Consider the following 144,179-nt stretch of genomic DNA (forward strand, 5'->3'; position numbering starts at 1 on the left):
GGCCACCAGTCATAGCTTTTAGGCTCACTGTATATTATATTGCATTCTAGTTCGTGCAACTATGCATTTATAAAGTGAAAAGGTATAAGTACTGTACACACATGTAAAATGACACATTCAAAAGATCTGGGACTGCAAAGTAAGTTGCAAGCTTCACTGCAAGCTGTTTCATCAATACTGCTTCTCAGTAGTGATGTTAAGTGACAAAAGTGGGCAGTGGTCTGCAGCAATACTTGTTTTCTGGGCTTTTGAATTATTATGCAAAGTAATGCCATGCTACATCATGTGCAGATTGCTGCTGTGTGCCAACACACACAACATTTACTACTGGCAATGAAATAGTTTCACACAAATGCACATCTGCAGAGAAATGTGTTCAACCTGCAAGTATATGTTTAATTACGGCAGAGCTGCTTTTGCATTTCACCAGGGGTGATGCTAGGTCTGGAAAAGATCAGGGGCTAAGCTAATGTCGGGATTGGCGGGACTGGGGTGTAGCTAACATTTTGGTTGTAGTACCTGAGCTTCTATCCGGGGCTACAACCAATAGACCCAGGGCTATAGCCCACTCAGCCCCCGCTAGCAACGTCTCTGCCTTTCACCATTGTGCAATCAAAAATAAGAGCATGACCAAGTTGGATAATCATAATATCAGTTATTTGAGATGCTGTGATTGTGAAGCAACCCATTTGAGGTCATGAGCAGTACCCGAAAGCAAGATGTGTTGGGTTTATTATGCAATCCTGTTACGCATGGTGACACATGTGAATGTAGGTCATTCGTTGGTTAGTGGGTGATCAACTGGAAAATCTCTTATGTTGTCTACTGCCCCCACGCCCTCAAAGATTGACACCAATCTCTTTCCTTGAAGAGTGAAGGAGGAGACGTTTTCCCCTGAAAAACCAGGCACTGAACACGCCAAAAGGAGAGGGCCTTATACTTCCTAATGGACTTCTATTCCAAGTATGCAATTTTGGCTAGAGGGCGCTGGTTGTGGCATCCAAAACAAAGAACATCTGGATTTAAGTGCGGGAGGAGAATGGTGCAAGCTGTCTATTTCATTTGGAAATGTTCAGCTCTGCTACCAAACTGAAATGCCAGCTTTGCTGCACGGAAAGGGCTATGTTCTCTGCATACTTAATTTTTAACATTCTGGAAGACTCATTGTCAATTTTACGTGACAACATGTCCAGTGTCATTCGGAGGACACCTACCTAGTCCTGTTTTCTTCCTTTGAAGCAGATAATCGAAAGATAATTTGTTAGGTGGTAGGCACTCAAACTACAAGTGTTATTTCCAGAAGTGTTCCTGTTGTGTTTCCAGGTACATTACCATAATGTATCCACAATGTCTTAATCCAGATGAATTTTCAAGTAGAAATTACAGTGAGCCTCATGCGGTGTCAGGGAACGAAGGACAGCTCTGCTGCAATGTGGCCAACACTGTGGATGGAGCAATACCATGACATGTATTCGGTTTGAACTGGAAAACCACACTTGTCTGTGTTTATTTTTTTTTTGAGGAAACATTGAAAAAAAAGTTAAACACACATTCGAAAAAAATTTAATATTTGAAATACACCACTCCAATTAAAAAACATAACTCTGAAAACATTAAGTCTATTTTGATCCGTATTGTGATCTGTATTGTGACAAACTGAATTCTGCCCTGCAGGAGTACAAGGAAGAGTAGAGGCTAAAGCGCCCACACAGCCCTTACACTTCTACAGACCAAGAGCCAACACAATCATAATGGCAAAACATGCCGAGAGGATAGCTCAGCTCAAACACGTCTGTCTTGGAAGTAAGAGAATGCAGAGCAACACAAATCACGCCCGTAGAGACCGTTCTCTGGTACCAATCACGTTATAAAATATGAATTATTTTATTACTGCACAGTTATGTATATGCCTCCTTCGCATTTTGTGATAACATGGTCCGAGTGAAGGCTATACTCTCAAGAGGGGTGTGAATATGGTTCAGTAGCAACCTCAACAGTGAAGTATAACAGTCCAAAATAAAGGAATGCCCAGTCAAGGATCTATAAAAAATATATACACTTTAATCAAGCACACCATGTACACTATCAACTAACTAGAAAACACACAAAAAAGACCCCTGTAGAAATAATACATAATATGCAAAAAATAGTACATGCAGTACTGAGATGAAAAAAGGAAATTTAAGACCACAATGTACAAAACAGAGGTTTTCTTGGGTGCAAAAAGGTACAGTATCCTAGCCAGTCTCCAGGGCCCAAAAGCAGAACCAAGGGGAGGCAGTACCTTTTTGTGGTTTTTGGTGTCCGGCAGTGCTGAATCAAACTTCTTGGTGCTGTGCAAGCTGTTTGAATTTCAGGAGAGTGCAAATGGCAGCACCATAGAGTCCTGGTAGTTCAAATGTGTCAAATAGTTATTGAAGCATGGCTCCAAGCACTTCAACAGTGGAAAATAAATACTAGGCTCCCAGCAGCATTGACACTCACAGAGCTGTGTGTCCCCATCCAAGGGGTCAGGGACAAGCTTTGTCATTTTCTTGTACTCCCAAACATGGGGGAGGCTGGCACATAACTGCAGGTGTCCTTCAACACGTTGAGCTGCTGGGTACCACTATGGCTGGCAAAGAGGCGGTCTTGCTCCAGATGCAGGTCATATCTCAGGTTGCTGTGAGTCCCACTCCAGGGGCTCGGGGACAAGATGGGTCCTTGTTGTCAGGCTCACAAACACAGGGGAGGATGGCACACAACTGCAGTGGTTCTTCAACACGATGGGGTCCTGGGTAATTCTGTGGCTGGCAGAGAGGCATGTCCTGTTCCAGCAGCAGGTTCACCCCCATTGGTCCCTGGGGATTGTTGGGGACAGAGCTCACCTCTGCTTTGGAACGCCTACCTTTTTCTCAGATCTGGAGAACTCATGAGAGGGCTGCTCTCCCAGCAGGTTCCAAATGAAATCTTTCTCAAGGGTTGGAGTCCAAAAGATGATTCAAAGATGATTCAAAGAATTGGTGTGAGATCCCATCTTTTAAAGGTAAAACTTACAGTTGATTGGACTGAAGCTGTAAAGAAAGTGGAGGTGACAGGAGGAGAGAACCAAGATGGTGGAAATCTTCCCAAGTGTAGAGGGCTCTCTTGTCTACACTAACCCCACCCTTCCCTTCTCATTAGGATCAAAGGCCTTTAAAAATGCAGCACCCTGGTGTTAGGCTACTCCCTTTGAATTTGTGTGCTCCTTTGATGTCTGGGCTCAGCGCAGCTGCTTGTACGTCTGTCTCTGGAGGAGGGTTTTTCCTACCCTCACAAAAAGATTGAATAGGAGGCATGGCCAATCAGGTACCTGTCCCGTCAGTTTGGCAGAATCAGCCTGTCTGGCCAGAATACACATCACATTCCACACCTGCACTGGTTCACAGGAACTGACACATGTGTGAAATCAAGTTTGATGTGGCTGCAATGGTTATAAGTAGGCCACACACCATGTCCTAACTCAGTCCTGGCTTATTCTATAGGTTACCTTGCCACAAGCATGAGATACTTGTGATCACAATAGATTTGTACAGAGGTGCATAGTGTTAGGGAGAATTCTCTGTTTAGGCTGAATTTCCTAACCTAGTGAGTCCCCCAGCAGCTTTGCTGGATTTCTGGAGTTTGTTTTTTTCCATCCTGCCAAGAGTGAGACTCTTTTTCTCCCACTCTTGGACATGAATGTGTGTAATTCCTTTGAATGTCAATGTGTTCTATGGGCTATGGGGTCTTTTACTCCATAGGGTCTCATATGTTTTGCTATGTGTGTTACACCGCACCCTCCGTGCCGTAACACTGGGGCGTCCTAGCGGACCGCCATCATAGACTCCATACCCGGGGACTGACTACTGTCTCCCCGGGCATGTAAAGTCACAATTGGCTTTACTAGACCTAAATTTACAGAACTAGTACAAACCATCTTATTGTGGACGTACTAGTAGGGGTAATTCGATTACTCCTAGGTCTGTTATTCGAGGGGGCACTGCCCCGTCCCCCCTCGTCGAGTTTTGGCTGGTGGCAGTGGAAACTACTTGTTATATTCGACCCGAATATAACCCTATGGGATTCTTCCCATTCTTAGAGATTGATACTTTTTCTCGTTAGTCTCTAACATACCACCGGTCTACTTATCTTAAATAAGTCTATCGGATGGTATTTTCTGCCAGAACTCGGTTTTTAAAATGGCGTCTGTGTTCGTCTCTGTGACTCCTAAACCAAAGGTTGAGCCCTTTGTTCTACTTTTGGCGGGTTCTGTACAGAGACCCTCCAAAGTGGTGCCATTCTGTCTGGGTTACCACAGGGGTGTGGGAGGGGGTTTAGGCACCCTGGACTGAGTTGCCTTGCCAACTCCGGTCGCACTCTGGTGTGATTGGCCCAAGTGGTGAGCCTCCCCGCTCACCACTTAGCATGTGTTGATTGACAGCTAGGCTGAATGAATGGGGGTTTTCTGCATAAAAGCAGGGCTTTTGGGACTGGATCTTCAGAAGTCGCCACAGGACCTAAGAATCTGACAAGGGTAAAGCTGAGCCGACCTGCAACGACGACACCTCTGGTGGAGCCCTGCTGAACCGACTCACCACTTCCCGACGACAGAGGAGATCTCCCTGCCGGAGAGTCTCTTCCCCTGGCTGGTGGGAACAACCAGTCTCCTTTTGCTTTTTCTTCGCCTCAGGACGCAGTGGTCGAATTGCCCGTGCAGAGCACCTCGGCAACCAGATAGCCACTACCCCTGTACCGCAACCAAAAGGTGGTACCTTGTGACGGAGCACTCCACGGCTGGTCTCTTCCCTGGTGGTGCAACGATCTTCAACTTTCCTTCGACGACGAGATCATCTCTTCTCTTGGCAAAGACCGGACGTGCACCCACCACCAGGAACAACTGTCCCTGCCGGAGCTGTCTCTCCACAATCAAGGTACTGTGTCCACCTGGCTTCCCTTGTTGCCGGATAGAGTGAGGTGTCTTAATCCTCGCCTCTCCATAGGGCCGCCTCCAAGCTTTCTCTAGCGTGTTGTTCTGAACTGATCCAATCTGCCGATAACAATTTGCTACAAAGACTCGATCGCATTTCCACTAAGATACTTTTTGGGACCTATCGCCTTGCCTCTCTCCGAGTGGGCCTGGCCTTTGAACTTCATGATCTACCGTGGTTCTTGTCTTCTTGCCTTGCATTTGTCCGTGAAGTATTGAACTGTGTTGATTTCGTAACCTGCTTATTTTTCTCTCTCGTCCTAACGAATACTAGAGTGCCATCTAGGTTGAAGCATACACCTCTGTCTGCAAATAAGTGATGCTGGTCGAACCTAGACTTGTCGAACTATTGTTAGGGGGATTGATCTTTTCCTTCGTAGAGTAATTGTAATTGAAGTGTTTGCCGTGATAGTGCCAGAGTGTTTTCTATAGATATGTCGTTATAAATAAATACCTTTATATCTTTACACTGAAGCCTTGTTGTGTGTTTGCTTGTCTTACTGTGAAGAATTGCCCTATATTGTATACTCCACATACTGCCTAACTCTTCTTGAGGGAAGTCTGACTGCTCAGCCACAGCTACCAAGTGAATCTGTGTGGTACAGACTGCTACCAAGTGGGTTTACTGCCAAACACATGTAGTCCTAAATCTTTTGCAGTGGTCCCAGAGGGAACTGAACAGGTTTCCGCCTAACACTGGTGTACAGCGGTGGGATTTGTATTGAGTATACAGTTTAGAGTGCTTTTCGACACATTAGGATAACTAACCACAAAGCTTAGCACTAAAAAGCAACATTCAAAAACATGTCTACTATGGAAACTTACAGTCAAGTGTCCTTGTCAGGTGAAAATACTGAGAGTTTGCGAGCTCTCTGTAGGCAAGAGAATCTTTCTGTAAGAGGCAAGAAGTTAGAACTAATAGAGAGATTGCTGGCGAACCAAAGTCTGGGTACTGGTTCAGAGGAACCAATTTCTCCAGCAAATGTAGATAACAGTGATGGTGTTGATCTGAATCGTAATTCTAATGATAGCGATGAAGAGGCTGAAGAGGAAGGAGAGGCTAACGAAACTGTCTCCCCTGCTCCTCTACCTGCGTTGCCAGCTGTACCTACGGGGCCCATACCAGGTCCCACATGTAATCCTGCTTATTTTGAACTTGAAAAAATGAAGCTCGAATTAGAATACAAATGGTTCTTGGCTCAATCTGAACGAAACCAAGAGCTCGAGTTCAGACGGATGAATGCCCAGGCTGAGCAGAAGCAAGCTGAGTTAAGGCTCAGGGAAATAGAACTTAATCACGAGTTAGAGATGAAAAAGTTGTCTGTGGAAAATGCTTCTCTCTCCTCTGGTTCCTCTAGGAGCTCCAGTCCCAAAAGACCCCGGATGCCGAAGGAATTAGTGGGTATGTATGAACCGAGATTGGATGTGTTGGATTGGTGTCATCGTTGCAGGTCGGCTCAGCTTTACCCTCGTCAGATTCTTAGGTCCTGTGGCGACTTCTGAAGATCCAGTCCCAAAAGCCCTGCTTTTATGCAGAAAACCCCCATTCATTCAGCCTAGCTGTCAATCAACACATGCTAAGTGGTGAGCGGGGAGGCTCACCACTTGGGCCATTCACACCAGAGTGCGACCGGAGTTGGCAAGGCAACTCAGTCCAGGGTGCCTAAACCCCCTCCCAAAACTGTTTGAGTACAATCATGGGCTCCAGGACATCACCGGGAACGATTTACTTCCCTGGTTGTTCTCTAGGCTCCCTCCTGTTGCGACTGATGTGGTAATGGGATTGGGGGAGGCGGATAAGACGGATTACGAAAGTGTGAAACTAGCTTTGGTAGCTGGATTCGGGAAGACCCCTTCCCAGTATCTTAAGAGGTTTAGAACCCTCAAAAAGCATGATGGTACCCCTTGGGCTACCTGGGTGAGTGAAGGGTTGAAAAACTTAGAGGGATGGATTAAGGGTTACAAAGTGAACACTTATGAGGGTATGAAGAATCTTTTTATGTTGGAGTCTATTTATGATGCCTGTTCTCCTGAGCTCAGACAGCACTTGGCTGATTCGAAGGAATTGGATTCCCGGAAGCTAGCTAAGGCTGCTGATTTATGGGTTGCCAACAGGGCTACTCATAAGGATTCTGGGGCAACTCAGAAAAAGGATGGGGGAAAACAGCCTAAAAAAGACTCACAAGAGAATTCTAATAACTCAAATTCCAAAGAGGGCCCCAAACAAAACCAGAAGGGTAAGCCACAAGGAAAACCACAGCAGAATAGTGTGTCTTCTGGTGCCAAACCGGAAGGAGGCCAGAACAAGCCACCATTCCAGAAAGCATTCGGTAAATGCTTTGTTTGTGGCTTGACTGACCATGTGAAAGGAGATCCCAGATGTAAGGGTAAACCTTCAGGGGTCCAGCTTGTCTCCTTAGCCTTCGCTCCCGAGGAGGAAGTCCAAATGGCAAGTGGAAACTTTCTACTGCTAGCTGACAAACCCATTGGCGTCTCAGCCAGCGTTTCTTTAGTATCTCTGGGGTTGTGGGAACAACAGAATTTAGATGTCTATAATTCTATCCCCGATAATACTAAAGAGTATTATAAGGACAGTGTCCAGGTGAATGGTCAGGAGACTCCTGCCATTACGGACACTGGAGCCAGCATAACTGTGGTGGATAAATCGTTTTTTCAGGCTGAGGATGTTGCTAAGGCACCCAAACGCCTCACCAAGTTAGCTGGAGGGCCTGTGCAGATGCTTCCCCAATTACCAGTTCTCATCCAGTGTAACGACATGACTGTGAAGATACCTGTCAGCATACAGAGTGAGGTACCAGGACGCGTACTGTTGGGTAACGGTTTGAAAACTCTCGGAGTTGTATCGCATACTCCCAGACCTCCTAGTAAACGGTTACAGGAGCTAACCTGACCCGCAAGAGAGAGGACCATGCGCGGTTCTCTCCAGGAGATGATGAAGAAAGAAATCACTGCTGCTCCACTGGAATTAGCGGCCGCTGTCTCGAGGAAAACAGAAGCGAAAAGGAAACCTAAGACTTCTACCCCGAAACCAGCAGCCGGCATTACAGTGCAGCCAACACGGACTTCCCAGCGGTTGTCCAAAGTTACACCCGTAACTCCACCTCCAGCTGAGGCTGAGAGGGAGGTACAACCCTGTGTGGTAGAATTAGACTCTGAGGAAGAGCTAATGGAAGGCCAGGAACTCATTGGAGATCTGGATCCTGTTGACCATCCTGAGCTGCAGTCTTTACTGGCGGAAGGTGGACCCAGCAGGGCAGACTTCAGTAAGGAACAGAGAGAATGTCCAACTCTGGAAGGTCTTCGCCACCAGGCAGAAGCTCAGGCTGAAGGGCAAGAGCCTGGGAAATACAGGTTGCACTGGGAAGATGGCCTCTTCTACATTGAACCGACCGAGTCTGCACCTGGAGACTACAGACGACTTGTAGTACCCCAAGAGAACAGACCACAGTTCTTGCAGTGACACCACGAGATTCCTTTGGCTGGTCACTTGAGTTTCAAGAAGACTAAGGAAAGGCTCTCTCTCTACTCCTATTGGCCGAAGATGGGGGCCGAAGTGGAAAAACACTGCAGGAGCTGCCACACCTGCCAGACCTCTTGTAAGGTTGGCTCCAAGAATGTGGCACCTTTAGTCCCTCTCCCAGTTGTGGGAGTCCCATTTGAGAGAGTAGGGATTGACATTGTTGGTCCCCTTGATCCTCCAACCTCCTCAGGCAACAGGTTTATACTTGTTGTAGTAGACCATGCTACTAGGTATCCTGAGGCAATTCCTATGAGGACTGTTACAGCTCCGGCTGTGGCTAAGGCCCTCCTTGGTATTTTTACTAGGGTCGGGTTTCCTAAGGAAGTAATCTCTGACAGGGGGTCAAACTTTATGGGTTGGTAGAACGGTTCAACCGAACCATGAAGAGCATGATAGGTGCTTTAGAAGAACCCCTCAAGCATAAGTGGGACCTTCTACTGCCATGCCTTCTCTTTGCTTATAGAGAAGTCCCTCAGGAGGGAGTAGGTTACTCTCCCTTCGAGCTTCTCTATGGTCATCCCGTCAGAGGTCCATTGGCCCTGATTAAGGAGGGGGTGGAGAGTGCTCCTTCCCCCAAGCCAGTCAGAGTGACTGACTACGTGATAGGTCTCCGGAAGAGAATGTTGCACATGATGACGGAAGCAAGCGATAACTTGAAAGCTGGACAAGCATTGGTCAAGCCCTGGCACGATCAAAAAGCTAACATGGTTGAGTTCGCTCAAGACCAGCTCGTTCTCGTTATGATCCCAACAAGGCAGAGGGCCTTGCAAGACAAATGGATGGGACCCTTCAGAGTAGTGGGTAAACTCGGAGAGGTCAACTATCTGGTGGACTTGGGCAATCCCAAGGAGGCTCCGACAGTCTTTCACACCAACCGACTCAAAGCGTATGTCTCAAGACCCGATGTAGGAGCGTTGCTTCTAGCATCATCCGAGGAAGAAGAAGAGAGTGAAGCTCTTCCGGATCTCCTTAGAGGCTTACCTTTAGACGAAAAAATTGAAGGAGTAAATCTCTCCTCCAATCTGACACCCGAGCAAGAAGAAGAGTGCAAATCTATGTTGAATCAGTTTGCCTCTCTGTTCTCGCTTTCACCAGGCTTGACCCCTTGGGGCCAGCACGACATACTCACTAGTGACTGTCTGCCGGTCAAAAGCAGAGGATACAGAATGTCAGAAAATGTACGAACCCACATCAAAGGTGAGGTCAGCAAGATGCTCGATCTCGGGGTAATAGAGCCCTCTACTAGACCATGGTCTAGCCCAGTTGTGTTAGTACCAAAGGCCGGATCTAAAGAACTTAGATTCTGCATGGATTACAGAGCTCTTAATGCAGTCACCAAGACTGATGCCCACCCTTTGCCAAGAACAGATGAGTTGGTGGATAAACTTGGCACCGCCAAGTTCCTCAGCACATTTGACTTGACGTCAGGCTATTGCCAAATAGCCCTGACAGACCATGCCAAGGAGAAAACTGCATTTTCTATCCCCGTTTGCTTATACCAGTTTAAGGTAATGCCTTTCGGATTGAAGAATGCACCTGCTACGTTTCAACGGATGGTAAACCAGGTTCTGATTGGGATGGAGGACTTCTGCATGGCATACTTGGATGACATCGCAGTGTTCAGACATTCCTGGGAAGAACATGTAACCCACCTGAGAGATGTTTTACAGGCTCTTGGACGAGCCAATCTGACCATAAAGGCGAGTAAATGCCAAATTGGACAGAGTAAGGTAGTCTATCTTGGACATGAGGAAGGAGGTGGAGAAATAAGGCCTTTGCTCAGTAAGATTGAAGCTGTGCAAAATTGGACAACACCTACTACTCAAACCCAAGTGAGAGCCTTCCTAGGCCTCACTGGGTACTACAGGAATTTCATAGAGAACTATGGGACCATAGCTTCTCCACTGAATGTCATCTCCTCGCCCAAATTCCCTAAAAAGGTTAGATGGAACGAGGAGTGCAATCAGGCTTTTGAAAACCTGAAAAAGGCTCTTTGCCAAGCCCCAGTACTCAGAGCTCCTGATTACCGCCAACACTTCATTGTGCAGACAGATGCTTCAAATGTAGGAATAGGTGCCGTACTCAGTCAACTGGATGGGAAAGGTAGGGAGCACCCCGTTTGCTTCATCATCCGCAAGCTGAAGGATCCTGAAACAAGGTGGGCAACAATCGAAAGAGAGTGCTTTGCTATCGTGTGGGCTCTGAAGAAGTTTAGGCCGTACTTGTATGGTTCTACTTTTGTCATTCAGACTGACCACCAACCCTTGAGATGGTTAATGCAAATGAAAGGGGAAAACCCAAAACTACTGAGATGGTCGATCTGCCTGCAAGGGTTTGATTTCACCATTGAGCACAGGTCAGGGTGTCACCACCAAAATGCTGATGGTTTCTCTAGGATGTATGTCATCAACTAGAGGTATGAGATTCATCCAGGAGTGGATTAAATCCTCCTGTCCCTTAGTCTGGGGGTGGGGGGCGAGTGTTAGGGAGAATTCTCTGTTTAGGCTGAAATTCCTAACCTAGTGAGTCCCCCAGCAGCTTTGCTGGATTTCTGGAGTTTGTTTTTTTCCATCCTGCCAAGAGTGAGACTCTTTTTCTCCCACTCTTGGACATGAATGTGTGTAATTCCTTTGAATGTCAATGTGTTCTATGGGCTATGGGGTGTTTTACTCCATAGGGTCTCATATGTTTTGCTATGTGTGTTACACCGCACCCTCCATGCCGTAACACTGGGGCGTCCTAGCGGACCTCCATCATAGACTCCATACCCGGGGACTGACTACTGTCTCCCCGGGCATGTGAAGTCACCATTGGCTTTACTAGACCTAAATTTACTAACAGAACTAGTACAAACCATCTTATTGTGGACGTACTAGTAGGGGTAATTCGATTACTCCTAGGTCTGTTATTCGAGGGGGCACTGTCCCGTCCCCCCTCGTCGAGTTTTGGCTGGTGGCAGTGGAAACTACTTGTTATATTCGATCCCGAATATAACCCTATGGGATTCTTCCCATTGTTAGAGATTGATACTTTTTCTCGTTAGTATCTAACATACCACCGGTCTACTTATCTTAAATAAGTCTATCGGATGGTATTTTCTGCCAGAACTCGGTTTTTAAAATGGCGTCTGTGTTCGTCTCTGTGACTCCTAAACCAAAGGTTGAGCCCTTTGTTCCACTTTTGGCGGGCTTCTGTACAGAGACCCTCCAAAGTGGTGCCATTCTGTCTGGGTTACCACAGGGGTGTGGGAGGGGGTTTAGGCACCCTGGACTGAGTTGCCTTGCCAACTCTGGTCGCACTCTGGTGTGATTGGCCCAAGTGGTGAGCCTCCCCGCTCACCACTTAGCGTGTGTTGATTGACAGCTAGGCTGAATGAATGGGGGTTTTCTGCATAAAAGCAGTGCTTTTGGGACTGGATCTTCAGAAGTCGCCACAGGACCTAAGAATCTGACGAGGGTAAAGCTGAGCCGACCTGCAACGACGACACCTCCGGTGGAGCCCTGCTGAACCGACTCAACACTTCCCGACGACAGAGGAGATCTCCCTGCCGGAGAGTCTCTTCCCCTGGCTGGTGGGAACAACCAGTCTCCTTTTGCTTTTTCTTCGCCTCAGGACGCAGTGGTCGAATTGCCCGTGCAGAGCACCTCGGCAATCGGATAGCCACTACCCCTGTACCGTGACCAAAAGGTGGTACCTTGTGACGGAGCACTCCGCGGCTGGTCTCTTCCCTGGTGGTTCAACGATCTTCAGCTTTCCTTCGACAACGAGATCATCTCTTCTCTTGGCAAAGACCGGACGTGCACCCACCACCAGGAACAACTGCCCCCGCCGGAGCTGTCTCTCCACAATCAAGGTACTGTGTCCGCCTGGCTTCCCTTGTTGCCGGATAGAGTGAGGTGTCTTAATCCTCGCCTCTCCATAGGGCCGCCTCCAAGCTTTCTCTAGCGTGTTGTTCTGAACTGGTCCAATCTGCCGATAACAATTTGCTACAAAGACTCGATCGCATTTCCACTAAGATACTTTTTGGGACATATCGCCTTACCTCTCTCCGAGTGGTCCTGGCCTTTGAACTTTATGATCTACCGTGGTTCTTGTCTTCTTGCCTTGCATTTGTCCGTGAAGTATTGAACTGTGTTGATTTCGTAACCTGCTTATTTTTCTCTCTCGTCCTAACGAATACTAGAGTGCCATCTAGGTTGAAGCATACACCTCTGTCTGCAAATAAGTGATGCTGGTAGAACCTAGACTTGTCGAACTATTGTTAGGGGGATTGATCTTTTCCTTCGTAGAGTAATTGTAATTGAAGTGTTTGTCGTGATAGTGCCAGAGTGTTTTCTATAGATATGTCGTTATAAATAAATACCTTTATATCTTTACACTGAAGCCTTGTTGTGTGTTTGCTTGTCTTACTGTGAAGAATTGCCCTATATTGTATACTCCAAATACTGCCTAACTCTTCTTGAGGGAAGTCTGACTGCTCAGCCACAGCTACCAAGTGAATCTGTGTGGTACAGACTGCTACCAAGTGGGTTTACTGCCAAACACCTGTAGTCCTAAATCTTTTGCAGTGGTCCCAGAGGGAACTGCACAGGTTTCCGCCTAACACATATCTTAAATGCAACCCATGCGGTCACTGCATTTGACAGCTGCGGTCAATGCAGCTGCCGAATGAGCACCTGTGACCTCTGAACCTGCTCTGTGCCAATGGTATAAGAGGGCCTACAGATTAAGATACTGATGCAGCAAGGCACAAGTACACTCTATACTTTTAGCATGGAGCTTATGAAAGTGGAATCCGATCATCAGATTACACTTTTAGATGTCAATTCATTACACGTATCATGTGTGATCTTCTTCGTACATTGGTCAGGAAATGTCTCTGTGTTGCGATGAGGTTTCCCTACAAATCAAAATACATCTGGCTCATTAGAGAACCTTCATTCTTTCCATTACAGACATATCATTACCATATAACAGAAAACAATTTGTTTTGTATTTGAACGATTTTGAAAAGTGGGAAGAACTTTGAGAAGTACATAAATACATGATGCCATAGGTTTGATGGACAATTCCATGTTCAGTTGCCTCACAATCAAATACAAGATACATTGACGGGTACACTAACCAAATCATAAATAGAGAAGTGTTGGGACATCAAAGGGGGATCGCACTGACACACAATGAGCACACAGTGGCATGTAAAGAGGGTACTTTTCAGAATATGTATACCTATGTATAAGTCAGAGTATGAAGGGTGGGTGATGCTACAGAAGCACTCAGGTACTACTTCAAGGAAAATTAGGTACATTTTCAGGGCAGTCTTGAATACTGGCACAGTGGCGATGGACTTAATGTCAGGGGGTAGGGAGTAAGAGCGGGCGAGCCTCTATTATCACCATTTTGCAGGCCCAAAACTCTTTCCATGGAAGGAATTCAGACGATGTGCAAAATCTCAGCGGACTCAACAGAAGAGGAAACCCACATGATTGCGTGGTAGCAGAGGAAACCCTTCAGCATAACAATTAGGACTGCTTAATCTAAAAGGGAGATTGGGTGGCTCTCTGAAGTGTGTTTGCTCGGTAAAAGGTCCCAGCTCACTATCACTTTCCTTTTGTATGGTATGTTGGGCTGTACGAGCAGGTGTGTGCTGTGTAGGACAGTTGCACTAACTGTGTTTAAGAGGAGTTTATGTGGCCTTTAGAGGAGGTTGATGATTTGGTTTTGGCAGTGCAATAGTTTTATTGATTCTTGGTCTGTATGTGCTCCCTTTTGTCTGAGTATTCATCAGGCTCCCCCTTTGAGACCTTTCCTTGTGTAACATTACTTTCCCTCATAAACAACACCAAATAATGTTTCTCCCATTACTTCCACATTTTTTCCCCCTTTATGTCACACTAAAAGATTCGAAAAATAAAAAAGGTCCCATTTTCCTTTTATCTTCTTACTCCCATTTGGCTGTGTGTTTGTCCTTGCAGATCCTACAGCATTTCTTCCATGTGTTTCCTTTACAAGTCCTTTTTTACAAAAATAAAAATAATATATAAAAACACGGTTCCCTTTTGTATTCCTGCTTGTATGTGTGAAACTGAAAAAACCTCCCCACATATACGTGAAACAGAGAATTTATCCTGTAACTTAGTTACCTTACTTGTTGTACTCAACACCCCTTTACAATTGTCTGTGTGAGTCCCGTATGAATCCATGTGTTTGCCTAATCAGTTGCAAATCTTTCTATTTTTGTTTAGTGAGAGTACTTCCTTACAAAGGAATTGGAATGATGAAATGGAACTTGGTGTCTTATTTGGATGGAGAGTTGGAGGACAATTAGGAGGTTCACTTCTCAAAGGATGAGAATAATGTCAGGTGGAGATCTTGCAGGTGAATCTTGTGTCTCTTGTGGTTGTTGGGGGTATGCTCAAGATGCCGATTGTCACAGTTCCTATTGCCTGAGGCGAGAGAGTCCTTGAGGGTGGCTCAATAAAAGGATAGGTGGTAGAGCTACCAAAGGAGGGATTCAGCTGTCATAAGAGAAGGAGGAAGCAGGGGAGGGGGTAGAGGAGGCAAGCAATCCAGATAGAGGTGCGGGGGGGGGGGCATTCATGGAACCGATGGGATAGAGGTAGAGGATGGGGCTGGTGAAATGTTTGAGAATGACAGAGAGGCTGTCAGGTTTTTGATGCTGCACCGGTATTGGCAAAGAAGTAGCACAGGCAACAATCTCCACTTAGAGTGGTTGGCATCTGCACTAGTACTGACGTGGAGTGTTGCAATAGGGCGGGGAGCTAGGGAAACTGGAAAGACTAAGGGAAGTAAATGGATGGGCAGGGGGAAAACAAAGGAAAGGTCTGCTCTGTGACTCCTCTTTTGTTTTGTTAAACTCATTTTGAACACAATTGCTGTTGGCCAATTCATACACACACTCCTCCAATTCATTCATTGGTTCGACTTTTTTCATTTTCACTCATTCACTATCTTACAAATGCTTTTCAATAATCATATGCATGTATGCTTAATCGTCTACTCCATTGCCCTCATGCAGTAACTATGGTTACAACCATTTCATTTCTGAGCAGTGGTGATAGTTAACTATTTATCACATGCATTAGTTAGGCCATGTTGTATTAATTAACTAGTTGCCTAGTCTTGCCCCAAGTGCTTGTCTGTTTTCTGACTATGGTCATGTGTTTCTCTTTGGTGTGATGATCTGCAAGAAATAACCAATACACAAGACTGCGCTTTGTTGCCTTATAGCATTAAATAAGTAGTTCTTAGTGTCACATTCCACTATACTGTAAGAGCTTCTTAGTCCTCTCTGGTATCACAGCTTTTGAAATATACTCTTAAACATATCTGACAGTAAACCTCCAAAACCTATATTTCCTTGGCCTCTACATGTAGGCACTTATGACCTAAAGTGCTCCCCAAACCCCAGTAGCACTTATATGTAAGGATCACAGAGTCATTGTTTGAATCTTGATGGTTGTTGCCCCACACATTTGTCCACATAATGCAGAGCTCCAAAGGTATGCAACAACCCATCTAAAGTCTCAAGCCGAGTGGGGAATGCATACACAGTTTGCGCTGGAGGCCCTTACTCCAAGACAACCATTCGTTTGTAGTTTCACTGCTTTGCATTACTTGGTAATGCAGTTTCTAGTTTTTCTGGCTGTCAGGAAGTTATTTAACCGACCATTCCTGTATTCTATGTACATACATATCATGGCATGTCAAGAAGGACTTTCTGTGCACCAAATGGTAGTTCTTTTTGTCTTTTCTTGTTGTTCCCCTGTTCTATGTTTGGTGAGCATTGGCCTTCATGTCCTTGACCCCTGACATGGTCCCTAGCTGCTGGACAATATTTCAATTGACCACGGAGTTGGAGATGGGTTGTGGTAACCCGGAAACCAGAGCATGCACCATGGCTGTGATGGGAAAGGAAAGGGTGCAAGTGGAGGTGCTGCAATAGACAGAAGAGCAACAGGGGGAGGAGGCATGGGTGTCCCCAAGCAGGTTTCTCAGGAGATGGGAGATACTGAGGCCTTTGCACCTGTCTTGGCAGAGGAGGAAAAGGCAGGATCACACCTACCTTGTAAAGTTTCGGTCAGAACTGAGGACTTTCCAGCCCATGACAGTGCCCACATTTGCAGGCATCCGGGACGCCTTTGGCTTTCTGGAGGGGAATCTTGTGAAGGACACGGTATGCAGTGATGTTATCTAATAGAAAACAACATATGGATTTGTGAACAAACTCAAAACATCTAAAAAATATAACACATTTCTTTTAAATATACCTATGTGGTTGGGAATAGGAATAGTAGTTTTTGGGGTGGGGAAAAGTATTTAAAAAAGAGGGAGTTTGGGAGGGGGAACCCCCTAAAACAACTAAAATATGTGCATACTTTTTTTTTTTAAGTTTTTGTTCATTCAAAATTAATTCTTTGTTTTCTCGTTCAATATAATCACGTGTAAGCAAGGGTACAAATGCACTGTGGAACACAACATATGTAAAATGTCACTAAGATGGTGTAAACCGTGCAGGGGTTGATCCTTCGGAAAGCACATGCACCATAGGTATGGTTTGACTTGTTCTAAAATGCATATGTTAGCCGCCCTTGGTGTCCCTCCCATAGCCCCCTTGAGCAACGGGGAGAGTAATGAGATGGTGCCTGCATCTTCCACACAAGAAGACATGCCTGCTATTTGTCGGACAAACTGGCGCAAGCACCCCTCAGTTCCCCTAATCTGTGAGTCTACCCTAGCATATCCACCTTCAATACATATTGCTTCAGTGCCACCAGCAGGGACATCTTATCTCCGCCACAGCTGAATAGTGTTTTTGTTGTTGGTGGTAGCTTTGTTGATGTGGTGGTCTTTGGGCATTCATGGAAAGTTACTGATGCATCACAGTGGTACATTCTGCCTTTATTGCAAGATGCCTATGAGGGAAGGAAACCTCTTTTAGGTGAATGGACAAAAAGATAGGAAAGGAGCATCTGGAGTGACTTCCTTATGTGCCCAATTGGTATTCCCCAATTTTTATGAGCGGCCCTTCAACTGCTTACAAACCACCTGTGACATGGTAATGGTAAAAAAAAGAGTTTGTTTGTGCTTTATAGAGTTGTTGTCAGAGTCCATGCCATCTACTACCGTTCTTTAACGGTGGTACCCTGCATTAGATGGGTGTTCTCCACTGCTTTGTGTAGGTTGGGGGGTTAGTAGGCCCAATTGTAGTCTTCTGTCTCCTGCTGCTCCTCTGAGGGGTCTGTTGTAAAGGTCCAGACTCAATGCTGTCATGTTTTACTGAAAAATAACATTTTGCTTAGGTTACCATAACAGTGTGTTTACTTACGTATTGTTATGTATTGTAAATGGAGACTCTTAGAATTTTCTCAAAAATACACTCTACGTGAGTGCAGAATTGTCTTACAAGTACTTTATGCGCAAGGCAGTTCCAGCCCCGTCTGGGCAGCGTGCTAATTCTCCTAAAGAACTCAGGACCGCTCTCTGGGCGGTGTAGCCCATCTCCGGCCCCCGTCAGGTTTTCACTCAGTTTTGTGCTATTAGATGGAGCAGATTCTCCATCCTCCTTTGTAAATATTCCAGGACACCTCGGGTAACCATTGGAAGCGGTTAGAGTGCCAGAGGTCTAAATGGGCTGCAACTGTAAGAAACTCATGTGGTAAGAATGTTCCTGCTTTCCCGCCCCACAAACGCAGCTCATGGCCTGCTGCTGCAAGTTCGATGCCTGGCCTGATTGATAGGCAAAAAAGGCTTATGGAAGTTAAAATATGGGCCTGAGTATACGCAGTGCACACACACCAGAGTTTTAAATATGTAGATATATATAAATATTTGCAGACATATTTCTTTTGGGCTGCATTATTACATTTTGTGTTTTAAGTTTAGAAATGGTAAAACTTCCTAATTGCTTAATAGCTACCTTCAATGTCACAATATCGTCACTTCACCATAATTTCACTGTCTCTGAACTCTGATGTCTCCTTCAATGAGCGCTTCAGTATTTCCTACTTGATCCTCTTCAAAACTCACCTGAAGTTTCACTCATTCTTATGTGGTAAAGGTGCAAATTCAGTGCTGTCAAGGGGGACAACCTTTCGATTACGTGACTAATGGAGGGACGAAGAGGGGCCGAGGAGGGGGCACTCGTGGAGATGAGGACATCATTGACAGCTGCACAGTGGGACTTATGTACTGTGTGCGCAGATGCAGCCGGAGAAGTCTAATGGGAACAAAGGGGACTGGGGGCACCAATTGGGACATGGGGAAAGTGGCAAGCTAGGAACAGGGCTAAGGGGCAGGGGAAGTGGGTAGAAGTGGTAGTGTAGCACAACATGAACAACATAGCAGCCATTCTGGAGTATAGGCCGCAGGTAAGTAAAACATTGGTATTTTCGTAGCACAGGCCTTGTGCGCTGAGCAAACATGAATTTCTGCTGCTTCGGTGTGCAGGAGAAGTGTTGCACGTTGGCCATTCCCAGGAGAACATAGCCACAGGGGAATGGAGCTCACATAAGGAAAGATACGAGTCCTTTACCTGCACACCTAGGTACTGAAACCAGTCAAAATATTATCTAATCTTATACATAAGTAGATCATAGAATATCTAATATACAAATTCAGTGTTATAATAACACTGAATTTGTGTATTAGATATTCTATGATCTACTTATGTATAAAATGAAGGGGAGGAAGGGCTAGACTTGCTTTGCTTGAAGAGGACTCCATTGCCACGGATGGGGATGAGGAACCAGGTAGGAGCAGCAGGGATGAAGAACCCTGGGAAAGCGAACAGGGAGAAGGAGAGGAGGTGGAAACTAAAAAAAAAGAGTGATAGAGGGGAAACGTGCAACAACTGGTCTAAGAGCCTCCACAGTATAAAGGCAACAATAGTGGTGCTGAAGGATCCAAGGGGCAGGGAGGGCCATGGACCTCAGACCTCACAAATGCCCCTGTGGCAGAAAGGGAGGGGAGACATGCACTACATGTCGTGCAGACAATGGACAGAGACAACTTGATATACAGCTTGCCCTCCCTTATGGCAGGAGCGAGCAAGTGGATATACACTCTTGAGAAGGAGACATCAGGGGTCTCCCTAGCAAATAATGGATATGAAGATCTTGTTTGCTGCAATAATAGGGGAGCAAATGGATAAAATATGGGAACGAGGGGAATATGAGGGGGTAAAACTGAGTAGCAATATACACAATGGGGCACCCTTGAATAACTGCCACACCCATGCGTGGAAAGTACTAAGAAGTATGTACCCCGATACTTCAGACTTGGGAGCGTTATTGGCCTGCAAGATTAAACAAGACGAGACCTCTGCAGAATCTATAGGACACATACAAGGGCTTTCAACGCTGGCTCCACATACCCCTGGGAAAAACCGCTATGCCACAGAATGCCCTCACTATGGCAGCCTTTGTGCATCATCGGGTAACGTGATGTTTTGTCTGGATGACACAAGGATCACCTGCAGTACCTGGTACATTGCCCTTGCCTGTGAGCACTGGGAGATCCCTGTGGTGATGCCAGTGGTCCTTTGGAAAGAGTCTGTGGTGAAGAAATGCAAGGTTGACAGTAGCTTCACTAGTGGAGATGTGGCCTGGCCAGGCATTGTTAGTGCTTTGTGGCCTCTGGCTCTGTATGCTGTATACCTTCTTCTGCTACTGACCGACCCTACACTTTTTATTGTTTTTCAAAGTGCCAAGTGTCCCTGGAAATTGCAGCAGTGCACTATATAAATCACAATAAAACAACAAAAATGGCTAAATGGATATCCACGTTGTCAGTGAATATGTACTTTAATTAATGTAATTGCAATAGTGAAATGCACCTTCAGGAACAGTCTAATCAGGACTGGGAGGACCAAAACCAATGTATCTCTATAATTATCGCGTGATGTCCAAAACATATGTGAGGTAGCACGTGCAATACAGTGCTCTTGATATGATGAACGGAAGTACAGGGAATGTATTACTATGGTAATAGGAACGTGCGTACGCATGACGTAGCATGACTGCTTTAGATCAAATGGAAACGCTAGGTACCCGCACTCCTCTGCTCCCGCCCCTACATATGTATAATTACGCCTGCGTTTTTGTACACACTATTGAATGCCAGCAGCGGTAATAGTTAAAAGATTGCAACTATATTTTCGCTTTTTATTTAAAACAATGCATGGACGGACGGTTGGAACGTTTAATGAATACAACTATTCCTGCTCCTTTAATTAGCCTTTTGACAATAAGTGTTCCAGAAATGGTCAGCAGGTGGCACTTCAAAGCGTAGACACATTTTCCGTCGCCATTTATGCAGCAGCAGCGAGGAGGCTGGAGTCAGTTCATCCCTCAGCACTCAGAGAGAATCTGAAAGGGAGATTACAGAAAGCTTCGGGAAATAGAAGCAGGGAGCAGGGCCCTCGCGCCGAGGAGGGGAGAGAGAGGGAGCGAGGGAAGGGGAGGACTTAATACAGGCACGGGCGCCGGAGCTAAGGCGGGCGTTAAGAGGACGACTGAATATCCACCGGCAGAGCAACAACACCTCAGCATCAGACGACAAGAGACGCACAGATACACCTGTCAACCAAGGGGGCTCTGCCACACCGACACGGCCTGCGTTACATCAGCAGCTCCCCGGCGACGATGACAGGGAGGAACTGAGGAGCCCTCGCCTAGACCTGCATCCAGCTCAGGTAACGTATGCTATTCCTTCTTCAAGGCTGCGCGGCATTGGTGCGGATATACGGGCTCTGTGAGGACATCGTGTGTGGAGAAGGCACGTAACAGGGGCTGCCACGCGCGGCCGAGCTACGGCTGGTTCTGCTTCAGTCAAAACACATGCGCAGGTCATGAAAGCACAGACTTGTCGCTTGTTAGCGTTATCGAATCAATATGTATATTCCATCTCCCAGATCAATACCTTAGTCCGCTCTGCGATGAACGGAATTCTTCTGCAGGGCTGCGGCCCACGGCAAGCGCGCACGTTGACAGCGCCGTTCATTTGCAAGCGCGCGTTACATGCATGACGCCCCGCGTACCTGCCATGAATGCGTTTCAGGTATGTCCTTCTTTCTGTGACCGTTTTCTTGTGAAGTATGGTGTGCGGCATACAAACTGCACATGCCTGTGGTTCTTTGGGCGGTTTATTTTGCCGGTGAGGCGGATATGCAGCAGAGCCAGAGGGAAGCAACGGGAAAATCCATGTCTGATCTGTGCCGGTTAATGTCTTCTAATCCCAGCGGAGTAGCCTGCCATGCCGATATTTAGGGCGAAGGGCGAGGGCGGGCGCAAATATCCGTTTTTTTTATATTTACATGTTTTAAATGTTCTCGTCGCCATTCGGTGACTATATAATCGTATTAAATATCATAGAACCCAGCTATGAATATTTTCATAGTCACATAATCCTGATGGCACTGCTAACCCCGGGTGCTAACCGCACACGGGAAACAGCATGCATTGTAAAGGATGATGCTACATTCACATTATTACTATCATTTGACTTGTCGGTCACTGGCATTAACCCTCAGTAAGATTGCCTTTTCTGGGACGCGGCACTCCGCTCCCCCAGGCTGGAGGGGCTGCCTCACGAGTCACCACGTAGCATCATCGTCTGCCTTTTCGGGTGTGCTGTTTTCATGCTGCGCTGGCATGCATTTTTCCTGAATTGAGCGGTTATTATACGGTGTTCTGTTTTTTTCAGAAGGTGAGGCAGTTCGGAAACACATGTACCGGATTGGAAAAGGGTATTTACTAGAATTAGCGTGCGTAAATTGCAGTCCTAAACAGCCACGCCGCCCCCCTACCCCCACCCAGCAGGGATTACTGTGGCAGTCAGGTGTCATTTCACAGAAAGCTTCCTGCTCGTCCCAGGGTATAAGAGGCCTCCGATACCTGGCTGCAATGCGGCCCCCTGATCGGTTACTGGCCCGCGCCACGTGTTGTGCAACACATTTCACAGGCACGACGGCCCTGCCTTGTCCATAGGAGACGACCCGTCGGTTCGTTGCCATTGTGCAATTCGTGGTAAGCTTGCAAAGGCATGCCTGTCATGCTGCTTACAGTGACACCGAGGCTTTGAGTTTTTACAAATGTGCTTACATGGCAAATGCTTGGTCTTCTACGCCTCAAATGTAAAGTGCCATAAAGGGGGAATACACAACCGGAATAGGCCTGCTTCCGACCAATGGACATAGCGTTTATAACGCTGCTGCCCTGTGCTCGGCCAACCCTGCTTTAAAGAGATGTTAACAACAGGATGCTCTGAAAACTCACCTCACTCTGAGCGGATCCATAATCGTGTCTTTTAATGCAACACACCTGAGTGTGGCGGGCACCAGTGGCCTGTGGGACCCGGAAGTTTGTCTGGTTACTGGATTTGGGAAGTGCGTGTCTATGGTCGAGTTTTGTCACTGCATTTCGAAAGTTCTTTGACATGGAGCCCTGCAGTCACTTTCACCTCGTGAGATCTGTACATCCCCCTCTTCATAGCTCGAGAAACATTACCTGCCACTTCCGGTGACTCCGCAGCACTATTCAGGTGCTGGGTAATTAAGAAAGCATGGTGCTTTGAAAGTCAACAATGCCAGACTGTTGCATGGTTTGCTCATCAGATCGAGGCTGTTTCCACGGAAGGGCGCATCATGACGCCGGTGACAACAGACCAAAGCTTTCCTCTGTGGACCTATTAAAGAAAACATAAGTTACAAGCATAGCTGCGGGTTAGTGTGTTAAACTATCTTTATCTGTGATGACAGTGGAATTTAAGGCCATGGAAGAACACGCCAACATGAATCTCTTGTCCGTCCAGTCATTATCACCTGTGCACCGCTGGCCTGCACACTGTTCTCAAGTCCTTGTAGTAGAACTAGAAGCAGATATAGACCCTGTCATTTGCTGCTCTAAGAGGCTACCACCTGCAAAATCACACACCATGGTAGTAGATTGCAGCACTTGCCTTGAACCACGGCCTTCCAGAATCTCTGCAGCACAATGCTAGGGATACTTGCTATAGGCTGAGCTGCTCTTACAGGCGATCCCACATCACAGGACCATGGCAATTGACCACAAGATGTCCTCCAAACGTGCACTCCATTCCGTTAAAATGCAGTCTACTCTTCTCATAGGGTAGGTGCAGTATCCTTCAGGGAATAGGATGTGCCACCTTTCACTCGTTTGGAAGTAGCAGTGAATTCCGATTAAAAGTCTTTTAGAGTCAAGCAAGTACTTGCCTAACAGCGAACCATGCTAATGACAAAAAAGAAACCATTATGGAGTGGTTTCCATGCATACCGCATGCAAGCTAAGAAGACCCTACAGAGCATGAATGCTTTAGATGTTTCTTGTTGTCTTCTACATTCATTTATATCCCTTTCCCCACTCCACGCCAAGTGAAACCTGGTGTTCTCTGCCACTTCAATGAGTAACCAGTAAAACCTGGTGTTCTCTGCCACCTCAATGAGTAACCAGTAAAGCATGGTGGTCTCGCCACACCAGATAGTAGCCAGATTAACATGGTGGTCGCTGCCACCTCAGAGAGTAACAAGTAAAACATGCTGGTCTCTGCCACCTCAAAGAGTAACCACTAAAACACGCGGGTCTCTGCCACCTCAGAGAGTAAACAGTAAAACACGCGGGTCTCTGCCACCTCAGACAGTAACCACTAAAACACGGGGGTCTCTGCCACCTCAGAGAGTAAACAGTAAAACACGCGGGTCTCTGCCACCTCAGACAGTAACCACTAAAACACGGGGGTCTCTGCCACCTCAGAGAGTAAACAGTAAAACATGCTGGTCTCTGCCACCTCAGAGAGTAACCGGTGGTCTCTGCCACCTCAGAGAGTAACCAGTAAATCATGGTGGTCTCTGCCACCTCAAATAGTAACCACTAAAACACGCGGGTCTCTGCCACCTCAGAGAGTAAACAGTAAAACACGCGGGTCTCTGCCACCTCAGAGAGTAAACAGTAAAACACGCGGGTCTCTGCCACCTCAGAGAGTAAACAGTAAAACATGCTGGTCTCTGCCACCTCAGAGAGTAACCGGTGGTCTCTGCCACCTCAGAGAGTAACCAGAAAAACATGGTGGTCTCTGCCACCTCAAAGAGTAACCACTAAAACACGGGGGTCTCTGACACCTCAGAGAGTAAACAGTAAAGCATGGTGGTCTCTGCCACACCAAATAGTAGCCAGATGAACATGGTGGTCGCTGCCACCTCAGAGAGTAACAAGTAAAACATGCTGTTCTCTGCCACCTCAAAGAGTAACCACTAAAACACGCGGGTCTCTGCCACCTCAGAGAGTAAACAGTAAAACACGCGGGTCTCAGCCACCTCAGAGAGTAACCACTAAAACACGCGGGTCTCTGCCACCTCAGAGAGTAAACAGTAAAACATGCTGGTCTCTGCCACCTCAGAGAGTAACCAGAAAAACATGGTGGTCTCTGCCACCTCAAAGAGTAACCACTAAAACACGGGGGTCTCTGACACCTCAGAGAGTAAACAGTAAAGCATGGTGGTCTCTGCCACACCAAATAGTAGCCAGATGAACATGGTGGTCGCTGCCACCTCAGAGAGTAACAAGTAAAACATGCTGGTCTCTGCCACCTCAAAGAGTAACCACTAAAACACGCGGGTCTCTGCCACCTCAGAGAGTAAACAGTGGTCTCTGCCACCTCAGAGAGTAACCAGTAAAACATGGGGGGTCTCTGCCACCTCAGAGAGTAACCAGTAAAACATGGTGGTCTCTGCCACCTCAGAGAGTAAACACTGGTCTCTGCCACCCACCTCAGAGAGTAATCGTGCATACTTGTGCTTATCGACTGGAATTGTGAATTTAACTTCCATGCCCAGGATCATTTTTTGTGATTTATTTTCATCCCACAAATCAAAAATAGTTTGCACACATTTTTTTCAAGGTTTTCTGTAGTAATGGAATACGTCACAAAAATGTGAGGTTTTTAATGGCGGACACAAAATCCCGATAGCAAATTTATGAAAATAGAACAATATGAAAATGCACAATAATAGGGTTTCAACATAGCGTTTTTTTAAAAATTGCAATTGGCGTGCTCGGGACACGTTTTATCGAGCGACTATTTCCGACGTGCATATTGTATACTAGAACTCGTCGTCTGCATAGAGATTAAATTAAGCTATATGTTTTTTTCTAGCCAAGAAGGGCGCCTATCTTGGATGCCTTCGGGCCACATGAGGATGGCATTCATACTGCAGTCGCGCCCTTCTGCTTCTGGAGTGTTCTGGCCTTGGGAGTTCTGGCTCGGCAAGCAGAGGAGCACATCATATTCTGGCCCCGTTTGAAACCCTCACTTTCCGAGCGGCTCCTTTGAGTTTGCACACTGTTGTTTGTGTTTGCTGGATGCCACACAGTGAAATCTGTGATGTGTCTGTGTTATTGTCAAAGTGCAGTTTTTCTGTATTTTAGTTCATGAGCAGGGATGAAGCTTATTTGTCTTTTGTATGTGGAATCCATTGTCTGCACACAGATCATTATTTTGAGACGAAATAAGGACAAACAAAGCAATTCAATACAGATAAACTCAAATAAAATACAAAATCCATCCTACAAAATTCAAACAATACAACGTTGGAATATTTCCTTTTCATATGTAACCATCAAATTCATCGAAAGAGACACTACCAATATTCTAATTCGCCACACCATTCTCCCTCTTCCCGATGTTCTAAGTCCAACTGCATGAGGCGACTCTAAGCACGTAGTGTCTTAATCACAACAATGTTACCATGAGCAAGTCTGATGTATGCTTAACTTACACCTGGAAAGATATATGCCCTGTGTAACTTTGAGTTCTGACTTGCTTCTGGAAGAAGTAAGGTATACCTCAGAGTTACCCAGTTGAACTTCATTTTTGAATCTAATAGTCCTCTGCGGGTATAGGTCACGGGTAAGTCAGGCCTACTTCTTGTAGTGTCTTTGTGAATCAGGCATATCAGGCTTCTTTTTTCCTTTCTACTGGAAATGCTTTAAGGGTGGACGGCAGAATTGCTGTACAATCAGATTGACCAATACAAGTAAACGTTAGGTTAGTCTCTCAAAGGACACACCCTTTGTTGGAAGGTCTGATAAATATGTACAATGTTGCAACACGTGTATTATATATACATTGACTTAATGTTAAAAATGCTTTATTGTCATTTCAAGTTTTACAACACGTTACTAATACCATTACAACACATTTAATTACTGATATAATCACTGTAATAACACCACAGCACCAAATACATGTCAGTTTTGGAAGAAGGCAAAACAGAGGGCAGAAGAAGGCTAACAGATGGGGTGTGGTGTATTCATTAAATATGCACTGAGCATCACATTCTCTTCATATAACAAACATACATTTTTATAGGGGTAGAAAAATAATATTTGTTTTTTATGAGCTATTGCGAGTCTTAGGAAGTGGTTTGCAAAATATTGTTCTCCAAATTGTTATATACCATTGTCCCCTCCCCCCCCCACCGAGTCCTGTTACTCGTTGCAATGAAGTCAGAGACTTCATCAAAGTTAAGAAGTTGGGCATTTAGGTATGGTTATTAGTATTCTGTTATTAAAGAATCATTTTTTTTTAACTTATCATTATGCTTCTTACTGTCCATGCTTTGTCACATATCGGCACACATCCCATTGAACGTATGTCTTTGAACAAGAACATCATTTTTGTTAGTGATATATTCATTTTCAGTGTTTTGGTCGCATATTAGGTAAGGGCTACTTAGTTTGATTGGTGACGGGTATAGTCTTAGCACAAAGTGTTATTGGATGTAGACAGATTCTAAGCCTTTGATATAGATAAGAAGGTTGCCTAGCTCTTTTTCCTAGCCAGTCCCAGTCTTCTTCAGATTCCCTCTTTCCCCCTCTAAAAGGCTAATTTAGATAGTCAATGCAGGTATGTTAACATTTCGCCACATATCATGTGTGTCTGATCAAGAGCCTCTTTCCTGACTGATCAGATGATAGCTGTATTGTGTTGTGGCGTGATGCCTCTTTTACTTGTAGGTATTTTCCCTTCTCACTCCCTTGGATGTCACATCTTGCTTTGAGCTTCTGAAAACATATGACCTTGTTGAGATCCAAGAGATGTAGAATCATGCTCATTCCCCTCTCCTGCCATTTGTACCAATATTCTACTGGTTCATCTAGTTTCCACACAGGACTTCATAGAATAGATGATCAGGGCCTTAAGTAGGAGTGATGATTATGTTTTAGGCATATCTGTTGATATGTTTTCTACATGCACACCATATTTGTGTCTGTGATATTGTGTAGACTTGATGATATTCCTTTAGTCGCAAGAATCTAAAATCTTCTTTCGGCACACTTAGCTTCCGCTGATCTAAATGATAACATTCTGTACCTCTTTCATTCTCCCCTCCTGCACTCCCCTTCCTCCCCTTCTCCCCACATTTGTATGTTTTAGCACTTGCACATTTTAAACTGTCTCACAACCTAGTCAAAGCATTTGTTTGTTTGTCCCCTTCTCTCCCTCCTTGCTCCTCCCCCTGTACCCTCTCCCCTGCTCTCATGCAATAGCACTTGCACGTTCCGAATGTTTCAAGACCTTTTAAGAACGTTTTTTGTTTTTGTTTTATCCCCTTCTCACCTTTCCCTTTCCACCCCTTTTGTCTTGATGCACCTGAAACACAATTCTGCTGTGTAGTTCGCTTAACAAATAACCACAAAATAAATACATAAATAGCACAGCTTTCTTTTCATGCCAACACAAGCAAATTGCATCTGTTATTTTCCAAGCTTGTATATACTGGTGATTGTATCACTACATAGAGTGAGCCGAAGAGATATAATATGATAGTTTATTTATTTAGCACATATACATAATGTGTTTCAAAGAGCTTCAAGGCAAGGGAGGAGACAAGGGAAAATACAAGATATTCTTACTGGCCATGAACACTAAGGATGTGAAATTAAGTATCGTACTCGGTCTGACGACATTTCAGATAGTGCAAGAGATAAGACATAGATAAGGAGGGAGGGGGAGAGTGGGAAGGAAATGGAAACAGACAGGCGACTACCGTACTAGGCCTGACGACGTTTCTGGTAGAGCCGGAGAAAACAAAGGTTGAGGGAGAGGGGTGCAGAAAGGGAGGGGAGGAACAAAACAAGCGACTATCATACTGGGCCTGACGACATTCAGATAGTGCTGAGGAGAGGGGGGCAACTAATGGGAGGGGGAGGAGACAGACACGGTTGTTATCATACTAGGTCCAGGGACATTTCTGATAGAGTAAGTGCATAAAAGAAACTAAGGGGAGGATGGGAGGAGATAGGAAAAGGGAGAAAGGGGGAGGATGAGAGAACAGAAAGTAAGCAGTCAAAAAGAGTGGAGAAGCAAGAGGGGAGAGCAAATACAATTGCAGAAGTCAGTAGTAAAACTTAATGTTGCAAGCCTGGATACAAGATGAAAATGGAAACAGCATGATTCAGGGCTACCATGAGAAAGGGTAACTAACGCACAGTGAATCAATGAAGTCCGTAAAAGTCAAATCCAGCATTGGCCACAAGACGGTGATGGTGAAACCAGAAGAATCTATCAGGACAAACTCCTGCAGAAGTAGGCTGGGGGGGAGGGTAGAAGAATCAACCAAAACAGGCAACACCTGTGTGCGAGAAGGGGGGGGGCAAGAGGAAACATCACAGGGGGACCAGAGGGGTGGGGATGGCCAGTCAGGACAGAGGGAGTAAACACATGTTGGTGCATGCTTACCTGCTGACTGAGCAGGGCTTCGGGCCCTGCATCCTCCTGGTCCAAACAAGTCCAAACAGGAATTGCCCTTTTCTTGGTCTGCCCTTCGCTTCAGACGCCCGGGCGAGAGGCATCCTTGATCTAAGAGTTAATAACAGGAAGGAAGAGGCAGGGCTTAGAAGGTGGGTGGTGCTTAGGCCAGGTGACGAAGATCCACTTGCACCTGTTCCCCATTTGCAAAGGAAAAGAGGCTGGAGGGCTCCTTAAGTAGGGAAAAAGAGTGGTAACCAGGAAAGTACCAGGTGTGCAGGGGGTTCATATAATTGACATTGGACGGGAGAATGTTCATCTTGATTGTATTTGCTCATCCATCACACTTAGATTGAGCTTTACACATCTACCTCTGTGCCTAAATCCACTTTCAGCTGATTTGATTTATACGAGAGGATTTTCAGACATCTCTGTGGTGGCAGGAACCCCAAGTATTTCATGGACTTTCCCATCTCAGTTTAGTCCTGGTCATTTATGCTCAGTAAAGTTGTCATCATATTTGTTTTCAAGCTATTTATTTTGTAGCCTGAGAAGGTACTGAAGTCTCTAACAAGTTCCTATAAGTAAGTTAGACTTTCTTCTGGCTTGGATAAAGTCTGCATTATGTTGTCCCCAAATAAAAATATGTCTTTGCTTTCTTTCTTGATTCTATGTATTGCATTATTATTCTCTTACACATTGTGCCAGGGGTTCCAGTGCTATCACAAATAGATGTCAGAAAGGGATATCCTTGCTTAGTCCCATTTCTCTATTAGCACCGAGGGCAGGGGGTGCAGCCAATCAGGTTCCACGGTTCACAGGCTAAAACCTTTAACCTCATCTGAACCGAAGTGGGCCGCCCCCTGCACACCCACACTCACATGTCTTTAAAAAAAATATATCCTAACATCTCTCCCCATCCCCACTTAGCTGAATGAGTGGTGATGGTGCCGTCACAGCAGCTTCTCTTTTCCTGCCACCATAGTCATAGAAGAGGGGCTCCATGGCAGCCATTTTGTTGAAGTATTTTCATTCAATCAACGGGACGCGCATGACGTCCCATTGAGTGAAGGGAAATACTTATTTTATTTAGCACCCCTGGTTACCGCTTTGGTAACCTGGGTTGCTAATAGCATTAACTCCCCTTTCCAGGGTCTGGAATGGGAGAAAACGGCAGGGTGCCCTTGTTATACGCTCTCACTTCGCTCGGGCCAATAACTTGGGCTGCTGGGCTGTTACCCCCCCATCCAGCCCTTGGAACCGGGGTTTACGCTATATGATATTTTGTCAAAGTGTTGGACTTTATTTTTAAGTCTTGAGTATGCTCCTTTGTATAGTTTACACAAGTTACAAAAGCCTTCCGCCAGATTGAAGTATTTCATGGTTTAAAACAGATATCCCAAGTGGGCATGTACATTATATTTACATTGAATCACAGGGGTTAGTTCATATCATCTGACAGATACATAGTAGATTTTCTGCATTTGTTATAGACCATTGCAGGATGAAAATGGTAGAATAGAGGTATTCACTTTTTAGTTTTGGTTATAAAGCACCTATAAGCAAAAACAAATTCATTGGAGTACCGCTAGGCGGGAGATGAGATGTGAGGAGGGTCACACATCTTGTGGATGTGGTTTGGTCATTCCCACCCACTACTTACCATTCCCCTCCCAAAACATATCCTCCTGGGATCTATTTAAGCTACCTTTATCAATCAGTAACATCAAACATCGACCTGCCACTATTATTTCTATGAAGCCTGCTGAGAGTTTATGGTTTAATTGAAGCTGTAATAATAATGCCTCCACCCAGTTGATTTTTATCAGTTCCTTGCACTGAATTCCTGTTAAAAACACATATTGATAATTCCAACCATTCTGTGTAGTGTTTAGGAATTAATTGGGCATTTTACAGGCACTTGTGTCATATGCCCAGATAATCACACAATTTTCCAGCTGTTTCCATTTTATGGTCATATAGTAGCATTTGCTGACAAAATGCCTATCCAATTCCTGCACAAAAGCTACAACTGTTGGCTTTGCTGATGCTTGTGATGAATATGCTCACATCTGCTGGCCCTCAAACGATCTCAATTTCCCACCTCAGTTGCCCATAACACTCGGAAGTGTACTATTATCTGCAGAATTAATCTCATCTCATTTGTTTCTGATTGTTTCCGCAACCATTTCGCTTACAAATGGAATCCACAAGATTCAGAAACTGTTCTAGACCTTGTGAGAAAAGGACAGTTGGACTATATCAGCTTTCAGCCTTCCTTGAGTTTGAATTTGTTTTAGTTTACTTAGTTTATGGCACACCATCATGACACTTAGATTGAATCTAGGTACCTTTCTCACTAAATGCAAATGGGGGGATAAACACTCTAATCCACCTAAAGAGGTGATCATTGGAGCAACCTTTTTGAATTTCAGAAGCTCAAACTACAAACTGAATAATAGAGCATAGTGAGTTCTACAAATGAGTGCCCACAGGATAGATTGACCTGACTGTCTTAAATGTGTGCCTTACTAGAAGTGACCATGCATTCCAATGCATACAATAAGCAGTGTCAAACAGCAATTTGCTATGCAATTATGTAGGTTTGCTAATCAAATTGACACTTGTGTAGCAAAGCTAGCTATTTAAGTTACCCTATTCAATGAAAGCACATGTTGCCCTCAAGGCTCTCTTTACCCTCTTTTCTCTGTTCACTGCAAGTTCAAAGGGGTTAATGGAGAGAGAGGGCAGCCATAACCATCTCCTCCACTCTCAAGTGCTAAAGGCCTGTGTGGGAGTGCCAGGCAAGAATTTCTTTTTCAAATAATTGCAAACCATAAATAATCAGGATGATAATTTTATTAAGCTAGCTATATCCTGTCTTGCAAAGACAAGTATGTGTTAAATGGACAGCCATGCAATTCCATTCCTAAAAATGTAAGTTGTTGTATAATGCATAATTACAGTATTGATACTATAAAACAGTGCATCATCTCCATGCTATACAGTAAAGTTTAGGTTAGTGTAACCAAATCTTGTAGTGCCAACTATATTTCATTTTGTTGGGGAAGATGCATCATATTGACGAATGAACACTTTTGAAAATGTACATGATCACACAGGCAAATTCCATTGATGGCAAACCTAGTCTGTAACTTGCTGGTTGCATGCATCTGTATACCTCGTGCTCAACCCATGAGCTGATCCCATACTGCTTGACGTTTTATCTAATCACCCTGATGCTTTATACCAGCTACCCTGAAAGTGAGAGGACCAGCAAACTGCAGTATTCCCCCTAGTTTGCCCTTACTCTGCCTGCTACACAGCCACTCTGTTTAATCTCTTACTTTCTTTCCTCATACATAATTAATGCACACATCTAACTAGATGTTTATTCAAAGTAGTGATGAAGAGTTACATGCAGTCTGTACATACACCGATATACTGCACTACCACGCACTGTAGTAAGGCTCCACAGCTCACATTGCTCTATGATTGCATCATATATTAGCACATGACATAGAGAGCTGGCAAACATTTTTACAGAGACTTTTTTCATCATATCTGTTTATTTGTGTCCATTCATGCAGCTAACTTGTTTACAGGGCTCGCACAGTCTTTTTGCCAACTCGCATAGTTGAGTAGATTGTATGGTGGGCAAGTACGGTTTGCATGGGATGTTTTCAGCTTTTAATGAACATTTACTTCATTTTCAGTAAATGTCAAATAAAAGTTTCACTGTGCATGGCTGGCCGATACACGACTGACCTCTGGGTAGCAGCAGTGCAGTAAACTTAAAGTGGGTTTTTGGTGACATGCACTATTTTACAGAAAACACATTTAAATTAGTTATCTGTTGCCATGGGACGAGTGCATTTCTCTTTAGAATTTTAAAGAATTTGAAAGGCCTGACTCCTCTCACTGATGTCTTATTGTATTGTTGATCATTTTATGTTTTGGGTACATGTAACATCTGGTGACATTGTATTAGTACAACATTACTAATCGACTGCGATTGTTTACTAATTGACAACATTTTAATTAGAACACTCTGCTAATACATTTTTTAAACTAATGTTTGTCTTGCATTCACTACAAGCAACTGGTGAGTATCACCTCAAAGTATTGCATTGAACACAAGGATAGGTTAAGGCTGATAATATGGACTGACTCGAGGACCAGAGCCTAGAACTGAAAAATGAATTTCTTATTTCACAGAAACCAATGTAGGGCAACAATGACATATTCCAACTCTGCCATCATTTCTGCTCTGCCAGGTGAATAGCTCAGTGGTATTGTTGTGCTCCTTTTCTGCAAGCAATATGGCATTACTGCTGGTGGTTAATGCCACTAATGGTAATAACTGTCAGTAGTAATAATACCACTGACTGAACATATATTTCTCACAATGTCCACAGCCTCCTAAACACAGTTTCTAAAACAAATGTAGAACTGGTGTTAAACTGTAACAATTATGTATGTATATTTTAAGGACAGGGATGAGATCCAGTGAGAACAAGAATCTTTGGCAATGCCAACAGTGCAGGTAGGAGATAGGCATTTGCTGGGCACTCATATAATGATACTACTTGGCCATAAGATTGCAACAGCTGGAACATGAATTGACTACCTGGACATATCATGGTGGTACCTGGCGCATGCCTATTTTATACCTCAAGCCAAAACTGTTTGCTTTGTCTGTGCCTGTTTTTAACTGGCCGTCAGTGCAAGGAAGAGATATAAATCAAGTGACTGAAGGTACACTGGGTTAAAATATTTTTATTACACCACTAGCCATTTACATCTGCGATTAAGCCATTAACTCTCAGGAGGCTGCTTAAAAATAAGGCTGCCAAGCTTGAAGCTTGATGTTAGTGTTTGACAGAACAGGCACCAAGAGACCAGTGGGGGTGTGTGCTTTGGGCGGGAAGAGGCAGGCAGTAGGTGTGACAGGCCACAGGGATTAGCATGGCCAGGAGTAATCAATGGATGGGTAACCAAACAGCACCCACAAGCTGTGTGTCCCTCTTCTCATATCCTTAACGCCCTAGCTGCACTCTAATGTAATAGTTGTGGCTTCTAGGATGCACCTACATGCCACATAGTAGCCCAAACTAAAATACTTCTCCATCATTGCTTGCTCTGTGGTGGTACATAACGTACACTGCAGATGCAGCAACCACTTCCTTGTGTGGCATTATTCAAGACCATTCCAGATCTATCTCATTTTTGACGGTAATTACCACTATATTAAGGTGTTATATTTTACAGTGACAAGGATTACCAAGGTTAATACAGTTACAACACTCAATCATTCATTTACCACTGGCAATGATTGTAGTACCAACAGTGAACCTGCAGAGGCTGTATCACAGTGAAAAAGTATTTGGGTGTTTTGTAAATGGTGGTATTTTAGCCTTGGCTGAATTTTCACTTTGTCATTGGAATTAGTGATAGTGGCATTCCATTCTACACAATATCGTTAAAATGTGCAGGGCAACATAATGCATGCATTCTCGCCATCTACATTATGTGCAACACAAAGACAATAGGCAGCTGTAGGATGATATCACGTAGGGTACTGTGCCATACCTAGGCAGGGGTCGAAATTGTCAGGGACTGGGAGCTATTTAGCTCTCGCTTCTACCCTGGGAGAGCCTGGTTAGCTTGGCACAAACAGCTACCAGGAGCTACTTTTGGCTCCCTAGGCCAATTGATGCCAAACAAACCAATTAAGTTTGTGCATTTTTAAAAATCTATAAATAAGCATTAGGTCACATCTATATGACATTTAAACCATAAAGTGTCATCAAATATAAGCAAAAGTTTAAGTTTTCATCTTGTGCGGAAGGTAGATTTGTGGAACAGTATGTACTAGCCCCTGGTTCCCCAGTGGTAGCTCCTGCTCACATGTTAATGCCGGATACCCGGGAGCTGCTTTTAGCTCCTGCTTATTCAATATTAATTTCGATCTCAGCCTTTGACTGCCACCTCAAGGAACACCTCTGAAGAACTTCACATGGAAACCGGAGGTGATCACAAAACCCATAACCTGGGGAATTACAAATATTTGCTGCGCTATTAACATCTTATTGGAAAAGCAAATAACAGCAATTCCCTTTTTTGGTTCAGTTTCTATTTTAAAGAATACATCACAGCCGAGGCTCAGTACCTCTTCTCTTTTTTTACACGTCTTTTATATGGCAATTTATTTTATGTGAGATTTTGAACAGTTAGTTTGTTATAAAAGAAATAACAGACAGAAAATGATAGAGGTGTTGAGAAATGTTAAAAGGTACCTTTGTAAAATAGTGCATAGTTTCTAAGCACCAAAAAGTAGTTTTCTCAAAGAAAATGCTATCCTGCTTTCATTCATTGTTTAAAGAGTTATTGGAACCAACCACATCTAACATAGAGACATACATGGTCTGATTTACAAAGCTTTTTTCAGTGGGAAACCCCCATTGAAAAAAGCTTTGTAAAATGATGCCATCTGTATATTCGGTCACTTGTCCATGCAATGCCGATATACTGGTAGTGAGAATTCAAAATCTGTGCACCAATTGAAAATATGTTAAGACTGTCGATAGCAGTAAAAATGTCTACCACAAAAAGATTCTCTGACAAAACAATAGGGAGTGATAGAAGAAAAGTGAAGAAATTTTAACAAACGTTGTATCACCATTCTTGAATATTTCATTTCATGAAGGCTAGGGTTGGAAATACAAACAGCAGTATATTATGTAACAGTATCTGAAATCAGTGGTTAGAGGAGAAAACTAGAAATGCCCAACTATATGGGTACATGTGATTGTCCTTTATTTTCCATCTTCCCTTTGTCTTCACCGCTTCTGGCACCTTTGACTCAAACCAAGTACAGTGTCCCATTGTTCTATGTAGGTGAGAACTCCAAACAGCACTGCCCCATAATTCCATAGCATCGGAAAGACGGATTTCACTTGAAACCATATTTTGCCCCTCTGCTTTTCTTTCCATTCAATTGTCAACATCATTTCCTATTAGTCTTTTAAATTCAAAGAATCCTCTACATAACCTTTTGACACTTCCACATTTAATAATGACCTTTATTTTCGCGCATCTATTCCAGTTCTGTACATACATCAATTATTTTATTATCAGATTTAAATTATTTCAGCATTGGATACATTTCTTTTCATGTCATATCGTTTCTTTAGAATTCGCACTATAAATCGATATTGTTCTAAGAACGTTTCTAGCTTTTTCTGCATCAGAAATCACTATTATCCCAAGTAGTTTTTGTGTTACTTGTATTATTATTTGTTAGGTCCTTCTCAGGATGTCATTACTCTGAAATCGCAATTAACAAAAGACACACACATCAATATGCATTTATTTTGTGTGTTTCTTTAAATAAACACATTTTATTTCTCCTCTTGATCCTTCCCATCTCATTTGTATCTATTCACATAATCCAACGTTCCTCCACTGGTATGTTTTTTTCATATGATTGACACCCCATAATGAGTGCCCGCTATGACATTTCTTTTACTTTCAGGCATGTAGAATTGCTGTTTTGATAACCCCTAAAATGTCATGCTTCATGAGCAGTTTTACTTTTAATTGTTAAAATCTGGTCCATGTTCAAAGTTTCTCTGTCTTAATTTTTGTACAGTAGTGTAAATATCTCTTGCCACATGGGCATTCTGATTCATGTACTGTATGTGTTGTTTTTTTAGCTTATACATTAATTATTTATGCATATGTATGGTCCCTTTTATACTTGTTGTTCTATGAACTTTCATGGTTCCTGTGACAAAATGTCTACTACTCTGCAGGAGTACAGGATGAGTAAAGAATACAACCCCTACTCAGTCCAGCACTTCTACCAAACCAGCAGTGATTGTAATCATAAAGTAGAAATATGTAGCATGGGCTGAAGGCAGGCTATGCTGTCAGGAGGAGTGTGAGCGTATACAGTTGCAACACAGACATCAATAGTATTGTGCTACTAAAATAAAAGACTGTCCAATCAATGTTCTTCAAAATCAGGATCTTTGATACAAATAAGCAACACAATCAAAAAATTAAAAACATTAAATACCCACTCCTGTAAGAGAAACACAAAAAATGCAAGTCTGGGTTGATAAAGAGGGGTGTCCAGATAAGAGGATTTCAGCAACAATGGGCCTCATTACGAGATTGGTGGTAGTCATGGCGCTATTTGCGCCATGACTGCCACCAATAACGTGTCCGGCACTGGTCTCGTTCAATGGGGACTTACCGGTGTAGTCCGACCTTTGCAGAACCGGTAAGTCTCCATTGAAAAAGCCATTCCCCATTCCCATTTGAGCCCCCATAGGGCTCAATGGGAAGGCGCTAATAATGGTACCGCAAATTGCGGTACCGTTATTGGCTCAGATTTCCATTAACGGGTCCCATCCATAACACCCGGTCAGACCAGGTGTTAAAGGAGGGACCCGCTAAGGGAACTCGTAGTAGGGCGGTAAGGGATTACCGGCACCGGTCTCCAAACCGGTGCCCGGTATCCCTTACCGCCCTACTCGTAATGAGGCCCAATGTCACTGTGCAAGTACATGTTTGTATCTCGACTTTGAGTCCAACAGCGTCAAGCCGGGCTTCTAGGCATTTTGTTGCAATTGAGCAGATGTTGTGATGATCGGCTCATGCGGTCCTGTTAGTGAGTCAGAATTGAGTTCGTTTGAGGCACAGTCTCCCATTGGATCAAGTCGATATTCAGGACAGTCAAGTCAATAGCTTCCAATGTTTCAGTTTAGCAATACAGTATGATATGATATGATATGATATGGCATTTGTAACGCGCCTATACACAAGTGTGTCAAGGCGCGACGAGGCAGGGAGGGGGAACATGGGGAAGACAGACAACGATCCTACTAGGTCAGGTGTGATTTAGATCGCGCAAGTGCAGGGGTAGGGAGGAAGCAAAAGTGCAAGGGGAAGGGGAGGGGGGGAAGTGCAGTACAGGGTAAGGAGAATAAAAAATAAATTATAGGGCCAGCTGGTGGCAGGTGCAAGGTAAGTGCAGACAAGTGCTGGGGAAGGGGGGCTGTTGGGATACAGAGACAGTCCCGCAGTGCAGGGGTTGCCAGGGAGGCAGTGCAAGTGGAGAGTGGCTGGGCCAAGGACCGAGGTCGGAGAGAGTGGCCCAGTTGCAGATTCAGTGCAGTTACAGTGAAGAATTTAGCAGGGGAGAGGGAGAGAGAAAGCACAAGCAAAGAGGAAGGTTTTGAGGTGCTTCCGGAACCGGAGATGGTTCTCCTCAGTAGTTGATGAAGGAATGCTTTTATGTAGTCTGGTTGTGATTGAGATGGGGAGTCAGAGGCTCCCAGCAGGTCAACTCTAGAGTCAGTGGATTCCACAAAGGTGATCTGGCAAACAGGTTGAGTCAATGTGCCCCTCTGCAAACAGTTAAGCTGCCATCTGGGGGGCCCGAAGAGCATGTCAGTGGATTGAAGAATATAGTATCAAAAGATGAGCCATGATTGTGTTTTCATGTTATTGTGTGAAATAAGAGAGAATGGACCTCATTCCTGCTTATCCTTCTACATTCTCAGTGTTTAGGAGGAGCACGGCCAGCCCTCAAGTCAACTAGATTGAGTGTGATAGTGGCACAATTTCACATTTCAATTTTTAGAGTGACTACACATGTAATGTCATTTTTGCCATCATCAAAAACGGGCCTGGAAAAGTATCCTAAAACTCAAGAAACATTCCATTTAAACACAGTAAACACATATGGAAACTGGACCATGTAACTGACTAATACAATTAGAAATACAATGCCATGGTTTGTAGAAACCTGATTGGTTGTGGATAGTCTCGTATCCAAGGTCATTCACAGAGCAAAGGGAATCTTTAGTGCTAGATACAATATCACACTTGAATAATCCAGTTTATGTGTAATTAAATATAGTCCTCGCATTCTTAAATGAAAATGTTGCTCTTCGGTTGGTCCAAGGCCAGATGGTATTTTGATTCAACAGCATGAGCTGTTGTTGAATCGATGCTGAACCTCATTGGTAATTAAGGTGGATTTTGGTCAATTATTGCTCTATGTTTTCATTGGAGACTACCCTGGCACTTCTAATTTCCCTTCATTTATGGAGTCAGACATATATACAAGTGAATATTCTCCAATCCTATGGAATGGGATGCTAAAGCGAGGTTGAGCAAGTTACTCCCCAGTAGCTTACCCTAGACAAGGTTATTTTAGCTTGCATTTGTTCTCACTGGATGCAGATTTCTGACAATGCTGGGTCTATTTTTACAATGGATAGGTATATGAACCCTGCAAGCAGTCATTTATCTGTAATCAGCGCCTTGGTGTAAAGCGCTCTATACATAAATCAATCAATCAATCAATCAATCAATCAATTCTTGCATTTTCCTATTGGTTCCATAGTAGCCACTGCATAAATATGGACATAATCTAGATTGGTTTAGACAACAGTATTACAAGATTTCCAAAATCAGACTAGGGTATTATTTTAATTGCAGCAGTCATCTTACATTCTGTACACCGCCACGTGACGCTCCAGTCAATTAGGGGCCCTTATTCTATTGCCACTGTAACATCATTGTTGACTCTGATGCCTTTAAATATACCTATAGGAGTAATGCACAACAGCAGACGAACCCTGTACAAATATTGGAACCCTTGATTGCATGTAGTCAAAGAGCTTCCTTTAATAAGGTCCCCTCGTTGCACAAGGAACTGTTTTATTATAGTTTTGGTGGAGTTGTCTATGTTTCACTAACATGGGCAAAAACGACAAGGTCGCAGACACTGCACCTGCTAATATAGGAATGCTGTTAGGCGTTAATTTAGACAATGAAAGTGAATATGGGCATATCATGGACAGCCCAAAATGTGTCTCCATTACATATTGAATTTACAGAAGGTGTGGGACCCCTCTCCTGAGAACAAACATGACTAAATAGCCTGTTCTATGGAATGCATTCCACTCAGGGATCTACAACCACTCCTAAGCTCATTGTATCCTACACAGAGGAGAAATACCCATTGCCGATCAGTCTGGTCCCACCCAAAAGGGCAGTTCAGCACCGAAACAATAGGAACGTCTCATCTGAACAAGAGTACCATCAGGAACCCCTGACACTTGTTTTGTCCCTTTTGGACCCTCTCAGTGAGATATTATATTGAAATGAAATTCAGATACTTATGGCAACTATTGTACTAACCCAAATCAACTTTGAGTGATTGTTCAAGCAACACACCCCAACGTAATTTCCTGCTCTGTCCAGGCTGGTGGTGCTGTCACATCCCCAGTCACCTTGCCACTAAGGCCAGTGCCTAAGTGATCTGCAAACCTCTGCAAGCAATTGCCTTCTCAGCCCCAAACACATTTCCCTTTCAGGTGTGCAAATGCATTTAAAAAATATGTAATAATGTGCTTGTATATTGCACTAAATCAATTCATGTGTGAGTGCAGGTTCAATCATTGCACCCCACCACGAAATATGAAAGCACATTTCTGATAAGCCCAACAGACAAAGTCAAATCTTCCTCAAACCAAATCCCAAAGCACTAGCAAGACTTGCCATGACTGGTCTCTTCATGTGAAGTAGTAAATTCATTGTCAAGATCTAAAAGTTCCAAATGTTCAGCAAATCCAGAATATGATGGGTACCTGGGTGATTCCGGACTCAGTTGATATTATTCTCCCAGACTTACTGGTTACAGGATTGGTGGTTCTTTGAATCTTTCCTGCATTTATTTTGCCAAATGGCAACTTTGCCAAATTATTTCTCACAGATTTGGACATTTCCTTTTACCACAAACAGCAGGGACGGACCCCCCACACACCCTTCCACCCCACTATATACCATACCCTAACTTACCATGTACAGGTTTGTGGTCAAATAAAAGGGAAACAAAATACAGCAAAAGCGTATTTAACAAAATTGGCAAGATACATGCAAATGGCTGCAACTTTCAGAGATCGTGTGACTGAACACAATAATGCATGCACTCCAAGGATCTATGTTTATATGTGTCTGGAGAGCAGTGCACTGCTGCTGCTGCTGGAGTTCGACATATGTCTCAGTGGCTCTGTCAGACGGTCGGCAGCGAGAAAGAGGAAGGTTGTTGTGATAAGATTGTTATTAAGCAAGATACAGGCATTAACCTCTGAGATGTGTTTTCTTTTGGACACATTTTGTGAAGGCACTTTGGCTAGAAAAAGGGTGAACTGACAACAGTGTTTTGCTTGATTTTTACGCATAGGCCCCTTTCTGCATTAAAGCGCTATATGGAAGATGATATTTCATAATGAGTCTGCTTGAGTGATCTATTTCAGGCAGCCATAAAATTGAAATCAGTAAAATTTCTCTCTTGACTCGGTTATGATTAAGCCAATGTCAACAGCCACTAAACACTAAAATGAGTGATGAAAATGTCTACCCTTAGTCCTTCCAGAAGAGATGGGGATCTGGGTATTTACAGCTTATGCATGCACGTGTAAGTCGTTCGAACCAAAGAGCACATAACTGAGTGGATATTAATTACAGATTAAAAGTGTAAATGAAATCTATCACCACAAAATATGATACGGCCATCGAAACTGAAAAGCAGAAGTTTAAGGATTTGATAATTGACACAGAGAAAGAATCAGGAGCATGGTAGTGCAGCACAGGTAACTACAGCATGCAGTAACTATATAATGCAGCTGTCCATTTTTTGTAATGGAACCACAGAGATCCAAGACAGCAGAGTATGAAGAATGTGACTCTGATGGGCTTGACTAGGGACAGAATTGGGACCTGTGGGATTTGTGTGGAATTTCAACATTACTGGTATAGGGACACTTGAAATCCTACTGCCGGAATATAAGAAGGTGCGGAAATAGCAGTAGGGTGGTGCTGGCCAGTTCCGTGAGGAATTTTGGGACTGTGTGTTCCCTTTGTCGATTTCCTTCGACCTAACTTACAACTGAATTTCAACATTGCGATTTTCCTGCTTGAAGTTTGTGGGCCAGACACTCGAAATCGGTCAGGAGCAGGGCCTGTTTTCTGCTAATCTGCTGTTATCCGGTTTGGAAATACCTCTGGCACTGAATAGTGTGACTCTGCCCCTTGAACAGCTTACATTACACGACCCATTGCAGAGTTTAATTTAGTGGAATTTTCCAAATAAATTGTGCAAAGCCTACCCTGGTTGGGGCTAGTATGTCAGGCTATACTAGCGGCAATAGAAATCAGAGGTTTCTCTAAATCAAGTGATGAAGGGCTCAGACCCAGAGTTAGTTCAATTGGCAAACACAACATCGCTGTCCAAGTTAAGACAGTAGATCATTACTTCGATGCCTGATAATGCCACAGTTAAACAGAATGTAACAGAGTTTCTAACATCTAGTGGTCACAAAAGCACACAATGAACATTGCAGGCTGTTTGTATAAGTTTAATGGGAGATGCTACTTCTAGTGAAACAGCAGGAGTTGTTTTGGTAATAGTACTACGTAGATCATTGTCAGTGACCTTCCCTCAAAAATATTTATGCCAACTGTAAGTAGACTTGGAATGGATAAAGCATCACATAACTATTCTGGAATATAAATGTGAGCAGTGAAAGTTTAATAAGCAAGGACGGTTTGTCACATAATAGTGTGGCTGACCCTTTTAATTGCTTATTAGGATAGAGGCAATTCTTTTGCAGTATTATTGATCCATCAAATAAGCGTTCAGGAATGGACATGTGGTCTCCGCTCCTGCTCCATCATTTCTTAGGGTCTTGCACATTGTCCTGAAAGCATTGATACAACTCCATTACCACTGAAGAGATAAAATACATTGCACATTCATTTTAAACAATATTAAGATGGTATGTGGTCACATGGAGTTTGAGACCCAGAGTTCTGTGACAAATTATGGGAGTTTGCCTCAAAGTTTAGAATCATCACGGAATGTAAACACATTTGTTGAAAGTGCAAAAACTCAAGGATTCCCAGACATTTGGATTTTAACTCAGCATGGTACTCACTTTAAGGAGGAACGTTTGTTGCCCTCAATCAGTTTCACAGACTGCAACCTCGATAACCAAGAAAACATCTATACATATCAAAATAATAATTTAAAGAAATGGAAAGTAAGACAAACAAACAAAAAATAAATAATATAAAATGTCAGTCAAAATTAAAATGGACACAGCAGAGCTTTTCAAGGAGGCACTTTGTGGAGGGAGCAGTCAATATAACACTAGTTACAAACAAAAGTGATGTATGTGCTTTTGCAGAAATAAGTTGGAAGGAAAATGTAAATCAAACATTGACTAAACCATGTGACAATGAAACATGTACCCTATCAGATGATTTGAGGGTTCTGTGGGGCAAATGTCTGTCCCTCGAACAATCCTAAAACATAAGAAATCAGCACCAAAGAAATTGTGTCACAACTTACTAATTGTCAACCCCTAAAAGATTGTATCACATAAAACACTTACAATAAGAGTATGAATAATGCAATTATTGTTACATCACAGGTCCAACAATCCTCTGACACCGGGATGCTCCTCGGTCAATAACCCGACACACTGTTGAGATGTCAGGATGGAGCTCAGCTATTCTTGTGGCAAATCATGCTGCAAGACAACATGTTCAAATAGTCTCCATTTTAAATCATCTCATTGTATTGACTTATGACGAAATATGCTAAAAAGGGAGAGTAGTACACTGAACTGATTATTCAGTCTGTTTAAGGAAATACCCTCTTTAATGGTGGCCAAGTTAGAAGATATAACCCAGATTGAGTTTATGGACTTTGATGTGCTCACTAGTGTACATGATTATTGTGAGAACAATGTGATATTGCAGCTCTTTTTTAGGGAGGTAGAGTCATTACCTATCATGGGTTATGATATATATGTAACTGAAGCTGAACAGTTGAAAGGTTCTATGGAATCAATTGGTGTGATACAGTAAACATCAAATGAAGAGTGATACAAGTGTTGCAGGGGGCAGATATTAGATCTTCAAATAATTCAAATATATTGTGCTCATGATTAATTGGATAGGGGTGTTGAGGAATATCTCATCTCTAAGGTAAATTGCATTTGGAAAATATTGGTCAGATTGGCAGCTGTGCATCAATCAAATACATTATAACATTTCTATCTTGAGAGATAAGGATATCAGTCTCCTCTCTTTGAATACCAGGGGGTTTACTGATTTTGACAAAAGGTATTACATTAGAACTGATGGCAGCATATGATGTGTTCTTACTACAAGAAACATGGCTTATGGAACCCATGTGTGTTGTTGTTCTTTCTATTATTTCACATCTGGCTTTGGGAAGAGTAGCAAGGTGTCCAATTGCTGGGCTCGTGATTGGTGCTAGGAATAAATTCACATTGACTAATGTTGAAAGAGACACATTTGCCCCCTTTTATATTGGCCATTGTGATATCGTACTAGCGCATATGACTCCCTCCAATAGAATGTATACTAACAGCATTGTGGTAAGTGTAAATACATTTTTAGAGCTGCTGAACTGGCTTTTTAAATTCTGACCACATTATTGTGGGAGGTGATATGAATGCCAAAGTTCCGGCTAGCGTCCTCTCACATGGGTAAGTGGCAGTTGGCATGATATTCCCAGATAAGGCAAACATAAAGCAAAACACAGCAAATAATGAGGGTGTGTATGTCAAGAAGCTTTACAAGTCTGGAGATTAGTAGTGAGAGCTCCAGGACAGTCCTCAGAAGACTAGACTCGAGAACAAGGAGGTCCTACGTCTCGATCTAACAGCTCTTGTGAAGGAAGTATTTTGTCCTGCTATGGACTGCATTTATAATTCTTCCAAAAGAACATGAGTAATTTGTTCGCTCCGGAATATATTAATATCCTAATAATTTTTATGCACGGTTAAAATATCTGACCTATAGATGGGCATTGCGCACTAGGCGTTGTACCGAAGCTAGGAGTAATAACCACAAGGGTTCTTTCAATGAAATGAGTGGTGTATATTGATGGATGATTTTCTGGACCGGGACAAAAAAACAGCAGAGCACATGAGAGGTCAATCAGGATTACATTTATTTTTCAAATTTCATAAGCAAAAGCACGGTGAGTAAAGATGTTACAAGCATTGTGAAAATGTGATAGCAAGAACTTTTGGTCTTTTGTAAACTGCTCAACAAAAGAATCAGATGTAATGCATATTCATCTAATTTCTAGTGTAACGTGGGAGAATTGTACAATTATTTCATTTGGATCAAAAGTGGGAGTTGAATAATAAATATAAGTCATACCTCTCGGGCAAGAGTGTAAGGGGAGTGTCATGTTTAAAAGTGTGCAGGACATGAAGGCATCTCTTTAATATAACTTGTTTAAGACGGTAGTTGATCAGCAGAACGTCCTGTTTCTTGGAGAGAATCGTTTTTCATTTCTATATTTCGGAAGGTGTGTCTGGAAGACCCAAGGAACTATTGGCTGTTAGCCTCACTAGATGGAGCAAGTAAGACTTTGGCTCTGTCAGAAATGAGGGCAGTGAGGAGGGGTATCCTCCCAGTTGAACAGAGTGATTTTACACTGTATTGGTCCACCACTCACAATATCTTTTCCCTGATATTGATGGGCAGGAAAGCTCTTAAAAGAAGAGTGCCCCCGCTTCATGCTGCATTCACGGATATTACAGTGGTGTATTACATGGTCGGTTGATTAACACTGTTAGCACCCATTGCTTGGTGGGTGCTAAAAGGAAGAAAGTATTTTTATTCAATGAACGGGCTGCCATGAAAGAAAAAACTCACCCAACATGGCCGCCATGGATCAGGAAGGTGGGGCTCCATACAGAGCCTCTTCCGTTTCCATGGCAGCCACAATGGAGCGAGAGCTGAAGCAGCAGCAGTGGGAGCATCTGCCATTGAAATGTGGGGGAGGGATTTAATGAAAAGGGAATGGAGGGTGGAGTGAAGATGGAGGGCTAAGTGACACGGCCAGCAGGTGGCTCGAAACATGGGCTTGGATCAGTAGTATCAGCCTGCGTGCCAAGCAACCTGATTGGTTGTTCCCTCGCTCCAGGGTGCTTATGTCATTTAAAGCTCAAATAGGTTGGTCATTGCCAAAGCGTCAAATTATGCATAAGGTAAAGAGGAAGGTTTATCTGTGGGTCAGAAACACAGAATATGTAAGTAAAAACAAATGTAAGTGTTTTTTTCAACCGTGCTAGTCCGTCTTTTATGCACAGGACCAGGTATCTAACCATTGGGGGTCATTACGACCCTGGCGCTAAGGGGTTAACGGTGCTGTAAAAGGCCGTTAACCCCTTAGCGCCTAATTACGAGGTCCCTTTGCGGCTCCCGACCTTAACGGCTGGTCTGGACCTTGAAGGTAATTACGGTACCGCAATTTGCAGTACCGTAATTACCGCCTTCCCCATTCCCATTGAGCCCTATGGGGCAAAAATGGGAATGGGGAAGGGCCAATGGTGCAATGGGGAATTACCGCCCCACCAACCTTGGAATGGGGTGGTAATTCCCCATTGCACCATGGCGGACTCGTTACAATACCGGCAGCAAACATGGTGCTAATAGCGCCGTTGGTTACCGCAGGTGTTGTATTGTGTTCACATTGTTTTTGCTTCTAAGAAAAGAGTGTTGTCCCTGAACTATACTTCTGACACAACACAAAACATCTAACCACTAAGGTCCTTGCAAATAAATATATGAGGATTTCTGTCTATACTCATCTATGCACCCATGCGTTGTGGGTTTACAAGATAGAATTATGAGAAAATAGCACATTATTTCACAAAAATTGATGTGCTTTGGAAATAATTGGTCTTAGGTGGGTAATAGTGCTTAAAGTTAAACGTAGTTTATGCAAAGATATATGGGCCTCATTGCACGGTAGGCGGTAAGGGTTTACCGGTACCGGTAAACCCTTACCGCCATACTACGAGGTCCCTTTGCGGGTTGGTGAATTTAACGCCTGCTTTTTGCAGCCGTTAAAAACCAACCCGCAAAGGGACCAGGGAGATAAATACGGTACTGCAATTTGCGGCACCGTAATTAGCGCGTTCCCCATTCCCGTAGAGCCCTATGGGGCAAAAATGGTAATGGGGAAGGGCAATGGGGGAAAGGGGAATTACCGCCCCGCCAACCTTGGAATAGGGCGGTAATTCCCCTTTCCACCAAGGCGGTGCCGGTATTTTACTGGCATGGACCAAGATGCTAATAGCACCTTGGTCCACCGCCATCCATGTAATGAGGCCCATAGTGTATTTGTAGAGTCCTAAAAATATATATTAACACTCTATCTATCATCCAGTGACCAGGATGTAAAATATTAAATTGAAATAATTTGTGGCAGATGTTGAGGAATTGTAACCAGTTTGATTTAGATCAGCAGTCTCTGCTTTTTGGGTACAGCACTGAACTCTTTTAGACAAAAAAAACAGCCCCCACTCTGATTTCAAGGGAATTAGATGCACATTTTGTTTAATTGGATTTTGGGATATTTATGATACTTTAATTTCGTATGTATAACATTTGCATTGGAATTCCACTGTGTGTTGTTTTTTGTTCTCAAGGACATAGTTGTGTGAAAGATTACATGTTAAGCTATATCCAGGGACATAATTTCATCAAAAATGCAAGGGGTAGAAGATATGAAGTCACACAACCCATGACCTGCCTGAGAACAACACAGGAAGTGATGTCATGCCATTTGGTCCGATGCCCAATGACATCACAGAAAATAAACATATCTTAAAGCTAAATATACCAATGTCATTCAAGTTGTCCTTCCTCATCAAATAAGGGGTAGCTCCTCTTCTGAGGATGAACATGGGTCAAATACCCAATTCTATGGAATTTCTTCCACTCAGGAGGGTCTACAATCATGTTGTAGCTTACTGCAACCTTCACAGAGGAGAAATATCCAAGTGCATATCAGTCTGATCCAACCCACAAGTGCCACCCAAATGCTAGACAATCCTTCTCTGAACAAGAGTACCATCAGCAACCCCAGACATGTGTTTTGGCCTTGTTGGGCCTCCTCAGTGAGGTGAATCTGAGCCTCTCTAAGGCACAGTGAGCAAGGGGTCCACATCTGGATTACCCCTGGTTACTTAGGGTGAAACCCCAACTTTTACCAACATTAAAAAGAACTGCGGGAGCCCCTCTATTGAGGACAAACATGGGTCAAATACCCTGTTTTATGTAATGTTTTCCACTCAGGAGGGTCTATCACCACGTTTTAGCTCACTGTTCCCTTCACAGAGAAGAAATAAGAACTTGCTTATCAGTCTGATCCCACCCACAAGGACAGTCCAGCACCCAAATGCTAGGCAATTCTCCTCTGAACAAGAGTACCAACAGCAACACCAGACAAGTGTTTCAGCCTCGTTGGACCTCCTCAGTGAGGTGAAGCTGAGCCTCACTAAGGCACAGTGAGCAAGTGGTCCATGCCTGGATTACCCTTGGTTATATTTGGTGAAACCTGACCTCTATATGGGTTTGAATCAGGTTTATTTTGGATCTATTTGTATCTGGCCAACCCAAAAACACTCAAATATTTAATTTAAGAATAATTGACAGCACCAACTGACAAACAGTTACTTTTTCGATCAGTTGGTTGAGCATGGATCAACACACCATGCTCTCTCTGTGCCCCTCATCCCATGTTGCCAATATGCAAGACTTTTTCACGTGACGATGAACCATGACCTGGAATAATTCAATATGCAATGTGTGCTGGCCCGCTCTCACTGCTTGTTTTCTTTTTTTTCTGTAGTGAATGAATTACAATCTGCATTACTTATTATGTTTGCTCAGTCAGTGAAAGCTGTTCAAAGATGAATCACCTGAATATATAACCTAAGAGGATACATTTTCCAGTAGTATTCAATGAAGAGCAAAATCCTATAGATCTAGTGCAAATCCTCGGGTCGTCTTTTGCGTAGGTGTCTGTGCTCGGTGTCTGACAACCTGGCTTGGAAACTTGCATTAGCAGGCAGCTGTGTGTATCAGGGTGACCCAAACACGTTCGAATATTTAAGATCAGTTCAATTGAAAACACCAATCTCCAAACAATTATTTTTTTAATTAGTAAGACCAGCACACTGCAGCACTCCATGCTCACTTTATGCCTCTCAACCAACGCAGCCACTGTGCACCACCTCTTGTGAAGGCTAGTATTGACCTGGATTAATTCAATATATAATGCACGCTGACCCGCACTCGCTGTGCGGGTTTCTTTCAAGTTTATTGCAATCTGCATAAATCAATCTTTGTACAGTGAGCGATACCACAGGCAGCCAGTGCAGTTCAGAACCAGGTGCGCAACATTAACACTACACAGTGGCTGCCTCTGATCTGCCTCTGCACCATGCTACCACCACTCACAATATTATAAAAATGCAATGAAAATTGAAACTTTATTTTAATCAGATTAAATGTACTATGCCTGGGCTCCTTTCTACCCAACACTCTCATATGTTACTTACAATCTGAGTAGTTTTGTCTGCTGGCTATGTGAAAGCAAAATAGTAAGCACTGTTTCCAGCCTTGCTCTGACCATGTAGCCATACCCCTATAAAGCAATTTGATTAGCTTATGCCAAGAGTCACAAGGGATTGGCCAGGGGCACCAAGAAAACATTCGGGGGTAGCAGCTGGTACCTTTGTGGACCCGTACAAAATGCCCCTTGTGTTAACATGTCAGTAGATAAATACAAAATAAAAGGAGTGGCACTACAACTTATTTGTCTGTGTTGGTTCCCAAATTGAGCAAACTGGTGGTGACAACAGGACACATGCAACCACATTACTAGCTATATGAATGCCCATTTTGGATGTAGAAAGACTGAGCCAACCTGACTGCAAAATGATTTTGAATCTACCTTTGTCAAGGAATTTGGCAAAAATGAGTATTAGGCATGAAATTCAAATGCCTGCCAGGGCCAAGACCGATACCAACAGAACTAATTTCCCAAAGATATTATGACTAAAGGCATGCAGGAATTAATCTGTAGAGTTAGAGCCTGTTAGGCCAGTAGTCCTCTTCCTTGTTTTTCAGGAGAAGGGAATGGACCGATAAATAGACAACAAAGTTTCCTGCAAGCTTTCTCCGGTTCACCGAGTGCAGTGGATCTGAACAATTAAGGGAAACTCTTCAGATTGCATTGGTTGAGTTACAGTGTGTTAAACATATAACATTCACAAAGAGGTTGTACACACAAGATGTTTACTTTTTAATTGCTATCTTGTGTGAGGAACAGTATTTCTATCCGGGTGCAGATAACAGATACGCACACTTTACTAGGAAGAGTCTACCTCTATCCCAGAGGAAAGCTAGATATTGCATCTCTCCAAATATATGCGAGTACCAACACTGTGAGGTACATTCTGATTCCTTTTTTACTCCCACCGAATGTTCTCTATGTTCCTGTCCAGTTCTTAGTTTCTGAACTGTTAATGGTCATTTCTGCACTAAAAAAAACATACATGACATTGACATTTGGTGGCTTCCACATGCCAAGAACTATAATGTAGTATGTATGTGTACACACCTCCAAGATGCTTTTTTGTGCCCAGTGTATACATGCAGTCGGCATATAAGTGAAGACTACTTGGGGGCAATACATGTTACACACTTTAAACACAGCCATAAGAAATACAGGGGAACACATAATGAGTATTTTGCCATACCAATAATAAAATAGATGAATCCACAAAGAACCATTTCACTGTGGCTTTAACTCATAAGGATAATTGACAAAAAGAAGAAATGCATCCCACACAGAGAAGGCCATTGGTATACCCCTCCAAGAAAACTATTGCTGCAACAAGTACAGTGGCCAAGTTCAAAGGGCATAGCTAGTGGGCCCCAAAGAAAGTTATTGATGTAACATGTACAGTGGGCACAGCTGAATGCCATGGCCACTGGCCATGGTTAGTGTGCCCTAAAGAAAGCTAGTGGACCCAGTAGAAACATTAGTATGACAAAACCCTTGAAATTCGGTGAAAAAACATTAGTTAAGAAGGAGTTAAGATGATCAGATTTGATGCATCAAAACACCAGAAATTTAGCACTCTCATTTCAAGCAAGTCCACCTTAATTATGCGCCCCATGTTGCACAGCATATACCCACAATGATGATATCACAGATGACATTACTGATGACATCACTAATTACATCATACATGATTTCACAGATGACATCACTGAGAGTGTCACTAATGACATCATTCATGACATCACTGATATTACTTATTTGATTATTACATTTTAAATATGGTAACCCTGTCTTGTTACAGTACATATATGTTCATATTTCATACTTACACAGTAGAATGTATCCAGCCCTTGTTTCTTTATTTGTAGTGTACAATTGTAAGTACAGAAAGACATTTTTACAATGAAGATTAATATATAAGCATTTAATTACTGTAGAAGGTAATCTGTACTCTTCATTTCTTTTCAATTAATGTAATTTAATTATTTATTTATCTGTTTATAACACTCCAAAAGCCTGCAGGGATCAGGGCACACAATCATCGCAGACATACAGGCACAGTCACAGAGCATAGGTGTATTACCATGTAATCACGTTTATTCAAATAAGAGAGTTTTCAGACCTTTCCTAAAAATCAGCATCCTTATTTCTTGTTGTAGGTCCACTGGTAAGGCATTCCAAGCCTGTGCTGCCAGAACTGGGAAAGGCCAACCCTTACCTCTTGCTCTTTTAACACAAGGGACGTTCAGGTCGTGTCAAGAGCTGGAGTGTAGCAATAAAAACATTTATGGGTCAGCAAAATCACTTTGAAGGGTATACTGGTGGCTACTGGTAACCAGTGAAGGCCCTTCTTATCAGTGGTTATGTGCTCTCGTCTTGCAACATTCCTGAACACTCTGATTGCCTCATTCTGTATTTCCTGCAATGTATACAGTATCTGGCCCCTCCAAGTAAGGTGTTGTAATAGTTTAATCATGGCATGACGACACCTCTGACAAGCGTTTCACAGTTTAAGCTCGTCACCAACAGTTTAATTTGTCTCAAAACCTTGCAATGGTAATGAGAATGTGTTACCACTGTAGTCAAATGGGCATCCACACTAAGGGAAGCTTCCAGAATCACACCCAGTGTTTTAACTTTATCAGACGCTAGGATGTGGCTGCCTTCCACCATGAACATAGCATATTCTGGATCTAGTTTCACCATAGCTTGCTTTGATTCATAGAACAAAGGTTCTGTTTTTGAATTATTCAGACATAGCCACTTTGTTGTCATCCAGTGCTCGATAGTTCTGTAAGTATCCGTTAGCCTTCCAGAGCCTATTTTTATAGTCTCTGTTCATTTACATAAAAAGTTGGATATCATCTGCATAATTATGTGAATATAATCCCCATCTGTTCTTATTGATCAAAACAGGTTCTTAATATAAATGTTGAATAAAGCAGGGGATAAACATGCTCCTTGTATTTATTCTGCTTCTGAGGAGGCTTGCCCCTAAACCCCCAACATACCCTTGATTTTCTATTGCTCAAAAAATAGTTTATCCATGTTATGGTCTCCCGGAGCAATTGCGTTTGAGCACCAACTTCTTCAACAGCCACCTGTGATCCAATAAATCAAAAGCAGCAGCCAGGTCTAGCAATATCAGTAGACCTGCATTGCTTTTATCAATCATGTTTAGAATTTGTGTTTGTAAGTCTAAAGTGGTGCTTTCCATAATAAAGTTGCTCCTAAAGCCAGGCTGTCCAGCTTAGAGGATATCCGCCTTCCCAAGGTATTCTTGAAGCTGGATCACCACCATTTTATCAAAAATCTTTAACAAAGAAGGCATGTTAGCTATTGGTCTTAGGTTGAATGCATCTTTGGGATTCAGATTATATTTTTTAACTAGCGGTGTCACCACCACTTCGTTAATAGCACCCTGTACGGCGTTGTGAGCAAATGATAAGTTTACGAATATTGTCAGAAAGGGCGACAAAATCTTAACATTTCTTCGGATGATTTTAGAGGGGAGAGAATCTACTTGACCGGTAGTAGATTGCATATTTTGTAGGACCCTTTCCACTTCAACAATGTTAATATTTTTAAATTGAAATTTTGTATTTTTAGTCTCATTTGGGCAAGGTTGATCAGGGGACTCTTTTGTTTTTAATGTATTGACAATGTTGGTACGGGCAAGTTTCACCTTGTCAAGGAAGGCTTCTCTTCCCGAGATAAATGATTGTGATTGTACTTTTGGTTTCCCCAGGTTTGTAAAAATCTCAAAACCTTTTTTGTATCATTCTCTGCCTTCTAGATATTTTCATTATAAAGTTGTTTTTTTGTATCATAGATTCTGGATTGATATGTTCTTTCCTGCAGTTTCCATGCCATCCTATTAGGCCCAAATTAATTTTTTGTTCAAGCTTTCTGTCTGTCTTTTAATTTTTTGAAAGATCTGACAGGGCTGGGGTGAACTAATTCTGCTAATAAGGCTTGTCTCTTAATACTTTGGTTTTTATATTCAGTTACAACCCACAGACATCCACTGGTCAATTTGGTAGATCCTGATCTGTTGTGGGTACAATTATGGTTTTAAGGCAATTTTCTAAATCATCAGTCTTAATCTTATTCAGGTTGTGGTTGGAGATTTTCTTAGGCATATTACTTATGTGTCTTGGCTACTCTAGTGATACTAGCCAGCATTTCATAATTTCATGATCAGACCAGATGCAAGGTTTAGTCTCAACTTTCCTTTTGACAATATTACTTTATGCAACCCAATCTAACATGTTTTCCTTCACATGTTTCTTTGTTTTGGATTTTGATCTCTAAGGAATTTAGATCGTGCTCCAAACTAAGCACTTCTTTATCGAGGAATCTCCATACCATTGATTGAAATCTCCCAACAGTACAGTGGCACTATTGGGTTTATTCAAGGGGGCAATGAGTGAGACAAGTTCCTCATTAAAAGTTGCATTTCCTCTGGGCGGCAGTATAGCACAACAAAGTTCACAGAATTCTTATTGGGGTTAGTTTTATATGAATAATCTCACAGTTTTCACTAGCTATATTCGTTTCAAACACACAAAGCTATTTTTTGACCAAGAAAGCAACCCCTCCCCCATTTCCTACGGGGGCTAACCACATCATCTTGGGGGCCATGTGAGTCCTTTAGCCATGTTTCTGTGATACACATTATGTCAATCCCATTGTCCATGATAAAATCACATATATCAATGGCACTAGGGATCTAGTATTTAAATGGGACAATATTCTTGTGCTCAGTGTCATGGGTGTTTCTTTTGCAGGACAGCCGTTCTTATTAGGCAGAAGTATTGTTCCATTTTCCGAGCCTGCATGCTTCCCAGGTTTGTCTATTGCTTCCTTCCCACAGCTTTACTAGTTACAACCTCCCCTCCTGCTTTTTTGCATCTCCTTAATTCATCCTCACGAGTCGCGTCACACGCACAAGTCAGGGTGCTTTGATTCTTTATGATGTCCTGTAAATCTATACTTGGCATGTGTGTATCATTTTGATGCTCATTTTGTCCATTCATGGGTGCCCATGCCGGTAAGTTTGTTTCACAGGATCTGACATTGTTAGTGATATTTAAAGGGGCATATACTCTTATGTTGTGTGTTTCCTGTTTGGCACATGTTGCTTAGAGTTAGATTCTCCATAAAGCTGGGTATCAGTGCCTCTCGTTTTTGTTTCTGAGGCATGAGTAACACGCGCATCTCTGGATGTAATGCCATGATACTGATCAAACTCACAGGAATTACCATGTGCAGAGTTCTTCCGATGGTTTGCACATGCGTACAGATACGGACCAGTGCAGACCAGCAGCGCCCTGACGCACCAACCAAGAGAGATAAACAGCGCAGGCACTACACAGAGGCTGGGAAGTGTAGTCCTAGCGTTGGTATAAGGTAAGAAGAGATTAAACGAATTTCAATTTAAAACAAAAGCACGGTCAAATTAAAATACAATTAAGGTGACTAATTCTGGCAGTTTAAAGGGTATTTCACACAGGGTGCTAAAAATTACAAAAAAACTATTCTTGCAATAGGAGACCAATCTGCAGATCAAATGCAAGGCTACTAAAATGCTAATCAATGGTAGCACAGCAAAAGGAAATCTCCTTTTAATGCCAGCGCAGACCCACTGTGCCCTGACGCACCAGCTGCATTGAAGTATTGTAATTGCGTACTAATACCTGAAATTCAACCCATCTGTATAAGGTTATACATTTCTATTTATATTTTTATAAATTGAGTACTGGAAATGAATGCTCCTCAATGAATCATATGATATTGTGTATGACTGAATTGTTCTATGTCATGTTGTTATTATTGTTAATTGTAATAACATAAAATATTTATAAAAAAGATCAACATATCTGTAATTATATACTCAATAATGTCATATATTATGTCATTATTAATCTGATCAGTGATGTCATGTATGCCATCATTAGTGACACCATCAGTGATGTCATGTATGATGTAATTAGGGATGTTACCAGTGATATCATCAGTGATGTCTCCTATGATGCCATCATTGTGGTCACACAAGAAGGGACTTGCTTGAAATGCAACTGCTGAATTTCACGTTTTTTTGTAGTGGTGGTCAAAGTGACACATCATTTTGCACTGCAAACAATATGTTTTTAAAGGAGTGTTATAGTACTACTTTTATATATATGTTAAAAGAGAAATGTTTTAATAACTTAAATGCATGCTGGAACATCGTGAAATATCGGCATAAAAAAACTGCAATTCATTTAAAGAACTTAAATGTCATAACGGTTAATTTCTCTAATAAAAACCTTTCAAATCCCGTGTTATGGCAAGCTACACAACCATAACTTGCACTCCCACCATGCTCCATACCCACATGACAGCACAAATAACATCCGAAATGGCATCACAGTGACGTTGATATGTTAATACAACACAAAGGCAAAATAATGTAATCAATATGCACTTAAAACCTGCTTAAACGTTCCACAACACATTCACACAACATTCAGAAAGCACAATTGTTTTACTTTCACATATCATGCTTTCATGCTTGACATCACACATGCCATTAACAATTGATCAGTAACCAACATATTAGCGATTGAAAGTATTAGAAGACAGTTGACTGTACACATATCTACTAAATGCGAGTTTAAAGGGCATCTAGCTGGCACACTACCATAACATGTGCATATTCACAAAGCAGAGTATATAGGTTTAGTTGTGTTTACAATCTAAAACCTATGTATATTATGCCCACCACATTCTGAATAACGTGCTTTATTCACCATTGATCTATTAAAATGTATACACCTTGGTAAAAACATACTTTTTAAAACAGTCCTAGCTTACTTCCACCTATAAGTTCACATGGGGTTTAAAGGATTGATAAAAGGTTACACTCAAAATGCTTTCTGGAAATTTAACTATTGATATATACGGAGACACAATGGAAAAATGCACACAAGGATCAATTACTGCACCCATTGGCATAGTAATATAGTTGTTAAAAGCCTTTTTTATTGAATAGTAACAAACTGATATTATTGTGATATGTATATCCAAGTGGAACCTATTGCTGCTTACCTGCATGCCAATACTATCGGCACCTCATGCAGCAAGTCTTACACGGATGAATCACTTTTTAAAATGAAATATTTTATATTGATTAGCGGGAGCACCATTGTTGTGTTTCTTCATTAAGTGTGCATGTGGACATCCTAAATGTTGTACTTGTGTTGGGATTAAAACATTTCTAGCATTCCTTGTGGTTTAGCAGGTTTCAATGAGATCACAGCAATTGTTGGTGGTGTGTGCTCTGTAGATTTTCTTTGTGTTCTGAATTTCAGATTTCTATCAAGTATTATTGTAATTGCATGCGTTGCGGTATCTTGTTTATACATCAAACAGGTATAAAACAAAACTACAATTACTATGCAATTTTCCCAAAGTACAAATCTTACCTTACATGCAGCCTATTTTTTGCTGTTGTTGTAAATCAAGTATGTTTTTTCTCAGAATGGAAGAGTCAACACGTATTTTGTGCTACATCATGCTTCCTCAGTACTCCAAAATGAAAGTGCAGAGTTTGTATAAGTGTACGAAATCTACATATGGTGAGTGCATGTACTTCTGCATAGGAATAATTGCAGAAAAGCAGAATGAATGTGGACTAACAGCCGACATATATTTTTTGATCACTAGAGAACAGTGAAATATGTTTGATCACTGGTTTTGAATGTCAAAATGTGCACTTTGATAAACTAACATAGGAGCAGGAAATGTCTGAAAACAATAAGTTGGAATAAACTCTTTTTTCTATACTTTAGTTTAAAAACATGAGTTTGAAAAATGTCAAGTTTAAAGCCCCTTTCTCTATACTGCCCTCCTGACATCAGTCCAAAATGTCCTCTCAGCATCAATTTCAAGTTCCCTGTTGTGTAGAAAGGCATTTTAATATAACGATGAAATGAAGGTCACCCAAGTTATGCCTATTTTGCTTGCAGGCCCTTCCTCCTTCTTTTCTGGAAGCTATGTGCACTTGAACCTATGCAAAAATATTTCTTGTAAAGTTAAAACCGATTGTTGACCACCTAGCTCCAGCCCTGTTCAACTTACTCCTTTTCAGTTTTAATGGTTGCTTCATTTTTTCGAAATCATTCTCGTTATATTCGAAATAAAAGTTTGAAAAGAAATATTTTGAATTTAACCTCAGACAACATATTTCTCATCACACGCAAAAACTCCTTTCTTTGGAAACGTGTTACCCTTGTGTTACTCCTGTCATTTCTTTGCCAACAACATCCAACTAGACTGCTTCCACTTCTTCATCTATTCATTAAACTCTTGCACCCAACAATCTCTCATGCCATCCTCCATTGGATGACACTCTGCTCACTGATGCTCAACTCTCCTAAATCAAAATTAATCTTTGTACCTGCTTCAAAGCCTCTCCCTTTCTCCTCCTCTGCTCCGTATATTTTCCCTCCAAATTCCATAATCGCTGGGTTCTCATTGGTAGAATCATCAAACTCTGTCCTTTGATTACATCTACTGCCACCTGAGGTAGGCTTAGAAAGCTGAATCCTCACAAAACCCATCACACTTTGGCTGTTAGTCCACAACAACCCTAATCTCTAATCTTGTCCACAGCAGGTTGGACTGCTGCTCCACCCTCTAAATTGGACTTCCACTTTATTGCTTCTCTTACTTCTGCAATATACTGACCTTCTCCACACATTTCATCACCCCCAATCCCCTACCTTTGTTGCTCACCTTGATGCTTTGTATCCACCTGCGATGGATTTCCATGAAACACCAATCTGCCTTTAAAACCCTGCCCATACTCTACATATTAGAACATGAAGAGGCAACCCCATACCTAGCTAACTCTATATTAGGCTGCTTTGGTTTCTACTGTCTGTGTTCTGAAGCACTTGTCAGCCCTTTTGCACCCCAGACATCCTGCTCTCTTTCTCTAAAGTCAAACCGATATGGCTGATCCAACTCCAAACAATCTGCATGTGACATTGGATGGTATGTCAAAATAAGTTTCAGAAAGGATACAGAAATGTAATCAAACAAAGCCCTGTATGAGTTGGACAACAGAAACAACTTTCTGCCTGCAGCTTTTGAATTATTTACCTATTCATATTAGCCTCCTTTGCCTCAGCTACCACTTTGTAAATCCTTAAAATCCCAAAAGTTAATTCTTGCTAACATAATTTGATTTTCTGCTTTGTCTATCATGAATCATTTTGGTTGGGGCTTTCCCTCTTCGTTTTCTAATACTCGTTTACTCTTTTTTTATTTTGTTCATTGGATTTTTTTTAATTGCAACTAGGTTTAAGGTAAATCTTACACAAATCGTCTAGCCTAACATATTCAACATGCAGTTCTAAAACATAATTCATAAACTAAACCCACTTTCCCATCATCATTTACAATTCTATCAAAGTAATCCTCAATAGGAATTGTAATTAAGCCATATTCAAAGCAATTGAGGTAAAATTATGAAATCTTAACCATAAATGATCACTTTGAATAAAAGATGTATCATCTACAAATCGGCCAAAGCAAACAAGTCTATTGTTATTTAGCTTTGACAACATAATGCCAAAAGCTTTAGAGATTCATTCTCTACCTCACAGAACCGACATTACACATTCAAATTCCCCCCACATTTGTAGTTCATCTCTCGTGTTTAAAAGATCGAAGCGAAAGTGCATCATATTAGATCTCGACCTTGGAGAGTGAAATTGCTGAAAATAAAGGGAGATCTGACCCACTTCCTTGACATATCCAGCTATATCTACTGTTTGTTGGTATTTTGTTAAATTTTGGCATGTATCACACCAATCTAAAATATGAATCTTCTTTTTTAGGCAAACATTTTCCCTAATTCTTCATACAAAACAACATTCCATCGTTTGAAACTATTTCCACACATTTTTACAAACCAGTTCTCCAGGCATTTAGATTCATTACTAAGACTTCAAACATTGGGAATTCAGTTGGCACCAAAAAACGTTTCACAAAGTAATACCCTCTTCCATAATAGTCTCGCATTTAGGGAGATTAGACCCAGCTCAAAACAAATTGCCGGAGTTGGGAAGTACTTGGGCAAAGAAAGAACAGATTTCTGCACTAATAATTCAATTGAAGTTAAATGAAACTCAGAAAGAGAAGTATATGTCTCCAGGCCATACAATAGCATTGGTACAACTTTATTGTTATAAAACATTATAGCTGGCATCAAAGAAAATGTGCCTTAGTGCGTAGAAAAGTGCCTCAATTGATAACAAAGACATTTCGCTTTATATTGTATCAACTCCATCATCCTATTTTTGTAGGATCTCTATAAAATAGTGAATATTAAGTATTTTCATTCCCTAAGCAATTCCAATCTCTGATCATGCAACCAGCAATGCCTACGTATCTTTTTATTATTTCTATTAAAATAAAGTGTCTTAGTATTTTTCTCTTTAAGTATCAGATCGTTTTTTTAGGGATTTGTCACGTTTGCACAATCTAAGAGAAGGATGTTTTCTGCATATGTAAGCCAAAAAAGCTTTATACCAAACAAACTTGGAGACACCAAAGCAGCCGGTGCCAAGTAGTCACCCAGGTCAGACATGTACAAATTAAAAAGAAGAGGGCAACGAGGCAACCCTGCCTTAAGCCCATATATTTACTTATTGATTGCGAGAGCTGGCCTTTTAGGTTCAGTCGGATTTTCAGCATTGAATCTGAATGAAAACCAATCTGGACATCCAGAACCGATGCAGGGATTCCCCAACATTTCAGTTTTCCCCGCAGAATGTTCCTATTGACCATATGGAAAGCTAAAGATAGTTCCATACTTGCAACATACATTTCAGAGGCACCCATACTGCCTACTGAATTTTGAAAACAATCCATGATGGCCCCTGGAAGGATGGTACCACTACCCTTTCTAAAACCTTTCTGATTGTGTTTAAGGATGTGCCTTTCATTAGGCACCAGGTATGATCCCGTAATATCAGTGCACTAAAGATCGTTGCATCCGCGTCTAAAACTTATTATCTGTTTGGAAAAGAAGTACAGTAAAGGAGCACTCCATGTACTTGGAATAAACTTGTCTACTATAATGTCAGTGAACAGAACAAATAAATATACTGCCCACATTCGTGGATTAGCCTTTAGGACACAATTACTCAGGCCATTGGTGCCAGGGGCACGAGTGTTTGAACTATTCTTAAGAGCCAATATAACATCTTCCATATCAAAGTCTAACTCTCAAGGACCTACTCCACTTCCCAATTCATAACCGGCCCATTTAATGTGAACAATGTAGCTTTAATCCCATTTCTAATCCTATTTTTATATCCTTGTTTAAATCTTCTAATCTTCTCTTTTATCATCTGCTTCTCTACTGCGGATGCACTTAATACTAACTTTTTTTCACTTTTTTACACTCTTTAATCTCCAGTAGGGAGCCCGATGATCTCACTTTCTTATGAATGGAGGCTGAATAGCACTCCTCAATATAACTCTTATTAAAGGAAGGAAAGCAAAGTGCAGAGAGGGCGATACTCCATTCATCCAAAGTTGAGGATTCCAAACATACCTTTAACTTATTATTAAAACTACTGATATTTCCCAGATAACAATCACCTCTTTGGTTTTTTGAAGTTGCTAGTACTTCTAAGAGCATAGTCTCAATGGCAGTACTAACTCCTCCTGTGAAGCTTGCTACAAGCATATTATGACCATACAGTTCTCCTGAAATTATTTCAAAATGCTGACTTAACTGAAATAAAGTCTGTGTAGTGAAAACATAATCAATGAGGGATTTTGAGAGCCTCTCTGCCATGTCCACCTAGCATCAAAACCCCCTTGAACATTCCCATTAAGTCGAAAGAGGTTCCAATCTTTTATCAAGGACCTCCATCCTGTCCTCCTTTTGTTTATGTTGCAGCCAATAGTTAGTTGCTAACTGGGGTTTTTCACCAAAGAAACCACAGTCCACTAAACAATTCACATTTAGATCCCAGAGTAAAACAACATCTTCCCCCAGTAATAAGTCATACCATTTTAAAAGGACATTCCTTACACTCTCATTACAACTCTCCAAGCACTCGGGGCCTTCAGTTCCATGCAAAAATCGATGACTAACAGGTTTCTACCTGTCCCTTTCAGTATCACATACACTGCCAGAAGACCTTTCCATGATTCCCCGGAATTATATACATTTTGTGACCACAAGGTTTTCACTGCTATTTATAACCTCCTACCTCCTGAGGTCTCCCAGCAAATCCCAGCATTTCTTTCTGATTAGTACTATAATATCCAATCAGAGACAAATTGTCCTTCAGGAGAGTTTTTTGAAGACAAATTAGTTCATATTCCCTTCATTTATTACAGAGGGCAACATTATATAGAAGGTGGGTGAATCCTCTGACGTTCTGTGATACTAAATGCCAAAGATCCAGCGTGCAAAAAAACAGGGCTACAGACTGCCCTACTGTAGAACCCTTGCCAGCAACCAGGACCAATCAGAGCCCCTCTCCTCATTCCCTTGCACAGTAAGCATCAACACCAACCTTCCTGAGTTAACACCTGATCCACACTGAATGTGCATTAATGTAGGATGTAGGGGCAGGGTTCCAAAACGTAGACACAGTTGATGTGGAATGATGACTAAGAGGACCAGTTGGACCAGGGGCCCATAATTCAAAACCCCTAAATCTCAATTTGTCCAAAGCTGCCAGCATTTGTTCGCTTACCATTGCCGACGGGACATGAAGTTCAACTCAGTCTAACCTAACTGAGTCCAAAAAGACTACCCGCTCTATATCTTTGGAGGATATCAACCACAGAGATGAAATTCTGAGGAACAAGGATAGAACACTTTGGCAGTTCAGGATCACCTGATCATCAGATACAAACATTGCTTCAACAATAAGCTTGTCAACAGTACAAGGTCTCTGGGCTGTATCCTTTTGCAGGAAATCCTGAACTGTCCTTTAATGAACGCACCAGTCCAGCAAAGCATCCTGCAATCCCATTTGCCCGGTCCCATTCTTTTTTTGTGGATAATTCAAACCACTTGAGCAGTAGGCCGCATTCTTCATAACAGATCTTCGAGACGCCCCTTTTGTGGGCAATACTTTTCATAACACTCACCTCTGTCCATAAGGATCTTAATGAGGCACGAACACAGATGATTTCAAAGGCGTCACAACCATAGTTTATTTATTCACTTAAGTGGGGGATCAGATGACCAGAAACTGCTTTGCCTGTGCCTCTGAAGTTATTATGAGAACAAACAGTTTGTATGCATTACTTCTTATGGGCATTACATTTTCAGGCTAAATGTGAGCACTGGGCCAGGGTTTCAGTTTACTACATGCAGCTGTTGCCTGGCTATTTCTACTCCTGGAGCCTGCTCCAAGAACAAATGCGAATGTGCAGAGCAAATGGTTTCTCTTTACAGCAAAGCAATCAAACTGTAACAGTGTTCACCAAACTAACCAGATAATGGAACTAATGTTTATTGATTTTACATGGTTCTTACAGTTTACCTTTTTTTTACAATTTGTCACACTTTCTCCTCCAAAGATAAGTGGCCTACTGCAGATAATAGATCATCCCTACCGCTCAAGTGAGACTTGTGTTTCTGGCAAGTACAATCAGCTCACTTTTTACCAATTGTTCTATGAACACTGACAGAAACTGGCCCATATATCTGGTTCACCCCACAATCTACTTCCTTCATGGTTTGATCTAACTCAGACTTGGTTCTACTCTCAAAGCCCAGGAAACAAGAGACCCCTAATTCGATTGTTTCTTTTGACCCTTTTTTACTGTTTTTTTTTACAGCTAATCTGGGCCTCTTCCCCAATATTGTTCAACTCCATGACTGTAGGAAGGTTCTTTTCTTTAAAAAAGTTAAGATCACAAGTGCTTTCCCCTCCTGTTCCTTTTTTTGTAATGCCCGAAGAAACTTCAGAGAGGAGCTCAGAGAGGAGCTGGCATTGAGGTATTTACTTGATTTTTACTTGATTTTTGATTCTTAGATCTTTTTCTTTTTACCCTTTTTTTATTTCTTGCATGATTCTTCCCCCCTGACATCTGTGTACTGCTTGACCCCACACAGATAACTGAGGGAACTGTCCACAATCGTATTACAGAGGAGAGCAGATAACCTCTCAAACTGACTCACCATCAACTCTGATGGAGGGTTATTGGGATCAAAGCTCAATAGGTCTCATTGAACAGGATACTTTGGGCTCTGCACAGATGGCAAGACCTCATTTCCCTCTCAAAGAATACTCTTGCCATAAATTTTCTTTCAGGATAGTAAGTCATTCCTCAGCTTTCATATGCAGGCCAATGAGCTGGGATGAATGGCTTTTAACTTCAGCTTGCATGATTTCAAAAACCTTAATAAGGGAATTGAGAACAAAATGTAATGCTGTCAGGGAGGATGCACTCATACGGTTTGAGTTGCCCTGGACTGGCCGCAACCAGACAGGGTATTGGCTCTGAGAAAAGCCAAAAGAGTCACATGTGGTATTTAGAATGTCCTGTTCCCCTTGCTTCAATAATAAGAGGGTTTAAAATAACACTGGAGTATTTGATAGTGTAGGTGACCACTGTGAGAGTTATTCATCTCAGTCATCAATCCGTCTGAAGTGGCTGTTGCCTTAATTCTACTGACCTACCGATCTCCTCGTCTTGTGATTGCTGAGATGTAGGTTTGCAAAAGATGGGGGATACATTCCCAAAGTCAATATCAGCAGAAGAGTCTCCTATGCTTGCAGTCTTTGGACGAAAAAAGTCTGTGATGTGTTTTTAATGTTAGTAGCTATCTGTGTATGTTCCCTAGGTGGTACCTCCAAGTTCCAATCTGGTGAGATGTTCAGAACATTAAATGTAGTCCTCTCCTTTGCGCACACTCAGGAAGGCACACAAGACCTCCTGGGATTTAGCAGACAAAATGGGCGGTGTATCATTTGTGGCCGACGCTCCCCCATGTGTGCTCTTTAAGAAATACATTTCAAAGAAAGTTCGAACAGAAACTAATACTTCTTACCACTCGGCAGGGGTCCATTGGTATTAGAGCAACCGGCCAGATATCAAACCAACAACTGCCACACTGCCGTCCTCACCGAGTCCCACTGACTGCCACAGACTGTGGTCTCCTGCACGGTCTCATTGGATTTTTATAGTCTGGCTAATTGAAGGAGTGTACCTGTTGAAGCGGATAGCTTATTCTCATCTACCCGGCACTGCGGGCAAGAACAAAGCTCCTGTCGGCTTTCCTGCGCTTCCTGGAGGAGGCGGGGCCACGGCAGGCACGTGACTCATCACGTGACACAGGCCGCCCACAAAAGACCGAGGCTACCACCCTCGCGGCGTTAAGCCCGACAGGGGTAAAGGCCAACGGCTGTTGTGCGGCTGTTTGGCGCTGTAGCATCTGGAGCTAGAATCACACGCTTGAACATATACGCTTCCCACAAGTTTCATTTTTTGGATTACATCCTGGTAACGGCTGAGTTGCAAATATATCATAGCACAAATGATGACCGCAACATTGAAAGAGGGACCGCAGACCCGACAGAAATCACTGCTACATCGAAGGAAGCCACCGTTGAAGCAAAACAAGGAGGTAAGCCTGGTGGATTTGTCTGTACAAAATGTATCAACTGGGTCTATTGTAATGGTGGACAGATCGGAAATCAGTCGACCGTCGAAAGGCACAGCGCCTTCCTTAGCATATCTGTCACAAACAGTTGTGGGTCTTCAGCAGACAGAGACTGCTTGCACGAGAAACGGTAAAAATGATGCTATAGCACTTTGTCAAAATATGCAGACAGACAATCTTAAGTGCAGCAGTGTTGAACCGGAAAAACCCTTTTCGCCCTCGGTCTATATTGACGCTTATGAAACCCCACAAATCTCTCCCTTTGAACCAACTGATCTCGACTTATTGAGTATTAACATTCCAAATTTCCTATCTCAGTCTGAAGTCTCACAGCCTACCCCCTTGGCAGATCATAGAAGAGCAGGAATGCAGTCTGCACCTTTTTTTCCAATGTTTCCACTTAGCACAAAAAACTTACCTATGCCAACAATACCTTCCAGTATTATGAAGGTAGTTGGTTCTATTCCAGCAAATGAAATAAGCTCAGATGGGGGGGGGCGAGTTTTGATCCTATGACGACTGAATTGCCGAATGCAATGTCATCTGGAACTACCACAGCGGCGGAGAAATATCCTAGACAAAGGATCTGCCCTGAGGCTGTGAGCACAAATAAAACACAGACACTTCAGAGACAAAATTCACAAGACCCCTCTAGAGGAAAGATACCTACAGCTGTACCATCGACTGAACTATCAGGACACGAAGCCAGGCTGGCCACAAGGCTAAAAGCCGACTTTTTAGCAACCTACGAGCGTTTGAATGACAGCTTTCGACATAATCAATCGGCACACTCATCTAGAAAAGAACCAGCAGACAATGAATTAGTACGGAATTCATCTTGGAACACATCATCCAGGTCTGAGGGGTCCATGTCAGCTATAGACAACTTGATACTTCAAAAATCAGATGTAAATATCGAATCAGTAGGCTCAAAGGATGTTGAGGACAGAGCTATCATGAGTAATTCCAAGTTGTCTGGTCGGAGCAAGGAAATGAGAGTCCCGCCTGTAGAGAACCAAGATGTTTCTGAACAAGAAAGGTCAGATCCCCCCTCTAAAAGCTCGCTATCTACAGCGGCTGGAATACAAATTCACAATAATGTGTTAGCTGCAACATCAATAGCCTTGTTACCATTCATGAAATTGTATGAATCCCTCCATGATGCTGTGAATGACCAATTGACGCTTTTGGCTGCTGTAAATGCCAAGATCTCATCATTAGAAACATTTTCGCAAGCAATAACGCATAGAATGGATTATGAAGCTGAAACATCTTTAAAATGGCAAAGCAGACTATGCGAACTTGCTCGCCAGGCAAATGGTGATAAAGCGGGTTTGATTGATGCAGTAATTGAGTGCACAAAATGGATGCGTCATAATAATCCATCCAATAGTCGGATAGGAAGCGCAGGAATCGACGACTTACCTAGACTATCTTTATTGACTGATTCATCAAATGGTAGGCCAGGCGCGACTCTAAACCCTTGTTTCAAGCCCTCAGGACTGGCTAGCTGTAAAATGGGCTATGCATGTCCAGCTAAGGTGCAAACGAATATTGAGAATAATGTCACAGACGAAAGTGATAAGGGCTTGAAATTAAATGATGTAAGCAAAAAGCAAACGTTGCGTGCTCAGCTCAACCCACTGTCCCAGCAAAAGGCATCTGTCAACACTAATAAGGATGCCGTGATCATAGCTCCGGCAGAGCCGGAGCTAGTACAAGGAGAACGGTCATCAGAGACTGACATGGAAAGAGCAGTGCCAGGAAATTTATCTGAAATACTATCATTTGGGATCTTCAATAAATCTACAACAGCAGAGAAAGTGAGCAAAAACCAATCCATGGAGAAAAAGAGAGCGGAAAAAAATCTACAGACGCGATCCACCCAGAGGCAAGTGGCCAAACGTGCGCGAAAAACGGGCAGCAAAAAATTCATACGGAATTTATCAACACCACCACGCCTGTCTATGTTTCAACGTCAGGCGAAACAACTAAAGGAGCCTGCTAATGCTATAAAAGAAATTGAATCGACGAGAGTGCCTAAACGGTGCTTGAAAAGAACAAGAGACAGTTCAGTATGTAATGATGACGAAATATCTGAGTCATCTATTGACTTATGTGACCTTTCAACCTATTCAATTGACGATGACGAAGAGAAAGAAGTGGCTGCCACTATGGTGGAAGAATTATCGGGTGACTCGAGTAAGGCAAAAGAGATTCAGCATAGATCAAGCCTTCGAATGGTCACTCCACCACAAGTAAGTGGGCAAGCAAACAAAAACAACAAAAAGGTGCTTCTGCCTTTGCCAATAGGCATGGAAACAAAAGAGCAGAGTAGTAAATTGACAGCTGCCCATGACCAACAAAATGACATGTGCGCTAAATTAAATCCGAAACTAACAAGAGCACAAATCGAAAAACTTGGCAGAAAGTCTAATTGGAAAAACACTGAGTTGAATGCTCCATCTGTGAGAGGTATCTGGAAAATACAAATAAAAAATGTCCTGTCAGAACAAAAAGAAGTAAATCTGAATCGTCGGAACATATTAACACTTCTACACTGCATACCTACTCTCCGAGCTATCAAATCAGACGACATAGCGGTCGTTGAGTATATTTCTGAAGACCATCTGGACTGGGTAAACCTGCATCTTAATTCAAACAGGTTAAAGGAAGCCGTAAAGGATGCTGCTGCCGACTTACTATTCTTCAGCTTCGAAATTATATATGATGATGCTCAGGACGAAGCAAGATCCCCACATTTTACTATGGAAGTAACACAGAATGAAAAAAGAAGGAAAGAACTTTGGGACCACATGAGGATACAGCGATCACCGTGCCAAAGTCACGCAAATCAAATTAGACAGTAGCTTAGCGTGGAGGATTCTGACATTAATAACCAATTAATGTCATGGAATACACGAGGCTTTTCCCACCTATTTGAAGGTCAATGGCAATTAGCACATAAAACCTCAATTATATGCTTACAAGAAACATGGTTACGTGAATGCCCAGTGTGCGATGGATATACTGTGTTTCTTAATCCGGCAGGAAAGAACTTGTTTGGCCGCCCTTTCTCTGGGTTGATCACCATGATAAATAACAGTGAGGACTGGAAGATTCTGTCAACTAAAAATCCAAACATGTTCGCACAAGTTACGACAATTCAAAACTCCAGGCCCTTAAATTCCAAAGGCAAGGTGATTCTGGTAATGAATATCTATTGGAACCCAGCAATGATATCACAAGCTAGATTCATTTCTGAGGTTATGTCTGCAATCGACGAATGTCTGCTCTTATATACTGATCCTGCAATTATAATATGTGGGGATTTCAACTATTCTTGGGTAAATAAACCACTGACAAAAAACATAACAACCACATCAAGGAGCATTGAACATGTGATGGATCGGGGGGAAAGATGGGCAAATGAACTGGCCCTTAGAGATTGCTCTATGCTGAATGGATGCACTCGTGGCGACATCCCCCCAGGATTTACCTGGAAGAGAGGAGACTCCATGAAGACGCTCGATTATATCTGGGTATCTAGGAATTTTTTGGACCAAATAATCACTCTCAAAGTTACCGAGACAGAAAAAAGCGACCATGACGCACTAATGCTGAAATGGTTGAAAGTTCAACAAACAACCTCGATAAAATACCCGGAGAGAATTACCATAAACAATGGAGCCAACAGGCTACGTCTGAATGTACCAAAGCTGGCTAAGATAAAATCCCGTTTTACTAACGCGACCGACATATCGACAAAGATAAATTATACATTGTTATTACATCAATACAAAACAAGGCCCAACAAACGAAAAGGGCATGATGTCGAACCAAAACATACTTTTGACCCAATTATAAAACGAGAGAAGCAAAATCTTCGAAACGACATCAGGATCTTAAGAAGGGATCCTAACTCCTGTAATAACATATTAATGCAAAAAAGAAAACAGCGTTACCGAAACTGGATGAAATCTTTCAATCTGAGTCGAGTCCAAGCTCAAGCGGAACAGATGTTGAAACGTATTTTGCAAAAAGATAGTCGACACATTTGGGAAATAATAAACACCGGTGGGATTAAACATACCTATGCAATGTCAAATGGTGTAAGTGGAGCAAGCTGGGTGGCGCATTTTACTACAATATTTGATGATTGCAACTGTATCAAGATCTCCCTACCAGAACTTCCTGATGCAAGATGGAATGTGGCAGACTCAGAGGAAGATATTAAACAGGCAATTCAGAAGTTAAACTCTTCCAGAGCAGTCGGCCCTGATGGTATTTCAAACATGATGCTAAAAAACCACAGCTCTATATGGGCAAATTTGATGAGTATTCTATTCGAAAGAATTGCTCTGGAAAGAGTGCTGCCTGATTCTTGGTCCAAGGCGGTGGTGGTTCCGATATTCAAAAGGGGCAATCGAGACGATCCTAACAACTATCGCCCAATTGCCCTCTTGGATACAATCGGAAAAGTATTTGGGTCCTTTCTTCAGAAACGTCTTGCTCTCTGGGCCGAAGAAGTAGCAGCTGTTGATGTACGTCAAACCGGATTCACAAGAGGTGTGGGAGTTGAGCTTAACTTGATGCTCCTGAATTGCCTAAAACTAGACGCACTAAGACGTAAGAGGAAACTATATAGCGCCTTTATAGATCTGAGCCAGGCTTTCGACAGTATAAATCGCAACCTGCTGTGGAAAAAACTTTGCGCTTGGAAATGTCCAAATGAGCTGCTGGCCCCGCTGATTGCGTTACATTCAAATACATCAATTAGAGTCCGGCTAAACGAACAAGGCGACTTATCTGATGAGATACTGACAAAACGAGGAGTTAAACAGGGTTGCCCTTTGGCAGCCCAGCTGTTTAAGCTCTTCATCTCTGATCTACCTTTAACATTAAGTGAACTAAGAGTTTTTCCTCCGTTGGTGAATGGTCATGAACTGAGTTGGGCTGTTTATGCCGACGATATTGTGTTTATGGACTCTACTCCTATTGGACTGCAGCGGTTGCTAAATGAATGTCAGCTGTATTGCATACAAAATGACCTACAAATCAATATCAAAAAATCAAAAATCATCGAGGTGGGTCAAAGTATATCAAAGAAGCCAGGTAACTTCGAATGGAAGATAAACAATGAACCTCTTGCGACAACTGACAATATAAGATACTTAGGTGTTCTGTTTAATAACTCAATTCGAGAATGGGAGTGGAGCCAAGACTTGGTGACCCGAATGAAAATGTTTGCACTACAAGGAGCAAAATTGCATGCAGCTTATGGCAAATTTACTCTAAAACCGGTTTTATCATTTTACCTGCAAAAAGTAGTTCCCGCAATAACTTTTGGGAGTGAAACATGTTGGAATCTTCCAAAAGACCTATGGGACAAGCTCGAAGGCAGCTTTTGGCGTAAAGTGTTGAGACTACCAAATAACTCATCAATTGTGGCAATACGATATGAGCTATGTATTGAGGCCTTATATGGAACTGTTCTGTGGAAATCAATCTCCATGTTTAGGAAAATGCGGATGGAGACGGTAGTAAAACCTTATGAAATTCTACATACTGTTTCTGTACATTCTTCTGCACTGCTAATAAGGGAGTGGGAGAAAACACTACTTCTTGTATTAGAAGATGCTGGAGTTTCTGTAGAAACTGTACTACTTCGCCCCCAAATTGCGAAGAAAAAAATTTGTCATCATAATTGGCTAAGAAATGAAGAACGCCGAACAAAATGATAACTTCCTTAGACCTTGGATCTGCGCTAAATAAACTGGATGCAATTCCAAGATACTTGGAGAAATTCCCATCACAATACCATTGTAACATGTTCCTGCGGATGAGACTTAATTTATACAAAACTAGGGAGTTACAGCTCCTGAGAAATGACCCACTGGTGCAGACGGCAAAATGTAGATTCTGCAAATTTGGCCAAGAATCGGTGAGACATCTAATATTGGACTGTGGTGCCATTGCAGCGCAGCGTAGTCTGCATCTGGATCGTTTTGCCCCCTCGTCAGGAAACATGGATTCCTGGTGGTGTTACCTGATCGCAGGTCTAAATACTCAGTTAATCTGCGCAATAATAAACTTTATGGACGCACTACAGTTAAACACTTGATACATAATTAGTGATTTTAGCCAGTAAAAGCCTTGAGGAGATGTGGCGCAAATGTAACAAAAAGTTTTTCTTTCTGTTGTAATAAACTAATGTTACAAAAAAAAAAAAAATAGTCTATTTCTATTTTTATCTTTTCCTTAATTGAATTGTGTTATAATCTGTACAAAGCCCTGCCACCTTTTATTTGGTTTACAAATAGTACATATCACAAAATAAATATGCATTTCTTAATATTTTTAAATATTAGTTTGAGCCCTTCCCTTTGTGTCTTTATCCTTCTATTTCATGCCACTGAGAAACTCACCTGCACATCCTGACTTTAGAGATAGCAGCCTTTGATTCTGGTTTCACACTAGCCTGATTCATGGAACGTTTTCCTATGGGATTGCACCATTATAAAACACTTCCATGAATCAGATCCTAGATCTTTCTGTGACACTGTGATACTTCAAGGGAAGTCCTTCCGGAATAAGGCACCTATTACTTAAAAATAGATGACTGGAATGCTTCCTAAAACATATCTCTATACATGTCCAGTCAGGGATTCTCAACATTGCAAACAAGGACACCTGAGAAGGGAGATGATAAAGGAGCCCTGCTTTAAAAGGCCAAACTAGGACAACAACATGAGGAGTGAAAGAAGGAACTTGATTGTGTGGTATGCAGTGTACGAAAATGATGTATACACACCAAGCAACCAAGTAAATACAATACAATTAAATGCACTTGTCACACACTAGGCAGCAACGTCCTCAGACAGGCACAAAATAGCCTCCAAGTACATTATTTGGAACACAACATGAATGGACATACACACCCATAGGGTAATAAAATGCTATTAAAAGATGTTGGTAATGTAGTTGATAATGTATTTTCTGAATCTATGTTCCCAGAATTCTCACAGCAGGTTCCCATTCCCTGAATTCTCACAGAAGGCCGCCCTACGTTTCATTTCCACTGACCATGGAAGATGAATCATGATGTTTCTGCATTGTCCAAGCTGCTTGCGACATAGCACCATAGCAGAATATCTAAGGGAGTTTGGGTGCCGAGAAATTAAATGGCTGCGAATCCCAGAAGGCAGTTTAAAAGAGGAACTAACTGGCAATTTGTGACATTGTGTTATGTTATGGTATGGCATCGTTCTATCACACAAGCAGAGTCTTACAATGAACCCTGACACGGTTGTTTCTGTCTATAGAGCAATGAACACTGATGCGCATTGCTTTTATTTGCCTGCCAGCATTGGATTGAATTTGGTTCTTTACCGATACTGTAACAAAACTTTCATTAAAGGCTACAATCAACTGCAATCTAAGACATTACATTTTTTTTCTTCAAAGACAGTTTGATCCATGTTTTCCTATTATATGTGAGAAAAAGGACCAGTTTGTCAGTGGCTCCAGATTTTGAATTCCACTGTGATTCACAAGACAAAATGCAAGAAAGAAAAAGACACAAGCAGGTCGACATTTTCCATGATGGCAATTTCTAAAAAATATGAAGAGTAAAATGTAGAAAGAGACGTGGAGATATGAATTGGAGTGTTGTTTATTTATACGAAGGGCCATTGCGTCTAATCCAATAGCATCATAGTCTCCTTTATTTAGGTGGGAGAAATAGCCATGAAATTCGGTAGGCAGTTGGCACCTATCTAATATATCTATCATTATTGTTATGTCTCTGGCTTGTAAAACGTCAATAGGTTAATTGCAGCAGAATTATACATAGGAATTGATTGCAAAATTTCAGACTTAGGTTCTGTCCCCATAATCTCGAGAAAGTATTTTACGTTGTTGAAGTTAGTGCAGTAAAATAAGAAGTGTTAAATTCACAGCATAAGTAACCTAATTTACAAATTATTTTTTGTAAAATATGCCCATGCTATCACATTGTGATAACTTGTGTGTGAAGGGAATAAGGAATTGGAAACAACAACGCATTATAATTTGGGGCTATGAGTGGCTGGAATAGGGACACCTAGACCTTTGGTTAAAGGATCCATGTGTGTACCTGTGAAGGATTGTCATCTGGCACGGTTGTAGAAGCCGTAGCATTTTTTATGTGTATTAATGAATGATGTGGGCAGTAAATCTCAGAAAGGGTGTTCTGCTAAACAGAACCCTCATTAAACTCAATTCCAAAAGCACAGTCCACACATGTGCCCTTCTGAAATCAGCCTTGTGGTCGGTAGAGATCTCCAGAGAGCAGACTCAGATGTCAAGTCACTGCAGATGGAGGTTGCATGTAAATCTGCACCTCTCATCCAAAGCCATAGTAATTATGATGAACAATCACTAGGTGGCAGGGCCATCTTGAAATAGATGCTTTGCCTGGGTTTTGGTAAATCCACATCTGATTTGCAGCATACACACGCCATTGCTGTGAGCCCAGGCCAGCTATGTTGAGTCTGTGTGCAGTAGGAAAATAGGCAGAGGTAACTGCCACTCTTTGATCATTTTTGGGGTTGAGTGACACATTTCTCCATCTCAGGAAACTCACAGTAGGAGTCTCCAGGGAAGCATGCTTCAAAGTGGCACACCCTAAACAAAGGTGCCAGACTCACACCAGGGTGTTGCATTCCAATGGGCTTTGACATTGCAGCCTTTGGAAAGGGGTAAGAATAGACAGTCTGAAATAGCAGAATGGGATGGAGGAAGGGTTCCCCAATCTTGGTTGTCTGTGGGCTTTTATTTCTTTCCTGTCTCCTCCACTTCCTGTATAGTAAAGCACGTTGGGTATGATGGAAGAAGGCAAAAGTCACTTCTTACCTTAACATGGCGTGGTGCAATCATGCAGACTTGCTTTTGCCCAATCCTGGGGGGCCTTTTGACTTTACAAGTAGGGGGCCTTCCAATCCGTCCTTGTAAAACAGATTTGTTTTCAAATTCAGGTAAGTCAATTCATGTGAACTCAGAATGTCATCCATTTGACTTTATTTTCATCTTTTTTTAAATAAAAAAATAGTGCTAAGGATTGAGCAAAGGTCAGATAGCCACTTGCCCAGTATTTTGAATAAAAATGCACCCTGCCGTATTAGCAGGATTAATAATCACAGTGGGATAATTCATCATTCTTTGGAATGCACCCTATTCACATTTGTTGAGGTTATACTTAGCATGTTGTTTCAAGGATAATAAAAAGTCTAATCCCTTAGTCATAGCTGATTCGAAAGATATTGTTCTCTTTGGCATATCTTTGGAAGATTCAATAATGTAGATTTCCCTCTAAATTCTGACATAGTGGACAAAGGATTGCCATGCTCAGAATTCTTAAAGAAAAGCTTGAGTCTGATTTTCTGTAAACATTGTCTGATTTCAGTCTCTGATTTTAAGTGACGGCAAACCTGAATTTGGCATGAAGGACAATCCTTTGAAGCGAAGGCTAACATCCACTGTATTCAATTGTACATTCGTGAGATTGAAAATTGTGGTCTGTATTTCCTTACCGTTTACCCGTAGGAAGCTCTTCTGCATGTGCTGAATTCCCCCTGTTGTCTGTGAAAGTCTGTTTTGGTGCATCTGTGGTGGTGGTCCTTGGGATCTGTCTCTTGCATTCCCTCGTTAACTTCCCCTTTCTAAAAAATGTCTAGTATTTATAACTCTATATTGGATGTGAATGCACCAGCATATTCTTGATCTAAGTTAGAAGACGATATGCTGGAGAAGGCAATCTACTTTTTTGGACGGTTGTCCTCTAACATAGTTATAATCGAGCAGGTTCAACCTAGATTTAGCTATAAAGTTGTCAGCCAAATAAGGATACACTAACTATTTTTTTTTTTTAAATTGGTCAGATTTTTTTTAAGTTTTCTATTTTTTATTAGTGGTGAAGGTCTTAAAATTCTTAATTTGTTTTTTTTTCCCCAATTTGTTTTTTTCCTTGACATCTTTGATCAAAGGGTCTGTTTTAAATGCCTATATAGCCTGTTCAATTTCTAATGCGATTGTCCTGCTTTCATTATGTTCAATAGTTATAGTAAATAATGAAAAATGTCTGCTACATTTCGTCGCTAATTGACAGAAGACCAACTTGTAGTCTGCATTATCCAAAAATAAACAAGGCATATTTTTTATTTGTTTACCTACCAGTATAATATTGCCTTAATTAATACAATATATGTGCATAATGTGTTGATTAGCTTATTGCAATTTGAACATTTTTGTTTAAAGCGCAGTGATTTATATATTAAGCCAGTTTACAGGCACATTATATTGTGTCTAGGGAGAAAATGTATGGTTTGTACCACTCTGGTATCTGGAAAAAGTTGGATTTACCTCATTGGGAAATTGTATGAAAAATTAGGCAGTTAGCTCAAATCTCTCCCTATGTACTCTGCTACAAAATGAAGCAGTGAATCTGTATACAAAGTGGATAATCAACAAATACAATGCAAATCCTCTGTGCTTAAAACCATTATGACAAATTGGCTATAACAAGGAGACCACTCTTGATTACTCCCTGTTGTTTCAGCATCTGGCTGACAAGTGTACAAAACTCCAGGATTGGGGTACTCCACCAACATTAATTACTATGATTGTTAATCTTCACTCTAAGGACTGGGTTCAAATAAGATTGCACACTACACAGGGCCTACAATGCATAGTTGATGCACATTCCAAACGTGTATTTATGCTCCTATACATTCTAGTAACATTTGGTCAAATTGAAAGATGTCATGTTTAAAACTGTACAATTAATACATCGTTGTTTGTAAAGGGTGCAGGGGTATTTTCATCTGAGACCGTTGTGGAAGTAAATGAAACAGCAGTTTGTGTTGGAAATATCTTCTAAGCATTTGCCAGACAACCCAATTTTCAACCATGTGGTTAAAATATGCAGTGGCCGGGGTGGGATGTAAAGTGTGGTCTAATACCTTAAGATTATCGTTCAAGTTGAAGCAATGAAGGTAGTCAAATATTAAGACTGCTACCTGACCAGGAGTTCATTTCCAGCTTTTTGAAAATATGTGAAAGTCAGTTCTTTCTTGTCACTATGGCTGATAGACTGGATTAATAGCTTCTTAAAGTCATGAGAGAAAACTAAGTTTTAAACCCATATGAAATTGCTAGATAGCTAGATATACCTTGATTAATGTGTTAAAAAAACTCACTGAAAGTGGTGTACTTTAGTCTCATGATATGGCTTTTACCCAGGATTACATGTATAATCTAAGTTATCTGTGGCATTTTATTTCCAGGAACTCCAGTCAGGGCTCACTAGGGTTACCCACTGTTATCCCCAGTAACTTCTGTGTTACAATCAGTACTGCTGTTGTGACCCCCGGATTCAGGGATCTGATTTGATTTGATGAATTGAGCATTTGTTGCTCGCTTATACAACAAAATGGTGTTTCCAGGCACCACAAGGAAGGGTGGGGCGGGGGAATAGGGGAGTAAATAATAATGGCAAAAGAAAACAGTATGTGTACATTTGTAGTACTACTAGCCTTTGTGACAATCAGACATGTAGGTGCAGTGAAAAGAAGTGCAGGAGATGGGGGGAGCAAGGTATGGGCAAGTGCTGGTGAGAGCCCAGTAGGGAAGTGGCAAGGGGAGCCACGGGAGGAGGTTGCTGGCAAGTGCTAGGGTGGAAGAATCTCAAGGGTGGGATGTACAGCCACGAGGAGGGGGCCCACAAGGGCAGTGCTGGGGGTGGGGGAGGTGCTGGTGTCGGCTGGGCAGTGGCCTGGAACCTATGAGATTCAGGAAGGTCCAGGCTGCTACTCTCAGTGGCAGGGGGGTGATAAGCAGGGAAGGGAAAGAGAGAAAGAGGTAGAGAAAAGCAGAGTTTCACAAAGTTTCCAGAATTTAAGGAGGTCTGGCACAAGTCTGAGAGGGGAAGGGAGGCTGTTCCAAAGAGAGGCACCATCTTAAGAGAGAGAGAGACCTGCCATCAACTCTCTGATTGGACAAATAGTTGGCAAGCATAGGGTTGGAGTTAGAGGAGCGGAGGGATCAAGCAGGGGAGTATTGAGGGAGAGAACGTTGGCGATAGCATGGTTCCAGGCCCCAGAAAGCCTTGTGAATGATGCAGATGGTCTTGAATTTGATCCTCCTGGCCACCAGGAGCCAGTGAAGAGATCTTAGGGCTGGCGAGATTCGGTCCATGGGCTTGAGGGCAAGGATAAGACTTGCAGCCCTATTCTGGATTGGCTGAAGGGGGTGTAGGGAGGAAAGGGGGCTATTGAAGAAGAGGATGTTGCAGTAGTCCATCCTAGTGAGGACCACAGCTCTGGAAATGTTGAGCTGCTGAGGGAAGGCGAGGAAAGAAAGAATGCCTCTAAGGAGGGGAAGCTAGAAGCGGGCCTTCTTGGCAAGATCCAAGATGTGAGGGGTGAAGGAGAGAGAGGAGTTGAAGATGACCCAGAGGTTTTATGCCTCACAGCATGGTGAGAGAAGAGGGCCCAAGGAAGGTGGCCAGAGTGTAGGAGGTAAATAGGGCAAAGGTGTCCAAATAAGAAGGATCTCTGTCTTTCTGGCATTAAGACAGAGGTCATTATTCGCACACCATGACTGTATAAAAGAAAGAGAGTCGGGGATGAGAGAGGAGGAAAAAGGTGTAGTAGAGGGAAGTGTGTGAAGGAAAGCTGTGTGTTATCAGGATAACACTGGAAATGAGAAGTGAAGGAGGAGATCAAGTGAGCAAGAGATGCAAGATAGAAATTTAGGAGCCATGGGGATAGGATAGAGCCCTGAGGGATGACATAAGTAGAGAGTGAAGTGGTGGAAGAGGAAAGGCTGAGCTGGGAGAGGTGGTTACTGAGGAAAGAGGTTAGCCAATCCAGTGCCCGATCTGTGATGTTCAGGGTATCACAGAGCCATTTTATGAGGATGGAATGGTTGACCATGTCAAAGGCAGAGGAGAGATCTAGGAGAATGAGAACAGCAGGAGAGTTAGAGTCAAGATTTGAGAGCATGTCTTCATGGGTGTGTTCAGGAGAACAGTTTCCATGCATCTGATGAGTTTTCAGAGCCATCTTTTCTTTGGTAATTCACACCCTAGTCCATTCCACAAGTTTGTCAGCAGCTTCCTAATGGATGCTGTTGGGCAACATGAGGGAAACACAGTGAGAACTTCACTTCCTATAGTCATTGCATAAGGCAGGACATTGCTGACCCAGTGTGCACAGTAAGTTGCAAATACCTTGGAAAATGATGCCAGAGATGTGGGGGAGGGGGTATTGAGCAATGCTCCTCTTCTTGAGAGGGAGTGCAAGCTGAAAGTACGTGGCCTCTTAAAAGGTAAGACCAGGCTCTTGGCCAGCGATTATGAGGGAACAACACCAGCACATGTGAGGCAATACTCTATACATGGAGAACACAAGGATAGTCCGGTTGGAAGGTATTCTTAAGCACTTGAGATGGCACATGGCATACCTCACAGTGGTGACTATACAGTGCATGTGAAGCATTCACCTGCATCTGATGGCATTACTGGGGCATCTGATTATGCATTTGGTATGTGATGGCTGCATATACACATGGGTGTCTGCCCTTTTGTGGTTATGATTATACAGTGCATGTGGAGTATTAACTGGCATGTGATGATGTTATGCAACATTTTAGTGTGGAATACAATGGCAACCAATAGACATGTGATGTTGCACATGACATCTGGTGACTATACCAGGCGCATGAGGCATTCAGCCACATAAAATAGTAGTTCTCAGTTATTTGAGGATGCATTTATGGCAGCAGCTGGACATGTGTGGCGATAATGTACTTTTGTTGGACACACAACGTATGTAAACTATTTATTGTAATTGAGTGTTATTACACATCCCATGCTATGGCAAGTCAATTTCATCACTCTAATTCGCACCTTCCTGTTCTTGACCTCACTCCTTTGTCTATACCCATGCTCTCTCATGCCCTCTCTCTGTTCTGCCCAGAGACTTCCTGACCCCGCCCCTGACTCCACAATGCCAGCAATCTTGTACATTTCTCCATTAGTCCCCACCGTTGGCTTTCTCCCTCTCCTACTCCAATCAGCATTGGGCTACTGAATGCACAATCAGTGTGTAACAAATCACATTCCATACTTAATACTTTTTCAGACTCAACTTCCATTTTCTTTGTGACACTCAAACATGGATTCTCCCTTGAGACTCCACCACTCCTGCTTCCCTTTTTTCTTCTGCCACTAAATTTTGCATAAACCCCGGCTTCAAGTCGAGATGACGGGACCGTCACTTTATACCACACTTCATAGATACCATCATCTTGCTCTCTGACACCAACTCAGTTTCCCTCCTTTGAATTTCACTTTATGTATTTCTCCAAATGTCACTCTTTATTATTTCATATTGTCTATTGACACCCCAGATCCCTGGCCTCCTAAGTAATGAGCTTGACTTTCTCTTATCTCCCTTCACCCTTCCTCTTGCCTGTCTTTTCTCTTAGCAGACTTCAATCTTCATCTGTTTTCCTCTCATGCTTCTTTCACATTCCTCATACTATTAGATTTTGATAATCTCTCTCAAATCTCTTCCCCCAATCACACATTTCTGGCTCCTCCATAGATCAAATATGTCCTCTATTTCGCTTCCATCTGATGCTTTTTCTTTCCTTTTGCCAGCTTCTTACCATTGGCTTCTTTCTTTCACCTTTTCCTCCCCCTCCATATCTTGTCCCTTCCCCCAACTTTCTTTGCTCATGGCACACTTTCTTTGCCTTCAACCCATTTACTTTTATTCCTGCTCTCTTGCTCCCTTATCCATCGTGTATCATCTCTTTCTCCTGATGATCCACTGAATTCTAGTCTTAATAATACCTTTGATGCATTTCATGCTTATAGACCTGTTCGCCCCTCATGCTGACCTCCTCAACCTTAGCTTTCCCTCAAACCTTTGACACTCCGCTCTTCTCTATGATTGGCGGAGCGAAAGTAGAATAAAAAACCCTTGCCAGACAATCTCTCTCATCTCTCTCATCTCTTCCTACGACTCCTTACACCCAGTGGCTAAAAAGACCTACTACTCTGATTTCATACTCTCATACTCTCGACATCCTTCATCAAATTCTTCGCCTTCTTAACCAAATCCTCTCTTCTCCTCCTCCTGACCCCTCCCTACTTTTCCCTTTGTCCCCATCGGACTTTGCTACCTTTTTCTCTGACAAGGTTTCCCCAATCCTTCTTTCTCCTTACGCTCTGACTAAGCTGCTTCTTCCTTCTCTTGTTTCACGCCTCTTTCACTGCTCACTTCCTTACTTGTACCCTCCCCGCTGCCTCTCCCTCTGATCATATTCCCTCTTTCTTATTCCTAAAATCTATCATTTGTTACTATCATACTTGACTACTTGTATCATCTCTCTATCATCTGCTATCTCTCCTTCCTCTTCAAAGAAGACTACCATCATTCCATCTAAAAGAAATCTCCAATCCTACCATCCATTCCAACTTCCCATTTCTCTCCTCCCTTTTGTCTCTACGTCACTTTAACAGTGGTTTAAACTTAAGTCTCTTCCTATCATGACTCTAACTACTTACCTTTCTCCCTCCCAATCTGGCTTCTGACCCCAGCATTCAACTAAGTATTTCAAAATCCCTTCTCTCCATCCGCCATTCTAAAATTTTTTATATCCTCATCCTGCTCAATCTGTCTGCATCTTTCGATGCAGTAGACCGCCCTACACTTCTCTCTACTGTATCTTCATTTTAGTTTTCTTGTTCCGTACTGCACTATTTTGCCTCTTAACTCAGTGATCGCTCTTTTCATGGTTTCTTCATCTGGTAAAACCTCCACTATCGTCGCAAGGCTCTGTGTTGACCCACTCCTCTTCTCTCTTTATATGACTCCTTTATCTTTCCTTATTTCTTCTTTCGGGTTATCACCCCACTTCTATGCAAATGATTCCAAAATATGTGTTTCTTTTTCTTCTTTTACACAAACATCTCAGCCTTTCTTCTTGCTATCCAATCTTGGATGAACAATTATTTTCCTCTCTCTTAATGCTTCCAAAATGGAAATCCTTTTCTTCCCTTCTTCTGCTATTCCCCTCCTCTTCTTCCTCCTTCCATTTCCTTTCCCCCTCTGTGTTTTCCATTGTACCTGCTGCTCGTAATTTGGGGTTATTTTTGACTCCTCCCTTACCTTTACTCCACATATTGCTGATCTTATCAAATCATGCTGTTTCCAGCTCTTTAATATTCTTAACCACTGTTGTTTTCTCCCGACTTGATTACTGTTCTTTCCTCCTTATTGGTCTCTCCTCCTATCGTCTTGCCTCGCTGCTCTCCATTTTTAATTCCTCTATTGCACGCTCTGCCTGCTTTCCCATTGGGCCTCGGTCTTATCTCTGCTCTCTATCATGACTTACATTTGATGCTTGCATACTGTTCAATTTTTTGACTATCGTTCACAAAAGCATCCATAGCCTTTCTCCTCCCTGTCTCCCCTCTCTGCTCTAATACTATGTACCTTCTAGGTCTCTTTGCTATGCTAATCAATCCTTACTTAATATCCCTAAAGCCCTCAGTTCACCATCCCATTTCTATTCCTTCTCTCTGCTAGTACCCAAGCTCTGGAACTCCCTCCCCCTTGATGTCAGATCCTCACCATCTTTACCCCTCTTTTGCAATTGCCTCAAAGTCTTTCTCCTCAACCCCAACCTTGAGATAGTATTCTCAGCTCCCCTCGCCCATGGTCTGTTGTACTATACTTGAATTGTATACTGTCTGCTGAACCTGTTGTTACAGCACTTTTGAAAAATCACTGTATAAATTAATAAAATGCAAATACTACAACACTCAAGACTGTACGTTACAAATATGACTATACCTGGCATATGAGGCTATAAAGGGGAGACGCTGGAATTTTTCAGAAGCAGAAGGCTAGAGTTGGCATGTTATGGGAGCACTTGGGAATTTGGGGCAGGTTCTAACATATAATCACTCTACCTGGTGTGTAAGATTATAACTGCCACAAAGTGTCAGTAACTGGTCATATGTGGCTGTACGACGTTAGGAGGCAGTGCCCTTCATGTAGGTTTGTTGTGGGTTTGTAAAGTTCTTTGTGTTTTGAAAGACTGTCAATTGAAAGTCTACATTTTGTTTGTGTTATTTTGGTCTACCTGAATTGAACCCGTTTGTGCTGTTATGGAGGAGGGAATTCCCCCTGTTAACACCTCTCAACAACCTGTGCCCAATCCTCCCAACACCTTCCCTAATTCCCTCCCTAATCCCAGGGCTCAAATCGAGGGTACACGCGGGTCAGTCCCCCTAGCTAAAAGAGAAACATTGGATGTACTCTTTGAACTCATGAATTAAAGCAGACCTTGACCACAGTAGTTAGGTTTAGAGCCGGACATTTCATCACTGCACTATATAACCGATCAAAAATAACAAACAACTAAAGATGAAATATCCCATTTCGATACTGCAAGTCCCAGGGAAAACATTTGTAGTGGGTCTTGGAGTTTAAAACATGCACACCTTTCAACGTTTTCAAAAACACTATTAGAAGAAAATATCCTGTCTTGGTTTTGTGCGTGTGTTGATTTTATGAAAGGCATTCGTCCTGTTCAATTTGGGTGGTTGTGAAAAGCCAATTTAATGAAATGTGCATATTTCACCTTGACATGCTAATTTCTGGCAACGTCACATCCCATTGCGTTTATTGATGAGTCCCCCCACTTTAATTTTTAGAACTTGACCCCTGCCTAATCCCCTTTTACCTTACCCCTCAATACAGAGATACATACAAGTCGATTCGACCAAAATTCAAAAACAAAATACAAACTTTGCAATGAAAGTGTTTTAACACGCATTTCACGGTTTACATGCTTTATTAACTATTCATGTTTCTAATCTTAAACTCATTTACTTTTTTGCACATGATGTCACCTGGGTTAAATGACATTTGAAGGCACTTCCTGTGATGGCATCATGGTCAATGAGCATATAAATGTACAGAGTACCAGTCTGCACCGGAGGAGAAGGACGTGTTTCTCTGAGCTGCTGCTTCTGCTTTTTTTTTACCTGTTTCTTTAAGAAAAACAGGCTCTACTAGCTATAAAAACTCTTCCTCAGCGCGGAGCGCGCACAGAGTACCGTGCAGAGTACCAGTTTGCACCGGAGGAGAAGGACATGTTTCTCTGAGCTGCTGCTTCTGCTTTTTTTACCTGTTTCTTTAAGAAAAACAGGCTCTACTGGCTATAAAAACTCTTCCTCAGCGCGGAGCGCGCACAGAGTACCGTGCAGAGTACCAGTCTGCACCAGTCCGCACTGGTCGCTGGTCCACGAGCTTCAACATCGTCAACTTGCTGTCAACCTGCTGGTCACCGTCCCATTCAGGGGGCAACCTGATTACGAGGTGAGAGAGGCGGCGCTAGCGCTATAACTTGGGTTTATTATGGAGGACGATCTTGACTCACGCAAACTACGCAGCCATGTGAAAAGAAATCCCCTGGTCACACTCAACTCTCCCTCTGCACTGAGCCTTTGCCCCACACTTAGGACAGTGAGTCCGCCAGTGAGTCCGCCTGATGCCTTTTTGAACTGTCAACTCCTCAACTCATCCGAATACTCCCGGGCTCTCTCCTCCCTCGCCCGGGCGCCCAGGCGGCATGACTCGGAGGATGGGGGACGCATACCGTCACAACCAGCCCAGTTGGCGCCTCCTGCCAATGCCCCCCGCCCCGGTACCGCATCGGCGAGTGACCATACCGTCGAGCGGATCGGAGGATCCCTCGCGGCAGGTCTGAGGGCGGGGTCCGTGGCAGAAGACGCCGACTTGATATCCCCAGCAGAACTGCTCGGCACAGCTGGGGGCCACATCGGCGTGACACTCCACCTGCAGTCCGCCTCCACCAACCGGCTCTTACTTCAAGGAATGCACAGGCACAGTTAGAAGTGGATTCCACACTGACGACCAAGACCTGTAACCAGGACCAGGAAAACTGCCCCAAACACGCCTTCGCAACTGAACTACAGGAAGGCCAAACGAGATCAATGTCACAACAAACCACATTAGCTTTGGTGCATAACGACTTGCAGGAGGGAGCGGCTGCTCAAGTGGCCAAAGTAGCGTTTCTAGCTCTATCCACTCCCCTTCCAATTCCATCGAAGACATCTGTTAAGCCAAACTTGCCTCCGTCTGCTGCACCGGTGTCCCGGGCCCTGGATCTGGTACAAGAGGAGACCGAGGACCTAGACCTAGATCGAGATGCCCACATTCACAACGTCAGTTCCACATCAAACTCGGACCATGACGGCGATCATCAGCCTAAGGCATCTACCCTGAACATCAAAGTGAACACAGGGAATTGTAAGAAAAGAACCCAATATTCCAAAAGAGGAAAGTCCAAATCCAAACTTCACCCAGCCCATTGTTCTGCGGATAAAACCACTGTTCAAAAAAAAAAAAGAGCCGAAAATAAAAGAAATCAAATTAGGCAAAGGTTCGGCCTCACTATTGCCTCTCAAAAAACGGTCTATTGGGAAACGCCTGATTCCCAACCCGCTCCTCTCCAACGCTCTCATGAACTTCTTTAAATTACAAGGAAAGCGTAAACTATCTAACGATTCTGAACTTTCAGACGCTGAAATTCTAGAGGCACTGGATGAGACTCCACCCTCGGCCAAATGCAGGAAAACATTACTGTCTCAATCACCAAACAAGAATGCGATGTCCCCAGAACTCCCTCACCGGCAGCCAGCTGAGGAAATCACCACACCTTCACTTCCTGAGAATCAATCTGTCCCCAATATGTCCCCAGAACTTCCTTATCGGCAGCCTGTTGAGGAAATCAGCACACCCCCACTTCCTGGAAATCAATCTGACCCAACGGACAAGATAGGCGACTTGCCAGGCCAACAATCACAAGAAATATGTACCGACATATTTTTCACTGCTCAACCTGAACTTCCAATAATGACCACTGCGGAGCAATTACAGCCTAAAGGGAGCGGGACCAACTCACAAGTCAACGAGACTCGTAGTCAACACCAAACAGCCCAAGTTTTGACATCGTCAAACCCAGAGGCTCTGGCAACTAGAACAACAAGGGATTCTTCGCTAACAGAAGCGCGAACGCACCAGCAGGGAATGCTGGATATTCTGGACTTACTACAGCCCAAAGCATACCCGGCCAACAAAAGTTTGAGCCCTCAACCTTGGACTAAAGCCCACGTGGCCACACCTAACGCCCGGCCTTCCCTTCAACTCTATCCAACTGCTCCAGTACTACAATCAGTCACAAGCCACGAACCATGGAACTCTTCGCCAATGACCTTCAATCTCCCAGAGGCAGGGTGCTCTCTACCTGAACGGCGGCATTCAATTTCAAGCTTCCTACAATCAGACAGTAGAGACTCTCCAACAAAAAAGGGAAGGCAAACTGTGTTTAAAAAATCGTCACTAAAGGACTCGCCAAACCATAAGCGAGACATGACTACGATAATGTCAGCCATTACAATTGCTATGGCCCCATTTTGCAAACTCTACGAGGCCATAGGCGACGCCTCGAGAGATAACACAGCAACTTTGGCAATTATTCAATCGAAGCTGTCATATCTGGAAGGTTTCATCGCGGCCATCGACTTGAAATACGATATTGCAGAAACACATAAATTCAGATCCAATCTCGAGCCAGCTTATGGTACGGCTGTCACAAGCCCTGACCCCGTGCCATCGGGGCGGCAAGAATCCAAATCAACACAAACGGCGAGTGCAAAAGGGAACGAGGAGCTCGCTCCCATTTTCCAGAACAAAATGAATCTTGTACCAACCTTAAATAGACCATGCACGAAGAGCACTACCACGATCGCCAATAACGCTGGCCATTCGCAAAAGCCGGAGCCAGAGAAAAAAGCTCTTAAACTAGCTGAAAAAGAGCGACCAAATCCTTCAAATAGACATTACTGCAATGCAGACGACACTCCGTCCACACTGAAAACTACCTCAAGGAAGGACACTGCCACTTCAGCCCCAGCGTCCATGTCTGCTGCCCACCCGATAGATCTAACCCTTTCCCCCAAAAGCACAAATGATCCTAGCCTCGATACCAACGCTGCTCAGCATTTGGACCGAGTCAGCCACACGGATCTGAGGCACAGGCAGGATAGCGCAAACACAGAACCACGGCTGAACATAACTTTTCCGGAGAAGCCAGCACCTCAACATCTCGCAAAAACTCGAAAAGGAGAAGGGCTCTCACATCAGCAACCCACACTGGACGATGATTCTTCGTCGCCAACAAGATCTTCACTAGCACCCAAATGACAAACGACTTCTCCAATTGAATCTGCCCATGGAAACCGGCCGGCACAATATCTACCACTCTCCCGAGCTCCAGGAAAAATAAAAGCTCCTGGCAGAATTGGGGAAAACACTCGAATATTCAAAATTGAACAGATCTCAAATAGAGATAAATATATGGTGCTCAATCAAAGAACGGTCCTACAAATTACAGCATCCACCTCTGAGCTAAAGACCTTGAGAACAGATGACTTTGAACTAATTGAACCTTATCATAAAGATAATAAGGCGAAAGCATATCTGCACATTAAACCAGACGCAATCCAACACCTAACTCGGAGAGCTGAATCCGAACTAAAATCAGCCGGTTTTCTCCTATCGGAGATAAAAAGCTCAGCTTCATCAACAAATAAAGGCACTGAGGGTGATCACTCATGCACTATAACAAAAGATAAACAAACTTCACCAGATCACCAATACACTCGCAGAGCAGAGCTAAAAGCCCATTTCAGGGTGAGTCCTGACAGGGGAAGGGCACATCGTGAGGAAGTACGAAGAATACCGAGCCAAATGGAGTCGCAGTCCCACAAGAGGAGACCAGACATGAACGATCGTCGCCAATACTCGGCTGACGAACCAGAGGTCTTTTTACCGCGAGGTCTTCATAATAGATCCAGGTATAGCCCGTCGGTCCACTCTACCTCAAGACACTATGGGCAGCAAAGAAGCGAAAGGAAACGAGACAACTCCCACCCACGAAGAAGACTTAACAGCTACACAAATAGCATGAATCAACTGCCAGCTACCGGATCTCTGGGTGCTCCGGTTAATCTCAACAAAGACCCGTCTTCAACTGGCCCATGGCACTGGCTAAAAGGAGCCCTTTCCACGAGCAGGAGTAAATAGCAATCATCTAACGGAGCCAGACCTCCATCTCTCAAAAAGTCGTTGTCACTAGCCTCATGGAACACCAGAGGGCATGCCCACTTAACGGATCCCAACAGTGAGGACTTGGGCCGCTTTGATATTCTATGTCTGCAAGAGACATGGCTCCTAGAGAAACCATCCATGGATGGATTTGAGATTGAGACTGCCCCGGCGGTTAGGGGCCTTCTAGGGCGCCCCTCGGCAGGCCTACTCATCGCCGTGAAAACAGGCCACAATTTAAGGATTGTCAGTACCATTGTGAGATCCTACGGGCTACTGGCATCTGTCATCGAATGGACACACCTTATGGAACCATCAAACCAATGGTCGGTGACCAACTTGGCAATCGTAACTGTATACTGGAACCCGCAAAGGACGTCGCCTACAGCCTTCTGCCAATCCATGGTTAAAACTATCGACACAATTGTTATCGAGTGGAAAATTGACCATTTCATAATTTGTGGAGACTTGAACGCCAATTGTCCCCATCCAAAAGGAGCTTTGCCGAAACCAGCAGCTGCTGTATCAACGGAAATGAGAGGAGAGGCCTGGATGAAACTGATGTCGGCCAGGAACATACATAACGCGGCATGGATCAAAGACTGGCTCCCACAAATTCCAACCTGGGAAAGAGGTTCTTCAACAGCTACGTTGGACTATATCTTTATTTCCGAACTTATGTCCACAGAGATCGAAAGCTTCGAGGTGATCAAAAAGTTCCCTAGTGACCATAACATGCTCACCCTTACCTGGTCCTCCATTTCTCAAGAAAACCCCTCCTATACATTGTCAGTGGAAGCAAATCCCCAGCGTACGCGCCTTCGCCTGACGGCTGCCAGCGTCAGAGCGATGACTCGACAATATATCACCAGTGAGGACGATATTACACCGGACGACCTACTCCGGAGACCCAACTACATCCCCCTTCTAACTAAATACAAGTCTAGCCAGAAGAAGGGTCAGAAGCCTAATGGTACCTTCAACCACTCCTATGACAAAGTCATAGCAGAAAAGAAGAAGGATCTGAGAAAAATGAAGCGTACTGCCAAAGCCGAGAACACCATTCTGGGCTGGGAAATGTGGGCAAAAGAAAAGAAAAGCTATAAATCATGGATAAGACTACGGAGGGCCACATTATACCAAATTGACGCAGAAAACATGATGAGAACGCTGGCGTCGAAAAAATCTGCTGACTTCTGGGCCCTGATCAACACCTCGGAAGGCGACACAAGAGCCAACATGATCAATGCCGTTCCGGCAGCCACCTGGGTTGATTTCTTCACTAAGCTATTCGCTACTCCACCTACAACTGCAACCCCAGACCCAGAACCGAACCAAAGCCCATGGGTTGATGTCTCGAAAAAAGCTGACATCTTTGACTGTATTCAAAAGCTCAAAACATCGAGAGCTCTGGGACCTGATGGGCTTACGAATACGGACTTAAAAAAACATACTGCTGAGTGGACAGATTTCATCAGTCTCCTGTTCGCGCATTGCAGAGCAACCAGACTGATACCATCGTCATGGACGGAAGCCGTTGTGATCCCGATCTTCAAAAAAGAAAGCAGAGAAGATCCTGCCAACTATAGGCCGATAGCCCTACTAGATATCATGGGCAAACTGTTTGCTACGCTTCTTCGCAACCACTTTCGGCGCTGGGCCAAAACCGCACCTTGTGAAGACCGATTCCAGATGGGCTTCAAGAAGAACGGCGGGACGGGAGTGAACATCCTCATTCTCAGCATTCTTAAGGCCAAGATAAAGCGGGTGGCACCAACTACCTACGTATCCTTTATAGACCTGTCGCAGGCTTTCGACAGAGTCGACAGAACGCGTCTATGGAAAAAGCTACAGGGATGGAGCTGCCCAGATAACATCCTTCAACCGATCATAGCTCTCCATTCTAAGACCACTCTACGTGTCCACTTGAACAAACAAGGCTCTCTTACAAACGAAATTCCTGCAGAAAGAGGAGTGAAACAGGGCTGCCCGTTGGCGCCTGCACTCTTCGTAGCTTTTCTGGGAGACTTCCAAGAATCCGAAACAACGGTTCGCAGCTTTCCGCCAAAGCTGGGCAGCACCGCGCTGTCCCGGATCCTCTACGCTGACGACATGATCCTCTTGGACCAGACGCAAATAGGCCTTCAACGCCAACTCGACAACTTGGCAGTCTACATGGCCGTCAACAACCTCGCGATAAACAACGCTAAGACAAAAATTATGATCTTTGCCAAGAATCCAAGAGCAAAAAAACCACCGTATTCTTGGTCAGTGAACAATTGCCGTATTGAAGTTGTTCCCCATTTTAAATACTTGGGAACTTACATCGATGGGTCATCCAAGGAAACTAATATGCAACTTCATCTTTGGGAGAAAGCGAAAAATCTAACCTCGCAAATGAAGATGATCGATAGCAAGTTCGGCAAATTTTCCTGCAATCCCACAATCAACTTCTATAAGGGGAAAGTAGTCCCGGCGCTCACATATGGTATGGAGGCCACGATCAACATGCCCAGCTCAATTTGGCCTAAGCTAGAGGGCTACATTTGGAAAACAACTTTGGGTCTCCCGAACTCTATTCCTATCGCAGCCATCAGAAGAGAGTTGGGATTACTCTCGCTGGAAGCAACGGTCGCCGTCGCCTCTCTGGCTATCTTCAGAAAGACTCTCATTCAAAACGGACTCCCAATTTTCAATATTATCAATAAGGAGCTGGAATCGATAAAATGCCCGGAGATCAAGAAGTGGATCTCCTGTCAAGAAAAAAATCTACATGAAGTGGCTTGCTCTGCAGAGGACCTGAAAAACAACCCACAAAGAGTGTCACAAAAATTGAAAAACCAAGACTGGATCTCTACAGGTGAGCAAGCCAGAGCGATCAAATTTTTAAATCACCTGCCACCGACATACAACAGGCTCAAATCGCCACTGGCCTACTGTGAAAAATGTCCAAACAGAAAGCTACGAACTTTCTTCCTAAGAGCAAGACTGAACCTGCTCCATACAAGAGAAATCATGAGGCTAAGAAACCAGGCCGCGGTAACCACGTGCAGGTTGTGTCAGGTTGAGGGTGTTACGGAGTCAATTCGTCATCTCCTACTAAACTGTCACATTCTCAAAGCTGAACGCATGGCTTACTTGGAACCCCTATGGGGCAACTCTGTTCTGGTGGAAGAAGACATATGATGGTGCCGCCTCATCTCGGGTGAAAAAACACGCTGGGCTGTAGCTACCTCCAAACTCTTGGAAGTGGCCTTTACAAAAATAAATGCTAAAGAGCATGCTTATCCAGCGGATCACATCTCGGCCCTCCCGACTATGCAAGAAATATCCAAGATGTAACGCACCAGGGAGGCTAAAGATGACAAGTCACACACCTAGACCCTGTGGACCTCAACAGTACGACTTAAACGCAATCAACTTCGAACACTCTGTTAATGATTGCACAAACTACCTTACTTGCAAGATAGTAGCAGTATATGTGGTGAGCTCTGCGTTGACTCATCCTTGTAAAAATCATTTCCTTTGATTATACACAAGTAATAAATAAAAAAAAAAAAGTACTTTTGATGCTTTTGGTGTGTGTTACTTTTGCTATCCCTAGCATTTTAGTGAATTGACATCCTTGGCTTTGTCCTGCATTTTAGTTTTTTATTGCATCTTCAGAGACTTACTTAAGGGAGCATGATATTAAGTAAATACAACGACAGACTGCCGATTATACAACTACGAGAAGGACACTATTTCGCGTGTATTTTGGAGATGTTATAAGTTTAATTTCCTATGCGGTTGGCACGTTTTTAGTTGTCCATAGCCTTGGTTATGTTGGGAATAGTGGTGATGATGGGATTATGTCATGTGTAGACATGTATTTACTATATTAGTTTACAGGGAAATCTGGGTGGAAGCTCTATATTGCATGCATTTAACTGGGTTTTCAATTTAATAATTATTTGTTAGTTTTTTTACTACAAAATATGATGTACTCTATATTCATTTTATCCATATTATCTCTTTTTAGGTTTATCTGAGGCTAAGTCTCTGACTCTTTGAAGAAAATGCCTGAGCAAAGCAATGATTACCGAGTTGTGGTGTTTGGAGCTGGCGGCGTTGGCAAAAGTTCCCTGGTGTTGAGATTTGTGAAGGGCACTTTTAGGGAAAGCTACATCCCTACGATTGAAGACACCTACCGACAGGTGATCAGCTGCGATAAGAGCATATGCACTTTGCAGATTACAGACACTACAGGGAGCCACCAATTCCCAGCAATGCAGCGACTGTCTATATCCAAAGGCCATGCTTTCATCCTAGTTTACTCAATCACTAGCCGGCAGTCCTTGGAGGAGCTCAAGCCCATCTACGAGCAGATATGCCAAATCAAAGGCGATGTGGAGAGCATTCCTATCATGCTGGTTGGCAACAAGAGCGATGAGAACCAAAACCGAGAACTGGAGAGCACAGAGGGGGAGGCCATGGCTAAGAAGTGGAAGTGTGCCTTCATGGAAACCTCGGCCAAAATGAACCACAACGTCAAGGAGCTTTTCCAGGAGCTGCTAAACCTGGAGAAACGGAGGACTGTAAGCCTCCAGATTGACGGCAAAAAGAGCAAGCAGCAGAAAAGGAAAGAGAAGCTGAAAGGAAAGTGCGTGGTCATGTGACAATGACGTTGTGCAAGGCAACCACGCACTGCTGTGAGCCCGACAGTAGCACGCAGTGTGACATGTAAGGGTGGAAAAGCAGCATGCCATTTAAAAAATAAAAAAATAAAAAATACTCTATGAAAAGTCGTTCTGTATGGACAGAAATGTAGAACAACTGTAACGAACCGACGCACAGAGTATGTTGTGGTCTCTCGCAAGGGGCAAACATTATTTAAAATAGGACTGTAACAAACGCAATGGGAGGTCATAGATCTCATTACACATGTTTTCTTTGATTTTCTTTATATGTCGCAAATGCGAGAGTATGGCCATAAGGAGAAAGAAGAACATACAAACACAAACATGTCTGTGAAGGTATCAACACCATTTAGGATACTGAAAACAATTGTGACATAACCTTTGCATGCCACAAGCAAAGTGCGCCAGAACAACATTTCTAATTGCATTCAACGACCTGTATTGAAGGCAATCAGTGACAGCAAATGGAAGAATGACTCCATGCACGTGTCATTATCAACGTAGGTCAATGGGAAACGTTAAAGGATGTGAGGTTTTCGGCACTGTGAAAAACATGAACATATCTACATTTCTCTTGCGAACGCCAAAGCATCAAAGGACAACATTTTGTGTCTGGCTGAAAGTGATTACCTGTATTTCCCATAATGCACCTGCTAACCCAAGCATGATGCACATTGTTGAACAGATGCATGCAGGTCTATTTAAGTAATTACTCTACAGTCTCCCAAAGTATCTGCCACCAAGTGCACGTACATCCCAGTCATCATCTCACTGCTCTGCAGAATTGTATATCTATATTTTTCTGCAGCCCTCCCACTTGAGTAGATTGAACATTTTTAAGGTGGTATGCCTGTAAAATGAAAAATCCGAATAGTTGAGAACATCTTATTTCTCAAGAAATGCGGCAATTGCACCTTAATTAGGAACAAAATAACAAGGTGGTCTTAGAACCGTAACTGTTCAAATGCTTGGATTTGTTGGATATCCTTCAGTAACTCAAATCAGCTGCAGCAGTCTCAAAGGGTGAATTGAATTAGCACCTGTAAAAGGTATTTGTCTTTGACTGATTCGTGATTTTTGCTTATAATATGGTATAATACATTTAGTGTGATCTTGCAATTTGACAAACAAGGTGCATCCTGTTCGAATGCATTCCCAGGCACCAGTGTATAGGTAAAGAGAGAAACTACAAATTGGTTAAACTCTTCCAAAAAGAATCAAGGATTTTTAAAAACGGGTAAAGCGGTGCCAGTTCTGAGCTGGAGTACTTCCCAGATTGTGAATCAAGGCTCTTGGTCAGCAAAGATAGTCCTTTCCAGGCCTCAGGCCACTTGGTTCAATGTGAGTCCACTTAAATGTCCCTGACTCAAACGTGGCTGGATCTGGATTGAAAGTGATTCAGCCAATCATAGCACAGTACCTAATGGGGCATGCTGCAAAGACTGAAATGAAAATTATTATATGGCCAGTGTTATAGAGTCTTTACATTTGGCCACTGCACACAACACAGAGTGATACCACTTTGTGATAGCACTGTTGGCTACTACTCTCATTTGTAGATAAAAACATTGTTTGTTTTAAGTTAAAAAGGTGCACTTTTCATACAATGGCACTCTTCTCCGAGGACCGAAAAATAATAATGGAAAGGGTGGCATGAACACTGCTAGTGGTAATTGGCACAAAGGAAAAACTGCCAGAATATAAGAAGGGAAAAATGACACACAATGGAACAAGTCCCCATGCTGGTTTACCAAAGCCAGTTAATGCATTACCACTGTCAGTGTCAGTCATCCCAAACTACCGGTGGCAGAAGATGACTACAATGATACCTGGCTGAGTGATTATCTCAATAGCGCAGTATGTACCGCAGCTAGGTTTCTTACGGCATAAAAGCCTCTTCATTGTAACCTGATGCCAAACAACAGACTAATCTACTCCAAAAAACAAAAAAAAACACTTTATTTGTTAATCGAGCCCTACAATTGGTACATTACTTTTTGCACCTTATTAAACACATACAGGAAAGAAAAGATGTGCTGTATTTCTGGAAAACGCCAGTCCAAAGCATATCACTAGAAGACGCAACAATGAGCTGTATGAGTAATTTCATTTGCATTGCATGTTGAAGTATATAGGTCTTCTAAGAATCGTCTCAGTGCAGCAGAAGGCACTGGGGGAATTAAGTTGTTGCTTGAAATGATATATCTTCCATTGTCTGCACAGAATTGGAGCACTTGCTGTTGCTTGAATGACACTATGCTATAGCACTAATCTCAAGGGGGCCTTGCATGCAGAGTCCCCTCGCCACCGCCTCTCGTGGTGGCTGTAGTTAGTTTATATTTCCCAACACTTGAGTTCTGAGTTCACAATACACCCTGATTCTGTCTGCTGGCCTGTCATAATTCCTTGCACGTTTCCAGTGCCCTAAACCCAAGGCTACACTATTCCTAAAATTAACATCAACAGAAGTAGAAAAAGTATGAGAAAGGGATGTTTCCTCACAGAACTTTCAACTCATATCGAAAAGGGCTCAGTAATTGACTGGTGCAGTTATGCTGATACCTACAATTGTGTGGTAAAGTACACCACCACAATTCAGATTACCAATAATATTGAATTGAGGGTCAGGAGTCTTATTTCTAGAATTTGAAAACAAACAACCTAGAATGCCAACATTGTAGATCAGTGACATGATATATAGTGTTAACAATGTAATAATATTTTGGAGACAATATATATTCAGTACCTCTGCAGTACTTTGTTTATGAGCAAAGTCTTTAGCAAAGTGTAGTTGTCATCAATGTACCTGATCCATAAGGGAAATACACACTCTCAAGCACCAACAGGCAAACATACACACACTGAGAGGCACACACCTATCCAAAGTCTCTCTCTCTCTCTCTCTCTCTCTCTCGCTCTCTCTCTCTCTCGCTCTCTTTCTCTCCAAGCACACACAGTACCCTTCCAGGCCTGATAACATTTTGAGAATGAGGCCATGATTCACAGAGCGTTTTCCAATGGGGGTTTGCCATTGGACAACACTTATGTGAATTAGGCCCTAAATGTTTCAAGCTGGAACAATGTGAAACCTGCAGTCTATGGTGAGCAGCTATGCTGTATCCCACACTGTACGCATGCACAAAATATACAATGCACAGTTTTTAACAAAACATTATAGACATGTTTTAATCTAGTGATGTGGTAGTGAAAGGGGATCTGTAGTGATTTTCTAGTGGGGCTGGAGATACAGAGTACAAGTAAATAACATTTGTATGTGTCATTATATAGTGCCAGGAAGCAGTTGTTCTGCTTGCTGTGTACCCAATAGCACTCTTTCCTTCAAGTGATGTTGCTTCTGACATGCTTCGACTTCTTCTGTCAAGTCAGTCAGCTGGAAGTGTTGCTCTGGTTTTCATTGTCAGGACCTCTCTTCCCCGCAATTACTTTCCAATTCCTTTGACCATTTCACAATTTGGCACTCTATAAAAAAAGTAATGTAATTTATCTTGGAATATATCTCACCTTAAATCGTGGGACAATATACATTATACATAATCGGCAAAAGTTACCATTTATCACACATTCAATATTTTAGGTCAGGTTCTTGATTTTTACAACACACAGCATTCTATTTATTTTTCAAGAGTCTCACAAATGATTGTGTGCTGCTGTAACCATTAAAAGTGTTTTCCATAAAACAATACTATAAAAATGAGCACACCTTTGAAAATAAATGAACTGTACTATTGATCATTTTAAATTTAAACAGTGCCTTAACTGAAAACAGTTATCCCCAGCTGGGAGCTGTCCAATATGTCTTCATTTTTCTTTCACCATTGTATAGTTCTTGCGGACATCTTAGCATCAATTTGTGAGACGCTTGACAAGCAGCATGAACAGTGAACAAAAAGAAACAGGTGTAACGAATAACTGGCGTCATGTTGAGAAGGATGCCAAGGCTACATCCGAATTAGGAGCATCGGCAATGTCCAAACATATAAAGAGTCGGGTTAACCCATGAATGACAACATAGCTGCCCCGCCACTAGGAACATGCCAACTCACCTTTCACCACAAAGATCAAAGGGGCACTTCCTTTCCTTCCCAGTTCTTTCTATAATAAGAGCTTTTCAAAGCCATGATTTATTTTGCGAGCTTGCATGTATCCAAGCAAGGTCAGTAAAAATAGCAATACTGTTTATGGATAACTGAAATATATTTTGTACCCCTGCAATTTACTCATAGTTTATATTGTCCATTTTACATATAGTAAGCAGGTCATAAATATTTGTTTTGCTATAGTTGATAAAAATGCTTATTTTTGGTAGTACAAACAAATAGAAAAGAAAGTATACAACTTTAATATATTTTATGTTTTCCTTCTGGAATGTGATTGTAATATAACTGAAATAAAACATTAAACATAGTTCAACAATGCATTTCCTCACAAGATAGGGGCAAGTCAATTCATCATTGTGCATGACATTTATATGTGGAATATTACAATGTACAGCATATCTCTCATCAACATGCATTTATTGTGAACATTTATTAATATGATATCTTTTATTGAAACTATGGAAATAAAAAGTCATCTGTGCCTACAAGTTTCTATGTTTTGGGTGATGTTCTGCATATAGCAAACCATAAACGGAAAACAAAAATAAAAACCTTACATTAAAATGGCATGCTTTGATGAATTCTTTAATGTTGTCACACTTGAGTAATCCAGACAATTAAATGCATGATGTTGAAATTAGAGCACCATAGAAAATCATGCTAACATGTAGTTTCTTATAGTGTGGGCTCAAGAGGTAGAAATCATAGTCAAATCTGGTTAATCTCTCACAACATTGTGGCTGAAGGAGAAGTGGCATAATGGTTGCTTATTCCCGTTTTTCTGCAAACGACTTTGGCTCCCTTTTTTGGTTGCTAATTGTGCTTCACCATAGCTATGTACCAGTCATAGCGTTATGTTTAACTTGATCACCGAGATATAGGAACACAAGAAGACACAGATATGACTGAACGAGACAGAAGGCAACATTATTCAAAGTCTAACTGGAGTTATGTTTACAGATAAAGCCTCTATCAATATTTGCTAAGGTATTTCTATAGATATACGACAACAGAAGAATGTAAAAAAAGAAAATGTTAAATACCAGGAGAGGACGATCCTGGTGAAAACTGCAATCATTGATGCTAAGAATAAGCTAGAGAAGTTGAACACAAAAATAAACAAATTAATTCAATTTATTACAGACAAGACCCAACACACTGAAGAAAGGCATTGCCATATACGAAGAGGTAAGAACTTATATCTCTTTTGAAAATAATGCTCTAAAAATAGAATACATACTCCCATCAACAGCATACATTAGTTCAAAAATGCCACTGTGACACCTCACACATCTTTATGACATGTTCTGATTGGTCTGATACCTCGAATTGAACCAGTATCAGGTCAGTGGGAGTGATTCAATTACTAATGAGTCATGCGTAAGTCAGGTCCAAGAAGACAGTCACTTTAAGTAACTTTTTTTTTTTTTAATTAGGAGACTTGAGTGAACGATAAGCATGGTAATTTCTTTAGAAATTTGGCTCAACATTTGTATAAGTATTGTAAGTCAGGACCATAAACTGTAAGTCTGTAGTAAGTCAGAGTTACTCAGAATAACCTCTACTGTGAATCAAATGACTCTGTCATGGGTAAGTCTAATTTGCTCCTGGAAAGTTAATTTTGAGTCAGGCCCAATATGTGTATAAACATTATGCATGACTGTGAGTTCATGTGACTGAGGGCCTGATTTACAGAATGTTTTTCAATGGGATAACGCCATTGTAAAATGCTTCTGTAAAATCAGGTCCAGAGTGTGCTACTTTGGGCTGTGTTGAATTGTAACATGTAGTCCGCTACTCAATAGACAGAAGACCATGTCCCCACCCTGTCTTTGTTTATATTAAGAGCTGAAGGTGAGCATCTTTTTAAGTAAGTGCCATTTTTAAATGAAAAAGTCATGTGTTTTCACTATGAACCTTACTAATTCCACACACCAGTCAAGGCCATTTTAGATTTGGATTCAGATTAATCCATACATTGATTAGGTGGACCACTTGCTTGCATCGGGGCTTACACATACATTTTGATTGTCTGCATGTTGGTGTGGTCAAAATACAATGCCGCTCATGCAGTTCTGGGCCCCCATGCATGTTTACACATAAACATGCAAACATCATAAAGGCCACAGTTTCAAAATCACCTGCTGCAGAAATGTAAAGCATCTGTGCCCACAGCTTAATCAATTGTGCACAGAGACGTTGTCGGAGTTGTAACACGCATCAGATGTGCTTGGCAGAATCTGTCTTTCCGATCCGTGTCCTGCTCCATGGAACAAACTAACCAATATTGCATTGTGCACAAAAGTATGGAAAAGCATTTTACAATCTGTAGATGTAAAAGTAACAAATGTTTACTGAGCTAAAGGCACTGTGCTTTTCCAGAAGCATCTGGCAATCAGAAGAGCAATTGCCCGTATTAATCATAATACACATGTGAGAAAAAGATACAATTATGTGCCTCAGCAAAATGATTCTAAGATGATTAAATAATATGGTGGAATGTTTTCTGAGAACAGATGTATTACTTTGGCTCATCAAGTGAAAGATATGTTTTCCTTCCGTGTCTGCTTTCTTCACAAGTTCATGACCCTAAGATTCAGGGATGATTGTGTGCCACACTTGTTGTTTGTCCTGTGCAAGAAAGTCTGAAGATTAAAGTAGATAATCACTTCTCCACCATCGTGATAAAGCAGAGGTCTTCAATCTGTGGGGCGCGCCCCCCTTGGGGGACGCGCCACCATGCCTGGGGGGGCGCGTGATGCCTTCCAAAAGAAAAGAAAACAAGTAACGCTTTTTTTTTTTGTTTTTTTTTTTGGCCGCACTGAACTGAGCATGTGCAATGGGGAGCCACTGGCTCCCATGCACATGCTCAGCCAGTGCGATGTGGTGGGGGCGTGGCCATGGAATCAGGAAATAAACGCAGCCTGGACGCGCGCTTTCCTGCATTTGGATCGCGCGTCCAGGCTGCGTTGTGGTGTCCTGTGTTCCCTGTTGTTGTTGCTGCTGCTGCCGCCGCCGCCGACAAGTCCGAGGTAAGTGACTCGTTCCGCTTTATGTTTAACACGGCTCCCCCGTGGCAATCTGCCATGGGGGAGCCACGTTATTAATGCAGCACCGGTCCCCCTGCGCCCCTCTCTCCCTGCATCCCCCACATTGGGGGGCATGTTTGGGGGAGAGGAGGCGAGCGGGGGACCGGAACTGCTCTGTTGGTGTTTTTTTTTTACAACGCGGCTCCCCCATGGCAGATTGCTGGAGCCCAGCAATCTGCCATGGGGGAGCCGCGTTGTTAATGCAGCACCGGTCCCCCTGCGCCCCTCTCTCCCTGCATCCCCCACATTGGGGGGCATGCATGGAGGAGAGGAGGCGAGCGGGGGACCGGAACTGCTCTGCTGGTGTTTTTTTTTTACAACGCGGCTCCCCCATGGCAGATTGCTGGAGCCCAGCAATCTGCCATGGGGGAGCCGCGTTGTTAATGCAGCACCGGTCCTGCTTCATTTGCCATGGCTGTGTTTCCAGTCATCCATTGGATCCCTAGCTTGCGCAATGCTCCTCGTTCTGGAAAAAATGTGTTGGTTAAACCAGGGCTCTCAACCTTCACCCGCCAATAGCGAGTGATCATGGGGAGTATATATATGGTGTGCATTTGGCGAATTGAAGTGGTGATTGACTTCTCATGCCTGGTAGTAACTTGCAGCTTGAAATTTATTTCTCTGGATATGAAGTCAGGTTCGTTTTCAGTGTTGGTCCTGTTTGACAGATGATTTACTGACTTTTGGAGAATGTTTTTCAACTTTTGGTGGTACCTTTTTTCTTTCCCAATTCTGAGGTTGATACTCCTTTCGGCAAAGCCTCTCCTACAAAAATTGAACCCAATATTGACAGGCTGGCTGGTGAAAGGCAGGCCCACCCTTCACACTAGTTCTCCAGTATGCCACTGTCCAACTTGCAAGTGACAGCATTGACAGTACGTTGTTGTACTTCAGAAACAAATTGTTACAGCACTTGCATAGCAAATGTTACTACAGGACAGCAATATTGGGTGTTTTCGTTTGTGTGAAATAAATACCCAACACTATTTTTAGTCGAGTCCTCTGTATTATAGCAAAATAATCGGAATGCTTTGTTCACAAATATTTGTCCTCATCTGATTTGAATCATTGCAAGCAATGATTTTGAAACAACGTGGTGTGTGGCATGCACTCCTTCGTTGGGGGCACCGTTATACTCCAGCGCGCGATAACCGTTCGCAACCGAGTAACATTTTGGAGTACATGTGTATAGGGGGGGCCTGGGCCGGAGAAATTTTTCTTAGGGGGGGCTCGGGGTCAAAAAGTTTGAAGACCACTGTGATAAAGGCACTAAAAACCAACGCGAATGATCAGGTTGTGCTACAATGTCATAGGACGGTGAGGTGGTTATCGCACCAAAGGCTGTTCTTCGTACAGTTTAGAAGAGATTATGCAAGTGTTAAGTATCAAGTGGTTGCATGGTGTTTGTGGTGTGAACATTGCAGACAAACTGTCAAGATTCGGAACGCCTATTATCCATAAGTGCTGGCTTGCTTCTTCCACTTTGAAATGGATGTCACAACTAGGCTAGTAGCATAACGATATCCAGAAGTTATCAAAGACAATCTGGTTGTACCATGTTCCTGTTCTTTATGATGTTTTCATGAGTCATTTGAGGGAAATCTGTGAGGACTAAATACACTAATACACCCACCAGGTTATTTTGTATAACTGCTGAGACAGCACAAAAATTCCCATATCAATTCAAAAATTGTTTTCAACCTTGGCCAATACGTGTTAGGCTGTTTTTATTTTTTTTATTTTCTCTGTTCAGGGTTAGGTAGACGGATCCATAACTAGGCAACAGGGTTCACTGCAAGCTCCTCCTAGGCTTACCTAGTGGTAATGCAGCTGAGCAAACAAAGGCAATTCTTAAAATGAAAATGGTGTTGTTTCCATGCATTTGGACACATGTATTACATGAATTACCACACCTTCCATTGAAGATAAGTACTTTCATGCAGTTTAAGAAAACATTGTTAGGGAGAGATTTGTATTGTCTTTAGATTTGCAACAGTTACGATTAAGCACAATATGCAGAATATGGCTCATTCATGGTGATGTGTGATGGCAATAGACCTTCACCTGTCCAATATAGATTTAATTTACTTGGGCAATACCTGGTTCAGAGTGATTCACTAACCCACCAGAAACAAGACGCACACAATGTGGATTATTTTTATATTGTGTAACAGCCCTGGGAACTACTAATCTAATATTCCACACACAAGAATCACACTCCCAGTTTCCAAGACAAAAAAAAAATAATCTGGTTTGCAAATTTAATGTGTTTCAAACAGTCAGGTAACCTCCTACTCAAATTACATGGGATAACACCTATGCACAGTACAATGAAGCTGTTTAATCCAGAATTCTTAAGTGAACTAAAATATCTTTTATGTCAGCTTTTCACCACAACATTTTCAATGGACTGTGCACATATCTAAACCATTCTAAGCAGACACCCCTCTTTTTCAAAACAACAGGTGGGCAATGTTGACTACACATCACTTAGTTGCCAAACATCAAAATCAGTCTGTCAAAATCATAACAACTCTACAGTATGTAAAGCAACTAAAGGATATGCCTATTCCACTACTCAACTGTGCTTCTCAATGCTCAGTAAAATGTTGGACTATTCACCAAATGGATGTGCCTCTTGAAATATATTCCAGTAGTCATGCTCAAACTTGTTTCATAATGACTCGTTCCTCCCTAGCAACAACAGCCACTTTTCAAAAGGTTTAACAGGGAATAGAGTTCCAGCAGCCTTGGAACCATTCGTATTTTACTCAAAATATCAAGAGCAATCCACAGCACATCTGCAAACAAGAGTAACAGGGCGAGAATTCAACAGTGTCTATATAATGGACTCCAGGCACGTAGTGCAGGCACGTGAGTCCAGTCTTTCCTTGTTACTCTTGTTTGCAAACGTGCTGTGGATTGATCTTAGTATTTTGCTTCCTACACCTTTATGGAGTCATGCATTCAGCAGTGACTATATCATTAACTCCAGGTGCGCAGCTCTGGTGCGCGAGTCTGGTGCAAGAATCCATTCTCGCCCTGTTACTCTTGTTTGCAGATGTGCTGTGGATTGCTCTTGATATTTTGAGTAAAATATGAATAGTTCCAAAGCTGCTGGAATGTTACTTTAGAGTGTAATCCTCCTTTGCCTATTACGTGTATCCAAAAACGGATATCACCTCAACGTTTTCCCATTAAAAATCTGAATGTAAACATCAATTTTATCAAACAGTAGGAACTGCTAGTGTTGGTGTGCACGTTAACTATGTCTATCCCCTCTTTGGTAGTGAGCTCCGGCGTTGCAGTCAGCAGATCGGAAAAGCAGCGAACGCCTGACTCGGATGAAGTTTCTCGCTGCTTTTCTGAGCTGCTCACTGCAAAGCCGGAGCTCACTACTGAAGAGGGAATAGACATAGTGAATGTGCACACCAGCACTAGCAAGTGAGAACATTTTGGAACGTCGATTCCCCTTACTTAATCATTTTGGAGAGTGTGACAGAGATTACCTCTACCCCAGTCTACTCGGAAAAGCCACTCAAGAACGCTGACAACGCTGACACACCTTTGCACCATTGGCCATAAGGTCGCTTAATAATGCCAATACTACGTGTAATGGATTCCAGCAGAACCAATGAAGCCATTTAATCTGAAGCATTCTGATTGTATGTGGGCATTAATTACCATAATCAACCAGATTGACAGACTGACCAGTGATTTGACCTCCCCAACCTCTGCAATACATGCTTCCTACCCACAAGGGTCACGACCGGGTTGTCCTACTTTCAATTACCCACTAAGTGGATGGGGTTTTGTGTTAAATTCGCCCTGAGCAAGGCTGCTGATATTAGGGCCAGAAGGTGGCTTGCTTGCCGAAACGTATATGGGTGTCTATAGATCTGATAAAGACAACTTTTACAACAAAAAATCTAAAAAAGATTATGATGTTTTCGCATACGAAGGCAGACCTGCTAAGAAAATAGAAAATTATGAAAATAAGTTTGATATTTATTTCAAAAGCATTACGCACATTATAATTTGTTTGCTTGTACTTTGAAAACAATTCTGTTCAGTTCATCACATTTTTCCAAAAATAGTTTTTCTTTGGAATACACTATTTTTGTGTTCATTATTCACTTTTACGTTTTGTAATTCAAGTCTTACGAAATAAAAATTCCTAATTTTTAATAGAATTGATGTTTAATGGGAGAACGTTGAGATGATATCCGTTTTTGGATACACGTAATAGACAAAGGAGGATTACACTCTAAAATAACATTCCAGCAGCTTTAGAACTATTCATATTTTACTTTCATAACCCCTGCCATAGCTGCACCACAGTGGGGCCCCCTACTATTTTGAGCAGCTTGATATTTTGAGGCCTACACCTTTAAGGAGTTAAGGTTTTAACAGTGACTATATAATTGACTCTGGGTGTGTAGTGCTGGTGCGTGGGTGCCGTGCAAGAGGCCAGTCTCGCACCAATCACGCCTCGGTCGGCCAATTAGCAGGTCATGACCTTTTAATGAAATGTTCCCTCTTTCCATTTTTATGTTGGCTGTGGAATTATCTGGGCAGTGCACCCGCCGCCATCAATGCCTGGAAGAGTCATTAATTTTAATACCAGTAGGGGAGGGGAGTTCTCTTTTTCCTGTATCGTTAACTATGAAGAAGCACCCGGTTCAGTACCCTACCTGTTTATCTCCCCCTCGTATTACTCTTGACATAACTGATGCAGTTGCCGGATTTGAATAATGTTTTCCACACAGTGAAGCACCTAACTGTTTTGATTCCTTCATCTGTGGGGCGGCTGCAGTCTTGGACTTAGAAACGGCGGCCTTTGACATAGAAACTGGGGGGGATACTCAGGTGAGTGTGAGTGCTTTGCTCCTACTCTAACTCCTCTAACCATGTTGGTGCTAATGGGGCCCCTTGATTTTGTACCTGCCATCCAGTATGACCAACATAGCCTTTCATCTGCCCCAACAGAGTGTATCATGCATGTACCAGAGTCCAGTGACTTGAGTAAGCTTGATTCATCTACTCTCCTGGTGGCCAGATTATCATGGCACATTGTGGAAATTAAAATGCGATTGGGCAAGAGTACTCATTCACCCACTGGCTGCTTACAACAAGAGCAGGCTAAGAACATTAAGAACACTAGCAATTTGCTCTCTCCTACTTCTACTCCTATTCTTCCTGGACAGAAAATACACTCTGTGCCACTGGTCTTGGAGTGACTTGGATGCTCTTTCAAACAAAAGGCGCAATTTTCGACAGAAGTCATTGGAGGCTAAATCCATTATTTCAGCACGGGAGTAATCAAATTCGCCTAGATCGTCAGACATTTCGACACCAAATGGAGTTTCACAATCTCCGACTGCTCCTATGCTTACTGCGCACCTGTCAACGACGACGGCATTTCAGACTCATGATAACATCATGTCTGATTTAGCAATCTCATTGGCCCACTTTCTGAAAATGGACGAAGCGTTGAATTTCAACTTTAAAGACCAGGCTACACTTTTGGCCATGGTGCACTGAAAACTGATTTTCCTAGAGTCTTTTGCTTCAGCAGTTCAATCCCGATTGGCCCATGAAGCTGAAACATCAGCCCAATGGCAGGTGAGACTTTGTAACCCAGCAAGAGGGGATCTCTCTGAAAAGGCGAATATGATAGTGGCGCTACTTGACTCGATTAAATGGATTTGATGGGTGACTAAATAAGGACCCCCAGGCTCCATCAAGTCCTCTATTGCCATGATATCACTCAGTCAGAAAAATGTACCAGCAAAACATCTACAGAATTTGGAAAATGAGGCAGAGGTAATGTGCTGTTCCAAATCTGCCAACTCCTGTTTTCAATCTCAGACCGCAGAAGCCACCGTGCTCCCAGAGAACAGCACTAATGTTGCAACCCTTCACATCGCACCAGAGCCATTGGTGTGATTGATTAACCTGGATGGGTCACTGGCTGGCCAGGAGACGGGCCTTTGTACTACTGTTAATAGCTTGGCTCTGCTAGAAGGAGTCCCTATACAGGGACATCATCTGTAGCGCCTAGGAAAACTCAAGTCTTTTCCATTTTCATTAATCAAAACATTCAGAAAGCTTGTTGTGTTCAAAAAGTTGGGGCCGAGAAATATAATAAAAAACAGAAAAAAACAGAAAAATAGGAGAAGGCCAAAATCTAATGGCTCCAGAACCCTCCTATGCAATTTGAGCACTCTGCCACCACAGGAACAAAGTATGCCAAACTCCACAAGAACTGAAGCACCCGTTATGGTGGCCACACACAAGCTAAACTCCATCAACAACAAACCGGCTTCTAAAGTGCTTATGTCAGCTATTGATTATCGTGCTGAACATGAAAATTTGTCTTCATGTGATAATGAGATTGAAACGACGATCTTGTTGGATTTATTGTGCCATCTTGACGAGCAAGAAGAAGATCTGGTGATGGTGCAGCCTCCAGCCAAGGTGGTGGCCTCACCGGGATCTATAGTACCCTTGTTCCATCGTTCCAATAAGGAAGAGAAGCCTCTAACCTGCCACATAACCAAGACCCTAAGTACTGTTCTGTTGTGAAGCCCCACACAGAGGCGTAGAGAGGGTACATGGCAGATATGACATATAAATCTAAAATGGAAAGCCAAGCGTCCAAAGACACAAGTTGTCCACCATCATCGCGAAAGAATTGCGACATCAGGGCTGGCAAAAGTCGAGTCATGGATTTAGCCCCTTTTCTTCAAACTCGGTCTCTGGATCATTATGTGAAACACTTGGTAACTAATCTTAACTTGGAATACTGTCCACATAACTCTAACAATCGTCTAACAGCATCGCTGGAGAATCAAGACCTCACAACGGCTAAAAAATAATCCCTAGAAAGAATCATGCAACTAGATAATGGCGTGATTTTAAATCGGAGAAATATACTGCAACATTTGCTTTGTTTCCCAATGCTTTGTCTAATGAGTTCAGATTCCATTCAGATTGTTGAATGTGTTAAGGAATCGTGGGCTGATTGGGTGACACTGCACTTAAAATCATCTCTGATTAAAGCTAATTTACTGGAAGCAAATGATGCGCTTTTGCCTTAGGGCTTTGAATTGAAGGAAGCTTTATCTTCCGGCGTTAAACACAAAGTTTTAAGCTCAGGCCTTGACAAAGGCAAGCAGGTAGAAACGCAAATCTCTGTGAACTACTTAAATATTCCTTGTAATCCTCCTGCCGTTTATAAACACGACTCCCTTCAGGGTGAGAGATCGGCTAATCACTGTGATGTGGGTTTGTGTACTCTGAAAATAACCTTTTCTTGTGGCAACGTTTTAACCAGGAAAGTTATTGATGAGTCAGAATGCCCTGCATCGCCAAGAGAACAAGAAGACTGGTCCTGGCTGATATACGCAGCATCCCCTATAATCATTAGGCAGAGGCAGTGAATGAACCCTGACTGAGGTTGGTGGCATCGTGGAATTCAAGGGGCTTCTCACACCTGTTTTAAACAAGTCACAATTAAAGTTAGACTTGTACGTTAGTGTGTGGTTGCAGGAAACTAGGATGCCTTCACCACTTATAAGGGATGGATTTTCAATGTACTTGAAACCCAGCACAGAGTGGACCCACTAGTAAAGCCTATTCAGGTTTGTTATCTATGATTACAAAATTGGCATGTTTTTGCTGTGCTGGAGTCAAGAACTCCAAATCCATTTGTCCAAATGACTGCATTGCAATGTCATGTCTATCTAACTTGTGAACCGGGATTCCTCGTCTTCTTTAACTTATACTGGAACCCGGCTTGATTAACTCACAGTTGTTCATTAAATGTAAAGCTAGCATACCTGCTTGTTGAGTTTTATATTGAACTGCAAGATCCAAACTTTCTTATGTGTGGCGATTTGAACATTAGGTGTTTGGACAAGTGGAGTATCCCACTTCCTCTCTTATAAAATACTAGCTCCGCTGTTCAAGAGAAGGTATCTCTATGGTTGCGCGAAGTGAGTGCAAGAGACTTCTACATGTCAAATGGGCAGACTAAAGGGGACATTCCACTAAGACCAACCAGGGTATAGGGTTCATTACATTCGACCTTGGATTAGGGTTTTGTCTCATGTAATCTCCCCCATAACGAAGAATCCCTTGCTGTCTGCCCTATGACGACTAGCGACCACTGTTTGTTGAATTTGTCATGGAAGCCCTGCAATAAAAGACTTGACATGGTCAATCTGGGCTTTGTAAATATTAATCAATAAATAAACAGACAATTGATAAAACCATTAGACGTGGACTTAATTGTGATCAAATATACAGAATATTTGGACGACGGGCAATCTGGCTTGGATTATCCCCTGATCCTCTCACTTTTTGGGGAGGTGAATGAGTGACATAGAAATCCTGACTTCTGCCATAGACATCACTACAATAAAATTGTGGTAGAACAGTGAAGGTTATTGAGAGTGAACCTTAGATATTTAAGGAGAGCTAGTGAGTCCTTTTATTGCCCAGACAAGAAGAAGGAAGCAGAGATAACAAAATTGGCTGATCTCTTTTAAAATGATTAGATAACAGGAGGAAGCTGAGGTAATGCTGAGAGCAATTTGCAAAATGAAATCGAGAGAAATATGTTCTCTACTTAATAACAATGCTACTCACCATGCTGCCCTCCTGACTAATGGGGTATCTGAACATAGCTGGGTCAGCCATTACCAAAATCTCTTCGCATTGACAATCCCTAATATCAGGCCTAATGATTCTCCATCTGTGGTGAATGATAATGTGGCTTGCAACTTTGACTTTGACAGAGAGGATATCTTGTATTTGATACGAAATTTGAACCCATCTCACACCTCAGGCCCTGGTGGCCTTACTAATTGTATGCTTAAGGGTGCCTCTGAAGAATGGTCTGCTTTTATAGGTTCCATGTAATAATGTCCCTGCAAAAATGTCCCCTGAAAAAAAAGTAGCAGTTTTTTGAGGAGCCATTATTACATTGAACATGCGGAGGGCACCCCCGCAAACTTGTGTTTTTTTTGTTTTTTTTAAATTGGAGCAGGGGACATCCGTGCAACCCGTCCCCATACATAATGTTGCCAATGGCTTTTCCCAGCAAAATTATGTATGGGGACATTATGTATGGGTACATTATTACCTGATACACTTTTATCACATTGCTGTTTGTTCAAATCTTGAGGGCCTGGAATATTCTCCCTTCTTGGAACTCAGCAATAATAGTGCCAATTTTCAAGAAGGGGGGTAGAACGGACCCGAGAAACTACTGGCCAATAGCAGCATTGCTAGATGTCTTGGGCAAGTTGTTTGCCTCAACCCTACTTCGTACTCTTATGACTTGGGTAATCGCGGAAGATCTATGTGATCCACATCAAACTGGCTTTACTAAGGGTGTTGGCACTGATTTTAATCTTTTTTCTGAATAACATGTTAAAACTACGAACCATTAAGACCAGAACAAGGCTATTTTGAGCCTTTATTGACTTGCAACAAGCGTTCAAATTTATGATATGATATGTGATATGATATTTTATTTCTATCGCGCTCATACACAGGTGTTTCAGAGCACGACAAGGCAACAGCGGGCAAACAGGGGAGAAACAGTACAACAATCTTACTAGGCCCCGTGACACTGAGAACGTGCAAGTGCATGGCAGAGGGAGAGGGGAAAAGTGCATTGAAGGGGGGAGAATTGCTAAGTACGGAGCAAAGGAGAAACAGATAATAATAATAAATACATAAATAAATAATGAGGCAACAAACAGTGGTAGTGCATCCAGCAAGTGGAAAGTGCTGGCTTTAGGCAGTGGACAGGGTATGTCAGATAAGTTCAAGAAGAAGAGGGGGGACTGTATGGGTACAGTTACAGACACCAGTGCAAGGGGTGGCCTCATAGGCAGTGCAGGAGGGTGGCATGGTGAGCAGGTACCTGGCCCAGAAGACAGAGGGTAGGCCAGGTGCCATTGCAGAGTGAGCGAAGAACAGCAGACGAGGTGCGGGGGCAAGGCAGAAGCAAGGAGGAAGGTCTTGAGGTGGCTCTGGAACTGGAGATGGTTCTCCTCAAGTTTCAGAGTGGCAGGGAGGCTGTTCCAGAGGGATGCCCCAGCCAAAGACAGAGATCTACCCCCAGCTTGTTTCTTTGAAAAAAGACGGACCCTGAGGGAGTTAGAAGTAGAGGAGCAAAGAGCTCGAGAGGGATATTGGAATGTATTTTGGACCCAAGCCCCAGAAAGCCTTGTGGACAATGCAGAGGGTTTTGAATTTAATCCTTGCATCCAATGGGAGCCAATGGAGAGATTTCAGAGCTGTAGAAAAACGATCCCAGGGCTTGAGGCAAAGGACAAGTCTCACAGTCCTGTTCTGGATTAGTTGAAGAGGACAGAGAGTAGAGGCAGTTACATTTAGGAAGAGGATGTTCCAATAGTCCAACCTAGAGTGAACCAGATCTTGGCAGACAGTGAGCTTCTTGGGGAAGGAGAGGAAAGGCAGAGTACCTTTGAGGAGGTGAAGTAGGAAGTTTGACTTTTTAGAGACATCAGAGACATGGGCGGAGAAGGTAAGTGAGGAATCGAAAATGACCAAGAGCTTCTTAGTCTCAAAGGTGGGGTAGGAGGAGGGCCAAAGGAGGCTGGCCAGAGAGTGAGGGGAATGGAGGGTGGAGGTGAGCTGAGGTGAGCTGATGAAGAGGATCTCAGTCTTGCTGGCATTCAGTCAAAGATCATTGGCGGGACACCAAACTTGAATGGCAGCTAGGCAAATGGAGATGAGAGAAGGAGAGGAGGTGGCCGAGGACAGTCTAAAAATGAGTTGAGTCTCATCAGCATAGCATTGGATATTGGAGCAGAAAAAGGCAATGCAGTGCGCAACAGTTGCAAAGTATTGGTTGAAAAGCAGGAGATTAGACCCCTGTGGAACACCACAGGTAGAGAGAGAGATAGATGATAGGAAGGACAAAAATTGGACCTGGGAGGGTCGATCAGAGAGGAAAGAGGCAAGCCAGGCCAGAACCTTATCGGTGATACCCAGGTAATAACGGATATGGTTGAGCAGGATGATATGATTGACCGTGTCGAAAGCAGAGAGAGATCGAGTAGGATGAGGACAGAGGGAATGTTAGAGTCGAGGTTGGAGAGCAAATCTTCACGGATGTTCAGAAGAGCAGTTTCCATGCTTATTGCAACTCTGAAGCCAGACTGGTGATTGTGGAGACAGTCAACAGAATCGGAATGAAGGTTAAACTGAGGTATGGCCAGATTTTCAAGGAGGTTGACCAGAAAAGGAGTGATGGAAATTGGGCGATAATTAGCCAGACAAGAAGGATCAGCTGTGGGTTTCTAGAGAAGAGGATGTACAAGGTGCAACATTAAAAGAATATCAAGGCTTAATATCACATAATAGAAATACGCCAGTCACAAGTACTAAGGTACAAGTACACCTTATTTTAACAGAACAGCTGTCTGACTCTCAACACCCCGCAATGTGTGCAAGCAGACACCTTGAGATGAGAGAGTGCTGGACATTTCAAAAACATGAGTATTTATACAGTTTTCACACAATCCCGGACACATCGTCCAGCCCCTCTTGTTGTATCATATTTACCTTGGGTACATAACTTTTCCACATAACTAATACATGTTAAAACATCTTTGAATAGATGGTTGTTTTCTGTTAAACACTTCATATATTTTTCAAACATTGAACACAAAGGTAATAGTCCTTATTTCATTTACTTATATGTGTGTACCATTTGTTCTTAAGGTTAAAGTCAGCTTAGTTTCAAGGAGCAAAAACAAAGATTTCTGCAAAATCACATGTTCAGCTATTCATCATTCTGTTTCGCTATTTAAACGGGGAAGACACTGTTGGTAGAGATGGCATCTAAATTACTGATTAGCACAGCTCTTGTTTAGCTCCAATGTTTCCTTAGTGCAGGACAAACAATCCACCTTAGCAGCTTCAGCATGCTTATCTACGTTGACACAAGGTCCCCCGCTCGCCTCCTCTCCCCCATGCATGCCCCCCAATGTGGGGGATGCAGGGAGAGAGGGGTGCAGGGGGACCGGTGCTGCATTAATAACGCGGCTCCCCCATGGCAGATTGCCACGGGGGAGCCGTGTTAAACATAAAGCGGAACGAGTCTGAAGTGGGAGAATGGAAAACCAGGCTCCCGTCCTTCACCTCTCGCGCTTGGCCTAGAGGGTCACGACCCAAACACCCGCCACGAGAAGAGTTTGCCCATTTACCAGACGACCAGGTACCCTGGTACAGGAACATACGGATGTGTCCATCTGCTTGCCCAGCAGCCCGCACTGGCCATGCCGACACCTGCGGCACGGATCAACTAGACTAACATCTACACGTCGTTAGAGATGCCATGACGACCTAGACAACGGGAAGCACATCTGTACAAATATACACACTGGACATTCCCACACCAACCTACACGAAGAATATACTCAGTGCTATGACGTAGGCGACAGGCATATTCATGGACGTGCATCTTTATTATTTTTATATAGGCTTTCAGAATGCAGAAACGCAAGACGCGTCATGAACTTTCATTAGCTTGCTCACGCTTCTCTTTGAAACCAGGTACAACGATGAGAAATATAATAAAGACAATACCGATTATGGAATTATGTGCTCCTATAACCTAAAGCACCTGTGCACCAAACGAACAACTTATGCACCGGGCCAAAGTAGGCCTCAAACAAGAGCTCCCGTGGACATCAACAAGACAAAAGTCAGTTGCTGATCCTACAGAATGAGCTTGGCAAAGCAACCAGCCAAGGTCGCAATGTTGCAAACCCACGTTCCAAGAGCAAATCATCAAAGGCACGATGTTGCAATCTCGCACTCCGCGCACCAACGTTAAAGTCACACCGACAAATTAAACCAGACGCACAGTAGAAAAACAATATTAATTGTGCAGAATTATGCCTCTTTCACGGTCCCTCCCCACGTGATCAAGCCGAACCTGACGAGATGCCAAACCCTGGAGAACAGAGGCGTCTGGATCCCTCGCTACGAGACACTGGCAGATACACTTGAAAGGCTCAATGGACATCTGCAACAGTGGGAACGGTACCCCGTCTAGCTATGAATAAGTCCTCACATTGTCTGCATGTACCCATAGTGAAACATTGTTGCAACTTACAGGTACACCGAGAGCTGGGAACGACGGTGGTCCCAGGCTGGGAAGCTCACGGGTGCACCAATCAGAACTTGGGGCTCTTATCACTGACGCCAGCACATTTAGCCAATCCTCAGGAGCCTTCATGTAACAATTTTCATGTATCTTATTGTAGGGACAACCCAGATATACCACCTGACTACACCTTATCCACTAATATCTTTCTCTATATGTGTGCTATACTAACCCTACCACTCGAACATCCAATTAAGAGTGGCGATAGGTTTTTTGTTAACTTTCTGAAGTGACGCAAGTAGCGCGTCATAATACAGTAAAAAGGGCCTGCGAGCCCCACAATTGTGTGTGTGTCAGGACGAACGCGTGCGCTCCTTGACCCATCCCTGCCGTTTTGTCTAATAAACAGCAGAGTCACCTTGCTCCTTGTGTGCGTCTCATACTCTATCTCATCTTATCTGGGATACACACGGGAGGAGTTGGGGCCTCCCTGCCTGGAGGTCTGCGGACGGCCCGGCCGACCCCGGCAGAATTTCCCCCCGACAAGTTGGAGGCACTGCTGAGATCTGTTTAAGATCGACTTTTATTTTTACTTTTTCCAGGCACTCCCGTTGCGAGGAGGCCCGGCGGCGCGGCCCCCTCTGCCGTTGCCCCCTTCTGAGGACTACAGGACCATCGCGGAGCTGCGAGAAGACCGGACAGCGCAATCCGGATATTGGCCCTCGGGAGCCGGTTGAGAAGTATCCCGCCCGCGGTTGGCGAGTGTCCAGACGTGGTCCAGACGAGGGGAGGTGGCGAGCCGCTTGGAGGGGTGCACGCAGTCGAGCGGCCCTGCATCGAGAGAACTTGGTGAGCATGGAACACACAACGAGCAATGCGAAATTGTGAGGGAGGGGGGAGGAATTAAATAAGGGAGGAGGGAGGTGTTGCACAGGTGCGCGGCGAAGGGTTGACAATATAGTGTTGGCAATGGAATGAAAGGGAGTGAAAAGAGTGCGAGAGCAGTGACGTGAAAGAGGGGGGCGGAGCACGAAAACATCACGTGTGGTCGCTCGTAGACACTGATTGGCCTAAATCGCGACTAACGTGTAGGGGTGGGCGTGTGTGGTTTCCTACGATTTGGCATTTATTGATCAATGAGTAGATGAGGTTCCCTATTGTTCGAGCAAGAAACTCGATAGGTAGATGAGGTTTCCTATTGATCGAGCAAGAAACTCGATAGGTAGATGAGGTTTCCTATTGTTCGAGCAAGAAACTCGATAGGTAGATGACGTTTCCCTGTAGGGGGTAGCTAGTTGCATAGTTGCCAAATACGGAAGATAATTGGCTGGTTAAGCCCTCCTGTTGAGGGGCGTATCACACGCGAGGCGACGCAGCGTGTGCAGTCCAATTATATTATTGATGAGATTACCTTGTTCCAGGAGAGACAGGAAGACAGCTGTAGGGTTAGCGGGGATAAATTGCAAGTGTATTTTGAAACTAATAATGAGACTGTACTAGTAGCGTAGAGACACCGGTGACGTCACCAGTAGGGATTTTATAGGATATCACGAGCACAAGGAACATTGAGTTTTGAAGGTGGTGGGGAAGAGAAAAATGATGAGGGAGCGGATAAGAAGATAAACAATAAACGAGTGGATTGGAAGAGGAGAAGGGGAGAGGGGCGTGGCTGAGCACGGAGAACGCCAGCCACGGCAAATGTAAAAGGGGGAGGAGAACGAGGAATAAGGACGACTGTATAAGATCGTCGTAAGGGGTACGCAGCCACAGGGGGCTGCGTGCGCTTCGGCCGCAGGGGGCCGTAGGGGAAGGAATATACAATACAAAATTATACATATATATATATATTTGTGTTTTATTATTTCTTGTTTTTTTTTATTATTATTGCATACTTTGTAAAGGATTGTCGTAAGTCCCCACACTTACGGGGCCAGGTAAACAATATAAGGTTGTAAATTGTAAACTGATAACGAAGGGAGGAGTAACAAGTAGGGCACAAATATGTCATCTGGGAAAGGGTCAGGAGGGTGGGGGAACACCCTCACTACCCCACTACAACACATATGCACAACACTGCCACCCCATAGGGAGAAATTAATTAAGTACAGCATAGAGTGGACCCAGGGGACGGATAACAAAATGTTAACACCATGGCCGCCTAATGGTAGTTTCGATCCATATGCCCAACATTCATTGCTAAACCATCTGCATAATACATACAAGGGGAAGAAGTTGGCGAGCCATATGGAGGTGTTTAACTTATGGAGGATGTTCCAGGGATCCCGACCAGGACCAAATGGAATGTTCTCTGTGGGAGAAACACCGGAAGTAAAGGAGATTATAAAGGAGGGAACGGATGGGGGAAAGGGGTGTGAAAGGAAAAAGAATGCGGAAAATGAAGGAGAGGGAAGAGAAAAGATTGACACTTTAAAAGACATAAAAAAGGAACCGAGCAACGAGATACCCATAACACCGGGAGTGAAAACTGAGAGAGAAGGGTTGTACCCTTTAAGAGAACTAGGAGAAATGGAAGGACAGTTAAGGGCGGCTGAAGGATATTCGAACCCGGCTTACAGCCCTCCACCATATGTGGCTCACAGGAAGATAGTGGGGGAGGGGAGGATTGGAGAAGAACAGATTGTAGAGATAGGACATGATGAGTGGGTAGCTGCACAGATATTATTAAAATTACGGGGTTCACTAACGGGAGAAGAAAGGGAGGCTGTAAAGAGAACAGGCGAGGATAGTAGAAGGGAGAGTGAGATGAAGGGGGAGGAGCTACTAACACAAAGAGAAGAGATTTTGGAGGAAAAATTGGCAAAACTAAGGGATGAGCAGAATGAATTACTAACACAGCTTGAGAAGGGGGAAAAAGAGAGAGTGAGGAAAAGGAAAGAGGGTAAAAACGAATTGGACAAATTAAGGGAACAAAATGAGGAGCAAAGGATAGAAGATGGAAGGGTAAGAGCAGCAGCAGAAAGGGTGTCAAGAGTAGTATTGAGAGAAAAAAGAAGGAAGAAGAGGAAAAGGAAAGGGAATTGGAAATATGGAGGAGGAGGGTAGTATCAGAGGCAGCTAAGAAATATGAAGAAGAGAAAGCAATAGAAAGAGAAAGGGTGAAATGGGAAAGAAAGAAAGAAGATGAAAGAATATTGGAACAGATGAGCAACGAAGTGATGGAGGAATTAAAAAGGAAAAGGGAGGAAAATAGTAGGGAAATGGAGGAGAGGAGTGATGGGGAAAGAGGAGGGAGAAATAAGGAGAGTGAAAAATGGGGGGATGTATATAGAAGTAGAGAAGTAGCGACAACATCAACACCCGGGGGAACAGTTGATAACAAAGGAAGAGGAGAAATGGAGCGAATAGACTTAGAAACAGTAACAGTAAAAGGGAAAAGAACAGAGTGGGGGATAACATCTATGAATGATTTTTGCAGTGAGGAGGAAGAAGGAGTAGAAAGGGTAGGAAGAAAGAGTGAAAGGGAAAGCTTAGATAAGCTGTACCTCACTAGAACCAATATAGACTCGCCATGGATCCGTAAGAGAAGGGAGGAGCTGGAACAAAGTGAGGAGAGGGTGCAACAACTAGTGGAAAAACAAACCCATGAAACCACACCATCGCCATCTCCATCACGCCCTCCCCCATCGCACCCTACATGTTCAACAACCACACGCACGCTGCGCAAAATAAAGCTTGCGCCATTCATGGACGAAGTGACTCCCTATGCGTGCCGGCTTAGAGACCTCCCTAGCCGCAGGCAAGACAGACAGATAAGCATACCCATATTAAGCACAGAGGATGACGAAAAAAGGGGAAGGGAAGGAGAGGTAGGTAGGAGGAGGGGTAGCAAGGAAGAATTTGATGTGGTAAGGGAAATAGGGGAGGAGGAGGGGTGTGAGGACTCAATATTATGGAACATAAAGGGTGATACAGGACACAACTTAATGCCACTGTTGGAGAGAGGAGGGGTTAGACCGCAGTATGTACCATGGAAGCATACGGATAAAGAAAATATAAAATGTAGGCTCCCATCACTAAGTGGAGGTGCGGGTAAGTGGATATATGAAATGGAAAAACACACCGCAGGGCAGAAACTAGCAGTAGGAGATGTGAAAGGCCTGTTAATATCAATATTAGGAGATAGAGCGGACGACATTTGGAAGAGAGCGGGATTCCATGGGATAACAATAACAAACACATCGCATGATGGGGCGCCATTTGCAAACTGCAGACATGCGCTATGGCAGGCACTGAGAGTACAGTACCCAGACACATCAGATATAGGAGCAATCACTTCCCGTAAGATGCGTGAGAATGAAGATCCCGTTGATTATATACAGGATATTCAAGAAAAGTGGCGCATGGAAACGAGAGAACAATGGGATAAAACACCAGCCATATTTTATCATATACTAGTACAAGGGCTCCCAGAAGGAGTACAGAAACAACTAAAGAAAGTAGTGGGAATGGAAGTAAAACCATGGCCTGAAATACAGCTGACAATAGTACATCACTGCAGGATATGGCAAGGAAAAATGAAACAAAAGGAAGAGGACAGGAAAACGGAAGAGGCCAAACTAGTACAGAAAAAATTAACTAAATATACAATGGAGGGGGCACTAATAACTGCGCCCACAACAGTGGCCCAAAGCCCCACGCAAATAGTGGCTGCACAAGACCCAGCTCTAATAGCACCTCGACAAAGTATAATACAGCAAATGCCGCCACTACAATTACACGCACAAAACGTGGGAGGAGGGTACCAGATGCAAGGAGCTGGGTATTATGGGTATAACAGAGGGAGAGGTGGATTTATGAGAGGGAGAGGATACGGATATAATACCCAACAGCAGGTGGGGGGAGTTGGAAGTTCATACCCCACAGGGCAACAGGTATACCAGGACAACACAGGGAGCTTTCCATGGCAAAACAGAGAACCACCCGTGTGTTGGAGTTGTGGACTACTAGGACACATGTCACGCACGTGTAGGGTCAGGCCAGGGACACCAGCATGGAATGAGCAGGCACAACCTAGGCCATCGCAAGAACAGCCACTGCAGCAACAGCAATTAACACAACAACAGCCACTGCAGCAACAGCAATTAACACAACAACAGCCACTGCCACAACAACAAATAGTGACAACACAACAACCCCAAAATGAACAAACACAATTGGGTAGGGTGACGGTATTGGGACACAACCCTTACACAGGAAATGGCCAATCATTGTACCCCCAATAGGACAGCCCACAGACGGCCTTGGTGTGTCCCATCCTGTCAGTAACACCTAATAGTGCGGAGGAGCCACGCATAGAGGTAACGATAGGTGACAAAAAATTATCTTTCCTTGTTGACACCGGGGCAACCCGGTCTTGCATAAGGGAAGGTAAATTTAAGATGTCAGGCGAAGCCATGAACACCCAAGGATTTTCTGGGGCTAAAGGATTGGTTCCTTTTACTGATAACGTTCCCTTATCTATCGGAGATTACGATCTGTCAGTTCCACTATTGTATTATAGTGCCTCACCAGTAAATATACTGGGGAGGGACATAATGAATAGGTTAAATATGACAATCTCCTTTACAGAGGATGGTATAATTTGCTCTACTCCAGGGATTAACATGCTAGCAGCACGACAGATTATGCAAGCATACTGTGGGCAGACAGCGATTAGGGCGGAACCAATAGATGGCGCGATATTCCAGTATGGGACAGACATGGCAATTGCATGGATGCCAGGGATAGAAGGTAAAATATGGAGGAGGCCAGCAGCTTACCTGTTCCGACCAGAAACACCTGTTAATGAACAGGAAGGAAAAGTGTTTGCAATAGACATTGAAAGCATTATTACAACAGCTGAGTATATTGCTGTGCACGCCCAAGACAAAGAAGGAAGAGCATGGAGGGCAGTGATTGCACTAGCAGAAGGATGTAGGTTGACCCAGGTGTCAGATGAGGAACTGTTTTCAGAAGAAAAAGAGGAGGGGGAAATGGTGTTCATGATGAGTGTAGAAATATGGTTACGAGTGGCTCACAAACATATAGCGCAGAAAATTGCTATGGCACTTGAGGCACCTGCATGCACCCCAGTCCCCTTCTTTAAGGAGGATATGGCAAAGGTGCCCAAATCATTATGGACCATTAGCCCTTATGACGTAGGATGCATTAAAAGCATAGGGGGTGTACGGATAAAATTGAAAAAAGGTGCAATACTACCAAGAGTAAAACAGTACCCATTGTCAAAAGAGGCAGATGAGGGCATATATGAAACTATAACGGCCCTTATAAACAATGGCATATTGGTCCCCTCAGAATCACCATGTAACACGGCTGTGTACCCAGTGCGCAAGGCTAAAGGGGGGTCTTGGCGCTTCATACAGGACCTAAGGCCCTTGAACAACATAGTGGAAGCAGAATATCCAGTAACAGCAAACCCGGCCACAATATTGTGTGGCATTCCAGCAGAGGCATCACGATTTACAGTAATAGATCTTAAAAATGCTTTTTTCTCAATACCACTACACCCCGACTCACAAGATCTAACAAGTTTCACTTACCGAAATACTAAATGGAAACATACCAGGTTACCACAAGGGTATTGTGAATCACCCTCAATTTTCAATAGAGTTATACAGATGGATTTGGGTAACGTTGAGGTGGAAAGCACAGTGTTACAATATGTGGATGACATAATAATTTGCAGTACAAATGAAAGTAAATGCAGAGAGGATTCTTTAAAAATGTTGACTATATTGGCTGAAAAAGGGTATAAAGTAGACATGGAAAAAATACAATACTGTCAGGAACAGGTACTGTACATTGGCCAACTGATATCCCAATATGGAAGAAATATTGCACCACAAAGAGCACAGGCCATATCAAGCACTCCCGTGCCACAGACTGTGAGAGAACTGCAGCAATTTTTGGGGCTATGCAATTACTGTAGAGCATGGGTGTTTGATTACAGCTCATACATAGGACCCCTGCTTGAGGGGTTGAAGGAAGCAAATAAAGGGGAGAAAAGGTTGGGGTGGACTATGGAAATGAGGGAGGCATTTGACGAATTAAAGGACGCGATATCAACAGCTCCAGTACTGGCATCCCCAGACTATGAGCGACGATTTTTTATATTTTCACATTGCGACTCAGCAGTAATGAAAGCAGTATTGGCCCAAAAAACAAGCATGGGCTATAAACCAGTAGCATTTTATAGCGGTCACTTAGATCCCGTGATGTTAGGCCACTTCCCTTGCGAACAAGGCCTCGCTGCAGCTGCTTTTGCAGTAGAAAAGGCATCGGCAATAACCATGGGGTGTCCAACTACACTGTTTGTGGAACATGCATTATTTGCAATATTGAATAAACCCAAGTCCACACTAACGACACAAAGGGCATCAGGTTATGAGATCATTTTGTCTAGGGCTGAACTAGCGATTGTTAGATGTAGCACTGTTAACCCTGCAAGATTCCTAGCAGAAATAATTGAGGAGGGAGATTACGCCCACGACTGCACCCAACTAAATGAAATGTATTCATGTACTAGAAAAGTTGAAGAGAATGCACTAGAGGGAGGTGAGCTTTTGTTTATTGATGGGTCATCAACTATTGATCAAGGAGATGGGATAAGGAGAACTGGGGCAGCAGTGGTAAAAATGATGGAGGCTCCGGTGTGTGTGGCTATGAAATGTGTACAGTTACCACAGCATTACTCTGCTCAAGCCGCTGAACTAGTTGCACTAATATTGGCATTGAAAGAAAGTTTTAACAAACGTGTAACAATATATTCCGACAGTGCATATGTTACATCCACTGTCCACTCAGGGTTAACAAAATGGAGGAGAAGAGGGTTTAGGAGAGCTGACGGCACTCCAGTGCAACATGCCCTCTTGTTGGCTGAATTAATTGAAGTAATAAACGACCCCCAAGAGCTAGCCCTAGTAAAATGCACCGCACACACCAATGGTGAAGACCATGTCTCAAAAGGGAATGCAGCAGCAGACGCACATGCGAAATATGCTGCATACTTTGGTGAGATATGGGACCCCACAGACTCACAGAGAGGGAGAGGGAGGGGAATGGCTAGGGAGATGTTAATAAGAGAAGGGTATACCCATCTCCCAGCCACACAGATTATGGAATTACAAGCAGCAGCACCAATGGCCGAAAAGGAAATATGGGTAAAAAGAGGATGTACAATGTCACCAACCGACGCACTATGGCGCCAGAGTGGTACTGGGAAAGTTGTAATACCATTGGCACTTTTAAATACCGCCCTGAGCCAATTACATCACCCAGCCCATACAGGCAAGGAAATAATTGCAGCACGAATTAGAGATGATTGGTTCTGTCCCGAGTTAAATTCTCATGTTTCAAATTTTATCAGCAATTGTCTCACATGCCAACAGTTTACGGCCGGTCACACCCTAAAAGTGATAAGAGGTACCATACCCCGGCCAGAAGGACCCTTTCGGCACCTCCACATTGACTATGTTGATATGATCAACATATGTCAAGGTAATAGATACATGATTGTAGTAGTATGCCCATTTTCTAGGTGGATTGAAGCAGGGCCCTGTTCACACCCAGATGCATTTAGAGCAGCCAAATTCATAGTAAGAGAGGTCTTCCCCAGGTGGGGAGTGTGCGAAGTATTAAGATCAGATAATGGCCCACATTTCGCAAACGAAATGTTCCAACATATCACAGCCCTGCTGAGCATAAAGCACAAATTTGCATGTGCATATCACCCACAGGCTAATGGCGTATGTGAACGCCTAAATGGCTTATTGAAGGAGGCAATTGCAAAGATACAACAAACAACAAAGAAAAGTTGGTTGTATTGCCTTCCGTTAGCATTGTTTGAGCTGAGGAACAGGCCAGGGTCCGACCACCACCTCACCCCACATGAGGTGGTTACTGGACGTCAAATGCGCCTTCCTCTAACGCCAACGTCAAGGGCATTCACTGACCACGAAAGTTCAGCGAATATACTAGGTGATGAAATGTATCAATATGTGTCATCTTTGATTACTAGTGTTGTGTTTGTGTCTCAACAGCTCGAGCGCACACGGGGCGGGTCCACCAGAGATAAAGAAGAAGGCGCCAGTACAGAATTAGAAAGAGAGAACTTGTGCAAAATTGCCAAAGGTGACCACGTGCTACTTCGCAATTTCAATAGAAGATGGAACGATAAAAGGTTCACCGGTCCACATCTGGTAGAAGACGTATCAACAAGAGCAGTAAAACTAAAGGATAAGCGTGCTTGGAACCACCTACATGATGTAAAGATATACAAACTGCAGACCCGCCCCAACGCCAACGACAGGTCCATTGGAACAACAGCAACAACATCCCTGACAGCGGAAGGAAGTTCTACCACAGATAACGACCCAATTGTTCCCTTACCTTCCCACTACCCAGACACCCCAGAGACGATAACTGACGAAGAAAGGGGTGATCACTGCACTGCCCACCCCATGGTCACACGTTCAAAGAATAAAAATAATTACGCCATCCCCCCCCCCAGGACAGTTGTAACATAAACTAAAAGAACTTGGTCGCACAAATACACATGTAAACACGTGAATGTTCTCTTTCTCTCTCGCACATACAGGAACTGCGTATTATTGTATTGTTAAGTAGAAAGATAACTAACAAAGTCCACTGTCCAGGCGTAGATGGTACTCCCAGACGATAACTACCCAGAAGAATTGTCACACCAATTTGTATACGAAATAAAAAGGCCAACATACCTAAAAAGAAGAAGGGTACGTGTTTACTACACAGCCTTCCTCCTGGCCATAGAATATTACATGCCCCGCCTCCGCCCATACTTGCCGGTCTTAAGAGACCAATCACTTAGAGTAGCGTGGGAGCAGCTCTTCGCCTGGGCACTGAATGACTATTTGATAGGGAGAGCTTAAACAAAACAAAACTAACATTTAAAACGAGCATTTCTGAGAATTTTTAGGCGGGCAACTTTAACGTCGCAAGAATAAGCTGCCAGGACTGCAGCAAGGTAAGAGCAAAATGCCGGTGAGATTAGCAATTGTAATAAAAATAATAGGGATTTTGATAATCACCGGATTTTTGGCTGCTTCTGTATGGCAGTATAGCTGTGCTATCAATTTTGTTGCTGCACCCAAACCTAATGTACCCCCGTTCCTTGCTGCAACAGGTGTTACGTCAGGTGGTAGTAGTAACATTACACCAAAGAAAAATAGAGTTAAACGCAGCACATACTCAGACAGTAAAGGTATTGATAATTATGTACAAGATTCAGCACACGTCACAAACAATATATGGTACCAACACATGACCCGCATTGGTAAGCAGACAACTGAGGATAGCTGCTACGTCTGCTCATTAATACCATACGCCATGAGTGCGTCACGAACATTTGTTGCTACAGAAATAAATGAGAAGGTAGCACAGTGCATAATATACTTGGCACTGTTCCAGACGAAAGGAAGATTTCAAGGAACTGTAGTGCACATGACATGGAAAACACGAGACTCATACCCATATGAAAACAACTTCCTCAAGACCTACTTGAGTTATCACAAGACCAGTTTACATGCTGAAGCATTCAAATATATAACAAGTGGCCCTGCAAAAGGAGAAACACAGAAAGTAACACTGAAGTATCTACCATGTGATTGGTACGCCACTGAAATTCCGGGTAAACAAGGATGCTGGGAGAGGCCGCTACTGACGATAACGGGAAAGGTGTATCTGGATAACAGCTGGGAGATAGGAGTGATTGGCAGCAACATGGTAACAAAAGAAACTATCTCAACCATCGAGACACACAATCACCGATGTTGGACGACGTGGATCAAGTATGTACCAATGCTCACATGGGTAGAAGAAGATGAAGACCCAATAACGATACTACCGTTGACTGCGCCCAAGGTATGTTACCAACATAAAGGAGAGGTGGACGTAGGATATAACACCAATTGCGCAAGTGTGACGGAGTTACCTGAGGGGGGAGCAGGAACAGCAGTAATAATGGATCATTATTGGGCCTGTGGAGAAAAGGCATACCATACACTGCCTCCCCTGTGGAATGGTGTGTGCACAATGGTACACGTCAATGTACCATCACTAGTGGTACCTAAGAAGCACGTCGATGTGGCGAAATTTCCCAGAATGAATGAGGGGGATAAGAGAAGAAAGAGATCTGCACCACTCCAGGAGGAGCAAAGGAACTGGACCAACAGCAATGACACTGTCCTAAATAGAAGAAAAAGACAAGGAGAGCCACTGACAGGAAATTGCCTATGGGGAAGGTCGGAAACGGCACTAACATCAATACCGCCAGAACACAGACTATTCAGCAGAGCAGCAATGTTCTTCTCCTCAATAATACACCCGGGATTACAGGCTTACGCAAACGCAAAATGGCTCCAAATAACTAGATGGGAACTAATGATGACCATCAATTCTACAGTAAATGGGTTCAACGCAATAAAAGAAGAGCTGCGAGCTGTAAGGATGGTAGCACTACAGAACAGATATGTATTGGACCTTCTCACAGCAATGGAAGGAGGAGTTTGTGCAAAGATAGGACAATCATGCTGCACGTTCATACCTGCCAATGATGCTGACAATGGTACACTGACAGAAGCAGTTTCACAATTAGCCCAAATGCACTCTAAAATGACGGATGAAAGCAATGGTGTGAACAAGGATGAGAGCTGGTTTTCACTATTATGGTCATGGATGCCATCTTGGCTGTCAGATGGACTGAAAATAATAGTGGGCTGCACCATATTGGCTGGAGCTACCGTGATCATAATTAGATTTTGGAAGGCACGAAAGGCACGCAATACTGACGAATTGCTGGAAATGGTGGGAATGCACCCCTTGATGCCAGCAGATGACGGCCAGCATACAGGTGTAATTATACAGGAAAGGGAGAAGCTGCGCACCCAAATAATTACCAACCATCTAGACCCACCGTCAGTAAAGACCGAGAACCCAAGAAACCCCAGGAGCTACATAGGAAGATGGGTATATTGTACTCCTGGGGGTACCTGTGAATATATGTATTGGTCATTTGAAGATCATGTAAACCACTATGGACATCTCGGAGGAATAACCAAGATATGGCGAGTAAGAGGAGATAACGAGAAGGATATGTTTGTGGTCGACAAGTCGACCAGAGGGGGGACTGAAGTGGGAGAATGGAAAACCAGGCTCCCGTCCTTCACCTCTCGCGCTTGGCCTAGAGGGTCACGACCCAAACACCCGCCACGAGAAGAGTTTGCCCATTTACCAGACGACCAGGTACCCTGGTACAGGAATATACGGATGTGTCCATCTGCTTGCCCAGCAGCCCGCACTGGCCATGCCGACACCTGCGGCACGGATCAACTAGACTAAAATCTACACGTCGTTAGAGATGCCATGACGACCTAGACAACGGGAAGCACATCTGTACAAATATACACACTGGACATTCCCACACCAACCTACACGAAGAATATACTCAGTGCTATGAGGTAGGCGACAGGCATATTCACGGACGTGCATCTTTATTATTTTTATATAGGCTTTCAGAATGCAGAAACGCAAGACGCGTCATGAACTTTTATTAGCTTGCTCACGCTTCTCTTTGAAACCAGGTACAACGATGAGAAATATAATAAAGACAATACCGATTATGGAATTATGTGCTCCTATAACCTAAAGCACCTGTGCACCAAACGAACAACTTATGCACCGGGCCAAAGTAGGCCTCAAACAAGAGCTCCCGTGGACATCAACAAGACAAAAGTCAGTTGCTGATCCTACAGAATGAGCTTGGCAAAGCAACCAGCCAAGGTCGCAATGTTGCAAACCCACGTTCCAAGAGCAAATCATCAAAGGCACGATGTTGCAATCTCGCACTCCGCGCACCAACGTTAAAGTCACACCGACAAATTAAACCAGACGCACAGTAGAAAAACAATATTAATTGTGCAGAATTATGCCTCTTTCACGGTCCCTCCCCACGTGATCAAGCCGAACCTGACGAGATGCCAAACCCTGGAGAACAGAGGCGTCTGGATCCCTCGCTACGAGACACTGGCAGATACACTTGAAAGGCTCAATGGACATCTGCAACAGTGGGAACGGTACCCCGTCTAGCTATGAATAAGTCCTCACATTGTCTGCATGTACCCATAGTGAAACATTGTTGCAACTTACAGGTACACCGAGAGCTGGGAACGACGGTGGTCCCAGGCTGGGAAGCTCACGGGTGCACCAATCAGAACTTGGGGCTCTTATCACTGACGCCAGCACATTTAGCCAATCCTCAGGAGCCTTCATGTAACAATTTTCATGTATCTTATTGTAGGGACAACCCAGATATACCACCTGACTACACCTTATCCACTAATATCTTTCTCTATATGTGTGCTATACTAACCCTACCACTCGAACATCCAATTAAGAGTGGCGATAGGTTTTTTGTTAACTTTCTGAAGTGACGCAAGTAGCGCGTCATAATACAGTAAAAAGGGCCTGCGAGCCCCACAATTGTGTGTGTGTCAGGACGAACGCGTGCGCTCCTTGACCCATCCCTGCCGTTTTGTCTAATAAACAGCAGAGTCACCTTGCTCCTTGTGTGCGTCTCATACTCTATCTCATCTTATCTGGGATACACACGGGAGGAGTTGGGGCCTCCCTGCCTGGAGGTCTGCGGACGGCCCGGCCGACCCCGGCAGAATTTCCCCCCGACAAGTCACTTACCTCGGACTCGTCGGCGGCGGCGGCAGCAGCAGCAACAACAACAGGGAACACAGGACACCACAACGCAGCCTGGACGCGCGATCCAAATGCAGGAAAGCGCGCGTCCAGGCTGCGTTTATTTCCTGTTTCCATGGCCACGCCCCCACCACATCGCACTGGCTGAGCATGTGCATGGGAGCCAGCGGCTCCCCATTGCACATGCTCAGTTCAGTGCGGCCAAAAAAAAAACAAAAAAAAAGCGTTACTTGTTTTGTTTTCTTTTGGAAGGCATCACGCGCCCCCCCAGGCCCCTCAAGGGGGGCGCGCCCCACAGATTGAAGACCTCTGCTTTATCACGATGGTGGAGAAGTGATTATCTTCAGACTTTCTTGCACTAAAAACCAACGCGAATGATCAGGTTGTGCTACAATGTCATAGGACGGTGAGGTGGTTATCGCACCAAAGGCTGTTCTTCGTACAGTTTAGAAGAGATTATGCAAGTGTTAAGTATCAAGTGGTTGCATGGTGTTTGTGGTGTGAACATTGCAGACAAACTGTCAAGATTCGGAACGCCTATTATCCATAAGTGCTGGCTTGCTTCTTCCACTTTGAAATGGATGTCACAACTAGGCTAGTAGCATAACGATATCCAGAAGTTATCAAAGACAATCTGGTTGTACCATGTTCCTGTTCTTTATGATGTTTTCATGAGTCATTTGAGGGAAATCTGTGAGGACTAAATACACTAATACACCCACCAGGTTATTTTGTATAACTGCTGAGACAGCACAAAAATTCCCATATCAATTCAAAAATTGTTTTCAACCTTGGCCAATACGTGTTAGGCTGTTTTTATTTTTTTTATTTTCTCTGTTCAGGGTTAGGTAGACGGATCCATAACTAGGCAACAGGGTTCACTGCAAGCTCCTCCTAGGCTTACCTAGTGGTAATGCAGCTGAGCAAACAAAGGCAATTCTTAAAATGAAAATGGTGTTGTTTCCATGCATTTGGACACATGTATTACATGAATTACCACACCTTCCATTGAAGATAAGTACTTTCATGCAGTTTAAGAAAACATTGTTAGGGAGAGATTTGTATTGTCTTTAGATTTGCAACAGTTACGATTAAGCACAATATGCAGAATATGGCTCATTCATGGTGATGTGTGATGGCAATAGACCTTCACCTGTCCAATATAGATTTAATTTACTTGGGCGATACCTGGTTCAGAGTGATTCACTAACCCACCAGAAACAAGACGCACACAATGTGGATTATTTTTATATTGTGTAACAGCCCTGGGAACTACTAATCTAATATTCCACACACAAGAATCACACTCCCAGTTTCCAAGACAAAAAAAAAATAATCTGGTTTGCAAATTTAATGTGTTTCAAACAGTCAGGTAACCTCCTACTCAAATTACATGGGATAACACCTATGCACAGTACAATGAAGCTGTTTAATCCAGAATTCTTAAGTGAACTAAAATATCTTTTATGTCAGCTTTTCACCACAACATTTTCAATGGACTGTGCACATATCTAAACCATTCTAAGCAGACACCCCTCTTTTTCAAAACAACAGGTGGGCAATGTTGACTACACATCGCTTAGTTGCCAAACATCAAAATCAGTCTGTCAAAATCATAACAACTCTACAGTATGTAAAGCAACTAAAGGATATGCCTATTCCACTACTCAACTGTGCTTCTCAATGCTCAGTAAAATGTTGGACTATTCACCAAATGGATGTGCCTCTTGAAATATATTCCAGTAGTCATGCTCAAACTTGTTTCATAATGACTCGTTCCTCCCTAGCAACAACAGCCACTTTTCAAAAGGTTTAACAGGGAATAGAGTTCCAGCAGCCTTGGAACCATTCGTATTTTACTCAAAATATCAAGAGCAATCCACAGCACATCTGCAAACAAGAGTAACAGGGCGAGAATTCAACAGTGTCTATATAATGGACTCCAGGCACGTAGTGCAGGCACGTGAGTCCAGTCTTTCCTTGTTACTCTTGTTTGCAAACGTGCTGTGGATTGATCTTAGTATTTTGCTTCCTACACCTTTATGGAGTCATGCATTCAGCAGTGACTATATCATTAACTCCAGGTGCGCAGCTCTGGTGCGCAAGTCTGGTGCAAGAATCCATTCTCGCCCTGTTACTCTTGTTTGCAGATGTGCTGTGGATTGCTCTTGATATTTTGAGTAAAATATGAATAGTTCCAAAGCTGCTGGAATGTTACTTTAGAGTGTAATCCTCCTTTGCCTATTACGTGTATCCAAAAACGGATATCACCTCAACGTTTTCCCATTAAAAATCTGAATGTAAACATCAATTTTATCAAACAGTAGGAACTGCTAGTGTTGGTGTGCACGTTAACTATGTCTATCCCCTCTTTGGTAGTGAGCTCCGGCGTTGCAGTCAGCAGATCGGAAAAGCAGCGAACGCCTGACTCGGATGAAGTTTCTCGCTGCTTTTCTGAGCTGCTCACTGCAAAGCCGGAGCTCACTACTGAAGAGGGAATAGACATAGTGAATGTGCACACCAGCACTAGCAAGTGAGAACATTTTGGAACGTCGATTCCCCTTACTTAATCATTTTGGAGAGTGTGACAGAGATTACCTCTACCCCAGTCTACTCGGAAAAGCCACTCAAGAACGCTGACAACGCTGACACACCTTTGCACCATTGGCCATAAGGTCGCTTAATAATGCCAATACTACGTGTAATGGATTCCAGCAGAACCAATGAAGCCATTTAATCTGAAGCATTCTGATTGTATGTGGGCATTAATTACCATAATCAACCAGATTGACAGACTGACCAGTGATTTGACCTCCCCAACCTCTGCAATACATGCTTCCTACCCACAAGGGTCACGACCGGGTTGTCCTACTTTCAATTACCCACTAAGTGGATGGGGTTTTGTGTTAAATTCGCCCTGAGCAAGGCTGCTGATATTAGGGCCAGAAGGTGGCTTGCTTGCCGAAACGTATATGGGTGTCTATAGATCTGATAAAGACAACTTTTACAACAAAAAATCTAAAAAAGATTATGATGTTTTCGCATACGAAGGCAGACCTGCTAAGAAAATAGAAAATTATGAAAATAAGTTTGATATTTATTTCAAAAGCATTACGCACATTATAATTTGTTTGCTTGTACTTTGAAAACAATTCTGTTCAGTTCATCACATTTTTCCAAAAATAGTTTTTCTTTGGAATACACTATTTTTGTGTTCATTATTCACTTTTACGTTTTGTAATTCAAGTCTTACGAAATAAAAATTCCTAATTTTTAATAGAATTGATGTTTAATGGGAGAACGTTGAGATGATATCCGTTTTTGGATACACGTAATAGACAAAGGAGGATTACACTCTAAAATAACATTCCAGCAGCTTTAGAACTATTCATATTTTACTTTCATAACCCCTGCCATAGCTGCACCACAGTGGGGCCCCCTACTATTTTGAGCAGCTTGATATTTTGAGGCCTACACCTTTAAGGAGTTAAGGTTTTAACAGTGACTATATAATTGACTCTGGGTGTGTAGTGCTGGTGCTTGGGTGCCGTGCAAGAGGCCAGTCTCGCACCAATCACGCCTCGGTCGGCCAATTAGCAGGTCATGACCTTTTAATGAAATGTTCCCTCTTTCCATTTTTATGTTGGCTGTGGAATTATCTGGGCAGTGAACTCGCCGCCATCAATGCCTGGAAGAGTCATTAATTTTAATACCAGTAGGGGAGGGGAGTTCTCTTTTTCCTGTATCGTTAACTATGAAGAAGCACCCGGTACAGTACCCTACCTGTTTATCTCCCCCTCGTATTACTCTTGACATAACTGATGCAGTTGCCGGATTTGAATAATGTTTTCCACACAGTGAAGCACCTAACTGTTTTGATTCCTTCATCTGTGGGGCGGCTGCAGTCTTGGACTTAGAAACGGCGGCCTTTGACATAGAAACTGGGGGGATACTCAGGTGAGTGTGAGTGCTTTGCTCCTACTCTAACTGTTCTAACCATGTTGGTGCTAATGGGGCCCCTTGATTTTGTACCTGCCATCCAGTATGACCAACATAGCCTTTCATCTGCCCCAACAGAGTGTATCATGCATGTACCAGAGTCCAGTGACTTGAGTAAGCTTGATTCATCTACTCTCCTGGTGGCCAGATTATCATGGCACATTGTGGAAATTAAAATGCGATTGGGCAAGAGTACTCATTCACCCACTGGCTGCTTACAACAAGAGCAGGCTAAGAACATTAAGAACACTAGCAATTTGCTCTCTCCTACTTCTACTCCTATTCTTCCTGGACAGAAAATACACTCTGTGCCACTGGTCTTGGAGTGACTTGGATGCTCTTTCAAACAAAAGGCGCAATTTTCGACAGAAGTCATTGGAGGCTAAATCCATTATTTCAGCACGGGAGTAATCAAATTCGCCTAGATCGTCAGACATTTCGACACCAAATGGAGTTTCACAATCTCCGACTGCTCCTATGCTTACTGCGCACCTGTCAACGACGACGGCATTTCAGACTCATGATAACATCATGTCTGATTTAGCAATCTCATTGGCCCACTTTCTGAAAATGGACGAAGCGTTGATTTAAACTTTAAAGACCAGGCTACACTTTTGGCCATGGTGCACTGAAAACTGATTTTCCTAGAGTCTTTTGCCCATGAAGCTGAAACATCAGCCCAATGGCAGGTGAGACTTTGTAACCCAGCAAGAGGGGATCTCTCTGAAAAGGCGAATATGATAGTGGCGCTACTTGACTCGATTAAATGGATTTGATGGGTGACTAAATAAGGACCCCCAGGCTCCATCAAGTCCTCTATTGCCATGATATCACTCAGTCAGAAAAATGTACCAGCAAAACATCTACAGAATTTGGAAAATGAGGCAGAGGTAATGTGCTGTTCCAAATCTGCCAACTCCTGTTTTCAATCTCAGACCGCAGAAGCCACCGTGCTCCCAGAGAACAGCACTAATGTTGCAACCCTTCACATCGCACCAGAGCCATTGGTGTGATTGATTAACCTGGATGGGTCACTGGCTGGCCAGGAGACGGGCCTTTGTACTACTGTTAATAGCTTGGCTCTGCTAGAAGGAGTCCCTATACAGGGACATCATCTGTAGCGCCTAGGAAAACTCAAGTCTTTTCCATTTTCATTAATCAAAACATTCAGAAAGCTTGTTGTGTTCAAAAAGTTGGGGCCGAGAAATATAATAAAAAACAGAAAAAAACAGAAAAATAGGAGAAGGCCAAAATCTAATGGCTCCAGAACCCTCCTATGCAATTTGAGCACTCTGCCACCACAGGAACAAAGTATGCCAAACTCCACAAGAACTGAAGCACCCGTTATGGTGGCCACACACAAGCTAAACTCCATCAACAACAAACCGGCTTCTAAAGTGCTTATGTCAGCTATTGATTATCGTGCTGAACATGAAAATTTGTCTTCATGTGATAATGAGATTGAAACGACGATCTTGTTGGATTTATTGTGCCATCTTGACGAGCAAGAAGAAGATCTGGTGATGGTGCAGCCTCCAGCCAAGGTGGTGGCCTCACCGGGATCTATAGTACCCTTGTTCCATCGTTCCAATAAGGAAGAGAAGCCTCTAACCTGCCACATAACCAAGACCCTAAGTACTGTTCTGTTGTGAAGCCCCACACAGAGGCGTAGAGAGGGTACATGGCAGATATGACATATAAATCTAAAATGGAAAGCCAAGCGTCCAAAGACACAAGTTGTCCACCATCATCGCGAAAGAATTGCGACATCAGGGCTGGCAAAAGTCGAGTCATGGATTTAGCCCCTTTTCTTCAAACTCGGTCTCTGGATCATTATGTGAAACACTTGGTAACTAATCTTAACTTGGAATACTGTCCACATAACTCTAACAATCGTCTAACAGCATCGCTGGAGAATCAAGACCTCACAACGGCTAAAAAATAATCCCTAGAAAGAATCATGCAACTAGATAATGGCGTGATTTTAAATCGGAGAAATATACTGCAACATTTGCTTTGTTTCCCAATGCTTTGTCTAATGAGTTCAGATTCCATTCAGATTGTTGAATGTGTTAAGGAATCGTGGGCTGATTGGGTGACACTGCACTTAAAATCATCTCTGATTAAAGCTAATTTACTGGAAGCAAATGATGCGCTTTTGCCTTAGGGCTTTGAATTGAAGGAAGCTTTATCTTCCGGCGTTAAACACAAAGTTTTAAGCTCAGGCCTTGACAAAGGCAAGCAGGTAGAAACGCAAATCTCTGTGAACTACTTAAATATTCCTTGTAATCCTCCTGCCGTTTATAAACACGACTCCCTTCAGGGTGAGAGATCGGCTAATCACTGTGATGTGGGTTTGTGTACTCTGAAAATAACCTTTTCTTGTGGCAACGTTTTAACCAGGAAAGTTATTGATGAGTCAGAATGCCCTGCATCGCCAAGAGAACAAGAAGACTGGTCCTGGCTGATATACGCAGCATCCCCTATAATCATTAGGCAGAGGCAGTGAATGAACCCTGACTGAGGTTGGTGGCATCGTGGAATTCAAGGGGCTTCTCACACCTGTTTTAAACAAGTCACAATTAAAGTTAGACTTGTACGTTAGTGTGTGGTTGCAGGAAACTAGGATGCCTTCACCACTTATAAGGGATGGATTTTCAATGTACTTGAAACCCAGCACAGAGTGGACCCACTAGTAGAGCCTATTCAGGTTTGTTATCTATGATTACAAAATTGGCATGTTTTTGCTGTGCTGGAGTCAAGAACTCCAAATCCATTTGTCCAAATGACTGCATTGCAATGTCATGTCTATCTAACTTGTGAACCGGGATTCCTCGTCTTCTTTAACTTATACTGGAACCCGGCTTGATTAACTCACAGTTGTTCATTAAATGTAAAGCTAGCATACCTGCTTGTTGAGTTTTATATTGAACTGCAAGATCCAAACTTTCTTATGTGTGGCGATTTGAACATTAGGTGTTTGGACAAGTGGAGTATCCCACTTCCTCTCTTATAAAATACTAGCTCCGCTGTTCAAGAGAAGGTATCTCTATGGTTGCGCGAAGTGAGTGCAAGAGACTTCTACATGTCAAATGGGCAGACTAAAGGGGACATTCCACTAAGACCAACCAGGGTATAGGGTTCATTACATTCGACCTTGGATTAGGGTTTTGTCTCATGTAATCTCCCCCATAACGAAGAATCCCTTGCTGTCTGCCCTATGACGACTAGCGACCACTGTTTGTTGAATTTGTCATGGAAGCCCTGCAATAAAAGACTTGACATGGTCAATCTGGGCCTTGTAAATATTAATCAATAAATAAACAGACAATTGATAAAACCATTAGACGTGGACTTAATTGTGATCAAATATACAGAATATTTGGACGACGGGCAATCTGGCTTGGATTATCCCCTGATCCTCTCACTTTTTGGGGAGGTGAATGAGTGACATAGAAATCCTGACTTCTGCCATAGACATCACTACAATAAAATTGTGGTAGAACAGTGAAGGTTATTGAGAGTGAACCTTAGATATTTAAGGAGAGCTAGTGAGTCCTTTTATTGCCCAGACAAGAAGAAGGAAGCAGAGATAACAAAATTGGCTGATCTCTTTTAAAATGATTAGATAACAGGAGGAAGCTGAGGTAATGCTGAGAGCAATTTGCAAAATGAAATCGAGAGAAATATGTTCTCTACTTAATAACAATGCTACTCACCATGCTGCCCTCCTGACTAATGGGGTATCTGAACATAGCTGGGTCAGCCATTACCAAAATCTCTTCGCATTGACAATCCCTAATATCAGGCCTAATGATTCTCCATCTGTGGTGAATGATAATGTGGCTTGCAACTTTGACTTTGACAGAGAGGATATCTTGTATTTGATACGAAATTTGAACCCATCTCACACCTCAGGCCCTGGTGGCCTTACTAATTGTATGCTTAAGGGTGCCTCTGAAGAATGGTCTGCTTTTATAGGTTCCATGTAATAATGTCCCTGCAAAAATGTCCCCTGAAAAAAAAGTAGCAGTTTTTTGAGGAGCCATTATTACATTGAACATGCGGAGGGCACCCCCGCAAACTTGTGTTTTTTTTGTTTTTTTTAAATTGGAGCAGGGGACATCCGTGCAACCCGTCCCCATACATAATGTTGCCAATGGCTTTTCCCAGCAAAATTATGTATGGGGACATTATGTATGGGTACATTATTACCTGATACACTTTTATCACATTGCTGTTTGTTCAAATCTTGAGGGCCTGGAATATTCTCCCTTCTTGGAACTCAGCAATAATAGTGCCAATTTTCAAGAAGGGGGGTAGAACGGACCCGAGAAACTACTGGCCAATAGCAGCATTGCTAGATGTCTTGGGCAAGTTGTTTGCCTCAACCCTACTTCGTACTCTTATGACTTGGGTAATCGCGGAAGATCTATGTGATCCACATCAAACTGGCTTTACTAAGGGTGTTGGCACTGATTTTAATCTTTTTTCTGAATAACATGTTAAAACTACGAACCATTAAGACCAGAACAAGGCTATTTTGAGCCTTTATTGACTTGCAACAAGCGTTCAAACTTATGATATGATATGTGATATGATATTTTATTTCTATCGCGCTCATACACAGGTGTTTCAGAGCACGACAAGGCAACAGCGGGCAAACAGGGGAGAAACAGTACAACAATCTTACTAGGCCCCGTGACACTGAGAACGTGCAAGTGCATGGCAGAGGGAGAGGGGAAAAGTGCATTGAAGGGGGGAGAATTGCTAAGTACGGAGCAAAGGAGAAACAGATAATAATAATAAATACATAAATAAATAATGAGGCAACAAACAGTGGTAGTGCATCCAGCAAGTGGAAAGTGCTGGCTTTAGGCAGTGGACAGGGTATGTCAGATAAGTTCAAGAAGAAGAGGGGGGACTGTATGGGTACAGTTACAGACACCAGTGCAAGGGGTGGCCTCATAGGCAGTGCAGGAGGGTGGCATGGTGAGCAGGTACCTGGCCCAGAAGACAGAGGGTAGGCCAGGTGCCATTGCAGAGTGAGCGAAGAACAGCAGACGAGGTGCGGGGGCAAGGCAGAAGCAAGGAGGAAGGTCTTGAGGTGGCTCTGGAACTGGAGATGGTTCTCCTCAAGTTTCAGAGTGGCAGGGAGGCTGTTCCAGAGGGATGCCCCAGCCAAAGACAGAGATCTACCCCCAGCTTGTTTCTTTGAAAAAAGACGGACCCTGAGGGAGTTAGAAGTAGAGGAGCAAAGAGCTCGAGAGGGATATTGGAATGTATTTTGGACCCAAGCCCCAGAAAGCCTTGTGGACAATGCAGAGGGTTTTGAATTTAATCCTTGCATCCAATGGGAGCCAATGGAGAGATTTCAGAGCTGTAGAAAAACGATCCCAGGGCTTGAGGCAAAGGACAAGTCTCACAGTCCTGTTCTGGATTAGTTGAAGAGGACAGAGAGTAGAGGCAGTTACATTTAGGAAGAGGATGTTCCAATAGTCCAACCTAGAGTGAACCAGATCTTGGCAGACAGTGAGCTTCTTGGGGAAGGAGAGGAAAGGCAGAGTACCTTTGAGGAGGTGAAGTAGGAAGTTTGACTTTTTAGAGACATCAGAGACATGGGCGAAGAAGGTAAGTGAGGAATCGAAAATGACCAAGAGCTTCTTAGTCTCAAAGGTGGGGTAGGAGGAGGGCCAAAGGAGGCTGGCCAGAGAGTGAGGGGAATGGAGGGTGGAGGTGAGCTGAGGTGAGCTGATGAAGAGGATCTCAGTCTTGCTGGCATTCAGTCAAAGATCATTGGCGGGACACCAAACTTGAATGGCAGCTAGGCAAATGGAGATGAGAGAAGGAGAGGAGGTGGCCGAGGACAGTCTAAAAATGAGTTGAGTCTCATCAGCATAGCATTGGATATTGGAGCAGAAAAAGGCAATGCAGTGCGCAACAGTTGCAAAGTATTGGTTGAAAAGCAGGAGATTAGACCCCTGTGGAACACCACAGGTAGAGAGAGAGATAGATGATAGGAAGGACAAAAATTGGACCTGGGAGGGTCGATCAGAGAGGAAAGAGGCAAGCCAGGCCAGAACCTTATCGGTGATACCCAGGTAATAACGGATATGGTTGAGCAGGATGATATGATTGACCGTGTCGAAAGCAGAGAGAGATCGAGTAGGATGAGGACAGAGGGAATGTTAGAGTCGAGGTTGGAGAGCAAATCTTCACGGATGTTCAGAAGAGCAGTTTCCATGCTTATTGCAACTCTGAAGCCAGACTGGTGATTGTGGAGACAGTCAACAGAATCGGAATGAAGGTTAAACTGAGGTATGGCCAGATTTTCAAGGAGGTTGACCAGAAAAGGAGTGATGGAAATTGGGCGATAATTAGCCAGACAAGAAGGATCAGCTGTGGGTTTCTAGAGAAGAGGATGTACAAGGTGCAACATTAAAAGAATATCAAGGCTTAATATCACATAATAGAAATACACCAGTCACAAGTACTAAGGTACAAGTACACCTTATTTTAACAGAACAGCTGTCTGACTCTCAACACCCCGCAATGTGTGCAAGCAGACACCTTGAGATGAGAGAGTGCTGGACATTTCAAAAACATGAGTATTTATACAGTTTTCTCACAATCCCGGACACATCGTCCAGCCCCTCTTGTTGTATCATATTTACCTTGGGTACATAACTTTTCCACATAACTAATACATGTTAAAACATCTTTGAATAGATGGTTGTTTTCTGTTAAACACTTCATATATTTTTCAAACATTGAACACAAAGGTAATAGTCCTTATTTCATTTACTTATATGTGTGTACCATTTGTTCTTAAGGTTAAAGTCAGCTTAGTTTCAAGGAGCAAAAACAAAGATTTCTGCAAAATCACATGTTCAGCTATTCATCATTCTGTTTCGCTATTTAAACGGGGAAGACACTGTTGGTAGAGATGGCATCTAAATTACTGATTAGCACAGCTCTTGTTTAGCTCCAATGTTTCCTTAGTGCAGGACAAACAATCCACCTTAGCAGCTTCAGCATGCTTATCTACGTTGACACAAGGTCCCCCGCTCGCCTCCTCTCCCCCATGCATGCCCCCCAATGTGGGGGATGCAGGGAGAGAGGGGTGCAGGGGGACCGGTGCTGCATTAATAACGTGGCTCCCCCATGGCAGATTGCCACGGGGGAGCCGTGTTAAACATAAAGCGGAACGAGTCACTTACCTCGGACTCGTCGGCGGCAGCAGCAGCAACAACAACAGGGAACACAGGACACCACAACGCAGCCTGGACGCGCGATCCAAATGCAGGAAAGCGCGCGTCCAGGCTGCGTTTATTTCCTGTTTCCATGGCCACGCCCCCACCACATCGCACTGGCTGAGCATGTGCATGGGAGCCAGTGGCTCCCCATTGCACATGCTCAGTTCAGTGCGGCCAAAAAACAAAACAAAAAAAAAGCGTTACTTGTTTTGTTTTCTTTTGGAAGGCATCACGCGCCCCCCCAGGCCCCTCAAGGGGGGCGCGCCCCACAGATTGAAGACCTCTGCTTTATCACGATGGTGGAGAAGTGATTATCTTCAGACTTTCTTGCACTAAAAACCAACGCGAATGATCAGGTTGTGCTACAATGTCATAGGACGGTGAGGTGGTTATCGCACCAAAGGCTGTTCTTCGTACAGTTTAGAAGAGATTATGCAAGTGTTAAGTATCAAGTGGTTGCATGGTGTTTGTGGTGTGAACATTGCAGACAAACTGTCAAGATTCGGAACGCCTATTATCCATAAGTGCTGGCTTGCTTCTTCCACTTTGAAATGGATGTCACAACTAGGCTAGTAGCATAACGATATCCAGAAGTTATCAAAGACAATCTGGTTGTACCATGTTCCTGTTCTTTATGATGTTTTCATGAGTCATTTGAGGGAAATCTGTGAGGACTAAATACACTAATACACCCACCAGGTTATTTTGTATAACTGCTGAGACAGCACAAAAATTCCCATATCAATTCAAAAATTGTTTTCAACCTTGGCCAATACGTGTTAGGCTGTTTTTATTTTTTTTATTTTCTCTGTTCAGGGTTAGGTAGACGGATCCATAACTAGGCAACAGGGTTCACTGCAAGCTCCTCCTAGGCTTACCTAGTGGTAATGCAGCTGAGCAAACAAAGGCAATTCTTAAAATGAAAATGGTGTTGTTTCCATGCATTTGGACACATGTATTACATGAATTACCACACCTTCCATTGAAGATAAGTACTTTCATGCAGTTTAAGAAAACATTGTTAGGGAGAGATTTGTATTGTCTTTAGATTTGCAACAGTTACGATTAAGCACAATATGCAGAATATGGCTCATTCATGGTGATGTGTGATGGCAATAGACCTTCACCTGTCCAATATAGATTTAATTTACTTGGGCGATACCTGGTTCAGAGTGATTCACTAACCCACCAGAAACAAGACGCACACAATGTGGATTATTTTTATATTGTGTAACAGCCCTGGGAACTACTAATCTAATATTCCACACACAAGAATCACACTCCCAGTTTCCAAGACAAAAAAAAAATAATCTGGTTTGCAAATTTAATGTGTTTCAAACAGTCAGGTAACCTCCTACTCAAATTACATGGGATAACACCTATGCACAGTACAATGAAGCTGTTTAATCCAGAATTCTTAAGTGAACTAAAATATCTTTTATGTCAGCTTTTCACCACAACATTTTCAATGGACTGTGCACATATCTAAACCATTCTAAGCAGACACCCCTCTTTTTCAAAACAACAGGTGGGCAATGTTGACTACACATCGCTTAGTTGCCAAACATCAAAATCAGTCTGTCAAAATCATAACAACTCTACAGTATGTAAAGCAACTAAAGGATATGCCTATTCCACTACTCAACTGTGCTTCTCAATGCTCAGTAAAATGTTGGACTATTCACCAAATGGATGTGCCTCTTGAAATATATTCCAGTAGTCATGCTCAAACTTGTTTCATAATGACTCGTTCCTCCCTAGCAACAACAGCCACTTTTCAAAAGGTTTAACAGGGAATAGAGTTCCAGCAGCCTTGGAACCATTCGTATTTTACTCAAAATATCAAGAGCAATCCACAGCACATCTGCAAACAAGAGTAACAGGGCGAGAATTCAACAGTGTCTATATAATGGACTCCAGGCACGTAGTGCAGGCACGTGAGTCCAGTCTTTCCTTGTTACTCTTGTTTGCAAACGTGCTGTGGATTGATCTTAGTATTTTGCTTCCTACACCTTTATGGAGTCATGCATTCAGCAGTGACTATATCATTAACTCCAGGTGCGCAGCTCTGGTGCGCAAGTCTGGTGCAAGAATCCATTCTCGCCCTGTTACTCTTGTTTGCAGATGTGCTGTGGATTGCTCTTGATATTTTGAGTAAAATATGAATAGTTCCAAAGCTGCTGGAATGTTACTTTAGAGTGTAATCCTCCTTTGCCTATTACGTGTATCCAAAAACGGATATCACCTCAACGTTTTCCCATTAAAAATCTGAATGTAAACATCAATTTTATCAAACAGTAGGAACTGCTAGTGTTGGTGTGCACGTTAACTATGTCTATCCCCTCTTTGGTAGTGAGCTCCGGCGTTGCAGTCAGCAGATCGGAAAAGCAGCGAACGCCTGACTCGGATGAAGTTTCTCGCTGCTTTTCTGAGCTGCTCACTGCAAAGCCGGAGCTCACTACTGAAGAGGGAATAGACATAGTGAATGTGCACACCAGCACTAGCAAGTGAGAACATTTTGGAACGTCGATTCCCCTTACTTAATCATTTTGGAGAGTGTGACAGAGATTACCTCTACCCCAGTCTACTCGGAAAAGCCACTCAAGAACGCTGACAACGCTGACACACCTTTGCACCATTGGCCATAAGGTCGCTTAATAATGCCAATACTACGTGTAATGGATTCCAGCAGAACCAATGAAGCCATTTAATCTGAAGCATTCTGATTGTATGTGGGCATTAATTACCATAATCAACCAGATTGACAGACTGACCAGTGATTTGACCTCCCCAACCTCTGCAATACATGCTTCCTACCCACAAGGGTCACGACCGGGTTGTCCTACTTTCAATTACCCACTAAGTGGATGGGGTTTTGTGTTAAATTCGCCCTGAGCAAGGCTGCTGATATTAGGGCCAGAAGGTGGCTTGCTTGCCGAAACGTATATGGGTGTCTATAGATCTGATAAAGACAACTTTTACAACAAAAAATCTAAAAAAGATTATGATGTTTTCGCATACGAAGGCAGACCTGCTAAGAAAATAGAAAATTATGAAAATAAGTTTGATATTTATTTCAAAAGCATTACGCACATTATAATTTGTTTGCTTGTACTTTGAAAACAATTCTGTTCAGTTCATCACATTTTTCCAAAAATAGTTTTTCTTTGGAATACACTATTTTTGTGTTCATTATTCACTTTTACGTTTTGTAATTCAAGTCTTACGAAATAAAAATTCCTAATTTTTAATAGAATTGATGTTTAATGGGAGAACGTTGAGATGATATCCGTTTTTGGATACACGTAATAGACAAAGGAGGATTACACTCTAAAATAACATTCCAGCAGCTTTAGAACTATTCATATTTTACTTTCATAACCCCTGCCATAGCTGCACCACAGTGGGGCCCCCTACTATTTTGAGCAGCTTGATATTTTGAGGCCTACACCTTTAAGGAGTTAAGGTTTTAACAGTGACTATATAATTGACTCTGGGTGTGTAGTGCTGGTGCTTGGGTGCCGTGCAAGAGGCCAGTCTCGCACCAATCACGCCTCGGTCGGCCAATTAGCAGGTCATGACCTTTTAATGAAATGTTCCCTCTTTCCATTTTTATGTTGGCTGTGGAATTATCTGGGCAGTGAACCCGCCGCCATCAATGCCTGGAAGAGTCATTAATTTTAATACCAGTAGGGGAGGGGAGTTCTCTTTTTCCTGTATCGTTAACTATGAAGAAGCACCCGGTACAGTACCCTACCTGTTTATCTCCCCCTCGTATTACTCTTGACATAACTGATGCAGTTGCCGGATTTGAATAATGTTTTCCACACAGTGAAGCACCTAACTGTTTTGATTCCTTCATCTGTGGGGCGGCTGCAGTCTTGGACTTAGAAACGGCGGCCTTTGACATAGAAACTGGGGGGGATACTCAGGTGAGTGTGAGTGCTTTGCTCCTACTCTAACTGTTCTAACCATGTTGGTGCTAATGGGGCCCCTTGATTTTGTACCTGCCATCCAGTATGACCAACATAGCCTTTCATCTGCCCCAACAGAGTGTATCATGCATGTACCAGAGTCCAGTGACTTGAGTAAGCTTGATTCATCTACTCTCCTGGTGGCCAGATTATCATGGCACATTGTGGAAATTAAAATGCGATTGGGCAAGAGTACTCATTCACCCACTGGCTGCTTACAACAAGAGCAGGCTAAGAACATTAAGAACACTAGCAATTTGCTCTCTCCTACTTCTACTCCTATTCTTCCTGGACAGAAAATACACTCTGTGCCACTGGTCTTGGAGTGACTTGGATGCTCTTTCAAACAAAAGGCGCAATTTTCGACAGAAGTCATTGGAGGCTAAATCCATTATTTCAGCACGGGAGTAATCAAATTCGCCTAGATCGTCAGACATTTCGACACCAAATGGAGTTTCACAATCTCCGACTGCTCCTATGCTTACTGCGCACCTGTCAACGACGACGGCATTTCAGACTCATGATAACATCATGTCTGATTTAGCAATCTCATTGGCCCACTTTCTGAAAATGGACGAAGCGTTGATTTCAACTTTAAAGACCAGGCTACACTTTTGGCCATGGTGCACTGAAAACTGATTTTCCTAGAGTCTTTTGCCCATGAAGCTGAAACATCAGCCCAATGGCAGGTGAGACTTTGTAACCCAGCAAGAGGGGATCTCTCTGAAAAGGCGAATATGATAGTGGCGCTACTTGACTCGATTAAATGGATTTGATGGGTGACTAAATAAGGACCCCCAGGCTCCATCAAGTCCTCTATTGCCATGATATCACTCAGTCAGAAAAATGTACCAGCAAAACATCTACAGAATTTGGAAAATGAGGCAGAGGTAATGTGCTGTTCCAAATCTGCCAACTCCTGTTTTCAATCTCAGACCGCAGAAGCCACCGTGCTCCCAGAGAACAGCAGTAATGTTGCAACCCTTCACATCGCACCAGAGCCATTGGTGTGATTGATTAACCTGGATGGGTCACTGGCTGGCCAGGAGACGGGCCTTTGTACTACTGTTAATAGCTTGGCTCTGCTAGAAGAAGTCCCTATACAGGGACATCATCTGTAGCGCCTAGGAAAACTCAAGTCTTTTCCATTTTCATTAATCAAAACATTCAGAAAGCTTGTTGTGTTCAAAAAGTTGGGGCCGAGAAATATAATAAAAAACAGAAAAAAACAGAAAAATAGGAGAAGGCCAAAATCTAATGGCTCCAGAACCCTCCTATGCAATTTGAGCACTCTGCCACCACAGGAACAAAGTATGCCAAACTCCACAAGAACTGAAGCACCCGTTATGGTGGCCACACACAAGCTAAACTCCATCAACAACAAACCGGCTTCTAAAGTGCTTATGTCAGCTATTGATTATCGTGCTGAACATGAAAATTTGTCTTCATGTGATAATGAGATTGAAACGACGATCTTGTTGGATTTATTGTGCCATCTTGACGAGCAAGAAGAAGATCTGGTGATGGTGCAGCCTCCAGCCAAGGTGGTGGCCTCACCGGGATCTATAGTACCCTTGTTCCATCGTTCCAATAAGGAAGAGAAGCCTCTAACCTGCCACATAACCAAGACCCTAAGTACTGTTCTGTTGTGAAGCCCCACACAGAGGCGTAGAGAGGGTACATGGCAGATATGACATATAAATCTAAAATGGAAAGCCAAGCGTCCAAAGACACAAGTTGTCCACCATCATCGCGAAAGAATTGCGACATCAGGGCTGGCAAAAGTCGAGTCATGGATTTAGCCCCTTTTCTTCAAACTCGGTCTCTGGATCATTATGTGAAACACTTGGTAACTAATCTTAACTTGGAATACTGTCCACATAACTCTAACAATCGTCTAACAGCATCGCTGGAGAATCAAGACCTCACAACGGCTAAAAAATAATCCCTAAAAAGAATCATGCAACTAGATAATGGCGTGATTTTAAATCGGAGAAATATACTGCAACATTTGCTTTGTTTCCCAATGCTTTGTCTAATGAGTTCAGATTCCATTCAGATTGTTGAATGTGTTAAGGAATCGTGGGCTGATTGGGTGACACTGCACTTAAAATCATCTCTGATTAAAGATAATTTACTGGAAGCAAATGATGCGCTTTTGCCTTAGGGCTTTGAATTGAAGGAAGCTTTATCTTCCGGCGTTAAACACAAAGTTTTAAGCTCAGGCCTTGACAAAGGCAAGCAGGTAGAAACGCAAATCTCTGTGAACTACTTAAATATTCCTTGTAATCCTCCTGCCGTTTATAAACACGACTCCCTTCAGGGTGAGAGATCGGCTAATCACTGTGATGTGGGTTTGTGTACTCTGAAAATAACCTTTTC

General features: G+C 43.0%; 1 protein-coding gene across 1 annotated transcript; it reads left to right on the top strand.

Annotated features, from left to right (window-relative positions):
* The first annotated feature begins 20,653 nt into the window (after positions 1-20,653).
* Positions 20,654-97,128, top strand: DIRAS2 (DIRAS family GTPase 2). Its single transcript, XM_069625647.1, has 2 exons — positions 20,654-21,243; positions 91,784-97,128. Exon 2 carries the CDS (start codon positions 91,821-91,823, stop codon positions 92,418-92,420), a length of 600 nt encoding a protein of 199 aa, XP_069481748.1. The 5' UTR covers positions 20,654-21,243; positions 91,784-91,820; the 3' UTR covers positions 92,421-97,128.
* Positions 97,129-144,179: the final 47,051 nt, after the last annotated feature.

The sequence above is a fragment of the Ambystoma mexicanum genome, chromosome 6p (assembly GCF_040938575.1).
Source record: "Ambystoma mexicanum isolate Mex_15411 chromosome 6p, UKY_AmexF1_1, whole genome shotgun sequence".
Classification (NCBI taxonomy): domain Eukaryota; kingdom Metazoa; phylum Chordata; class Amphibia; order Caudata; family Ambystomatidae; genus Ambystoma; species Ambystoma mexicanum.

What these genes read in the sequence shown, in the direction of transcription:
- DIRAS2 (XM_069625647.1), top strand. Translation starts at nt 91,821, where the DNA reads ATGCCTGAGCAAAGCAATGATTACCGAGTTGTGGTGTTTGGAGCTGGC.